Here is a 101,801-nt window from a genome sequence, read left to right on the forward strand (position 1 = left end):
AAATTTCTGCTCCTAGTTCTCCGGTGCTCCTGCAGAAACATGAAAGGGCCTCATTTATTAGGTTGCATGCTCTTGTGTGGGGGGAAAGAAATCCATTCCATCAACCCATAAAATTAGACAATACGGTATTGAAGGCCACTGTTGCCTTTGGAGTAGGGAAGGTCATTTGGGTCTCCAGGTTCTCCCTTTCTGGTAAATACGCCTTTGATTTTTCCAGAGACAATAATAATAATAATGTTGGTATTTGTTAAGCGCTTACTACGTGCAGAGCACTGTTCTAAGCGCTGGGGTAGATACAGGGGAATGAGGTTGTCCCCCGTGAGGCTCACAGTCTTCACCCCCATTTTACAGATGAGGGAACTGAGGCACAGAGAAGTGAAGTGACTTGCCCACAGTCACACAGCTGACAAGGGGCAGAGTCGGGATTCGAACCCATGACCTCTGACTCCCAAGCCCGGGCCCTTTCCACTGCAATCAAAATAATTAGACCCAGATAGATCTAAAATTGACAGAGGAAGAGTCCCTTTGCGACTGGTAATCACAAGATTGCCAGAGATATGCCTAAAACAACTACCTGAGTGACTGGATAGATTAGAGTTGTTGGGATGGTCCCCCTTGGGCCCTGCTCAGCCTTAGCTCCAGCTTCTTTCCATCCTCTTCCTCCTCCCCTTCTTCTTCCTCCTCCTAGCTCCCCGTTCTCCCATCTCTGACCTGTTACGCACACCCTTCCCCTTGCTGCAAACTCCCACCCACCTCTCCCTCAAAACCAGTCGACAACCACTAGGCACCTCCAAAGCCCCCCCCAAAACCACCTCCTCCAGGAGGCATTCCCTGACTAACCCCCACCAACCTGGTGATACCACCCCGTAGACATCTTAACACCAGTATGGGTATTTGTGTATTTATTTCACTTGTTCAAATTTGGTTTTCTTTTGGTTTTATAGGAGCTTGCATACATGTTTTTCCTCTTAGTCCCTTTGTACATTATCTGGGATTAGGTCTACCGATTTATCAGTCAAGCAATGGGGAAGCAGCGTGGTGTGGTGGGTAGAGCACGGGCCTGGGAGTCAGAAGGTCATGGATTCTAATCCCGGCTCTGCCACCTGTCTGCTGTGTGACCGTGGGCGAGTCGCTTCACTTCTCGGTGCCTCAGTTACTTCATTTTTAAAATGGGGATTGAGTCTGTGAGCCCCATGTGGGACAGAGAGAGTGTCCAGCCTGATTTACTTGTGTCCTCCCCAGACAGTAAGTGCTTAACAAATACCGTAATTATTATTATTATTGAGTGCTTACTGTGTGCGGAGAACGGACCTAAGCCCTTGGGAGAGTACAATCTATCAGAGTTGATAGACAGAGTCCCTGCCCACAATGATCTTACAGTCTAGAAGACAGACATTAATATAAATAAATATTTACATTATGCTTCTTTTGTCTTACTCCGAGTCATGTCAGACCCACAGCGACACCATGGACGCATCTCTCCCAGAACGCCCCACCTCCACCTGCAATCATTCTGGTAGTGGTTCCGCAGAGTTTTCTTGGTCAAAATACGGAAGCGGTTTACCACTGCCTCCTTCCACGCAGTAAATTTAAGTCCCTGCCCTCGATTCTTTCCCGTTTCGCTACCGCCCAGCACAGGTGAGTTTTGCCTTGTAGCAGATGGCCTGCCACTCGCTAGCCACTGCCCAAGCTAGGAATGGAATGGACAGGCCTCTGCTTGACTCTCCCTCCTGTAGTCGAGACTGGTAGAGGACTGGAAACTCTCCAGGTGCGACCCTGAGAAGGATTATATTGCACTACCGTGCTACTATTACAATGATCAATATCTTGTTATTATACTATTATACCACTGTTCATTAAAAATAGTGCTCTGCACAGAGTAAGGGTTCCATAAATAATAATTATGGCAATCGTTAAGCATTTACTCCAGGTCAAACAGTGTTCTAAGCACTGGAGTAGAATGGAAATAATCAGATAGGACACGGTCCCTGTCCCACATGGGACTCACAGTCTAAATAACACCATCGATTGATTTATTATCTGCGCCTACCTGTGCGACCCACTTGCTTATAAACTGGAGGTTGAGGGGAGGGAAAAAACTGTGCCTCCTACTTTTTTATGGGATTTGCTAAGGGCTTACTACGTGCCAGGCACTGAGCTACGCACTAGTGTAGATAGAAGTTAATGAGGTTGGACAAAGTCCCTGGCCCACACAGGGCTCACAGTCTTAATCCCCATTTTACAGATGAAATAACTGAGGTACAGAGAAGCTAAGTGACTTGTCCGAGGTCACAGAGCGGACACAGCAGTCTTTCTGACTCCCAGGCTCGTGTTCTATCCATTAGACCAAACTACTTTAATTGTAGCATGAAGTAATGCTGCCTATTGGAAAGCTAAAGTGTCTGAGAGTCAGAGGACCAGGGTTCTAATCCTGGTTCTGCCACTGTGTAACCTTGGAAAAGTCACTTAGCTTCTCTGTTTCTCAGTTTCCCCATTTATAAAAAGGGAATAAAATACCTATTCTCCCTCCCTCCTAGACTTTGAGCTTGTGTTGGAGAAGGGAATCTCTTTAATTATCATGCATCTATATTATCTTGTTAGGCTTAGTACGGTGCTTAGCACATAGTGAGCACTTAACAAATACCACAGCTATTATTATTATCCTAGACTTCCGGGTGCTTAGTACAGACTTCTGAATACAGCAGATGCTCACTAACAATATCAATCCATCAGTGGTATTTATTAAGTGTTTAATATGTTCAGAGCACTGTACTAAAGCATTTGGGGGAGAACAATAGAATGATAGTCGTGATCCCCGCCTTCAAGGAACGTATTGTTAATCATAAGTGATTTGGGGTTCATTTAGGGGGAGAATCGCACCAAAAGAGAAGAAATGAAAAAAAATGTAGTCTTCACCAATCCATGCCTATAGATGCCTTGAAATTCATCCTCCTCCCCAATTTTTTTTTAAAAGTATGGTGTTATTTGTTAAGTGCTTACTATGTGTCACTGATGGTGCCTATTACTTGCAGAGCACTTGGGGGAATGAATCGAAGAAGAAGGGGAAGAAACAGTACGGTCTAATGGATAGAGCACGGGCCTGGGAGTCAGAAGGACCTGGGCCCCAATCCCATCTCCGCCGCCTGTCTGCCGTTTGACCCTGGCCAAATCCCTTCACTTCTCTGGCCCTCCGATCTCCTCTTCTTTCTCCTACTTAGACTGAGTCTAACCTAATTGACTTGTGTCTTCTCCAGGGTTTAGAACAGTGTTTGACACACAGTAAGCACTTAACAAAGACCATAAAAAAAAAAATCAATCCATCGTATTTATTGAGTGATTACTGTGTGGCGAGCACTGTGCTAAACGCTTGGGAGAGTAGAATATATCAGAGTTGGTAGTCATATTCCCTGCCCACAGAGAGCTTGCAGTTTTAGAGCATTGCCGAGCATTGCCTAGTGGGATTTCAGGATGTATTCTGGTTGGGTCTGGGCTGTTAATTCAGACTCAGTGAACGTGTCTACAGTAAAAGGTGTCTGGTATATTGTACTCTCCCAAGCACTTAGTACGGTGCTTCGCACACCGTAAGCACTCAAAAAGCATGATTATTATTTTTAATAATAGTGATAATTGAATGACTGAGGAGAGGCTTCCAGCCAGGGACAGTCTCCCAAGTGCCCGCTATCTCCCCAGTTCAAACACACTGAAACATTTTGGAGATTCAGTGGTTTCCTGGATTATCATGCCGGCAGAGGTTGATTCCTGAATGGATTTATCAAATCAAACAAGATAATTGATTACCTCTTGTGGGTAGGGTACTGTGTCAAGCGTTCAGAAGAGTATATTGGTTCTAAATGGCATAATCCCTGCCTTCAGAGAGTTTACACTTTAAAGAGCGTGTTGCCTCAAGACCGTCAACTCGTCCTCCAGACTGTAAGCTCGTCGTGAGCAGGGAATGTCTGTTGATTGTTGTACAGTGCTCTGCCCACAGTAAGTGCTCCATAAATACGATCGAATGACTGATACAGCTGTCCTAGTGAGAAATATTGAGTGAGATAGGAAGGAAGAGACCTCCTTGACCCCAGGAAAGGTCTGCTGTGGGAAAGGGAAACATACGCACCCTACACGCAAATATGCAAGGTCTTTTACATCTCATTCATGCGTTCAGTCGAATTTATTGAGTGCTCGCTGTGGGCAGAGCACCGTACTAAGCACTTGGGAGAGTTCGATATAACAATAAACAGATTCACTCCCTGCCCACGACATTTGAAAGTGACATCACTAATGGTGAGTCACTGCCTGTGCTTGTCAGAAAAAAACAAAGTGAACAACCCTCAGTGTCTTCATTATTGCCCTCTGAACAGTTGCAGCTTCAGAAATAGCAATATTTATTGCTAGATATTGCTGTTGTAGTAGAGGCCTCACTAAATAATAATGATGGTATTTGTTAAGCACTTACTATGTGCCAAGCACTGTTCTAAGCGCCGGTGTAGATACAATACAGTCAGGTTGTCCCTGTGGGGCTCACAGTCTTCGTCCCCATTTTCCAGACGAGGGAACTGAGGCCCAGGGAATTGAAGTGACTTGCCCAAGCTCACACAGTAGACGGAGCCGGGATTAGAACCCACGACCTTCTGGCTTCCAGGCCCCTGTTCTACCCACTACACCATGCTGCTTCCCCTACACTAAGCACTGGGATAGATGCGTGATAGTCTGGTCCTACGTGGGGCTTACAGAGTAAGCAGGAGGGAGAACAGGTATTGAATCCCCATCTTGCAGATGAGGCTACTGAGGCACAGAGAAGTTTAGTAATTTACCCGAGGTTACACAGCAGAAAAGTATCTCGACAGGGAATAGGACTCAGGGCCTCCGACTCCCAAAGCTTGTGCTCTTTCCATTAGGCCACGCTGTTTTTCCCAGCATAGTAGTAATAGTATATACAATGAGCACCCAATTGCTTAGTACAGTGCTCCGCACAAAATAAACACTCCATAAATACTGTCGATGGACTGATCGATTGACTGATCGATCGTTTGGGGCCGGGAAAGTGTCTAGCAACTCCCCCAAGTAGTGCACTCTCCCAAGAGCTTAGTAGAGTGCTCTGCACACAGTAAGCACTCAATAAATACCACTGATCGATTTATCGATTGGTGCGACGCAGTATACGAGGCACTGGAGAAGTATGGAATAAGGAAGTGACACGTCCCCCCCATACAAGGAGCCTGGGGAGAGAGACAAACAAAAATATTTACAACTTGAGTGGTCCAAAATAAATAATCGAGGACACATCTAAACATGAATGCTAAGGAGAGTGAAAATAAGTTCATAAATGCTAGAGATGGCTGAAGGGATGATTTGGTGCTAGAGATGGCTTGAAGGGATGATTTGGCTCAGGATTGCGGGACATCAACGAGGGGAAGCGTGTTGGAGGAGGTGGGATTTTAGGAGGGCATTTGCAGCATCCGATGCTCGTTGTGGCTCTTGCCCTGACCTTCCCTGGAGAAGCCGCGTGGCCTAACGGAAAGAGAACGGGCCTGGGAGTCAGAGGACGTACGTTCCGATCCCGGCTTTACCACTTGCCTGCCGTGTGATCTTGGGCGAGTCACCTCATTTCTCTGTGCCTCAGTTACCTCATCTGTAACATGGGGATTCAATACCTCGTCTATTTCCTACTTAGACCGTGAGTCCCTTGTAGAACAGGGACTGTGACCGAAGTGGCTACCTTGTATCTTCTCCAGCGTTCAGTACCGTGTTTGACACGTAGTTTGGCTCTTATCAAAAACCACCTCTCTGTCCCTCACCGTCCGACGTTCGGCTTCACTGCTTGGAATGGTGCTTCACAGCACTCCGTGATGCTTAGAAGAGAAGATGTTATGGAAGCCTGAGTCGGGACTCGGAAACCTAGCGAGGAACCTGGTGGGAGGCTGAAGAGAGTCAAGACGAAGCAGGCAAGTCATGTGATACGAAGAGCATATGAATAATCTACAGGATGACTTGATAAGCATCTTCTTATACATATGAGGTGGGAGGGTGAACAGGGAAGACGGCCCCACCCTCATCCAGATAATTAGAGAAGCCAGAGCGGGCGGCAACCATACCTTCAGTCTTTGTCCATTCATTCAGTAGTATTTGCTGAGTGCCCACTGTGTGCAAAACACTGTCCAAAGAGCATGGGAAAAAAACAGACGGCTGAGAGTTAGACATAATAATAGTGGTATTTGTCAAGCACTTACTATGTGCCAAGCACTATACTAAGTGCTGGGGTAGATACAAGGTAATCAGGTACCATATGGGGATCACGGTCTAAGTAGGAGGGAGAACAGACATTGAAGCCCCATTTTGCAGAGGAGGGAGGTGAGGCACAGAGACGTTAAGTGACTTGCCCAAAATTACCCAGCAGGTAATTGGCGGAGCCAGGATTAGAACTCAGGCCCACGGTCTCTCCACTAGGCCACGCTGCTTCTCAGATATGGTCCCCGACTTCCACAAGAGTCAACATTCAACTGGCTACCTGGGTAGACCTGTGAGGCCGGGACCAGAGAACTGGCATTCCTGCCATCAGATTGTAGGATCCTTGAGGATGGCATCATTAGACTGTAAGCACATTGTGGGCGGGGAAAGCGTCTACCAACTCTGTTATAGTGTATACTCTCCCAAGTGCTCTGCACAGTGCTCTACACCCACTAAACGCTGAATAAATACCACTGATTGATTGATGAAACCGATGAAGAACGTTTGTCTCGCTGCTGTCGTACTTTCATAAATGCTTAGCACGAGGCTTTGCACTCAGTAAATGCTCAATATATACCACTGATTAATTTATACACCAGATAGTAGTGTGCATGTCAGGATGAAATAGTCCATTAAAGAGTTGAATATACGAATAAATAACCAGATGCGCAAAGTTCTGAGGATAGGAAGTAAGCACACACAAGGACAGATGGCTCCGTCATATTGTACTTTCCCAAATGCTTAGTACGGTTCTGTGCAGACAGTAAGCACTCAATAAATAGGACTGATTGAAGGATTCATGGTAGGGTGGACCTGACTTGAGGCACTGGGAATTAATCGGGGAAGGCTTTCTGGCGGCCGTGGGACTTTAGGAGGGGTTTGAAGAGGGGTAGAACCGTGGACTGGTAGGTTTGGTAGGGGGAGAAGGGTTCCAGACTGGGCAAATGTCGGGGGCAAGGACTCGGAAGCAGGAGAATCAAAAGCGAGGCGCGGTTGGAAGGTGAGAAGCTGGGGAGTAGGGGAGCTGTGGGGAGAATCCATACAGAGGATAGGGAGAGCTCGTTGGAGGGTCTTGAAGCCGAGGCCCTCTAGACCGTAAGCTCACCCTCTGGACTCTGAGGTCGTTGTGGGCGGGGATTGTGTCTGTTTATGGTTATATTGTACTCTCCCAAATGTTGGATACAGCGCTCTGCACGCGGTAAGCACTCAATAAATAGGACTGAATGAACCGGGAGGAGTATTTTGCTTGATGCTGAGGGAGACGGATAGCCCTCAGATGCTTTTGATGAGTGGAGAGATGCTTGCTGAGTGGATCTTTTGACTATTAATTTCTTCTGTCCTCCTTGATCCTACTATTGTTTTGCAAACCTTTCTGGATGACAAATTCGTCTGTCTACCATTCACTGAGTAGAAGCGTTTCCTTTGGTTGGTTTTGAATCTACCACTCTCACTTTCCACTGACTTCCTCCTCTTCCTGATAGGTGCGGTGTTTGGGAGCAAATCCATGTTTTTCCCATGCAAGCCCTTCATGATTTTGTAAACTTCCCTCTCAGCCTGTGTGTTTCCAGACTTAAGAAATCCCCTCCTTCAGTCTAACCTCACTTGGCGGCCTCTCCGTTCCCCCTGATCATCTTGGTCGCCCTTCCCTGTCCCTCCTTCACTTCCTGCATCAGCTCCATGAGAAGCAGGGTGGTCTAGTGGATAGACCTCGGGCCAGGGAGTCAGAAGGATCTGGGTTCTAATCCTGACTCTCACCAGTCTGATGTGTGACCTCACGCAAGTCACTTAACTTCTCTGGGCCTCAGTTCCCTCATCTACAAAATGGGGACTCAATACCTGTTCTATCTCCCACTTAGACTGTGAGCCCGATGTGGGACCTGATTATCTCGTATCTACCCCAGTGCTTATTATATATATTGACTTTTTAAAATAATTCATAGGGATTATGGCATAGCATATTAATTAATTAATTATAATTTATTTATATTAATGTCTGCCTCTGTCTCCTCACTTTGGGCAGGATATGTGTCTATTTTTGCATTGTACTCTCCCGAGCATCTAGTAGAGTGCTCCACACACAGTAAGTGCTCAATAAATACGATTGAATCAATGAATGAGGACAGTGCTTGACACATAGTACGTGTTAACAAATATGATAAATAATAATAGTGATAATCCATCGTGCCCTTCCTAAGATCCAGCTATCAGAACTGCTCACTGTATCCTAGGTGTGGGTGGGCAGACCTCCAAGGTGGAAACCCACCTCATCGGTTGTTGGAAGCCTGTGTGCCCCAAATATTTCGTCTTTATCTTGCCTAACCTCGGCCTTTCTTCCCGGTCATTTTGATCCTTGCCTGAAGATACGGTCTCCCGTCGCATGCTTAGCTTTTCCTTAAGAGTCTACACTGTAAGCCCCCGTTCTAGATTGTTAACTCATTATGGGCAGCGAGCATGTCCACTAATTCTCTTGTACTGTACTCTCCCAAAAGTTTAGTACAGTGGTCTGCACAGAGTAAGCGCTCCATAAATACCACCGGTTGATCGATTGATTAGGGAGCCTCGTGGAGCAGACTGAAGCTCCCTTAGGGGAGATGATCGTATTAAGAGTAATGATAATTATGGCATTTGTTAAGTGCTTACTATGCGCCAAGCACTTTTCTAAGCGCTGGGGTAGATACAAGATCATCAGGTTGTCCCCCGTGGGGCTCACAGTCTTAATCCCCATTTTCCAGACGAAGTAACTGAGGCCCAGAGAAGTTAAGTGGCTTGCCCGAAGTTACACAGCAGACAAGTGGAGGAGCGGGGATTAGAACCCACGTCCTCCGACTCCCAGGCCCGTGCTCTTTCCGCTAAGCCACGCTGCTTCTCAGCGTGATGAGGAATCAGAACGGATGCATTTTGTAAGGGGGCAAGGAGACCGTTTCCCCGCTAACATCTAAAAGGCAGGCTGTCGGGAAAGTAGAAATAAAAAGAAGCTACAGAGAAAAGTGGGAAATTAGTAGTGTGAATGGCAGAATTGCCTCTCAGGGGGGGTCAAAGATCAGAATTTTTCCCAAACTGCCCCAGCTCTTCTAGATGTGACTGCCCAGAACATCTTGGTTGTGTCACTGCCCGGGCACCTACAGCCCTGAAGCTTGCCTCTAGGCTGTAAGTTCCTTAGGGGCAGGGAATATGTCCACTGATTCCGTTGTAGTGTACTCTCTCAAGTGCTCAGAACAGTGCTCTGCACCCAGAAAGCACTCAGTAAATCCCATCGATCGATGGATTGATCGCTCCCTTGGGGAAACGGCCAAGAAGGAAGAAAAGAGGAAAGGGTTTGAAATCGCAAGGCTTCCGGGGCTGTGGCCAGGCACAGATCATCTGGGGGCTAAATACAGGCAAAGGAAGTTAGGAGACATGAGGAGCAGTGAGGTCTAGTGGAAAGAGCCCAGACCCCGGGGTCAGCGGGCTTGGGTTCTAATCCCAGCTCTGCCACTTGGCTGCTGTGTGACCTGGGACAAGTCGCTTGACTCCTCGGGGCCTCAGTTTCCTCATCTGGAAAATGGAGGTTCCATACCTGTTCTTCCTCCCCGTTAGACTTTGAGCCCCACAACAGACGAGGACCGCCAATGACCTGTTGTCTCGTCTCCACCCCAGCGCTTACTACAGTGCACGGCACACCCCAGTTATGATTTCCCGATCTCTTTCTCTTCTTTCCTTTCCTACCCTTGCCTCTTCCTATTTTGTTCTCTCTCGTGAGAGAGAATCTGTCTTACCAGACGCCCACAGATCGCATATTTTAATCTGTTTTCTCAGTCTTCCAGGAAAGCAGATGCAAGATCTAACAGCATTCTTCCTGTTCGCTGGAACGGGGCCCTGTTTTATGCAATTAAAAGGGCCCGGGGCAGGGTGGAGGGGAATGGGGAGGCGGGGAGGGGAGGTGGGGAACGTTGACAAGAATACATGTCACAGATGCTTTTCTCAACAAAGGGAACAGTGTATGCGACAGAGACTCCGGCTACATCCTCGCCGCTCTTGCGGGCTCTCCCAAGGGGTCAACGGACCCGGCCCTGGACTGGCCCCTGAGTCCGTTCCGTCTCCTCGGACAGCCCCGGGGCAACTCCTCGCCCCCTGGCACTGTGGGGGCATAAGATCGTGCACTAACCTGCCTCGACAGGGTGGGCCCTGGCACCGCCAGTCTGTTCAGCTCTCCCGGGCCGAACACCTCGGAGGGAGCCCCACGCAACTGTACTCGGCGGCCCTGGTTCCACTCACACCCTCCCAGAGGGCACCTATCGATCCATCGGTCAATCTATCAGTGGAATTTATTGAGCATTTACTGGGTGTCGAGCACCGTACCACGCTCTCGGGAGAGCACAGTGGAGTTAGTAGAACACGATCCCTTCCCTGAAGAGTTTACAATCTAGAGGGAGAGACAAGCACTGAACTAAAATACAGATAGGAGAGTGGGTATGTAGGAGAAGCCCCGGGGATTAAACAGTGATGCCTCAGATAATCACTATACGTAGAGAAATGTGTTTTGTTGCTTTTATGGCATTTGTGGAGCACTTCGTGCCAGGCACTGTACTAATAATAATGTTGGTATCTGTACTATGTGCAGAGCACTGTTCTAAGCGCTGGGGTAGATACAGGGTAATCAGGTTGTCCCTCGAGAGGCTCACGGTCTTCATCCCCCTTTTCCAGATGAGGTAACTGAGGCACAGAGAAGGGAAGTGACTCGCCCACAGTCACACAGCTGACAAGCGGCGGAGATGGGATTCGAACCCATGACCTCTGACTCCCAAGCCCGGGCTCTTTCCACTGAGCCACGCTGTACTAAGCACTGGGTAGGTAATAATAATGCTATTTGTTAAGAACTTCCTATGCGCCAAGCACTGTTCTAAGCACCAGAACACCGGTCTAAGATACAAGCTAATCAGATCGGACACAGACCCTGGCCCACGTGGGGCTCACGGTCTTAATCCCCATTTTACAGATGAGGTAACTGAGGCCCAGAGAAATTAAGTGACTTGACCAAAGTTACACAGCTGATAAGTGGCGGAGCCGGGATTAGAACCCACGACCTCGATCTCCCAAGCCTGGGCTCTTTCCACTAAGTAAGTGAAGATTCCTGAGGGAAATGAGATTTCAGACTCGGAAGGAGTTGTTCAGGAAGGTGGAGAGACGCACAGCAGCACAGACTGGGGGCTGATATAATAATAGTAATGATGATACTTATTAACAGGGCAGGGACCGTCTCTATCTGTTACCGATTTGTCCATTCCAAGCGCTTAGTACAGTGCTCTGCCCATAGTAAGCGCTCAATAAATACTATTGAATGAGTGAATGAATGAACCACTTACGATATACCAAGAACCGTGCTAACGTTAAGGCAGATACAAACGTTAAGGTGGATACAAAATAATCAGCTCGGACCACACTCCCTCTCTCCCCTGAGGCTCAAAGTCTAAAAGGAAGGGAACCTGTTGTGGGCAGGGAACGTGTCTGTTTACTGATGTACTGTACTCTCCCAAGCACTCGGTACAGTGCTCTACACACAGTAAGCGCTCAATAAATGCAACCGAATGAATGAATGAAAGGGAGAACAGGTATTTTATTCCCATTTTTCAGTTGAGGAGACTGAGACCCAGGGAAACGGAATGATTTTCCCAAGGTCACACGGTAAGAAAGTGGCCAAGACCAGTCCCGTGCTGGGTCCTCCCTGCCTCCTAACCGACGCGCTTCGTTTCATACCCTAAGGAGCCGGGATGGCGGATCGGCTGGCTGATTCTGGGGTGAGAATCGTACATCCAGGGGGTGAGCCGGGGGTGAGGCCCGGGCACAACCTCGTTAGTTGGAGCTGTGTGGCGGACTCCTTTTCCACACCTCTCCTTCTCCTGCCCCTGGGAGTCATTTCCTAGATTTGGCTTTTTCCTCTGGCAGATTTCCAGGGTTCCAAGGTTCTATTTATTCTCCCTCTCGGGTTCTTTGGAGCTCAGTTCAGCCTGCACCATCCCCTCTGCTCTCAGCCTAGCAAGGGCCTTGTGGGTTTACCTGTATCCCAACACCCTTGGGTCCTAGACAGGGCAGAGGGGACAGGGATCGTGGTTTCCCATGGGTTGGATTCCAAATTTAAAATGACAGGGGATTTTTTTTTCCATGTGAAACTGCTTCCTTCCGGGTCTCCTGAACACCCCCGACATCTGCCCAGCTCCTTGCCTCCAAAATATGGGCTTGTCTGGCAGGGGTGGGGTTGGGGGGGGGGGGGGGGATCCACCCTAAAATCCCTTTAAATGTGGGAGAAAATGAGGAAACCCAAAATCCCCTCCCTAAAATTCCCTAGCGTGGTGATGACGGAGTGAGGGGGCAGCTCTCCAGTGGGCGGCCTTCTCTCTCCCAGGCCCCCGCTGACCCCTGGCTGCCTGGAACCACCGGAAATGCAGCTCTGGTCTTCCCACAGCGGGATGTTTTCATTTCCAGGACCCTGGAGTCGGCAGGGGCTCCCGGCCTGCGTCGCTGCTCCGTTGCTTGGAGTGTCCGGTTTCCCTCCCGGATTCCCCGTCCGGTCAGTTCCGTTGCAGTTTCTCTAGCCCCCGGCTTTGGCCTGACCCTAGCCGCCGACCCTTCCCTCCAAAATCCTAAATCCCCACTAACGTCCCTACAGCATCAGTCCCAAGCACTTAGTACAGTGCTTTGCACACAGCAAGCGCTCAATAAATGAGACCGAATGAACGAAAGAATGAATCAGACTCTCCTTTCTCTGGACAGAGTGTCGGTCAATCGTATTTATTGAGCGCTTACTATGTGCAGATCACTGTACTAAGAGCTGGGAAAGATTACGATATAATGATATATCAGACGCATTCCCTACCCACGGTGAGTTTACAGTCTATCCCCTGGTGGCTCAGAGTTTAGGGATTTGCCTCCTCCCTGGCCACCGCTTTGACTCACCCTTGAACCCCAAAACTCTCCTCTGACCGAGGCTTCTTCCGTTCCCCCGGGAGACCCCAGTGGGCCTCCGTCTGGGGCAGAGCAGTTCAGGGGCTGGGCAAAGTCGCCGGGCAGAGGAGGATGTGGGTAGGCAGGGGCTGGGCAGAGCAGGAGCACAAAGTGGGTAGGATAGGGGAGCAGGCAGGGGGTAGGCAGAGACGAGGAAAGAGTGCATCGATATTCCTGATCCAGCCCTTACACAAATTGTCCACCCCATTTCTAGGTGATTCCAAGAGAGGATGCCTCATCCCCTTACATACCAGATTCCCGTGGCTGACAGAGATGTCTCGGGCAGCTCCCAAATTGCTGAGATCCATTCGTGCATTTAATCGTATTTATTGATGATAATAATAACGATAAGAATGGTACTTGTTAAGGGCTTACGATGTGGCAAGCGCTGTTCTAATCGCCGGGGTAGGTACAGAGATGTCTCGGGCAGCTCCCGAATTAGTGAGGTTCATTCGTTCGTTTAATCGTATTTATTGATGATAATAATAACGGTAAGAATGGTACTTGTTAAGGGCTTACGATGTGGCAAGCGCTGTTCTAATCCCTGGGGTAGGTACAAGGTGATGGGGTTGGACACAGTCTCTGTCCCACGTTGGGCTCACACTCACACCCCCCTTTTACAGATGAGGTGACTGAGGCCCAGAGAAGTTATGTGACTTGCCCAAGGTCACCCAGCAGACCCAGAGCAGAGCCAGGATTAGACCTCAGGTCCTTCTGACTCTCAGGCCCTTGCTCTATCCACTAATCCATGTGATCGCTTACTGTGTGCAAAGCACTATATTAAGCACTTTTCATTCAATAGTATTTATTGAGCGCTTACTATGTGCAGAGCACTGTACTAAGCGCTTGGGATGAACAAGTCGGCAACAGATGGAGACAGTCCCTGCCGTTTGACGGGCTTACGGTCTAATCGGGGGAGACGGACAGACAAGAACAATGGCACTAAACAGCGTCAAGGGGAAGAACATCTCGTAAAAACCGATGGCAACTAAATAGAATCGAGGCGATGTACAATTCATTAACAAAATAAATAGGGTAACGAAAATATATACAGTTGAGCGGACGGGTACAGTGCTGTGGGGATGGGAAGGGAGAGGTGGAGGAGCAGAGGGAAAAGGGGAAAATGAGGCTTTAGCTGCGGAGAGGTAAAGGGGGGATGGCAGAGGGAGTAGAGGGGGAAGAGGAGCTCAGTCTGGGAAGGCCTCTTGGAGGAGGTGATTTTTAAGTAAGGTTTTGAAGAGGGAAAGAGAATCGGTTTGGCGGAGGTGAGGAGGGAGGGCGTTCCAGGACCGCGGGAGGACGTGACCCAGGGGTCGACGGCGGGATAGGCGAGACCGAGGGACGGCGAGGAGGTGGGCGGCAGAGGAGCGGAGCGTGCGGGGTGGGCGGTAGAAAGAGAGAAGGGAGGAGAGGTAGGAAGGGGCAAGGTGACGGAGAGCCTCGAAGCCTAGAGTGAGGAGTTTTCGTTTGGAGCGGAGGTCGATAGGCAACCACTGGAGTTGTTTAAGAAGGGGAGTGACACGCCCAGATCGTTTCTGCGGGAAGATGAGCCGGGCAGCGGAGTGAAGAATAGACCGGAGCGGGGCGAGAGAGGAGGAAGGGAGGTCAGAGAGAAGGCCGACACGGTAGTCTAGCCGGGATATAACGAGAGCCCGTAATAGTAAGGTAGCCGTTTGGGTGGAGAGGAAAGGGCGGATCTTGGCGATATCGTAGAGGTGAAACCGGCAGGTCTCGGTAACGGATAGGATGTGTGGGGTGAACGAGAGGGACGAGTCAAGGATGACACCGAGATCGCGGGCCTGCGGGACGGGAAGGATGGTCGTGCCATCCACGGTGACGGAGAAGTCTGGGAGCGGACCGGGCTTGGGAGGGAAGATGAGGAGCTCAGTCTCGCTCATGTTGAGTTTTAGGTGGCGGGCCGACATCCAGGTGGAGACGTCCCGGAGGCGGGAGGAGATGCGAGCCCGAAGGGAGGGGGAGAGGACAGGGGCGGAGATGTAGATCTGCGTGTCATCTGCGTAGAGATGGTAGTCAAAGCCGTGAGAGCGGATGAGTTCACCGAGGGAGTGAGTGTAAATGGAGAACAGAAGAGGGCCGAGAACTGACCCTTGAGGAACTCCAACAGTTAAAGGATGGGAGGGGGAGGAGGCTCCAGCGTAGGAGACCGAGAATGATCGGCCAGAGAGGTAAGAGGAGAACCGGGAGAGGACAGAGTCCGTGAAGCCAAGGTGAGATAAGGTATGGAGGAGGAGGGGATGGTCGACAGTGTCAAAGGCAGCAGAGAGGTCGAGGAGGATCAGAATGGAGTAGGAGCCGTTGGATTTGGCAAGAAGGAGGTCATGGGTGACCTTAGAGAGAGCAGTCTCGGTAGAGTGGAGGGGACGGAAGCCAGATTGGAGGGGGTCTAGGAGAGAATGCACTTGGGAGAGCGCAATATAAAAATAAACAGACACATTCCCTGCCCACAGTGAGCTTACAGTCTAGAGATCCCAGGTATCTAAGGGATGAAGTTAATAGTGTCTATGGGGTAGAGAGAAGGAGGGTGCATGGAACTGGCAAATATTTATTCATTCGATTGTAATTCATCAGTGCTCACTGCTTGCAGAACACTGTAGTAAGCACTTGGGAGAGTACAACACAACAATAAAGAGACACATTCCTTGCCCACAACGAGCTTACAGTCTGGAGGGCTAAATTTGGATAGGGGGAAGACAGGGGACACCCCCAGGGCCTTCCCTCTCCTCTCCCTACCCTACCACAGACTGTCCGGCCTCTCTGGATGCCGGCTGGTATCCCTCCCGCTTCATCCGAGCCCACTGAGGTCTCGCCCTGGGCCCGACTTCTCCTTCCCAACCTTGCCCAGCAGTCGAAGTCCGTGCTTGCTGATCCCCAAGTCAGGGGGTCGCCGATTGTCAGCTCTCTCAGATATCCTGCCCAGAACAATGGGAGGATGCTGCTCGAACACTGGAAACATCCCTTTCCCTTCCCGGCTTCGGGAATCCTTGGAGGAGAGTGGGCTGGGCAGGGCTCCAGGGCAGGGAGACTGAGGATTGACACTGGCTGGCTTCCTGGATGGGCTGAGGGGGGAAATACTGCTGGGGCAGCTCACCGGGCCGGGCTTCTGGTCCGCTCCGGTTTCTCCAGGCTGGAGTGGGGGACGGAGAAGGGAGGGAGAATGGGAGTAAGGAATCGGGGAGAAATAGGGACAGAGTTTAGGACACTGCTTTACGCATAGTAAGCACTTAACAAATACTGTTATTATTATTATTATTATTGTTATATCACAAAGTTCTCCATGGGTGCGGGGCAGAAGGTAAGTAAGGGGTAGGGTCACCACTCACCAGTGGTCACAGGAGCGATCCCCATGCTGTGGTTAAGTGGGGAAAGAGGGCAAACGTACCACAGTGGGTTAGTGCAGTGCTAAGCACTTAGTACAGTGCTCTACACACCGGAAGTGCTCGATAAGTATCATCGATTAACTGAAAAAAATCAACCAGGACCTCTCTGCATACCTTTGGAGAAGGTCTCCGGCAGCTTTCCGGGACCATTTAGAGCCCCACGGAGACATCTCTCTCCTCCCAGTGCAGAGAAGCCGCGTGGCCTAATGGACAGAGCACGGACCTGGGAGTCAGAACGACCTGGGTTCTAATCCTGGCTCTGCCATTCGTCTGCTTTTCGACCTTGGCCAAGTCACTTCACTCCTCTGTGCTTCGGATACCTCATCTGTAGAGCAGGGATTAAGACTATGGGTCCCATGCGGGAAGTTCTGTGTCCAACCTGATCATTCTGTATCTACCCCAGCGTTTAGTACAATCCCTGGCACAGAGGGAGCACTTAACAAATATCATTTTTTAATTTTAAAAAAAAGCCATCAGAAAGAAACCTAAACCCAGAGTTCCTCCTCAAATCTCCAAGCCCCGTTGCTCTGGTTCTCTCCTTACCACACTCAAGGGGAGAATTGAACCTGGCTCACTAGAAGATCTCGGCATCAACCAAACCTCGTTAGCGCCTGAATTCTTGGATCTCCAAGCTCCACCGATCCCATATTGAAGACTTTCCCACCCTCGGTAGGTAACTAAGCTTTTCCCCTTTAAGGGACTGCTCAGGCCTCAGCTGGGGGCTGAGAGATTTTTCCTCATTCGTCAGCCGCTCATGGCGTGAGTGGAAACCTGACTCACAGGTCTCTGCTCTAAGAATAGTCACAGCTTGGATTGGTGTAATCAATCAATCAGTCAGTGGTATTCACTGACCACTTATTATGTGCAGAGCACTGTACTAAGCTCTTGGGAGAGTACAATGAAACAAAGTTGGTAGACACGTTTCTTATCCATAAGAAGCCTATGACTTTATTTCGCCAAAGGGTTTTCCCATCGGTCATCTCATTTTGCCTTCCCAATATCTTCGTGTAAGAGAGAAGAGGCGGGTTTTATCAACCCCGTTTTTCATAAGAGGAAACTGAGGCCCAGACAGATCACGGGCAGGGCTGGAAACAGATCTCCTGTTTCCCAAATCCTTGCTTTTTCCACTAGAGCACACGACTTCTAGACCCTGGTCTCTGGAAGCTCCCAGCCTGAAGAAGTCGTATTAATTCTGGATCCAGCGCAGATGATGACGACTGATTGATTATCAATCAAACCCCAGACAATTCACTTATATCCAACTGGCAGATCATTTTGGCTTTAATCCTAAACGGGGCAGCGAGGCTTAGCGGAGAGAGCCCAAGAGGCAGGGACTGGGACCGTGTCCGATCCGAAAATCTTGCGTCTACCCCAGTGCTTGGCATGACACTTAACCAGTACCACTAATTATTATTAGGGAGCGAGCGCTTTGCACACAATAGGCGCTCAATAAATGCGATGGTATGAACGGAAATTTGGGACTTGCAGGGAATGCGTGGCCGTAACGACAGGGACCGTCCTAGTGGATAAAGCGATCTTTCGGCTTCACGTGCAATTGACGCTGGGGGGTGAGCTTTCAACCGGTGGTATTTACCGAGCGCTTACTGAGCGCCGAGCACAGTTCTTGGAGAAGTACGGTAAGGTGGAGTTGGTAGACACGATCCCTCTTTCCCTCCGGAAACGGAGACGGATTTCCGAGGAGTCGGGAATAGCGGATTCTCCCCCGGCCAAACCGATGGAGAAGCGGAAGGAAATTCAGCTGACCCCGAACTTCCCAGACCGCAGTGAGATCCGGCTGGCTGGTTTCCCTTCCCGTGGCTCCGTGGAAAGAGCCCGGGCTTGGGAGTCAGAGGTCATGGGTTCGAATCCCTGCTCTGCCACTTGTCAGCTGTGTGACGGTGGGCAAGTCACTTCACTTCTCTGTGCCTCGGTTCCCTCATCTGTAAAATGGGGATTAAGACTGTGAGCCTCACGTGGGACAACCTGATTAGCTTGTATCTTACCCCAGCGCTTAGAACAGTGCTCTGCACATAGTAAGCGCTTAACAAATAGCAACATTATTATTCTCCCAACCTTCTCACCACAGCCAACTGTCCAGTTTGGTAACCCAGTTCCCTCCGGTCTGGGCAGCAGTGGGCCATCCTGATGGTGTCAGCATCTCTACTGGTAATAGAGCTTTCTTGGAGACCCCTAGCCCACAAGTCCTGTCCTCAATGCTTAGCACAGTGTTTGCCCATAGTAAGCTCTTGCTATTACTGTCTGTGGGGCCTCAGATTAATAATGATGACGATTATGGAATTTGTTAAGCGCTTACTATATGCCAAGCACTGTTCTAAGCGCTGGGGGGAGATACAAGAAAATCAGGTTGTCCCACCTGGGGCTCACAGTCTTAATCCCCATTTTACATTCATTCATTCATTCATTCATTCAATTGTATTTACTGAGCGCTTACTGTGTGCAGAGCACTGTACTGAGCACTTGGAAAGTACAATTCGGCATCAGATAGAGACGATCGCTACCCAAGGGAGGCACAGAGGAGTTAAGGGGCTTGCCCAGGTCACGCAGCGGCAAGCGGCAGAGCCGGGATTAGGAAACCACGTCCTCTGACTCCCAAGCCCGTGCTCTTTCCACTAAGCCTCGCTCCTTCTCCAATCCCAGCTCTGCCACTTGTCAGATGTGTGGCTGTGGGCAAGTCACAACTTCTCGGTGCCTCAGTTACCTCATCTGGAAAACGGGGATTAAAACTGTGAGCCCCACGTGGGACAACCTGATCCCCTTGTATCCCCCCAGATCTTAGAACAGTGCTCTGCACATAGTAAGCGCTTAACAGATACCGCCATTTATAATGTGCCGGGGTAACGCGATTTCTCCTGGTAAATACCGTCCATTTAATTTCTTCTCCCTAGCACCTTTTAGGAGCTGGAGTTCGGTCCACCCTATAGGTCCCGTCATTCGTTCATTCGATCGTATTTATCGAGCGCTTACTATGCGCAGAGCACTGTACTAAGCGCTTGCAATGTACAATTCGGCAACAGATAGAGACGACCCCTGCCCAGTGATGGGCAGCGGGGCATTCACTGACCGGGGACCGATCAGCTGGGCAAGGACGCGGTTACCGGGTCCGGTCGGGCGGAAGTTGCGGGGGAGGTTTAAGGGACTGCTTATCAGGTCAGGAGTTCTTCCTCTTAAACCCCCCCTCGCCCCTGGACTATCCCAAGAGCCTTTGGTTTGGGGGACCAGTGTCTCCTGAAACAAGCAGGTGAAGGGAGGGACCCCCCTAAAGCGCAGGGACCGGGATAGTGGCCCCCAACTGTCCTCTGGGACGGACCTTCCTACCACCGCCTCGCCCCCAACAGCTCAAAGCAGAGCTGCCCTGCCCCCCGTTTCAACGGTCAGCCGTGCTGGCCGATCCCGCTTGGGCTGGGGGGGGTGTCGGAGGTCGTCCGGGGACGGCCGGCTCTCCCCTCATCTTGGCTGGGGTGCTGGGCTCCCCATTCCCCGCTCAGCCGTGAAGCGCTCCGTTTAGCGGTCCCCGGCCCCCGCCTCCGGCCCCCCGGGCTCTCGACGGCTCCTGCGTTTGTCTGGCAGCCCGTAGCAACCGGACAGGAGCCCGCCCAGACAAGGCAGCAGATGGTCGGAAGTTCTTTTCAGAGCGGCTGCCGTTGCTGGGGTCGACGCTTTCTTTGTCTGGGCCTTCTCCCCAACTCGGTGGCATGGCACGGTAGGGAGGGGAGGGGGGCAGAATGGGCCCAGCCAACCCTGGAGACGGAGTTTCCTCCCCCTCCTCTCCTACCATCCCGTTCCTCCTCCGTCCACCTCTCGGCGGAGTGACCTGTGCCACCTGATTAGAGACCGAGCGGAGGAAGACTTTCCTTATCTTCCGCTGAAGTGGGGCCAAGGTGGCTCCGGCCTAGCAGTCGTCTTCCCAAATCGTTCTCTCCCGAGTGCTTAGCACAGTGCTTTATCCGCGGTAAGCGCTCGGCGAATCAATGAATCGGGCGGGACTTCAGCGTGGCCTAGTGGATAATCGATCGATCGATCGGTGGTACTTATTGAGCGCTCACTAAGGGCAGAGCGCCGTTCCAAGTGCTTGGGAGAGTGCAATGCAAGAGAATCGGTTCCCCACCCATAATGAGCTTGCAGTCTAGGGGGAAGACGTCGTACCCGGTCGAGCCAGCCAGGAGACCAACCTAGAATCTTCTGAAAGAACACGGGCCTGAGAGTCGGAAGGACCTGGATTCGAATCCCACCGTGCCACGCGTCTGCCGTGTGACCTCGGGCAAGTCACTTCACTTCGGTGCCTCGGTTACCTCATCTGTAAAATGGGGACTAAGACTGTGAGTCCCATGTGGGACAGGGACCGTGTCCAACCTGGTCAGCACGTATGTACCCTGGTGGATAATACGGTGACTGACACATAGCAAACTCTTCATAAATACCATATTTTTGTTTTTTAATGGGAAGGCCCAGGGTGAGAGGGCCTGAATATCAGCAGGGATTGACCTATCTACGCAAATGGATGCCCCGGGATCCCCGTCCTAACAGTGCCGCCTCCATGCCGGTTCCTGGAGGTCAGAAAGCCTCCGGTTGGCAGAAGGGATCTCAGGGCTCGGGTGGGGGAGACACTTCCTGGTAGCGCCTGGACTTCAGACCGGCTGACGGGTAAATAGGGTCAGGAGAAAGCAGGCCGTAAGTGTAGCCGGGGCGGGTTGCAGGGCAATAATTTATCTTGAGGGGAAGGGGCCTTCCCTTGTCCTTGGCCCATGGGACCCGAGTGGCCAAAAAGCCCAAGGAGCAGCATGGAAAGGGCACGGGCCTGGAAGTCGGAGGACCTGGGTTCTAATCCAGGCTCCACCACTCGCCTTCCGTTTGAACTTGGATGAGTCACTTCACTTCTCTGGGCCTCCATTTCTTCATCTGTAAAATGGGGCTTCAATACCTGTTCTCCCTCCTTTGAGTCCCGTGTGGGAGGGGGACTGTGTCCAACTGATTAACTTGCATCTGCCCCAGAACTTAGAGCAGTGTTTGACGTATTATAAGTGCTTAATCGATATAATAATAATATAAAGAAAAGGGCTATTAAACCTCTTGCGGTTAGTCCCTGGTCCCACCTTCCAGCCAGTAAGCACTCAGTAAATACATCGATCCAGAACCAAGGCTCTTCATCAGCAACAGAGAATCCGATGCTACTCTCTACCCTCTTGGCCCAATAGACGGAGGAGCAGAAACCTGAATCAAGAAGGTCAGCATGGTTTTTGGGAGATGGATCGCCAACGGTGAGAATTCAGTTCACCCACAGCGACTCAGTGGTCCCTTAGGCAGTGAGCCCCGGGGTGGGACAGGGATGGTGTCTAATATATTTATCCTGTAGCTATTCCAGTGCTTATCCCAGTGCTCGGCATAGGGTAAATGCTTAGCGAGTACCATAATTCACCATAAAACGACTGTAAACTCATTGTGGGCAGGGAACGTGTCTACCGACGCTGTGGAAATGTACTCTCCCTAGCGCTTAGAACAGCGCTCTGCACACAGTAGTTAATCAATACCACTGATGATGATGATGATGATGAAAGCACATACGTATGGCAACAGAATTCCCCCACAGCCGCTACATGGTGGAAAAAAAAAGGATCATAGGGAAGCAGGGAGGGCAGAACAGACATTTACATAGTCTTGCCTGCAGCTGAGCCTCATCTTCAAGGCATTTACCACCTGGAACGGCTTAGTATCATCTGTAAATTTGGAGTTTTCCCCGGCACACTCCCCCTGCCAGATCCTTTATGGTAAACAAAGCCATTATTTACATTGCTCCAAGACTGTTTATCCTTACTTGTGTTTCCTGTCTTTTAGCCAGTTTTCTCTCCATGACAGAACATTCCCTCCAATCCATGATTTCACTGGTTTTTAACAGCCCGTTGGGCAGGGCCATGCTGAAGCTTTTTGAAAATCTAAATATATTCTGTCCACTGGTTCTCTTCTCCCCACATTCTCGTCGACCGCTCTGAATTTATTGATCTCACTAATGAGGCGTGTTTTCCCCTTTATAGAAACCATTTTCCCCGGTGGGTTGTATTTGACTAGATGATTAATAATCTTAAACTTTAAGTAGAGATTCCACTAACTGGCGAATGTATAAATGGGACTTCTGTCATCTATAAATCACTTCCAAAACATTTTTTTATAGTCTTCCTGGCTAAGACTCTGCCGCATGTCAGCTGTGTGACTTTGGGCAAGACTCTTCACTTCTCTGGGCCTCAGTTTCCTCATCTGTAAAATGGGGGTGAAGACTGTGAGCCCCGTGTGGGACAACGTGATTACCTTGTATCTACCCCAGCGCTTAGAACGTTGCTTTGCACATAGTAAGCGCTTAACAAATACCAACAGTATTATTATTATTATTATTATTATTATTATTGTTAATCGCCAGGCCTCTGATAGAGTGGCTGTTTGAAACCACAGGTTAACAGACCCTCACCACACATTCTGATCCTTCTCCTCCAACTCTCTTTGGGAGGGAGCTCTTCTCACAACAGGGAGTCATCCGGTCTCGGTGATTAATTTCCTTCTGAGGTGTCAAGTTGGTCTAATAATAATAATGATGTTGGTATTTGTTAAGCGCTCACTATGTGCAGAGCACCGTTCTAAGCGCCGGGGGAGATACGGGGTCATCAGGTTGTCCCATGTGAGGCTCACAGTCTTCATCCCCATTTTACAGAGGAGGTCACTGAAGTTAATAATAATGTTGGCATTTATTAAGCGCTTACTATGTGCAGAGCACTGTTCTAAGCGCTGGGGTAGGTGTAGGGTAATCAGGTCATCCACACGTGAGGCTCACGGTCTTAATCCCCATTTTACAGATGAGGTAACTGAGGCACAGAGAGGTTAAGCGACTTGCCCACGGTCACACAGCAGACAAGTGGCAGAGCGGGGAGTCGAACCCATGACCTCTGACTCCCAAGCCTGGGCTCTTTCCACCGAGCCACGCCGCTTCTCTAAAACATCCTACGCGATCACCAAAACTTGGTTTATTTCTTCTGACCCGTCTGCCCCGCCTGCCAAAAAACCAACAAAAAAATAAAAGATGACTGAAGGAATATCCTTAACGTCTACCTCGGCGAGAATCACCGAGGAAAAACCAAACCAAAGAATCCCTGGACTCTCTTGACTCTCCTTCTCATTCCTGAGTGTGTCCTCTACTTTATGCTTGCTGGCTCCCTATTCAGACTCGTGCTTTCGACATGGCGGAATCATTTTTTCGCCGTTCGATTTGACGTCTGAAGGTGCTCTTCAAACTCTTTTTGAGGCTGCCTAATTTCCAACACGCACTTGACTTGCCACAATCTATGGACCACTCGGTGTCCTCAGAATATCCCCAGATTCCCGGCGGTCCTTAGCCCTTCCTGTCTCCTTCGCTTCCCGTACGCGGGAGAAAACACACAGATTCATCTTCTTCAAACCATGACAGTCAAAAGGCAGCTCAGTTTCTCTACTGAAAGGGCAAGGTCATGGCAGATAATAATAGTAAGTTCCTTTTTTTTTTTAATGGCATCCGTTGAGCGCTTACTATGTGTCGAGCACCGTTCCAAGTGCCGGAGTAGCTGCAAGTTTATTAGGTCGGAGACGGGACCTGTCTCACCTGCGGCTCAGGGTCTAGGCGGGAGGGGGAACAGGAGAACTGAGGCGCAGAGAACAATAATAATAATAATTATGGGACTGCTTACTATGTGCCAAGCACTGGGGTAGATACAAATTGATCAGGTGGGACACAGTCCCCGTCCCACGTGGGGCTCTCGCTTTTAATCCCCATTTTACAGGCGAGATAATAATAATAATAATATCGGTATCTGTTAAGCGCTTACTATGTGCAGAGCACTGTTCTAAGCGCTGGGGGGGATACAGGGTCATCGGCTCGTCCCACGTGAGGCTCCCAGTCTTTGTCCCCATTTTACAGACGAGGTGACTGAGGCACGGAGAAGTTAAGCGACCTGCCCACCGTCACACAGCTGACAAGTGGCAGGGCGGGGATAACTGAGGTACGGAGACTCAGCGAAGTTAAGGTCACACGGCAGGCGTGCGACGGAGCCGGGATCAGAACCCACGTCCTTCTGACCCCCGGGCCCGTGCTCTATCCACTGGGCCGCCCTGCTTCTCCCGATCGATCGATGTATCGATTCATATCTCCGAGGCAGATGGTCCCGAGGAAGGTGGAGTTAGGTTAGGATTAGTCGGGGGGCCTCGGAGCCTGGGTGCTCTGAGAATCAGGCCCGAGTTCGGAGTGGGTGCTGGCTGGGTGCTCTTGGTTCGGTCACGATCAATCAGCTAATTGATGGTATTTAGGGAGCACTTACCGTGTGCAGAACACTGCAACGAGTGCTTGGGTGAGTAAAATATAACGGGGAAGCCGTGTGACCTAGTGGAAAGAGCAGGAGCCTGGGAGCTACCACATGTCTGCTGTGTGACCTTGGGCAAGTCACTTCACTTCTCCGGGCCTCAGTTACCTCATCCGCAAAATGGGGATGAAGACAGTGAACCCCACACGGGATATGGACGGCGTCCCGTCTGATTAGCCTGTATCTACGCCGGCGCTTAGTACGGTACCCGGCCCGTGGTAAGCGCTTAACAAATAACCGTAAGCCCGTCAAAGGGCAGGGACCGTATCTGTTACCCATCTGTCCGTTCCGAGCGCTCAGTACAGTGCTCGGCACCTAGTAAGCGCTCAGTGAATACTACTGAAAGAATGAATGGATGGATGAAATACCATGAGGAAAACCCGAAACGGAGTCGACAGATGGGTCCCTTGCCCGTGAGGAGCTTCCAGTCCACGGTCATCTCTCGGTTTCACTTGAACGACGACCCACCGTCCGTTGTCTCGGTGGCTCCCGGATCCCGAACCCAGGCCGACGCGCACCCGGTCACTTTACCCCAGATTTAGTTTCACGAGAATGTTTTGAGAGCGAAGGAAGTAATGTCAGAGGCGCGGTGAGCTGTTAGGTAAACAACCAAGTCAATTATCCATCGGCCGACGGGCACCACACACGAACGCCCCTAGCTCTCCGTCGGCGCTTCTGAGCGGGTCCCGCCAAGCCGAGCGCGAGATCCCGTTTCTGGCCTCCGGCGGAGGCGGCGACTCTTTGCCCTCTTGGGATTCAATCCTTCCCGGGCCGAGCAACTGGGTGGACGCCAACCTCTTCTCCCCCGGGGATTTCCCAGCCTCGGCAGCTGGAGTCTCCCGGAGGCGGGAGGAGGTGCGTTTCATTCCTCCGCGGGCCGCTCCGCTAAACACGGATCGGAACAGAGGTTCCCCTCGGGCCGTCGGCCAGATCTACACTTAGGATCGGATGGTCTTCGCCCTTCCCGTTATTCGGTCGGAGTCGGACCGGCCAGGAAGGCCTGGGGTCTGGCCGATGGCAGAGGGCGGATCTGCCCCGTGGGATTCGTTCGTTCAATAGTGTTTATCCAGCGCTTACTACGTGCGGAGCACCGTACCGAGCGCTTGGAACGGACAAATCGGCGACAGACGGAGACGGTCCCTGCCCTTTGACGGGGGCCCGGCGCCCTCGCTAGAACCATTCCCTCTCTGCCGACTTGGACGTAAAGACCGGAGACGTTTTCTTGTCCTCCCGCCTCAATTTATCTGTCCGCAAAAGGGGCCTAACAGGCAGAGGGATGATTACCTTAAAGCATCGACTCGGCATCGAGATGAGTAGACGTCTTTCATTTTTTAGGGAATCCGTTAAACGCTTACTGTGCCGGGCTCTGTACTGAGCGCTGGGGGCAGATGGAAGCTGATCAGGTCGGATACAGTCCGTGTCCCACACGGGGCTCACGGGCTTAATCTCCATTTTACGGGCGAGGGAACCGAGGCCTAGAGAGAAGAGATGTGACTCGATTCGTTCAGTAGTATCGACTGAGCGCTTACTATGTGCAGAGCACTGGACCGAGCGCCTGGGATGGACAGGTCGGTAACAGATAGAGACGGTCCCCGCCCTTTGCCGGGCCCGCGGAGAAGCAGCGTGGCTCAGTGGAAGGAGCACGGGCTTTGGAGTCAGGGCTCGTGAGTTCGAATCCCGGCTCTGCCACTTGCCGGCTGTGTGACTGTGGGCAAGTCACTTCACTTCTCTGTGCCTCAGTTCCCTCATCTGTAAAATGGGGTTGAAGACTGCGAGCCCCACGTGGGACAACCCGATTCCCCTAGGTCTACCCCAGCGCTTAGAACGGTGCTCGGCACATAGTAAGCGCTTAACAGACACCGACGTTATCATTATTAACCGGGGGAGACGGACAGGCGAGGACGATGGCCATAAATAGAGTCGAGGGGAAGGACATCTCATTAAAACGATAGCAAACAAATAGAATCAGGGTGACGGACATCTCATTAAACAGAATAAATAGGGTGACGAAGATACGTACGGTTGAGCGGGCTTGCCCAAGTCACAGAGGAGGCCAGTGGCGAGAGCCGAGATCGGAACCCGGGTCCCTCCGCCGACGGTCCTAGGTGGCCCGGGGCCACAGCTCGGGTCAAGGAAACTTTACGAAGATCGGGAAAGACCGAGGTCGGGGTGGCATCGTGTGGGCCCACCACCTTGGCTCGCCCTGCCTCTTCACCCCCAGAGCTGCAGTCTCATCCTCACGAGAATGAGAATGACGATGTTGGCATTGGTTAAAAGCGCCTGCTCTGTGCCGAGCGCCGTCCTAAGCGCCGGGGGAGTTACGGGGGGGTCATCAGGTGGTCCCACGTGAGGCTCCCGGTCTCGGCTCGGTGGAAAGAGCCAGAGGTCTCGGGTTCGAATCCCGGCTCGGCCACTTGTCGGCCGTGTGACTTTGGGCGCGTCACTTCCCTTCTCTGGGCCTCGGTGACCTCATCTGTCAAACGGGGACGAAGACCGTGAGCCCCACGTGGGACGACCCGATTCCCCTGTGTCTACCCCAGCGCTTAGAACAGGGCTCGGCACAGAGTCAGCGCTTAACAGATACCGACGTTACTGTTACCTTACGATTCATCCCCATTTGACGGATGAGGTCACTGAGGCACAGAGAGGTCAAGCGGCTGGCCCAAAGTCACCCAGCTGACGGGCGGCGGGGCCGGGATCAGAACCCAGAGAAGCCGCGTGGCTCGGTGTGGAAAGAGCCCGGGCTTGGGAGTCAGAGGTCGTGGGTTCGGATGCCGCCTCCGGCCCCTGTCAGATGGGTGACTTTGGGCAAGTCACTTAAACTCTCTGGGCCTCAGTTCCCTCATCCGTAAAATGGGGATGAAGACTGTGAGCCCCACGTGGGACGACCTGATGACCTTGTTCCCCCCCCCCCCCCGCCCCAACACCTAGAACAGCGCTTTGCACATAATCGGCGCTTAACAGATACCTTCATTATCATCATCACTATTATCATCCTTGCGGGATCAGCAGTCTCCACCCAATCAGTCCATCGGTCGATCGCATTTAATAATACCTAACGATAGTTATTATTATTACGGTATTGGTTAAGCGCCGACTGCGTGCCGGGCACTGTTCTAGGCGCTGGGGGAGATTCAAGAGAGTCGGGTCGGACACAGTCCCTGTCCCACGTGGGGCTCACAGCTTTCGGCCCCATTTGACAGATGCGGGGACCGAGGCCCCCCCCCCAGAAGTGCTGTGACTTGCCCAAGGTCACGCAGCAGAGAAGCGGTGGAGGGGCGGGATTAGAACCCATGACCTGCGGACTCCCAGGCCCGGGTTCTAGCCATTACACCATGTGCTAAGCGCTGACTCTCAGGGGTGGGGGGTGGGGGGGGTCATGGATGGGGAGGGGTCAAGGGGCGGACGCGGGAAAGGGGTGGAGTCAAGGAGGGAGGTGGGGCCAGGGAGGGGTGGGGGGCTAAGGGGGCGGGGCCAGAGAAGGGTGGGGCTGAGGGGCGGGGCCGGGGAAGGGGTGGGGCTAAAGGGGGCGGGGCCGTGGAGGGGGGACCAAGGGGCGTGGCCAGAGAGGGGAGGGGGCAAGGGGCGGGTCAGGGAGGGGTGGGGGCTAAGTGGGCGGGGTCAGGGAGGGGTGGGGGTAAGGGGGCGGGGCCAGAGAGGGGATGGGCTAAGGGGGCGGGGCCAGAGAGGGGAGGAGCTAAGGGGGCGGGGCCAGAGAGGGATGGGCTAAGGGGGCGGGGGCGGGGAGGGGGCTAAGGGGGCGGGGCCTGGAAGAGGATGGGCTAAGGGGGCGGGGTCAGGGAGGTGTGGGGGCTAAGGGGGCGGGGCCTGGAAGGGGATGGGCGAAGGGGGGCGGGGCCAGAGAGGGGAGGGGCTAAGGGGGCGGGGCCAGAGAGGGATGGGACTAAGGGGGCGGGGTCGGGGAGGGTGGGGCTAAGGGGGCGGGGTTCGGGAGGTGTGGGGTAAAGGGGCGGGGCCAGGGAGGGGGCGGAGTCCGGGTGGGATGGGGCTAAGGGGGCGGGGTCAGGGATTGGGCGGAGTCTGGGATTGGCTGGGGTCAGGATGGGGCGGAGTTAGGAGGTGGACCGAGTCGGTGATTGGGCGGAGTTAGGGAGGGGGCGGAGTCTGGGGGCGGGGTCAAGGAAGGGCGGGGTTAGGGGTGGACGGAGTCGGGGATCGGGCGGGGTTAGGGAGGGGGCGGAGTCGGGGAGGGGGCGGGGTCAGGCGGTGGACGGAGTCGGTGATTGGGCGGAGTCGGGGAGGGGGCGGAATCAGGGAGGGGGCGGGGAGCCGGTGATTGGGCGGAGTCGGGGAGGGGGCGGAGTCAGGGAGGGGGCGGGGAGCCGGTGATTGGGCGGAGTCGGGGAGGGGGCGGAGTCAGGGAGGGGGCGGGGAGCCGGTGATTGGGCGGAGTCGGGGAGGGGGCGGAGTCAGGGAGGGGGCGGGGAGCCGGTGATTGGGCGGAGTCGGGGAGGGGGCGGAGTCAGGGAGGGGGCGGGGAGCCGGTGATTGGGCGGAGTCGGGGAGGGGGCGGAGTCAGGGAGGGGGCGGGGAGCCGGTGATTGGGCGGAGTCGGGGAGGGGGCGGAGTCAGGGAGGGGGCGGGGAGCCGGTGAGTGGGCGGAGTCGGGGAGGGGGCGGAGTCAGGGAGGGGGCGGGGAGCCGGTGATTGGGCGGAGTCGGGGAGGGGGCGGAGTCAGGGAGGGGGCGGGGAGCCGGTGATTGGGCGGAGTCGGGGACGGGGCGGGGCCCAGCGATTGGGCGGGGGCGGGGGATCGTGTGCTGGGCGGTGCGGTCTGGGGGAATCCTCTGTGTGTGTGTGTGTGTGTGTGTGTGTGTGTGTGTGTGTGTGTGTGCGCGCGCGCGCGTGTCCCGCGGGGCCGCAGCGTCCCGCACAGGGTGGCGGCCGGTGCCCGTCCATGGCCCGGCGCGGCGCCCGGCCCCCCGCAGCCGGCCCCGCGGAGCCATGGGCAACGCCGTGCACAGGACCCCCGCAGGTACCCGCCCCTCCCCGGGGCCAAGCGCTGGGGGCAGAGGCGAGGGGATCGGGCTGAGGAGGATGGCATCGGTCGAGCGCTCACGCTGGGCCAAGCGCTGTGCTGAGCGCTGCCGGGGGGGGAGGCAAGGGAATCCTGCTGACGAGGATGGTATTGGTGGAGCGCTCACTCTGGGCTAAGCGCTGGGAGCAGAGACGAGGGAATCGGGCTGAGGAGGATGGCATCGGTCGAGCGCTCACGCTGGGCCAAACGCTGTGCTGAGCGCCGGGGGAGAGACCAGGGAATATCTGTGCCAAGCGCTGTGCTAAGCCCTGGGGGGGGGGGGGGACAAGGGAATCCTACTGATGAGGAGGGTGTTTGTTGAGCGTTCACTCTGTGCCAAACGCTGCGCTAAGCGCCGAGGGAGAGACCAGAGAATAATACTCATGATGATGGTATTTGTTGAGCGCTCACTCTGTGCCAGGCGCTGCGCTAAGCGCCGAAGGAGAGACCAGGGAATAATACTCATGATGATGGTATTTGTTGAGCGCTCACTCTGTGCCAAGCGCTGCGCTAAGCGCCGGGGGAGATGCAAGGGAACCTACGGATGAGGATGGTATTTGTTGAGCGCTCACTCTGTGCCAGGCGCTGCGCTAAGCGCCGAGGGAGAGACCAGGGAATCCTACTAGTGAGGATGGTGTTTGTTGAGCGCTCACTCTGTGCCAAGCGCTGCGCTAAGCGCCGAGGGAGAGACCAGGGAATAATACTCATGATGATGGTATTTGTTGAGCGCTCACTCTGTGCCAAGCGCTGCGCTAAGCGCCGGGGGAGATGCAAGGGAATCCTACGGATGAGGAGGGTATTTGTTGAGCGCTCACTCTGTGCCAAGCGCTGTGCTAAGTGCCGAGGGAGAGACCAGGGAATCCTACTAGTGAGGATGGTGTTTGTTGAGCGCTCACTCTGTGCCAAGCGCTGCGCTAAGCGCCGAGGGAGAGACCAGGGAATAATACTCATGATGATGGTATTTGTTGAGCGCTCACTCTGTGCCAGGCGCTGCGCTAAGCGCCGGGGGAGATGCAAGGGAATCCTACGGATGAGGATGGTATTTGTTGAGCGCTCACTCTGTGCCAAGCGCTGTGCTAAGTGCCGAGGGAGAGACCAGGGAATCCTACTAGTGAGGATGGTGTTTGTTGAGCGCTCACTCTGTGCCAAGCGCTGTGCTAAGTGCCGAGGGAGAGACCAGAGAATAATACTCATGATGATGGTATTTGTTGAGCGCTCACTCTGTGCCAGGCGCTGCGCTAAGCGCCGGGGGAGATGCAAGGGAATCCTACGGATGAGGAGGGTATTTGTTGAGCGCTCACTCTGTGCCAAGCGCTGTGCTAAGCGCCGAGGGAGAGACCAGGGAATAATACTCATGATGATGGTATTTGTTGAGCGCTCACTCTGTGCCAGGCGCTGCGCTAAGCGCCGAGGGAGAGACCAGGGAATCCTACTAGTGATGATGGTGTTTGTTGAGCGCTCACTCTGTGCCAAGCGCTGCGCTAAGCGCCGGGGGAGATGCAAGGGAATCCTACGGATGAGGAGGGTATTTGTTGAGCGCTCACTCTGTGCCAAGCGCTGTGCTAAGCGCCGAGGGAGAGACCAGGGAATAATACTCATGATGATGGTATTTGTTGAGCGCTCACTCTGTGCCAGGCGCTGCGCTAAGCGCCGAGGGAGAGACCAGGGAATCCTACTAGTGATGATGGTGTTTGTTGAGCGCTCACTCTGTGCCAAGCGCTGCGCTAAGCGCCGGGGGAGATGCAAGGGAATCCTACGGATGAGGATGGTATTTGTTGAGCGCTCACTCTGTGCCAGGCGCTGCGCTAAGCGCCGAGGGAGAGACCAGGGAATCCTACTAGTGATGATGGTGTTTGTTGAGCGCTCACTCTGTGCCAGGCGCTGTGCTAAGCGCCGAGGGAGAGACCAGGGAATCCTACTAGTGAGGATGGTGTTTGTTGAGCGCTCACTCTGTGCCAAGCGCTGCGCTAAGCGCCGGGGGAGAGACCAGGGAATCCTACTAGTGAGGATGGTGTTTGTTGAGCGCTCACTCTGTGCCAGGCGCTGTGCTAAGCGCCGAGGGAGAGACCAGGGAATCCTACTAGTGAGGATGGTGTTTGTTGAGCGCTCACTCTGTGCCAGGCGCTGCGCTAAGCGCCGGGGGAGAGACCAGGGAATCCTACTAGTGAGGATGGTGTTTGTTGAGCGCTCACTCTGTGCCAGGCGCTGTGCTAAGCGCCGAGGGAGAGACCAGGGAATCCTACTAGTGAGGATGGTGTTTGTTGAGCGCTCACTCTGTGCCAGGCGCTGCGCTAAGCGCCGAGGGAGAGACCAGGGAATAATACTCATGATGATGGTATTTGTTGAGCGCTCACTCTGTGCCAGGCGCTGCGCTAAACGCCGAGGGAGAGACCAGGGAATCCTACTAGTGAGGATGGTGTTTGTTGAGCGCTCACTCTGTGCTGGGCGCTGCGCTAAGCGCCGGGGGAGATGCAAGGGAATCCTACGGATGAGGATGGTATTTGTTGAGCGCTCACTCTGTGCCAGGCGCTGCGCTAAGCGCCGAGGGAGAGACCAGGGAATCCTACTAGTGATGATGGTGTTTGTTGAGCGCTCACTCTGTGCCAGGCGCTGTGCTAAGCGCCGAGGGAGAGACCAGGGAATCCTACTAGTGAGGATGGTGTTTGTTGAGCGCTCACTCTGTGCCAAGCGCTGCGCTAAGCGCCGGGGGAGATGCAAGGGAATCCTACGGATGAGGAGGGTATTTGTTGAGCGCTCACTCTGTGCCAAGCGCTGTGCTAAGCGCCGAGGGAGAGACCAGGGAATAATACTCATGATGATGGTATTTGTTGAGCGCTCACTCTGTGCCAGGCGCTGCGCTAAGCGCCGAGGGAGAGACCAGGGAATCCTACTAGTGAGGATGGTATTTGTTGAGCGCTCACTCTGTGCCAGGCGCTGCGCTAAGCGCCGAGGGAGAGACCAGGGAATAATACTCATGATGATGGTATTTGTTGAGCGCTCACTCTGTGCCAGGCGCTGCGCTAAACGCCGAGGGAGAGACCAGGGAATCCTACTAGTGAGGATGGTGTTTGTTGAGCGCTCACTCTGTGCTGGGCGCTGCGCTAAGTGCCGAGGGAGAGACCAGAGAATAATACTCATGATGATGGTATTTGTTGAGCGCTCACTCTGTGCTGAGCGCTGGGGGAGAGCCAAGGGAATAGTACTAATGATGAGGGAATCCTAGCGATGCTGATAATGCTGATGGTATTGGTTGAACGCTTACCCTGTGCCCAGCGCTGTTCTAACCACCAGGGTGGATGCAAGGTCTTTCTAACGATGCCGCTAACGATGATGGTATTTGTTGAGCGCTTACTCTGTGCCAAGCACAGATACAGTGGAAAGAGCCCGGGCTTTGGAGTCAGGGCCCGTGAGTTCGAATCCCGGCCCCGCCACTCGTCAGCTGGGTGACCGCGGGCGAGTCGCTTCACTTCTCTGGGCCCCGGTGACCTCGTCTGTCAAACGGGGATGAAGACCGCGAGCCCCACGGGGGACGACCCGACTCCCCTGCGTCTACCCCGGCGCTTAGAACGGTGCTCTGCACAGAGTGAGCGCTTCACAAATACCAACGTTATTATTATTATTATTACAAGGCAATAGTGATAATGATGATGATGGTATTTGTTGAGTGCTTACTATGTGCCAAGCGCTGTTCTAACCCCCGGAGTAGATACAAGGTAATGATAATAATGGTGGCATTTCCTTAAGCGCTTGCTCTGCGCCGAGCACCGTTCTAAGCGCTGGGGGAGATACAGGGTCATCGGGTTGTCCCGCGTGGGGCTCCCGGTCTTCATCCCCATTTTGCAGACGAGGTCAGTGAGGCCCAGAGAAGTGAAGCGACTCGCCCACGGTCACCCGGCTGCCAGGTGGCGGAGCCGGGATTCGAACCCATGACCTCCGACTCCCAAGCCCGGCCTCTTTCCGCTGAGCCCCGCCGCTTCTCCTGATGATAATGATGATATCTGTCGAGCGCTCACTGTGTGCCAAGCGCTGTTCTGACCGCCGGGGTGGATCCAAGGTGGTGAGAATGATAACGATGACGGTATCTGTTGAGAGCTTACAGTTATCGCTCTCTTTATTTTATTAATGATGTGCATTTATCTCTCGTTCCGTTTATCTACTTTGATGGTATTGACGTCCGTCTACTTGTGTTTCGTTGTCTGTCTCCCCCCTTCTGGACCGCGAGCCCGTCGTCGGGCGGGGATCGTCTCTATCTGTCGCCGAATTGTACTTTCCAAGCGCTTAGTACGGTGCTCCGCACGCAGTAAGCGCTCAGTAAATGCGACTGAACGAATGCATGCCAAGCGCTGTTCTAAGTGCCGGGGGTAGGTTCAAGGTAATAATAATAACGATGATGGTATCTGTTGAGCGCTTACTACGCGCCAAGCTCTGGGATAGATACGAGGTAATAATAATGACGGTATTTGTTAATAATAATGATGATGACGTTGGTATCTGTTAAGCGCTCACTACGTGCCGAGCGCCGTTCTAAGCGCTGGGGGAGATCCGGGGTCATCAGGTTGTCCCCCCGTGAGGCTCCCGGTCTTCATCCCCATTTTGCAGATGAGGTAACTGAGGCACAGAGAAGCGAAGCGACTTGCCCACAGTCCTGATATCTGTCTCCCCCCTCAGCCCCAGCAGACTTTGAGGTCTAATAACAATAATAATAATAATAATAATGATAATGTTGGTATCTGTTAAGCGCTGACTAGGTGCAGGGCACCGTTCTAAGCGCCGGGGTAGACGCGGGGGGAATCGGGTCGTCCCACGTGGGGCTCACGGTCTTCATCCCCATTTTCCAGATGAGGGAACTGAGGCCCAGAGAAGTGAAGTGACTTGCCCAAGGTCACCCAGCAGACGAGTGGCAGAGCCGGGATTCGAACTCGTGACCTCCGACTCCAAAGGTCTAGATCGTTGCTCTTCACGGTTGTATTGCGCTTTCCCACCCAAGCGCTTAGCGCGGTGCTCCGCACGCAAGTATCTTTACTAATTATTATTAATACTAATACAAGTAGTACTATTTGTGAAGTGCTTAATAAATACCGTCGAATGAACGGATGGATGAACGGGTTCTCGGGGGTGAAATGCTAGCGTCAATTGGGCGGAACTTAAGGGGGCCAGGCCTCCCGATTTAGGTGCGGTAGTCCGAAAATTCAGGGCCTTCGCGGCGGGGCTGTATCCCCCAAACCTCAAAACGGATGGTTGACTGAATCGTGCACACGTTTCACCTGATGGGAGGGGTCCGGTAGAAAAAAGAGGTGTACTGAGCGCCTCTTGTGTGCAGAGCAATTCACCCGGTTCCTCCTTTGTGTAGAGCGCTGAACTGGACACCTCCTGTACTACCACTACTACTAATATTATTATTATGCTGTATATCGTAACGGATAACTGTTATATTATTATTATGGTACTTGGTAAGCACTCACTATGTGCCAAGCAATCTTCTAAACACTGCGGGTAGATACGAGAAGCGGCGGGGCTCGGTGGAAAGAGCCCGGGCTTCGGAGTCGGAGGTCATGGGTTCGAATCCCGGCCCCGCCACTCGTCAGCTGGGTGACCGCGGGCGAGTCGCTTCACTTCTCTGGGCCCCGGTGACCTCGTCTGTCAAACGGGGATGAAGACCGCGAGCCCCACGTGGGACGACCCGACTCCCCTGCGTCTACCCCGGCGCTTAGAACGGTGCTCGGCACAGAGTGGGCGCTTAACGGATACCAACACTATTATTATTACAAGTTAATCAGGTCGTTCCACGTGAGGCTCACAGTCAATCCCCATTTTACAGATGAGGGAACTGAGGCCCAGAGAAGTGAAACGACTCGCCCAAGGTCACATAGCGGACACGTGGAGGAGGCGGGATTAGAACACAGGTCCTTCTTATCCACTCAGCCAGGCTGCTTCGCTAGTAGTAATCCTATTATATTAAAAACAACCACCGTGGGCAAAGCAGTGGGAAACGGAAACACGAATGAGATAAGGAAAACCTACGTGAGAATAGGATGTGGTGAATAGAGAAGCGGCGGGGCTCAGTGGAAACAGCCCGGGCTTGGGAGTCAGAGTTCATGGGTTCGAATCCCGGCTCCGCCACTCGTCAGCCGTGTGACCGCGGGCGAGTCGCTTCACTTCTCTGGGCCTCAGTTCCCTCATCTGTAAAATGGGGATTGACCGCGAGCCTCACGTGGGACGACCTGATCCCCCTGTATCTCCCCCAGCGCTTAGAACAGTGCTCTGCACGTAGGAAGCGCTTAACAGATACCAACGTTATTATTATGTGGTCCTAAGGGGTTCACAGTCTGAGAATAAAGGGGTGAGGGAGGGGACCAGGGACAGGTACGGGCCACGTAAATTAACAAAATGAGTGTGAGACCACGTCCTTCCCTTGGCTGGGACACTGGGGAGGACCTGAGGAGGAAGCAAAACGTAGGCTTCGTTACAATCATCCAGATAAATCCGCCAAAAACAAAAATCTGATTTTCCAGCTAATGGCGAGCGGGGCCTATTGTGCCTGAATGGCCCAGGCGAACCGTCTACCCGACCTGAATTTAGTGGGTAACTGTGAACCTTTCGCTTCATTCTGTAGCGGGCAGACATAGCCTCGTATCGAAGTCTTGTCAGATACCGCTTACCTCCCCGCCACCCTCTGGATAAAAGTAGTCGAGGTTAGAAAACCCTAATCGTTCCAGCACCCCTGAGCCCAGTTGGAAAAACACACTGGCTTTTCGTGAAGTCTCTGTTTTCCTTTCTGCCGGTTGGTTAGACCGTAAGCCCGTCAGACGGCAGGGACCGTCTCTATCTGTTGCCGACTTGTTCATTCCAAGCGCTTAGTACAGTGCTCTGCACGTAGTAAGCGCTCAATAAATACCATTGAATGAATGGTCGGTCAGACGGGCCGGTGATATTCTGCTGAGAATCTTGCCAGCCGCGGTGAGGACAAAGAACCCATGCCCGTCACATGAGACATCACCGCCTTTCCTCTTATACAGCGTGACGGCCTGCACGTCTTCTTCGAGTTCCTGTGGCACTTTTCCCCCATTCCCGGATCATGCGCGGATGAACGATGTCGGTATTTAAGCGCTTACTATGTGCGGAGCGCTGTCCTAAGCGCTGGGGGAGATACAGGGGGATCAGGTGGTCCCACGTGGGGCTCGCGGTCCCAATCCCCATTTTACAGATGAGGGAACTGAGGCACAGAGAAGTGAAGCGACTCGCCCACGGTCACGCGGTGACGAGTGGTCAAGGAGTTTGAGGTGTTGGCCTCACCTGTCTGCTGCAGCGAGATCAGTCAGTAGTTATGACTCAGCTTTTAGGATGGGATAATTATGAATAATAAAGGGTGATTGGGGTTTTTGCTAAGCGCTTGCTATGTACTAAGCACTCGATCGCCTTGTACCCTCCCACCTCACCTAGCTGCTCTCCCACTACAACCCAGCCCGCGCATCTTGCGCCTCTGATGCCAACCTTCTCGCCGTACCTCGGTCTCGTCTTTCTCGCCACCGACCTCTCGCCCACGTCCCGCCTCTGGCCCGCAAGGCCCCCCCGGAAGCAGCGTGGCTCAGCGGCAAGAGCCCGGGCTTGGGAGTCGGCGGTCGTGGGTTCGAATGCCGGCTCTGCCACCTGGCAGCTGTGTGACCGTGGGCGAGTCGCTTCACTTCTCTGGGCCTCAGTTACCTCATCTGGCAAATGGGGGTGGAGACCGTGAACCTCACGTGGGGCAACCTGATGACCCTGTATCTCCCCCAGCGCTTAGAACGGTGCCCTGCACGTAGTGAGCGCTTAACAAACGCCAACATTGTTATTATTATTATTATCTGAGAGGCAATTACTCTCCCTCCCTTCGAAGTCTTACTGAAGGCACATCTCCTCCGGTAGGTCTTCCCTAAACCGTCTTTTCCCTTTTCTCCCCCACTCCCTTCTGCGTTGCCCTGACTTGCTCCCTTTATTCATCCCCCTCCCAGCCCCTCAGCACTTACGTACATACCCGTAATTTATTTATTTATACTAACGTCTGTCTCCGCCTCACGTCTTTCAGCTCGCTGTGGGCTGGGAATGCGTCCATTAATTGTTGTACTCTCCCAAAGGCTTAGTACGGTGCCCTGCACGCGGGAAGCACTCAAAAAATACGATTCGCCGACGTAGGTAGATGCGAGGTAATCGGGTCGGACACCGCCCCGTCCCCCGACCTAAATTGGAACGGGCATTCGTTCGTTCCATCGTATTTATTGAGCGCGTACGGTGCGTGTGGGTATTTAATCCCCATTTTGCCCAAGAGGAATCAGTGGCTCGAGGAAGTTAAGTGACTCGTCCACAGTCACCAGGCCAGCAAGTGGCGGACCTGGAATGACAACTCACGTTTTCCAATTCCCAGGCCCGGGTTCTTTCCGCTGGGACCCACTGCTCCCGTGTTTTACGTCAGCGGTGCTCTCTGCTCGCTGTCGATGATGCACGGGGTCCAGGCAAAGCCGAGGACACCGGCAGACGTATCGTTTACGGCATCCTCGAATTCCGACCGTGCAGGCTCCAGGTCGGAACTGTCGGAATGGGAAAATGAGTCGGTCCGGCACCCGGCCCGGTCTGTCGAGTGGCTCTGGTGTACGGCAGCCAGCCAAGGTCTGCATAACGGGCTTCTCCGTGGGCGCTTGGGGACGGAGGCGCCGTGATGACGCCAGCTCGGTTCTCAGTCTTCTGGCCGCAAGACGGTGGTCGGACAGCGTGGATGTTTCTCTCGTGGACCACGAGACCTGGACGTCCCGCCCCCGGCGTTGCCGTACAGAGACGTAATCTGTCGGATGCCAGAGATGGGAGCGTGGAGAGATCCGTGCGGTTTCATGCCTCGCTGCCAGCTGGATCGCAGAGTTGAGATAACCGGTTAATTACTTGCCCACATATTAAGCAGAGGGACCTGCCTACTTGAGATATTGGGGCAGGCCTCGAAACCGCCACCAGCTCTTGCATAGAAGTCGCCCGGGATGAGAAGCGGCATGGCCTAGCGGATAGAGCACGGACCTGGGTTCTAATCTCGGATCCTCCACTCGTCTGCTCTGTCACCTTGGTCACTTCACTTCTCCGTGCCTCAGCGACCACATCTGTGAAATGGGGATTGAGACTGTGAGCCCCAGGTGGGACAGGGACTCTGTCCAACCCGACTGCGACCCGATCCTCCGCGGCGCTTAGAGTACAGTTAATGGAACGTAGTAAGCGCTTAACAAATATCGTAAAAAAAAGAGAAATCTGTCCTTTCCCCAAGGCCACCTAAAAGGTATGGTCTTGGACGTCATAGAAGCGCTCCTCATTGCCAGACTCTCCCGGTCACCCGAGCGGGTCGTGGTCTGGACGCACGCCACGGTGATGACGGTGCTCTGCACGTAGTAAGCGCTCGATAAATACAATTGAATGAATGAGTGAATGACAGAACGGGCTCGGCCGCCATGCTTGGCAGCCATCTTCGGAATTCCTGCAGACCCTGAAATGCCCTCGGTGGGTCTTCCCGGCGGGTGGCACAGCCCCAACAGGCAGCTACCCAGCCCCCAACTTCTAGTGGTATAATCCCCCGGATCTACACGTGGCTGCAAAAAGGAATTGAGCGGGTGATGTGACCGGAGAGGTGGGGAGCGGACGGGGTGGGAGCGGGGGGCGGTTGATGAACGCCTCGGGAAGGAGGTGCCTTTTTAGGAGGCATTGAAGGGGAACCCGGTTGGGCGGATTTGAAAGGGGAAGGAGTTCCATGGAGGGGAAAGGCAGGAGCGACGAATGATGAATGATTCAGCGATGAGATTGTGGGAGCGAGATAATTAGAAGGTTTGCTCGGGCAGTGTAAAGCGTGTGCAGTGGGACGTAGGAGAAATCAGCTCAGAATCAGCTTGAAGCCATTGGTTAGGAGTTTCTGTTCGGTGTAGAGAGAATTGGAGAGCCACTGGAGGTCCTGGAGGAGGGCAGCGATGCGGCCAAGCGAGTGTTCTGGCTCGGTCGTTCCCACCGGTTTCTTTCCAGCCTTAGGAGGGGAACTGAGTCTCGCTGGCGACATCGCGGGCCACGGATGAAACCTGGTTTGCCTTGTCAGACTGACTTTAGAAAGATGACAGAGATGCCGCTGGATTACAGGAAGGATGCCGGGGTGGAGCTTTAAGAAAGTGAGAATGTGAGACCTGAGGAAACATCGTGCGATGCTGCCAGTGGCCCCGGGATGTTCGGAGAAGCCAGGTGACGATTGGCCTCCCGCACGTTCATCCTCACAGTTAGGGCGGTGGGCCCGCCGACAAGCTAAGATTTCCTTCCGCATCCCCGGCTTTCCCTCTAGTAACCCATCGTAGACCATTCGTCTGTGGATTTAACCAAGCCCCTTCTGAACTTGTCGATATTTTCAGCTGCACAACTTCCTGTGGGAGCGAATTCCATCTGCTTACCGCCCACTGGGTGAAGAAATGCTTCCTTTTTGCATTTGTGGCTGTCCTGCTAGCAGAGCTGCAGTCTTTTTGCTCACTGTGAGCGGGGGGCGTGTCTACTAACTCTCTTCCATTGTACTCTCCTGATTGATTGATTGATTGATCCTGGAAGAAATCCTCCCCCCCTTTTTTTAATGGTATTTGTTAAGCTCTTACTATAATAATGTTGGTATTTGTTAAGCGCTTACTATGTGCCGAGCACTGTTCTAAGCGCTGGGGTAGATACAGGGTAATCAGGTCATCCCACGTGAGGCTCACAGTTAATCCCCATTTTACAGATGAGGTCACTGAGGCGCAGAGAGGTTAAGTGACTTGCCCACAGTCACACAGCTGACAAGTGGCAGAGCCGGGATGTGCCGGGCACTCCTCTAAGCGCTGGGGAGATACAGGCTAATCAGGTTGGACACAGTCCATGTCTCGCATGGGGCTCGCGGTCTAATCCCCATTTGACAGATGAGGCGACCGAGGCACAGAGGAGCGGAGCCGGGATTAGACCCTAGGTCCTTCTGACTCCCGGGCCCATGCTCTTTCCACTAGACCGTGCTGCTTCTGGTTCCAACCACTTAGTGAGTGGTGGAGAGAACTGGGAGTCACACAGCATACACCTTCTCTGTGCCACAACGTAGCTCTCTTACTTACCACATCTAGCCACCATAGAGACGCAGCGTGGCTCAGTGGAAAGAGCCCGGGTTTGGGAGTCAGAGGTCGTGGGTTTGAATCCCAGCTCTGCCACTTGTCAGTCATTCATTCATTCATTCATTCGGTAGTATTTATTGAGGGCTTACTAGGTGCAGAGCACTGTACTAAGCGCTTGGAATGGACAAATCGGCAGCAGAAGCCATTGGTTGTCAGCTGGGTGACTGTGGGCAAGTCGCTTAACTTCTCTGTGCCTCAGTGACCTCATCCGTCAAATGGGGATTAAGACCGTGAGCCTCATGTGGGACAACCTGCTTTCCCTGTATCTCCCCCAGCGCTTAGAACAGTGCTTGTTACGGTGCTTAAGAAATACCAACATTACTATTACTATCTACGTGCTCCATTCTCCAGTTAAAGTGCCACCATCCACCTGCTCCATTCTCCGGTTAAAGTGACCTCAGGGGACCAAGCGAGGCCTGTTTAGGCTGGTCCCAGAAATTGACATCCTTGCTGGAGATGCTCTGGACTAGAGTAAGAGCCGAGGACAGTTGTGATTGGGGTTGATCTTGGGAGGGCAGCAGATGGGACCGATCCACTGAGAAGCAGTGTGATTTAGTGGATAGAACACGGACCCGAGAGACAGAAGGACCTGGGTTCTAATCCCGGCTCCGCCACCTGTCTGCTATGTGAGTTTGAGCGAGTCACTCCACTTCTCTGGGCCTCGGTCACCTCATCTGTAAAATGGGGATACGGACTGTGTCCGATTACGTTGTACCTACCCAGCTCGTGGCTTTTTATCCTTTAGCTGTCTCTACGTGGGCCGACCGATCCATCGTTAGTATTTCTTGAGGCAGTACTGTGTGCAGAGCACTCTACTAAGCGCTTGGAGAATACAGTAAAGTCAGTCGACGTGATCCCCTCCCTCAAAGGCAGTGGGGTAGACGGGCACTAGAATAATAATTCAGGTAGGATGAGGAGGGAAAAGAGGATATGTGTACATAAGTAATAGATTATGTGAGATACGTGCCTAAGTGAGAAGGGAGATTGGGAATGCCCGACGCTAACGTGGCGCTGAAGTGCTGAAGTGGCAGCTGGGGTGATAGAACGTGGGGAGAATTAGAAATGGGCAGGGGGAAGGCCTGCCGGAGGAGATGGGGTTTCACGAGGGCCGCTGGTCAACGGAGCAGAGCGCACAGTGGGAAGTACCCCTCCGATCTGATAGTTCAGTCCCGAGACGTAGCCCAGTCCAACCAAGCGGCTGACCTCTAAAGGAAGGTAACGGAGACGCCTGGTGTTGCCCTTCCTACTCCTCCTCCCTCCCCATTTTCCTCTATCTCCCACCTCTCCTTCCTTCATTACCACTCCTCCCCCTCCTCCCCCTCCTCCTCCCTTTTTTTTATGGTATCTGTTGAGTGTTTACTATATGCCAGGCACTGTTCTAAGCGCTGGGGTAGATACAAGGTAATCAGGTTAGACACAGTCCTCATCCCACCTGGGGCTCACGGTCTTAATCCCCATATTACAGATTCATTCATTCATTCAATAGTATTTATTGAGTGCTTACTATGTGCAGAGCACTGTACTAAGCTCTTGGAATGTACAATTCAGTAACAGATAGAGACAATCCCTGTCCATTGACAGGCTTACAGTCTAATCGGGGGAGACGGACAAAAACAAGACAACTTAATCGCAATAAATAGAATCGGGGGGATGTACACCTCATTAACAGAATAAATAAGGTAATAAAAATAGATACAAATGAGCACAGGGCTGCGGGGAGGGGAAGGGGGGGAGGAGCAGAGGGAAATGGGGGAAAGGGGGCTTAGCTGAGGGGAGGTAAAGGGGGGAGGGCAGAGAGGTACAGATGCGGTAACTGAGGCACAGGGAAATTCAGTGACTTGCCCAAGGTCACACAGTGCTCTGCCCCACTCTCCCCTCTCTTCCCCCCACCCCCTCCTCTCCAGCTCCAGGGCCTTATTCTTCCTCCTGCAAATTATCACAGCCTCGGAGTCCCTCCCTCCCTCCCTCGTTGGCATTAAGGTTGCCCTCCCCTGCTAAACCGCCCAGAGTCCTCCTCCCTGAAAACGCTCTCCCGTCTTTCCCACTGCCGGCAAGGAGGGGCTGGGTCCCCGCCTACTCCTAACCCCCACCCCAGGATCTGGCTGAGCCGTTTTCCTTCAGCTAGCCCAGCCTGCCTTTCCCTTGGCCAGGGCTGGCTGGTGACCAGCTGGCTACTGGAAGGTGATTAGAGATGGCTCTCTTTTCAGATTTGTCTCTCGGAGGTCGGCGGTGGGGAATTCCTTTCTTTTCACTCAGGGAGTCCAGAGTCGCAACGTCCAGCTGGGCAAACGCACGCAGCTAAGTGCTGAAGGAAACGGCACCAGATGGCGGGTGCCCGGAGACTGACGCGTGACTTAAACCAGAATTCCTCCAGGAGGGATCTCTCTTTGGGCCCGGAGACTTAGAAGGTGGGACCGAAAAGCAACCGGGGTAGGGACCGATGGAGGAGGAAGAATTTGTTTGGAGGGAGGAAGAGGGAATGGGTGTCTGGCATCTCACAACCTGAACCACTTCCTTTTATGCTCTGGAACGGACTTTGCCCATCTTCCTGGGCCACCTCAGAAACGCATCTTCCTCTCGGGGCCCCTGCGGCAGCCTTTTGTCTCTCTTCCCTCTGCAGAATTTGGGGTGCAGCTGGGGTTGTGGCCAGTCTCCTTTCAAACCCCCAGGACGTCGCGATAAAGCCAGCCTGAGGTTAGGGTCAGTCAACCCCTGGGCCTCCCCAAGGCCACAGGAAGCAGCGTGGCCTAATGGAAAGAGCACTGGCCCGGGAGCCAGAGGACCTGGGTTCTAATTCTGGCTCGGCCACTTCATTCATTCATTCAATCGATCGTATTTATTGAGTGCTTGCTCTGTGCAGAGCACTGTACTACTAATAGTAATAATGTTGGTATTTGTTAAGCGCTTACTATGTGCCGAGCACTGTTCTAAGGGCTGGGGTAGATACGGGGGAATCACCAAGCACTTGGGAGAGTGCAGTACAACAATAGGCACGTTCCGTGCCCACGACGAGCTTACTTATCTGCTCTGTGACCTTGGGCAGGTCATTAAATTCTCCGTGCCTTAGTTGCCTCATCTGTAAAATGGGGATTATAATCCTACTCCCTCCTACCTAGACCGTGAGCCTCTTGAAGGATAGGAACTGGGTCCAACCTAATTAATTATCTTGAGTCTACCTCAGTGCTTAGTACTTATGTGCTTGTCACATAGTAAGCACTTAGCAAATATCATAAAAAGGTGCCCTCAGCTCCTCAGCAGGCAGGGTTTGTCTAAAGAAGCCCTGAAGGGACCCGACGACTTGTGGGGTCCCCTGGGGTCATTCATGAACCACAACTCTGGAGTCTAAGTGGAGCCAAGGAAAGACCGGATAAACGTTTCCCCTGGGCTCCTTTGGTCCGGGAAGGTCTGGCCTAACCCAAAATAGCCCCCTGAGATGTTTATGGAGCAAATCCCCTGAGTCTTTCTGAGCCCCAAATCCTGATTCCAGGCCGTTCTGCGCTTTCCTGGTATCTAGGCTTGGGGAGTGCAGGGGAGGAAGAAGACCGGGACATTGGGGGGGGGGGGATAGGGGGAGGTGCTTACTGTGTACCAGGCACTGTACTAAATACTGAGGTAGATACAGGCTAATCAGCTTGGACACAGTCTTAATCCCCATTTTACAGATGAGGTGACTGAGGCACAGAGAAGTGAAGTGACTGGCCCAAGGTCACAGGCAGACAAGCGGCTGAGCCGGGATTAGAACTAATTCTCTTCCCCTCTTCAAAACCCTACTTAAAACTCACCTCCTCCAAGAGGCCTTCCCAGACTGAGCTCCCCTTCTCCCTCTACTCCCTCTACCGCCCCCCCCTTCACCTCTCCGCGGCTTAACCCTCTTTTCCCCCCATCTCCCTCTGCTCCTCCCCCTCTCCCTTCCCATCCCCTCGGCACCGTACTCGTCCGCTCAACCGTATATATTTTCATCACCCTATTTATTTTGTTAATGAGATGTACATCGCCTCGATTCTATTTAGTCGCCATCGGTTCTTACGAGATGTTCTTCCCCTCGACTCTATTTATCTCCATCGGTCTCGTCCGTCCGTCTCCCCCGATCGGACCGTAAGCCCGTCAGACGGCAGGGACCGTCTCTATCTGTTGCCGACTTGTTCATTCCAAGCGCTTAGTACAGTGCTCCGCACGCAGTAAGCGCTCAATAAATACTATTGAATGAATGAATTAGAACCTGTCGTCCTGACTCTGAGGCCCATTCTGTATCCACTAGGCCGCAGTGCTTCTGCCCAAGGCAGGAGACCCATCCTAACCCTCATTTCCGAGTCCTCTCCATCGCTCCCGGATTTAGAACAGGGACCCTGCTGTCGATAAGATGATAAGGGCCGAGGCAGCCAAGCAGGGGGAGCCTAACTGATTCCCTGGGGTGTGAGTTTCCACTGATGTTGTAGAGTTTGCTCCAACACCTCAGCAGCAGTGATCCGGGCTTTGTTCCTCAAAGCTGCCCGTTCACACCCCTCATGGGATTGGGGAGGTTGACGGAGGCTTTTTCTGGGGTTTTAAGGCTCTAATGAGTCGACTTCTGATCCTCAGAGAAAACTGCAACTTTGAATAAGTCCATTGAACATTCTTTAACAAGCACAGCCTTCTGGTAAATGCCTTTGAAATCCTCTTTCTATTAGAGGGAAACATTTCCTATGAAGTGTTTGCAAGTGTCAAAATGCCACACAGCTATTTAAAGGTAATACTTGGTTTAGGGACAATTATACTGAGTTTTGTGCCCTTATCTCCAAAATAATAGTGGGGAAGGATAGATAAAGTGTCTCTCTTTTTTTAGCTTTCTCTTTGGTTGTTCCCTAGGAGATTACCTCTTCCCCTGGGTCCTTATTCTTTACATCTCTGTGCAAAAGCAACCCATCAGGTGGTCGGTAGCATCGGGATTCAGATTTTGGTGCCCAGAGCAGTTCCGGCTAAGTTGGCCAGCGTATATTCTCGGGAGCCCCGGGCCTGGATGGACAGGCTGTCCGGAGCCTGCGAGAGGGCTTCTATCTCTTCGTCTCAGCTCGCCCACCCTGGAGGAGAGAAGGAGGAAAACCAGGCCCAGGCCAGCCTATGCAGAGAGGGAGACTCAAAGAATCAACCCTGGGGTTGACCGCACAGTCCCGCTGACCGTGGCCGGGAAGTAGACAGATGCTTTCTCAGTCAATCGATCGTATTTATGGAGCGCTTACTACCAAGCGCTTAGGAGAGTACACTATAACACTGTAATAGACTCATTCCCTGCCCACAACAATCTTACAGCCCAGAGGGGGAGACGGGCATCAATATAAGTAAATAAATTACCGATATGTATGTAAGTGCTGCGGGGCTGGGGCAGGGATTGAAAAAAGGGAGAAAATCAAAGGAGATGTGCCTTCTTTAAGGCTTTGAAGGTGGGGAGAGTCTGTCGGATGTGGGAAGAGAGTTCCAGGCCAGAGATAGGACGTGGACGGGCAGGTGGTCCTGAGTCAGCCCCTCGGCGAGTGTGGTAGTGAGGAAGAAGCATTCAGTAAATGTTATTGAATAAATGAACGAGAGGGAGAGGGTGAGGAATTTCCTCCGTGTGCCCCCATGGCCATCGGAGGGATGTTAGCACTCACTGCTCCCTTGTCTTCCCGCACCTCTCTCGGTCCCTCTCCTTGTGAACTCAATCTCAGTGTCGGAACCAGAAGCAGCGCTGATGCTGACGTGAAGACAGATGACCTTGAGTCAGTGCCTTCAAATGAGGTGAGAGAAGAAAGGTGCGATCGACAAATCCGAATGAATATTTCCTTCCCCAGAATGTCATCGCTTTCCCAAGCACTTGCGAGAAGCTAAAATGAGGTTCACACAAGCGGAGAATTTTTCCAGGTAGAGCATTTTTTGTGTGTGTATTTGATATTTAAAGATCAGGTTGGACACGGTCCCTGTCCCGCATAGGGCTCACTCTTTATCCCCATTTTACCGATGAGTTAGCTGAGGCCAAGAGAATTGAAGTGACCTGCTCAAGGTCTCACGGCAGACATGTGGCGGAGCTAGGGTTAGAACCCATGACCTTCTGAGTCCACGGCCTGTGCTCCCAGGCCACGCTGCTTCTCTACTTATAGTATTTAAGTGCTTACTATCTGTCACTGTTCTAAAGTGCTAGGGGAAGTACAAGTTAATTAAGTCAGACACAGTCCCTGCCCGATACGGGGATCATGGTCTATTTAAGAGATAAAGCCTTGGGAGTTCTAGTATCTGTCAAGCTTGTCTTCCCGTAGCCGCGCCCAGGCTCCAGAAAGCGTACACATCCCGCAGATACATCCTTCACCAACTCCTCTCCCCCCGCCCCGTCTCTGCCTCTTCCTCCTTCCCCTCCATAGGGTTCGTTTTGTGTGGCCTAATGGAATGAGCACAGCTCTTGCGCTCCCTGATGTCTGCCCTGTCCATTCCCGGGGTCCTGACTGCCTAGAGGGGAATGAAACTTCATATCCCGCTCCTCCCCAACCTCTGGCCCTCAGCTGCGGGGAAAATGGAGCAGTAAGTGCCGCCTGCCTCCCTGCTTCCCAGGCTCAGACTCTGGTTCGGTGCCCTCGGGAGCAGAGCCTGGGAGGAGAAAGGTCGGCCGAAACGGGTAGTGGCCACAGAAGATGGGCCTGAAGGGCGACGGCACAGATAACTAGGCCGAGAGGCCCGAGCCGACCTGCCGAGGCAGATACGGGAGAGAAGCCGGCGGTTCCCAATATGGCCCCCCGGCAGCCAGCGACTCCCATTTATAGACGTCGGGGATGGGCGGCCGGCCGGCCCCTCGAGGGACAGGAGACCGTGAACCGGGAGGGACCGGCAGCCACCGAAGCCGAGTGCTGGGCTCGAGGACAGTGGAGCTTAGACAAGACAAGCCTCTGGACACCGGGCGGGAAAATCAACTCCGCGGATTCTTGTCTGCCCATCAACCCGGGGTGAGGGGCCAGATTAACCTCTGATCTGCACTGAGCCTAAATCAAACACATCCTGCTGCTCGCCCACGGTGACTGGCTTTAAAAGAAGCCCTTACCACAGCCACGCCCGGGATTCTGGTTAATCAGTCGGTCGATCGTATTAATCGAGCGCTTATTGTGTGCAGAGCGCTGTACTTAGAGCTTGGGAGAGTACGATATAACACATTCCCTCCCCACAAAGAGCTTACAGTCTAGAGGGGCTCTCAGTGCCCTGATCGGGAGAGGCTGGAGGAAGACTCTCACCCTGTTGCAATGAAACGACACATCCGGGCTAGAAAAGGCAGTGTGGCTTAGTGGAAAGAATACGGGCCTGGGAGTCAGAGGACCTGAGTTCTTTTCTAGTTCTGCCACTTGTCAGCTGTGTGATCTTGGGCAAGCCACTTAACTTCTCGGGGCTTCAGTTACCTCATTTGCAAAATGGGGATTCAATTCTCCTCCCTCCGCCTTAGACCGTGAACCCCATGTGGGTTAGGGACTCTGCCCGACTTGATTGTCCTGTATCCCCCACAGCATTTAGTACAGAGCTTGTCTCGTAGCAGGTGCTTAACAAGCGCCGTTTAAAAAGCACGCAGTGGAGCTTCAACATTAAGTCCGGCTGACGCCCCGACACCTTGCTGGGGCCGAAATCTTCGGGTAAATTACGGCCCCCGGGGTGCCCAAGGATTTGCTGGCGGACACTCCCGCCGGCGGGCACCATCAGGTGAGGTGGGTGAGGTCCCTGGGGGTTCTGTTTTGAAAAACGTGTGCCCGTGCAGGGAACGACTTCCAGGTCTTCGATCCCTGTGGCCCTGCTGATGTCAGTCCATCCCTCCGGGGGTAAGCGGCCCCACCGGGCAGGCTCGGGGAGCAGCCTCAGCCCGGCCACTGTACACACTACTGCAGAATGGCAGGGAGATATAGACGTGCCCCCGGGAGCAAGGTAGAAGAGTGCAAAGAAGAATGCAGAGGAACAGTAATGCCTAGTGGAAAGAGCCTAGCGGAGTTGGAGGACCCAGGTTCAAATCCTCCACTTACCTGCTGCGTGACTTCGGGCAAGTCATTTAACTTCTCTGGGCCCGAGTGTCCCCATCCAGAAAATGGGGATTCAACACCTGTTGTCCCTCCTGTTTAGATTGTGAGACCCGTGGGGGACAGGGACTGCGTGCGACCTGATTAACCTGGGTCTACCCCAACTCTTAGAACAGCGCTTGACACTTAGTAAGCGCTTAACAAATACCACAGTGAAAATGAAGGAGAAAATCCGGGATCGTCAGGAGAATGGAACAGGTTCCATCTTTGATCGACCGGCAGGATTAGGGCTCTTTTGGCTGGTAATCTGAAGGATGAGAGGGAACGGGATTGAATTTTACTGCATCATGGAGGGTGTGGACAAAGTGATCACAAAATTGTTGATCGCCAAATGTGACCCCAGGGCAAGGGGGTAACTCCTGCACCTCGGAGGTGTTTGGTTCAAAACGAGCATATCTTCCTTCAGCACGGGGTGAATTTATGAAACATCAGCTGTTCAATCAATCAGTGGTATTTATTGGCAGTCGGAGGTTGTGGGTTCCAATCCTGGCTCCACCACTTGTCTGCTGGGTGACCTTGGGCAAGTCACTTAACTTCTCTGTGCCTTAGGTTCCTCATCTGTAAAATGGGGATGAAGACTGTGAGCCCCACGTGGGACAACCTGATGCCCTTGTATCTACCCCAGCGCTTAGAACAGTGCTTGGCACATAGTAGGCGCTTAACAAATACCATCATTATTATTGAGCGCTTGCTGTGTGCAGAGCACTGTACTAAGCACCTGGGAAAGTACAATATAACCGAGTAGACACAGTCCATTCGTTCAGTGGAATCTATTGAGCGCATACTGTGTGCAGAGCACGGTACTAAGTCCTTGGGAGAGTACGAGAGAACAATAAACAGACACATCCCCCTGCCCCGGATGAGCTTACGGTCTAGAGAAAGAAGAATAAAAGAGGGATTTGGCTAGATTCCCAGACCGGACCATGCTTAGTTCCTAGCAGGAAGGCTGGAGGTGTGGGCCGGTCCATCCCTATTTGTGAGGGTGGGCAGCCATCGCGAGGTCCTCCCAAGCGCCCTAGTGCCTTTGCCAGAGGTAGAATTCCCAAGATCGGTGGACCGGGGGCCAATCCCGCGTGGCATCGCTATTAGTTTCAGAAACCGGGACTTGCCAAGGTCAGGCTGCAGGAATGCTGACTCTGAGAAACGTGTACTCTCCAGAGACCAAGCCCAGTTGGAGGAGGATGTTCTGAGAATAGAAAGGAAGGGCCAAGAGAGAAGAGAGAGCTCTCAGTAGGAAGCGTCGGTCCTCAGGGCCGAGGCCTGCCCCAGCCGGCTCCCTGGCGGACCCTAGCAGCCGACGGCCTGCCTTCCCTCTCATTCGTTCGATCGTATTTATTGAGCGCTTTCTGTGTGCAGAGCCTGGTGGGAAGCCAGCTGGAAGGATGATGAACTGTATAGCCTTCCAAAGTTGGGAGAAGTCTCCAACTGGTTGGTTGGCTGGCTGGTTGACAGGCTGGCTAGCTGGCTGGCTGGTTGGCTGGCTACCTGGCTGGCTGCAAAAATGAAATGGCAGGATGGAGGAGTAACCTGGGATGAAGCAGCGTGGCTTAGTGGAAAGAGCCTGGGCTTGGGAGTCTGAGGACGTGGGTTCTAAACCCGGCTCCGCCACTTGTCTGCTGAGTGACTTTGGGCAAGCTGCTTAACTTCTCTGTGCCTCAGTTACCTCATCTGTAACATGGGGATTAAGACTGTGAGCCCCACGTGGGACGACCTGATTACCTTGTATCTACCCCAGCGCTTAGAACAGTGCTTGGCACATAGTAAGCGCTTAACAAACACCTTCATTATTATTATTATTTTCAAGAGGGATCCAGGGAATGGTCCTTGTACTATTCAATACCATAATGCGTATGCTACTTGAACCATTCGAGGGCACAGGTAGGACTCGAGTTGACCTAGTTAACTCAAGGAGGGCTTATTACTGCCTGGGAAGGTTTCTTTGAGGACAGTGATCTGTGATTCTGTGTCCACTGATCTTCAAACGGGAAGAGGCAAGTCTAAATTACAGCAGAAGGGATTGTGGAAGGACTGGGCCATTGAGGAACAATCAGTCAATCCACGGTATTTATTGAGCACCTCCTGTGGGCAGAGCATTGTGTTAAGTGCTTGGGAGAGTACAGTTGAATGAGGGAGGGTCTTCCCCAAAGATTGTAAGGGAAAGTAATAATAATAATAATGATGCTGGTATTTGTTAAGCGCTTACTATGTGCCAAGCACTGTTCTAAGTGCTGGGGTAGACACAAGGTAATCAGGTTGTCCCACGTGCTGCTCGCAGTCTTAATCTCCATTTTACAAGACCCCGGCCTTCCTGAGTGGGTTTTCACTCACCTTCCTCTCTGGACCTTCAAAGTGTGCAATGCAGCTTTTTCGGCATAATACCCTGGCAATCAGTTGTATTTATTGAGCACTTACTGTGTGCAGACACTGTACTGAGTGCTTGGGAGACTACAATATAACAGAGTAGACACATTCCCTGCCCACAGCAAGCTGGCAGTTGGGCCGGAGGAACTGTCTGTGAGACAGAGGTTTGCATCCAATGGCCAGAATGTGTAGCCTAGCATCAGTGCTGCAGTCTGAATCTGCTAAAAGGTATAAAGAGGTTATTATTTTTTTACCTTGGCCCCTGAAAGCCTATGTTGGATTTTTCAGAGTCACATAAAAGACTGGGTATTTGGTATGAACTCTCTAGACTGTGGGCTCGTATGCAGGAAATGTATCTGACTGACTCTGTTTCATTGTAGTCTCCTAAGCGTTTAGTAAAGCACAGTAAGCGCTCAAAAAATGCGATGGATTGGGTGACGAGCCGTGCAGGGACCGTGGCCCCGTCTTTCTCACTGGGGAAAAAAGATGACGCGTTCAAGAGGGAACACTGATAAAGACATTTGTAGAGAACAACAGGCTGATTATCAATTGATCAATGGTGTTTATCGAGTGCTTAAAAATAATAATAATAATAATGTTGGTATTTGTTAAGCACTTACTATGTGCAGAGCACTGTTCTAAGTGCTGGGGTAGATACAGGGTAATCAGGTCGTCCCACGTGAGGCTCACAGTTAATCCCCATTTTACAGATGAGGTAACTGAGGCACAGAGCAGCGAAGTGACTCGCCCACAGTCACACAGCCGCCAAGTGGCGGAGCCGGGAGTCGAACCCATGACCTCTGACTCCGAAGCCCAGGCTCTTTCCACTGAGCCACGCTGCTTCCGGTGTGCAGAACACTGTAGTAAGTGATTGGGACAGTACAATACAACAGAGTTGGTTATTAGTGTCAGTGATGGACATTCTGCGTAGGATGAGTTCCTAGAGGAGGATCTTGGCTTGAATAATAGCAGATATAAAGAGAGGATGCCGAGACAATTAATATGCGGGAATGAAATCATAACTATTGTATCCTTGTTTCTGAAATTTTCAGAATAATTATACCGATTTCAGGGTTCCTTTAGGCAGGGGACACGGACGTTTTAAAGGCCCAGAAACTGGTTTCAAAAGCAATCAAAATGATACGGCGGCCGGGGGGCGGGTATTAGAGTTTGAGATTTAGGAGCCAAAGCTGTTGAAGCAATCAATGGTATTGATTTACTTAAAATTCCTCAACTGAAGTACATATACTACTATTAAAAGTGGAACGAATCCTGATGAATTATATAGGTTATCAACCCATCTAGAGAAGCGGAAGCAGCGTGGCTCAGTGGAAAGAGCACGGGCTTTGGAGTCAGAGGTCATGGGTTCGAATCCCTGCTCCGCCACTTGTCAGCTCTGTGACTGTGGGCAAGTCGCTTCACTTCTCTGGGCCTCAGTTACCTCATCTGTAAAATGGGGATTAAGACTGTGAGCCCCACGTGGGACAACCCGATTCCCTTGTGTCTACCCCAGCGCTTAGAGCAGTGCTCTGCACATAGTAAGCGCTTAACAAATACCAACATTATTATCTAGATAAGAGAAGCTGAAGTCACACCAGTGAAGCAGTGTGGCCTAGTGGGAAGAGCTCAGGCCTGGGAGTCAGAGTCTAATCGGAGCTCTCCCCTTTGCCTATTGCGTGACCTTGGGCAAGTCACTTATCTTTTTTGTGCCTCAGTTCCCTCATCCTTCAGTAATCGTCCTCCCTTGCATCTACCCCAGCATTTAGTACAGGGCTAGACTCATAGGGCTCAACTCCCACAATTATTATTAATTAGTACTATTATGACAGCAACTCTAACGAGCCAAGTTTAGTTTTAAGAAATGTTTGTTTTCTAATAACAGACACGGTCTTGTTTCCACACCAGGCAAGCAAGTTATTTCAGTTGGTTTTTCTGAGCTCCCAGAAAGTCGCAGGTCTTGGGACGTGGGTCTTCAAAAGCTAAAGAGAGACAGGCTGATGCCTCAGATGAAAGAGAATTAGCCCGCTAGCCTTAGGAGAGGAGGTTTTCATGAATATGATTCATTCTCAGGAAGGAGAACAAATCACAGGGAGCAGCATGGCCTAGTGGGAAGAGCACAGGCCTGGGAGTCAGGGGACCCGGGTTCTAATCACAGCTCCGCTACAGTTCTGCTGTTTCTGAACTTCTCGGTACCTCAGTTACCTCATCTGTAAAATGGGGATTAAGACTGTGAGCCCCATGTGGGACAGGGATTGTCCCCTACCTGATTACTTTGTATCTAGTCCAGCAATAGAACAGTGTTTGGCACATAGTAAATGCTTAGCAAATACAAGTATTGTTATTATTATTATTATTCTCCTTGTTTGTCCAAGGGCACCCTCCTAACAATAATAATAATGTTGGTATTTGTTAAGCGCTCCGGGTTTCACCAATCCAATGGGGGGTGAGAGGCTTGGTTTTTCTGCAGGAAGCCTGAGGAGGCGTGATCTCTTTCACAGGTGATGATGATGATAGTGGTATTCGGTAAGGGTTTGCCATGTGCTAAGTACTGTATTAAGCGCTGTGGTAGATTCAAGATCATCAGGTCGGAAACAGGCCCCATCCCACATGGGGCTCACAGTCTAGTTAGGAGGGAATAAGATTTAATCTTCATTTTATAGATGAGGCAACTGAGGCACAGAGAAGCTAAGTGACTTGCCCAAGGTCACGCCGCAAGGAGTTGGCAGAGCCAAGATTAGAACCCAGGTCATCTGACTCCTAGGCCCATGCTCTTTCCACTAGGCCACACTACTTCCCGTGAAACATCTAAGCCCTCTACCGACGTCCCTCTCACCCTAGGCAGTGCCCAGGAAGTAAGGTGAGAAATACCGGCATTGATTTCTCCTGGCCAGATCACATTGGTCCTTGCGCTGGGAGAGGAACCCACTGAGAGATTGGTTTGACCAGAACTGCCAACTCTGGGGGTGGTCATGGACCTGAGTTTCTGCTTTTGGTATCCCTACATGGGTGGTTTGGGGTTCAAGAATCCCTGTTGAAAAGAAGGATGTGAGACTCTAACCCAATCAATCAATCAATCGTATTTATTGAGCATTTACTGTGTGCAGAGGACTACTAAATGCTTGGGAGAGTACAATATTATGGACTTGGTAGATACGTTCCCTGCCCATGCAGACCAAATAGGAATGTCAAGCTTTTTTTTTTTTAATGGTATTGGTTAAGCACGTACTCTGTCAGGCACAATATTAATCAGTTGGACGTAGTTCATGTGCCACATGGAGTTCACAGTCTTAATCCCCATTTTACAGATGAGGAAAGTGAGGCACAGAGAAGTGAAAAGACTGGGCCAAGGTCACAGAGCAGGCAAGTGGTGGAGCCAGGTTTAGAACCCGCATCCTCTGTCTCCCAGGTCTGTGCTCTTTCCACTAGGTCACGCTGCTTCTCTATGTGATCAGAGACAAGAGATGGATTTAGTCAGTTCTTTCCTCTGGAAAACATTAATGATTATGGTGTCTTTGAAAGTCTTGGGCCCACCAGGGACACTAAATTGTTAACGTTAATTAAAAATCTTTGACATATAAAAAGCAAACAAGTGATTGGAGTCAGCCAAAAATTCCAGCTCTTTCCCCTCTGTGACGCGAGGATTTTCTTTCCCTAGCAACTCCAAACAAGGTAAATAATTGAATCCAAAAGAGCAGGCCTTTAGGCCATTTAGGTTTCAAACTAGGGAAACCAGGGTCGATAAAGACATTTGATCCGACTGCCGCAAGACCAGTCAAAATTCAGTAGAAGTTCAAAAAATGGGCAAGGGGGCATTGGGGCATAATAATGGGAAACAAGGGGATGCCCAGGACCATTGACAAGGGATATTCAGGAAGGGCACTTGTTGAAGAGTGGGTTTCTCAGCTTGGGAGACAAACGTAAAAGTAATCAAATACTTTTGGCAATTCATCAGCAAGTACAAATCAATATCAAAAGTTAAAGTTCAGTCACTGAGAAATATCAATTAGGACTTTAAGGAAATCAATCAGTGGTATTTATTGAGCAGCAGCCCTGGCTCAGTGGAAAGAGCGTGCGCTTGGGAGTCAGAGGTCATGGGTTCCAATTCTGGCTCTGCCACTAGTCAGCTGTGTGACCTTGGGCAAGTCACTAAACTTCTCTGTGCCTCAGTTACCTCATCTGTCAAATGGGGATTTAAAAAAACTGTGAGCCCCACGTGGGACAACCTGATCACCTTGTATCCCCCAGAGCTTAGAACAGTGCTTTGCACATACTAAGCGCTTAACAGATACCACAGTTTATTGAGCACTAAATGTGTGCAGAGCACTGTACTAAGCACTTGGGAGAGCGCAGTATAGCAGAGTCGGTAAGCAGAGGTTAAGGTTCAGGATAAGGGCGAGGATTAGGGTTAAGGTTGGGGCCCGGATCGGATCGAAGCCTTGGTTGGAGTGGAGGGTTTGGAGATAAGGAATGAAGATTGGTAACGGTGATTTATCAATAGTTGAGGGGATGACTGGCATTTGATCATGAGATGATTTATTGATTGTCCCAGCAACCATGTTTTGTTTAACTGGCGAGGGATCTGTATTGGGACATTCGGATCGGTGATTTGGTCCAGCACTAAAAGTGAGTGAGTCTTTAACGTATTTTTCCACGGTAAATGACCACTTCTGAGAGAACTCTACCAGTTCCAATTTAAGTGTTCGGGGAGGATGTTAAACAGGCAGCGACTGTGTCCGGGTGTGTCCCCACCGCCCCGATCCGCCCCTGCTCCTACCCTAATCATAATGGTAATTGTGGTTTCTGTTAGGTGCTTACTATGTACCAGGCTTGTACTAAGCACTGGGGGGATACAAGCAAATTGGGTTGGACACAGTCCCTGTCCCATGTGGAGCTGACAGTCTCAATCCCCATTTTACAGATGAGGAAACCGAGGCACAGAGAACTCAGAGGACGGGCCTTGGAGTCAGAGGACCTTGATTTAATCCCAGCCCTGCCTCATAATAATAATAATGTTGGTATTTGTTAAGCGCTTACTATGTGCAGAGCACTGTTTTAAGCACTGGGGTAGATACAGGGGAATCAGGTTGTCCCACGAGAGGCTCCCAGTCTTCATCCCCATTTTACAGATGAGGGAACTGAGGCCCAGAGAAGTGAAGTGACTTGCCCACAGTCACACAGCTGACAAGTGGCAAAGCGGGGATTCAAACCCATGACCTCTGGCTCCCAAGCCCGGGCTCTTTCCACTGAGCCACGCTGCTTCTCATACCTGCTGTGTGATCTTGGATAAGTCACTTAACTTTTTTATGCCTCAGTTCCCTCATCTGCAAAATAGGGAGTCGATATCTGTTCCCGCTCCTACTTAGATCATGAGCCCCGAATGGGACACGGTCCTACTGATGAACTTGTATATTACAGTCTAGAGGGGGAAGACAGACAATAACATACATTAATAATATATATATAATGTATATGATACATTATAAAAGCATAATTATATAATATATAATGTATATATGATAATAATATAATGTATATTATTGTCTGTCTTCCCCCTCTAGACTGTAAGCTCATTGTGGGTAAGGAATGTGTCTACCAACTCGGTTATTTTGTACTCTTCTAAGCACTTACTACAGTGCTCTGCACACAGTAAGCGCTCAGTAAATACAATTGATTCAGTGCTTGGCACATAGCACTTAACAAATACCACAATTATTATTAAAAGAATCTGTTCAGCAGAGCCCAGAGAGCCTGGAGATTCTGTCTAAAAGTCAAAAGAGGGAGAATAGAGCGTCTAAAGTGAAACATAACCTGTCCCACGGGAGGGGAAGCCTGAAGCCTCTTCTCTCCCCGATTCCTTTCTCTGCAGTCTGGGAATCAGAAGCGAGTGTCTGTCTGCCTCACCAGCTGCCCCTGGAGACGGGAGCCCTGGCTGCCTGACCTAGCCTGAGGTCTCCGCCTGAGTCCCGGCTGTTCTCTGTGCAAGGAATTTCAAGCAAGAAGACTGCTCAGTAATCCCAAAGTGGAATTTTTCAGCCAACCCTTCATTCATTCGATCGTATTTATTGCGCTCTTACAGTGTGCAGAGCATTGTACTAAGTGCTTGGGAGAGTACAGCGTAACGGTGAACAGAAACGTTCCCTGCCCACGAGCTTACAGTCTAGAGTCTACAACTTGAAGGCAATTAATTGGGGAGAAGCATGGCCTAATGGAAAGAGCTCTACCCTAGGAGACAGAGGATCTGGGTTCTAATGCCGGCTCTGCCAGTTGCCTGCCGGGCGACCTCGGGCAAGTCGCTTGACTTCTCGGTGCCCCAGATTCCTCAGTTGTAAAATAGAGATTCAATACCTGTTCTCTCTCCTACCTATACTGTGAGACACATCTGTTGCCGAATTGTACATTCCAAGCTTAGTACAGTGCTCTGCACATAGTAAGCTCTCAATAAATACTATTGGATGAATGAATGGATGAATGAATCAAGTGCTTAACAAATCTAATAATAATAATAATAATAGAGAAGCAGCGAGGCCTAATGAACAGAGCACAAGACTGGAAGTCAGAAGGACCTGGGTTCCAATGCCAACTCCACCACTTAATAATAATAATAATAATCTTGGTATTTGTTAAGCGCTTACTATGTGCAGAGCACTGTTCTGAGCGCTGGGGTAGACACAGGGGAATCAGGTTGTCCCACGTGGGGCTCACGGTCTTAATCCCCATTTTACAGATGAGGTAACTGAGGCACAGAGAAGTTAAGTGACTTGCCCACAGTCACACAGCTGACACTTGCCTGCTGCATGACCTTCCACAAGTCACTTTACTGCTATGTGCCTCGGTTACTTCATCTGTAAAACAGGGATTGAGACTGTGAGCCCCAAGCGGGACAAGGACTGTGTCCAACCTGATTGACTTTCATCTACCCCAGTGCTTACTACAGTGCCTGGCACATAGTAAGTGCTTAAGCACTCTGACCATCCCGCTGATTTACCTGCATAGTGGAGCGGGATCTGATAAGAGCCAGAGGGAAGCCTCTCAGAGAGCTGTGCTTCAAGCAGAATCGGTTTACATTGGGAATCTGACTTTAGTACTCCCCTTTTGTCTTTATTCTTTTATTTTAAGAATCTTAAATCCGTGTAAATAACACGTCTTCTTCGAGGCCTCTTTTTCATTCTGGTTTTCTTTATCGTCCATGTCAAAGCCGAACCGGCAAAGTAAAGGGAGGAGTTACCACAGTGTTTATCTCTGGGTCTGGGAGGAAGTAAGATCATATAATCAAGATTAAGCAAATATGTAAACTCGGTTGCTTGGCTTCATTTCATATTAACATATAGTTCTTCGGGGCTAAACTTTTCCTCTTATAGTAACGGGTTGGGTTTCCTTCTACGCTCTGTCCCCAGGAGGGAGTTGGAATCTACCAGGCCCCAACTCACCCAGGCCCTGCTGGGCCTCCACGGGTCGCTGACTGACAGGCAGAGGATGGTTTCCATCTGTTTCTCCCCTTGCTACTCTCAATCACCAGGGCTCGAGCCAATCTGGAATCTCTTTCCTGCTGCTTTGGCAAGGCCCTCACCCTGGAGAGACGACATTTGGCCGCAGCAGGCCCCGGGGGATAGAGTTTGTCTCCAGGGAACCCCCATCCCAACACCTGAACATCTTTAATAATAACAATGGCATTTGTTAAGTGCTTACTATGTGCCAGGCCCTGCTCTAAGAGCTGGAATAGATACAAGATAATCAGGTTGGACACAGTCCCTGTCCCACAAAGGGCTCACAGTCTTAATCCCCATTTTACAGATGAGCGAACTGAGGCCCAGAAAAGTTGTGGCTTGCCCGAGGTCACACGGCAGACATGAGGCAGAGTCAGGATTAGAACCCAAGTCTTTCAGACTCCCAGGCTTGTGCTCTATCCATTACACCACACCGCTTCTTTCCCCAGCCCCGTCCGGAATCTAAACGTCTTTTCCCCAGCACCGTCCTTAACCTGAATGTCTTTCCCCAGCCCTGTCTGGACTCAGCCCCTTCCAGATGTCCATCGATATCTTCTGTTTCATTTTCCCTGCATGTCCCCGCACTCGTTTTAGGCAGCAGACCCCAGAGGCCATGGCAGTTCTTCCCTGGGGTCAGCGGCCGACTGCTGCCCTGCCCAGCAGCTACAGGAAGAGGGGTGGCTGGGGGTCTCTTGGGCTGCCCTTTGGGGTCACCAGAGTTGTGAGAAAGAGGCACAATTTTCAGCTCCTGGTCCAGCTGCTTCTGTTCCTCAGAGTTGACCTCTTGGGCCGGGTCCCACTGGACAGATGAGGTAACTAAGGCACAGAGAAGTGAAGGGACTTGCCCAGTGTCACATAGCAGAGAACCGGTGGATTAGATTAGAAGCCAGGTCCTTCTGACTCCCAGACTCTTGCTCTATCCACTAGGCCAAGCTTAGCCTGAGATATCTGAGAAAGCCGGGAGTAGCGGTCTGTCGGATGAAAATGGGGAGGGGGTTCTAGGCAAGAGGAGGGGCTTGAGCCCGAGGTCGGTAGCGGGAGAGACGAGAGCGAGGTACATTAAGTAGGTGTAACCTGGGAGGAATGAAGAGGGCGAGCTGGGGAGGATGAGAGAAGAGAGGGGATAAGTAGTAGGGAAGGAGCTGATTGTGTGCCTTAAAACTAAAGGTCAGGTGTTTCCGCTTGATACGGAGATAAATGGGCAGCCGTCGGAAGATACTGAGGAGTAGGGAGACAAATGCAGAAGGATATTTTAGAACAATGATCTGGGCAGCAGAGTGAAGTATGGACTGGAGCAAGGAGAGGCTAGAGGAAGGGAGGTCAGCGGGGAGGCTAATGCAGTAGTTGAGTCAGGATATTGAGTTGAGTCATTTGAGTGCTGAACCACTGTGGGGCATGTTGGATGGAGAAGGAGCGGTGGATCCCGGAGAAACTGTGGGGGAAGAAGTGACGGGATACGACAGACTGATTACGGAGAGGGAGTTCAAAGGGAGAGGAGTCGAGGATAATGCCAAGGTTGGGGACTTGAGAGATGAGGAGGAGGGTGGTGTTGTCTACTGCGATGGAAAAGTTAGGTTGAGGAGAGGATCGGGTCGGGGGAGGAGGAGTTCGGTTTTAGACACGTTGAGCTTCAAGTGCCAACGGGACACACTCCACTACCCTTCTCTTCCCAGCACCGGGCCGCTCCACCCACTCATCAGTAGATATTCTGGAGGCAGAAAGAGGTGCAAGGTGGCAGAGGAGAGAGGGTACCATCTCCTCTAAGAGGCCTTCCCCAAATAAATCCTCATTTCCCCTTCTCCTACTCCCTTTTGCGTTGCTCTCGAACTTGGATTTGTACCCTCATTCATCCTTCGTCCCGCAGCCTTTACGTACTTATCCGTAATTTGCTTAAATTGATATTTGTCTCCCCCTCTAGACTGTAAGCTCCTTGTGAGTAGGGAACGTGTCTATCAATCCTGTTCGCCGTGAACACTTAATAAATATGATTGAGGTCAGGATCGGTGAGGTCGATGCAGGTGCCATCCTCGTGAAGGTGTTAGTTGAAGCTACAGGAGTCAGTCAGTAGTATTTACGGAGTACTTATTCGGTGCGGAACACCGTACTAAATGCTTGGGAGAGTGCACTATTCATTCATTCAATAGTATTTATTGAGCGTTTACTATGTGCAGAGCACTGCACTAAGTGCTTGGAATGTACAAATCGGTAACAGATAGAGACAGTCCCTGCCCTTTGCCGGGCTTACGGTCTAATCGGGGGAGACGGACAGGCAAGAACGATGGCAATAAATAGAATCGAGGGGAAGAACATCTCATTAAAACAATAGCAAATGAATAGAATCAAGGTGATGTACATCTCATTAACGAAATAAATAGGGTGATGAAGATATACACGGTTGAGCGGACGAGTACAGTGCCGAGGGGATGGGACGGGAGAGGGGGAAGAGCAGAGGGAAAGCGGGGAGAAGAGGGTTTAGCTGCAGAGAGGTGAAGGGGCAGGAGGTAGAGGGAGAAGAAGGAAAAGGGGAGCTCAGTCTGGGAAGGCCTCTTGGAGGAGATGAGCTTTAAGTAGGGTTTTGAAGAGGGGAAGAGAATCAGTTTGGCGGAGGTGAGGAGGGAGGGCGTTCCGGGACCCCGGGAGGACGTGGCCCGGGGGTCGACGGTGAGGAGGTGGGCGGCAGAGGAGCGGAGCGTGCGGGGTGGGCAGTGGAAAGAGAGAAGGGAAGAGAGGTAGGAAGGGGCAAGGTGATGGACAGCCTCGAAGCCTAGAGTGAGAAGGTTTTGTTTTGTGCGGAGGTTGATAGGCAACCAATAGAATCAGTAGGCATGATCCCTATCTTCAAGGAGCTCACAGGAAGCGGGAGGCAGAGGAAAAGCCGGCACAAGCAACAGAGCAGAAGTGGCCAGAGAACCAGGGGAGGACTATATCAGAGGAACCAAGGCTAGCTAGTATTTCCAGTAGAACGGGGTGGTCCAGAGTCTCATAAGCAAAAGAAAGGTCTAGGAGGATTAATAATGTTGGCATTTGTTAAGCGCTTACTACGTGCCGAGCACTGTTCTAAGCACTGGGGTAGATACAGGGTAATCAGGTCGTCCCACGTGAGGCTCACAGTTAATCCTCATTTTACAGATGAGGTAACTGAGGCACAGAGAAGTGAAGTGACTTGCCCACAGTCACACAGCTGACAAGTGGCAGAGCCGGGAGTCGAACCCTAGGAGAGAGTAATAATAATAATAATAATAATAATGTTGGTATTTGTTAAGGGCTTACTATGTGCCGAGCACTGTTCTAAGCGCTGGGGTAGACATAGGGGAATCAGGTTGTCCTACGTGGGGCTCACAGTCTTAATCCCCATTTTACAGATGAGGGAACTGAGGCACAGAGAAGTTAAGTGACTTGCCCACAGTCACACAGCCGACAAGTGGCAGAGCTGGGATTCGAACTCATGAGCCCTGACTCCAAAGCCCGTGCTCTTTCCACTGAGCCACGCTGCTTCTCCATCCCTCTAGATGTGGGGAGGACCTCATAAGTTCCCTGTGGGCAGGGAATGTGTCTACCCATTCTGTTGCATTTTTCTCTCTCAGGCATTTAATACAGTGCACTACCCACAGTAAGTGCTCAATATATACAATTGATGATTGATTGATTGATGACCTTGAAGAGAGGGGTCTCAGTGGAATGAAGAGGGTAGATACCAGATTGTAGAGGCTCAAGAAGAGAGCTGGAGGAGAAGAAATAGAGGCAGTGGCTGTGTGAAACCCATTTGAAGAGTTAGGACAGGAAGGGGAGGAAGAAAGTGGGGTGATCGCTGACCCCCTTGGTAGTCCTTTAGGAAGCATTATGGCCTAGTGGATAGAGCACGGGCCTGGAGTCAGAAGGAGTGAGTTCTAATTCTGGCTCTGCCACTTGTCCACTGTGGGACTTGGAGGAAGTTACTTCACTTCTCTGTGCCTCAATTTGATCATCTGTAAAATGGGGTTAGGGTGAGCCCTATGTGGGACAGGGTCTGTGCCCAACCCGATTATCTCGTATCTAGCCCAGCGCTTAGAACGGTGGCTGGCACTGTTAGTAAGAAGTTAGTAAGTGCTTAACAAATACCACTGTAGTTATTATTATTATTATTATTATTATTCATTCATTCAAGCATATTTATTCAGTGCTTACTGTATGCTTACTAAGCCCTTGGGAGAGTACAGTACGACAATAAACAGATACATTCCCTGCCCACAACGAGTACAGTCTAGAGAAGAACTTATTGTTATTAGTCTGTTCCCTCCTCAGCTGCTGGGCTTTATTAGGTCAATCCTCTTCCTGGATCAAATCCTTCCATGGCCCCCAGCAAAATCCAAATTCCATTCTCTCCATCTATGTTCCATCTAGGCAGCGTTTTGTTCGACCAGTGATGGGAGCAGAAGCCAAGCCCCTAGTCTCAGGCCGGTATGTTCTCTCATCTGTTTCAGACACGAGCCTACAGCCCCGCTTGGTGACCCGTCGAGCCAGCTTCCCCGCACCCGGCAGCGGCAGCCATGAGCGGCGTTCGGGCCCGGAGGCCCCACGCTTCCACGCGCAGGCCAAAGGCAAGCACGTCCGCCTGGACCCCCAGGCCCGGAAGGCCACCCGGAGGAGCAGCTTCTGCCACGGGGTCACCTTCACCCACCGGCCCATCGGCCTGTACGAGAAAGTGCGTCTGAGGCTGGTGTCCGTCCACCACGGCTGGAGCGGGGCCCTGCGCTTCGGCTTCACCGCCCACGACCCCGCGCAGATGAGCTGCGAGGCCATCCCTAAGTACGCCTGCCCGGACCTGGTGACCCGGCCGGGCTACTGGGCCAAGGCGCTGCCGGAGAGGTTTGCCCTCAGGGACAACGTCCTGGCCTACTGGGTCGATCGCCATGGGAGAGTCTTCTACAGCGTCAACGACGAGGACCCGATGCTGTTCCACTGTGGAGTCAAGGTGTCTGGGCCCCTGTGGGGCCTCATCGATGTGTACGGAATTACCCACGAAGTACAACTACTGGGTGCGTAAGGTACCTCTCTGCCTGACCGTCTCTCGATAACCGGTCCCTGCTGCCCGACCACCCTTACGATAACCCTCTACCCGATCACCCTCCCAATTACCAGTCCTCCCTGCCTGACTCTTTTCTTGATAACCGGTCTTCTCTGTCTGAATAGTCTCTCGATAACCAGTCCTCTCTGCCTGACTACTTTCTCGATAACCAATCCTCTCTGCCTGATCACTCTTTCGATAACCAGTCTTCTCTGCCTATTTTCACGATAACCAGTCTTCTCTGCCTGAATATTTTCTCGAGAACCGGTCCTCTCTGCCTGAATATTCTCTCGATAACCAGTCTTCTCTGCCTGAATAGTCTCTTTATAACCAGTCCTCTCTGCCTGATTACTCTCTCGATAACCGGTCCCCTCTCCTTGACCACCTTTGCAATAACTAGTCCCCTCCCCCCAGATACCCTCCCGATAACGAGTCCCCTCTCCTTGACCACCCTTGCAATTACTAGTCTCCTCTCCTCAAATACCCTTCCATTAACCAGTCATTTCTGCCCAACCATTCTTTCGATAACCAGTCCTCTCTCCCTAACTACTCTCTTGGTAACCAATCCTCCTGCCCGACCACTCTCTTGTTAACCAGTCCTCTCTGCCCGATCACCCTCTCAGTAACTAGTCCTCTCTTCAAGTTCACACTTCAATTAGCTTGTACCTACCCCAGTGCTTAGTACAGTGCCTGGCACACGGTAAGCGCTAAACAAATCCCATAAAAAAAGATAACCAGTCTCCTCCTCCTGGATCATGCTCGATGACTCAAGCCTAAAAGTGCCAGCCTTCTCTTCATTCCTTTCCCTCCTTTTCCCCTTTGGTTCTCGTGTCTCCTATTCCTTCCCTTTGCGACCCTGACTTATTTCGCCACTCAATCAGTGGTATTTATAGTGTGCTTACTGTGTGCAGAGCACTGTACTAAGTTCCTGGGAGAGTACAATAGAATTGGTAAATGCAATCCCTGCCCTCGAAGAATTTTACAGTCTAATGGGGCACACAGACATTAGTATAAATTACAGAGAAAAGAAGCAGCAGGGTATAAGGATATGAACACGTGGACTCTAATGAGTATCAGTGTGCTTTGGGGATACAGACCAACATGTATAAGCAAAGAAGGGAAGGAGAAAAGGTGGGGAGATGGTGGTTAATCAGGGAAGACTTCCTGGAGGAGATAAGCTTTTAGTAGGGCTTGGAGGATGGGGAGAGTGGTGGCCTATCAGCTGTGAAAGGGGAAGAAGTTCTAGGCCAGAGGGAGGATGTGGGCAAGCGGTTGAGTGTGAGATAGATGAGATCGAAGTATAAGAAGTAGGTTGATGTTGATGTTAGAGATGCGAAGTGTGTGTTCTGGCTTGTAGTAGGAGAGGAGCAAGGCTAGGGAGGCGGGGGAGAACTGATTAAGTGCCTTAAAGCCGGTGTTGAGGCATTTCTGTTTGATGTGCTGACAGATGGGCAATCACTGGAGGCTTTAGAGAAGTCGGGCGATGTGAATAGGATAATTTTTTAGAAAAAATAATCAGGGCAGCGGCGTGAAGTGTGGACTAGAGACCCCTTTCCATGGCCTTGCTTTCCTTCCCCTCCCTCCTCTTCCTTTCTCTTTTTCTTCCACTCTTTCCTTCTCCCCTACCTCCATCCCCACCCCCGGATCCCCGGCTCTTCCCTCCCCATTCTGGAGCCCTGGAAGGGCAGAAACCACCCCAACCCCAGTAGGCTGAGTAGCCAGAAAGCCAGCTGTAGACCACTGGCACAGATCTGAGTCCCAAGGAGAACTGGGACAAAGGAAGGGTGATGGTGGAAGTTAACAGCTAGGGACGTGGGGAAGGAAATCAGTTGAAAGGAAAGTTGGGGAGGGAGTCACCTGCATGGGGAGGGGAGAGTCAGCTGCAAGGGGAAGGGAGGGGGAAGAGCTCAGCCGCAAGGAGAGGGAGAAGCAGCAGAGGCAGCAGGATAGAGGTGAGAAATAACCCATCAACAGGGGATCCAAGTTCAGAAAGAGCAGGGATGGGTGAAGAATAGCCAGTGCAGGCCCATCAAGTGCCACTCACCTTAAGGGGCAGCTGGGGATGGGACCGGAGGCTGATCTCCAGGGTGAGCCCGTACAATCAATCAATCAATGGTATTTACTGAGCACTTACTACGGGCTGAGCACTGCACTCCATCACCTTGCCCCCTCCTACCTCACCTTGCTAGTCTCCCCTTCTCTAGACTGTGAGCTCATTATGGGCAGGGAGTGTGTTTATTGTTGTATCGTACTCTCCCAAGCGCTTCGTACAGTGCTCTGCACACAGTAAGCACTCAATAAATATGATTGAATGACTTGTGTGAGTGCCATTTAACAGAGTTGATAGTCATGTTCCCTGCCCAGAATGCCCAGTCTACAATAGCCTCTCCTGCCTACACTCTATCCTCCTGCCTTCCTCTCCTGAGCCTTGCCTGCTGTGGTGATCTTGAATTCCCCCTTCCCGTCCCCACTCCTCCGTAATGGTCCAGGGTGGAACCAGGAGGGTGGGGATTGAGGGAGGGAATGTTATTTGCCCCATTCTAGGCCACCCAAGTTAAAAGAAACGGACTGTAAGGATTGACTAAAGAACAGACAGAAGCCCCCCTTCCCAGCCAGGCCCGAGAAATAGAAGCCCATTCAGAGACGCTCTCCTCGGCCTGTCAGAGGGCAGAGGGAATCATCCCTAATTCCCACTCTCTGCTGAAGAGGAGAGTGGGTGTCTTCTGGCTGAAAGCAGCGGAGGAGGGAAGCAGTGTAGAGCTAGCGATGACCAGAGAGATGGAAGATGTGGTTGCTCAGTTAATAATAATAATAATTATTGTGGTATCTGTTAAGCATTTACTATGTGCCGATCACTGTTCCGAGCGCTGGGGTAGATACGAGGTAATCAGGTCAGTCCCTGTCCCACATGGAGATCACAGGCTTAATCCCCATTTTACAGATGAGGTAATTGAGGCACAAGGAAGTGAAGTGATTTGCCCAAGGCCACACAGCAGACAGGCGGCAGAGCCGGGGATTAGAACCCACTATAAATATTTGCCGGTCAGTGTTTGAGACCTTTCTGATCTCTCTGTCCTCCCTCACCCAGAGCTGTCCTAATGCCCCTTCTCCCTCACACCCCTTCTTCCCTCCTCTCCCCAACCACCCTTTCTCCCCTCCTCCCCACATTCTCCCTACCCCTTCACCCTTTCCCATCCCCGCTGGCAGTAACAGTTGTTGCTATGAAACAGCCACTCGATGCAATGATGTCATCACATTGCACCATGCACGGCATGACTTATGATGTCACATGTCAGGCGGCGGGGCAACCTTAAACTCAATGGCTCTTTGTGCATCAAACTGCTCAAAGATCTCATGTCGTTTGGTTCTTTAGCACATAAAGGTTACCAGCCCCTGTCCTAGATGGAGGTCTCTCCACTCACAGACCCACACACCAAACCATACCATACCACTCCCAGGGCCTGGATGGAGCTGGTTTGACTTGCTTGGGTTCAGAGGAAACCAGTGATCCGAAACCCACACGGGGCCAGACAGTTGAGGCCTCTGAGTCCCCATCCTGGGAGTCCGGCACAGTTTTCACGGGGCAGTCTGCATGTCTGGGCTTGTCCTGCAACTGTCTTGCTGGCAGGTTTCTGTTAGGATTGCCAAGTCTGCCCCCTGACAGGCCCTGGGACCTCAGCCTGACCAGCGCGAGAGAAAGTGAGAGAATACAGTCAAACGACCCCCCCTCTTTTCTACCCCTTTGTCCTTAGGTTATCCCAGTTTAGAGGGAAGTCCAAGGAAAGCAAAGCATTTGACATGCAGAGTACCCTGTTCCCTTTCCCTTTTTTCCCTTTCCGCCACCCTCTGTCGGAGGCACCGGTTTATCTCACGCCTCCCGGGAGGCCATTCGGAACCTCTCTTGCGACATTCCGGTGTTATCAGAGGTTAGGAAGACCCCGGCCTCTGCCCCCGCAGGAACCCCAGTGCCCAGCTTATCGGGGACCTAATTGGGTCTCCAGATATGGGGTTTGGGGTACCTTCTGCCTGCTTTCTCGATTCCTAAATGACGAAGCCTATGAACCCCATTCCAACCGGACAGTATAATGCCATTTCTAGGAAGGCCTGACAACGGGCCACCCCTCGCCCGGAGCTGGTATCTTCTGGCATCTGATGAGTCCCTCTGTTCCACTCTTGGAAGCTGGGGGTCTGGTCAAGGAGAGGACAGGGGGCTGGTCGGTACTTAGCACCCGGTGTGCTGCCGGAGCTGGGCCTGCCTCATAAGAGACGCGGTCAGAGCCTTGGTCAGAGGCGATTAAATACCGTGGGCCTCTCCGGCCGGCCCCAGCTCTGCGACTACCGAGGCTATCTGTTTCCGGACCTTTCCGGGGGTAGGCAGGCGGGGAGGGACGCCGGGAAGAGGTGATTATCCCGATGATGTAATCTGCCAACTGAAGGGTTCTCAGAACATCAGCAGTCACTTCCTTAAGTTGCCTGAAGTGTCCCATTCCACCTGTTTATCTGTGCAAAGGACAGGATCTAGGGCTTCCCGCTCAGGGCTCAGAGACCAGAGGACAGCAGTAGATGCCGTCCACAGACCGCCTGGCCAGCTATCTCTCTGAGAAAGCGTTGGGAGGTCCGGTCGGCTTGGGGTCGATATCAGCCCACACCGGTCAATCTGTTTAAATGAAACCAAGGGTGAAGGAGTGACATTTGCAGTAATGATAGTGACATTTGTTAACCTTCCTACTAGATGCCAAGCACTGGGATAGATACAAGCCAATCAAATCACAGTCCCAGCCCCACATGATGCTCCCAGTCTAAGGGGGAGGGAGAATACTCATATTGAATATTGAGTATTTGATCGCCACTGTAGAGATGTGGAAACTGAGGCACAGAGAGGTTAAGTGACCCGCCCAACGTCACACAGCAGACAAGTGTCAAAACCGAGATTAAAATCCAATTCTCCTGACTCCCAGATCAGTGGTCTTTCACTAGGTCACACTGCCTCTCCCTCTTAAGCCAGGGTTTTTCTGAGTCAGAAGCAGCATCATAGGCTGTGTTGCTGCTCAGTTGGAGTCCCTGCAGGAGGGACGACCCTGGCCTAGGCAAGCTCAGGGGAGGGCTGAATTGAGAGTGTCACCCTGCGCCTCCCTGCCCCACCCCTGTGCTGAGCTCCAGGACCAGCTCCAGGAACACCTCCGTCCAGGCTCTCAGCCAAACTGGTTCCAAAAGATGAGGGGCCTTTGCGCTGCTTGGTCTATAGGAAGGGATCTGTTCCTTGAGCCAGGATCAGGGGCTGGGACTTAGGGGTCAAGGGAAAAAAGGACAGAGCACAGAACAATAATAATAATAACAACTGTGTTATTCAAGCACTTACTATGTGCCGGGCGGTATACTAAGCACTAGGGTGGTTACAAGCAAATCAAGTTGGACACAGTCCCTGTCCCACGTGGGGCTCACGATCTCAATCCCCATTTTATAGATGAGGTAACTGAGGCACAGAGAAGTGAAGTGACTTGCCCTAGGTCACACAGCAGACAAGTGGCTGAGCCGGGATTAAAACTCGCGACCCTCCGACTCACAGGTCCGTGCTCCGCCCACTACGCCACGCTGGAAAAAACTTCCCCCTTCCTCCGGGGGCCCAGCACCAAGCTCAACTCCGATGGATGAGCCTCCCCCAAGAACTCTCCCGGCCCACTTGCCAGCTGGGCCTGTAGGGCGTGAGGTTAGGAGGAGGGCTGTTGAGAAGGGTATCTGGGCCTTCACCCTCCACCCTCCGAGCCGGAGGCCCTGAGGCACTGCGATAGGATCTGGGGAAGGCTTTGAAGATGGGAAGAGTGGCTGTCTGTTGGATATGAAGGGGGAGGGAGTTCTAGGTCAGAGAGAGAAGTAGGCAAAGGATCCGCGGCGAGACGGACGAGAGCGAGGCGTAAAGAGTTGGTTGGCATTAGAAGAGCAAAATACAATACGTGGGCTAGGTTTTGTGGGAGAGGAGTGTGGTGAGGTAGAGGTAGGAGAGCTGTTGAAGTACCCTAAAGCCGATGGTAAGAAGTTTCTGTTTGATGCAGAGGGGTGGGCAACAAATATTAGAAACAAATACTAAAATTATTGTTATTATGACGGGTTGGCTCTGCCCAAGTGGAATCTGTCTGCCCGTGACCAGCTCCGTCCCTAAGGGAGTGGCAGGCAGGTCCTGGCCTGGAGATTGCCAAGGCTCCAATGCTCAGCGGAACCGTCTGCCTCGGCAGAAGCGTCTCGTCTCTTTCCGTCTTTGAAGTGGCCCCAGGTTTTTCCTTCTTTGGTCAAAATCCTGTGACTCTCAGCCCCAGGCCAGACCCTCTTTTTCAGGGGAGGGAGGAGGGCCGCACGGGCTGTTCCAGGCCCTCTGGCGTTTCACTCCCTCACAGGGCTGAGGAGGAAGAAACTCAGTGAGGAAACTGCACTTTTAAGCAATGTAGATTCTTGAGAGGAAAAGAAGCTCTCCCAGTGTGATCTGACAAGCCCTGGGTAGGAGCCGACGATGGGATTTTTGCAGAACTGTATTTTTCTAGTGGGAGACTGGCCCAGCTTCCAAGGGTGTTTAGAATATGTGTCAGACTCGACCTCAGTCGGGGCCCTTGGGGATCGGGGTGTGCGGGAGAAGACCGGAACTGTAAAGTATTTAGAGCAAACTGCGTCTGTGGGATCGACCTGCCGCCTCCACCTCCCGGACCCTCTCCCAGCTTGCCCGTGCTCCGCCTGACCTCCGAAGCTTGCAGGGGGTGAGAAGAAGGGTGGCCTAGTGGATAGATCATGGGCCTGGGAGTCAGAAGGACCTGGGTTCTAATCCCAGCTCTTCCACTTGCCTGCTCTTTGACCTTGTGCAAGTCACTTAACTGCTCTGTGCTGCCTCAGTTACCTCATCTGAAAAATGGGGATTGAGACTGTGATCCCCACGTGGGACACGGACTGTGTCCAACCCGAATGACTTGTATCTACCCCAGCTCTTGCACAGTCCCCGGCACCTAGTGAGTGCTTAATAAATGCCATTACCAACAACTTGACAGTGGCTCCAGTTTAGGGTGAGAACAAAATTTTCCCTGTTGAACTGAGTACAGAAGGAAGTAGATGTGACTCTTTAGCGAGGGGAGTAGGGAGAGGGTGGACGGAACGAGGCGTTAGTCTCCCGCTCATTCGGTGTCGTCTTCTCATTTGACCTCAGACACCATGTTTGCTGAGGCCGTGACGTCCTCTCGTCTCAGTAACGCTCAGTTCAGCACTTGGCTCCCTCAAAGTAGCCACGACTCGGCCAACTTCAACAACAACGAACTGGAGAACAACCAGGTGGTAGCCAAAATCGGCAACCTAAACCTGAGCCGGGGACCAGGCCAGCCCCCGGAGAACCCGGGGGGCCCCTGCTGTCCTGGCAGGCGCCCACGGGGGCAAGGAGTGCCGGCCCTCTTGGAGACCGACCTCCACTTCCATCCCACGAGGGGTCCCGATGTCACCTTCTCCCAAGACCGGATGGCGGCCTGCACCAACTGGCAAGAGAGCAACAGGACGCTGGTATTCTCCGACCGGCCCCTGCACATCGGGGAAAGCCTGTTTGTGGAAGTTGGACACCTGGGACTGCCATACTACGGGGCCCTGTCCTTTGGCATCACTTCCTGCGACCCGGGGACCCTGAGGACCAGCGAACTCCCAGCCGACCCCGACGCGCTCCTCGACCGAAAGGAGTACTGGGTAGTTTACCGAGCCTTCCCGGTCCTCAGCAGTGGCGATATCCTCAATTTCCTGGTGTTGCCCAACGGGGAGGTGCACCACGGGGTGAACGGCAGCAGCCGAGGGATGCTGATGTGTGTGGACACTTCCCAGGCTCTCTGGGTCTTCTTTACCATCCACGGGGTCATCAACCAGCTCAAGATCTTGGGTAAGCCCCGTGGGAGTTGTGATTTCAGAAGGGTTTTGAAGATGGGGAGAGAGGCGGGCTGCCGGATGGGAAGAGAGGGGGAACTCCAGGTGGGCGGGAAGGCACGAGCAGGAGTTTGACGGCAGGAGAGCTGGGAATGAGGCACGGTGAGTAGGATAGCTTGAGGGGAATGAAGAATGTCAGCTGGGGTGATGATGATGATGATGATGATGATGATATTTGTTAAGCACTTACTATCTGTCAAGCACTGTTCTTTATGCCAGAGTAGATTCAAGTTAATCAGTTCGGACACAGTCCCCGTCCCACAAAGGGCTCACAGTATAAGGAGGAGGGAGAACAAAAATTTAGAGGATAAGTAGCCGGGAGCAGTTAAGTAACGAGAAGAGAGCCTCTTGGGTATCATAAGTAGGTGGTCAGGAGTTTCCGTCTGGGCAGATCGTGAGGAGATTGGGAAGATTGTGAGGAGATTGGGAAGATTTTGAGGCGAGGGAAAAGTGTGCAGGATGATGTTAGCGACATGAATTATGAATTCAGCGAGTCACAAGGGAAGCTCATTTGGACAAAGAACACAGATCCCAGTAAGTAGTTTCCGATTTTCAGTCCCCTCGTGACTAATGTGTTTTGACGCTTGTTTTGCGTTTTTTTCTTTCCCCCGCTACCGCCTGTGAGTTGTGCCCTCTGTCCCTGACTGAACTCTGCTTGGCTTGCAGGCACCCTCCAGTCCTGCCCGGTGGCTCTATCTCCCTTGGGATCGCCCGGCGGCTCGCCCGAGGACAGCGACTCGGACATGGCCCTCAGCGTCAACAGGTCCTCTTCGGCTTCCGAGTCGTCTTTGGGTAAGGGGCCTCCGCTCCCTGAACGCAACCGGCCCAGGCGGCCGGGAGGATGGACGGGGGTGGAGGAAAGGGGCCGGGGAGTCTCCTTCGTAAAGAATCCGTTTTGCTTTCCCATTCTAGTAACAGCTCCCAGTTCTCCTCTGAGCGGCCCCGTCTCTCCGGGGTTCCTGCCTCCGGAGCCACCAGGCAGCGGCAGCAGCGGGGAGTGCACCGTCTGCTTCGACAGCGAGGTGGACACGGTCATCTACACCTGCGGACACATGTGCCTGTGCCACACCTGTGGGCTCAAGCTGCAGAAACAGATCAGCGCCTGCTGCCCAATCTGCCGTAGGCTCATCAAGGACGTCATTAAGATCTACCGCCCTTAACCCCGGTGCCCGTGACCCGAGGCGGGAGGCCTCTGCTGGCGATTGAGCTGGGCCGTTCCCCGAGGGCTTCCCTCGGTGGCTCGTTCGGTTGCCGGGAAAGTCTAGGCAGACTGAGGGGCCCTGGGGTCAGGGCCTCCTCGTTAGATTGGGCTCCCCCCCGGAGTTACTACTGTTCTCGGGTGGCACCTGGAAAACGTCACATCCGATCACAGGAGCTGGATGGTCCACGACTTCCCAGCCTTCTCCAGCTGGAAACCAGCAGTCTCTGTGCAATGTTTTCATGGGGCCCGGGGTGGGTGTGAGTGAGAGAGAGAAGAGTGTATGTGTGGGGGGGGGGGGGTGCGTGTGTGTCCCCGTGTGTGTTTGTGCGTGCGCGTTTGCCTTTAGGTCAGAAGCTTCCTCGACGGTGGTCAAGGAAGCAAAATTCTGACTCCAGATGTTCATGCGGTCAAACTTCTTTCCCTTGCCAGGGCTTGGTGAGAGCTTAACAGCCTTTAATTTTGGACTCCGACTAAAAGCTCCCGGGATGACACCGAAAGGAAAATTAAGCGTTTATAGGAGGAAAAAAGCCGGCAGCGCTAAGCCCCAGGAGCAAAGCTTCCAACAGCCAGGCCTTCTCCCGGGCCTGCTGACATCACTCTCCCCTGTCAGGGCCATAAACCCAAACTCTACACCTGCTGTCCTGCTCCACTTCCTCCCTGACCCTCCCAGAGAGGTGATGAGGCCGAGCCCCAGGTCAGGTTGGAAAGTGGAACTGAGACAGAATTCCTGCCTCACCATTTGCTGCTCTAACCATTGAACATTATTTTCTTTTCCTGAAGGGGATGAGGCTCCCCGGGGAGCCCTTGGTGGTGTCAGTCTGGCTTGAGCTAAATCGATCAATGGTATTTATCGAGTGGTATGTGCAGAGCACTGTACTAAGCGCTTGAGAGTACCATACAACAGAATTAATGGACACGTTCCTTGCCCCTAACGAGCTTACAACTTGATCAGGCCTGGGTAGGGCTTAGAGTCCCACCCCCCAGCTTACCAAATAGGGGTTTCCGGCTGGTGAGGCTGCCGGGGGTCTTGGCACTCATAGGCGTCTGAGGCTATAATTCTCAGCGGCCCAAGGGTCAACCATTCCAGGCTGGACTCAGAGACCCCCCCATCCAAGGACAGACGGGGCAGGGAGTGGTGGAGCAGGAGGGTCCGTAGCTTCCTGGCCTGTATAGGAACCTAACTCTCAGGAACCACTCTGAGTGCTCTCTCGCTGGAGGATGAAATCCGCCCAGCACATCTTTTCACCGTGGCTGAGGCCTGGGGAAGCTAGCAGGAGGAAATGGTCCTTGGTTTGTCGTACAATCATTTTCCCCTCTGTGGGAGGAGGGAGAGGGGGAGCAGAGCTCCTACCTGGCTAATATTCAAGACGTGGATCAGTGCTGAAAGTAACAACACCTTGGGTACGTAGAGCACGTTTATCTTTCCAAAGTGCTTTCGCCATCGGTCATCTCAAATGGTGCTCACAAAATCCCGGCAAAGTAGGGAGAGACGGGTGCCCTCAATTTACAGATGGGAAGACTGAAACCCAGAGGCCAGGTGACTAGACCATGACTTGACCAAGATCAAACAGCAGATCAGGAGCAGAGGTGGGATTAGAACCCAGACCTCCAGCCTCCGAGTCCCATTTTCTGCCCACTAGACCAGGCCGCTTGGTCAAATGGGCTTGGAGGAACCCAGTCTGTTTCTGATCCCGCCCAGGGTCAAGCCTCCCACGGTCGATCCCGAGAGCCCGTCTCCCCCGTGACCACCTTTTCCACTCCCCACACTAACCCATCCGACACAGCACCCCCTTTCCAGGTTCCTTCCCCTCTCTTCTCCCCTTCTTTTTCCCCCGGCTTCTTCCCAAACGTGCCCATCCGTGCCCTTCATACCTCCCTCCAGCTACTAAATAACAGCTCCAAGCCATGTACCTAGAAAGAAGTAAGGACTTATCCAGGAGCCCTGAGCCTTTTGCTTTGGATAAAACCCCAGGCCCCCTTTTGTCAGTGTGTGAAGTTGGAAATGGTTATCGGGGCAGCGGCAAGCTCTCTGGACCAGGTGAAGGAGGTGCTGGAAGACAGCTCGGCCCTGTGCTGGGTAGACCTGGCCTCTGCCTGCGGCATGGGGGAAGGAGTCACTGCATCACTGGAAAAGGGCTAGTTGGGGCCCACAGGGTTAAGCTGCTAGGGACTAGAAGAGGAGGAAAGAGACAACCTTAAGGGACAGAACCAATCGGGGATACTAACCGAGCACTTACTCTGTGTAGAGAGCCATCCTAAGCACTTGGGAGAGTACAATAGAGTAAGAAAGCACAATCCTTGCCCTCAAGGAGCCTACAGTCTAGCAGAAATATGGGGAAAATCTCGACCCCGTGGCTACCTGGGCCAACCTGGACAGTGGCTGGTGGGGGGTGAGCGTTATCAGACTGGATTCGGGAAGCAGCTGGATTATCAGGAGAGATTGACCTGGACTGAGGTCACTACTTCCAACCCCGGAATCTCGGGCCAGTGGCAACCTCAAAGAGTCTGGGTTTAGGGGGTGGAGGAAATGGGAGGTTGTGCCAACTCCTGCCTGTGGGAATGGTTCTGAGGATCTCAAGACGTCATCCAGAACTGGCTTAGTCCAAAGGAGCCGACTGTTAGCACGTGTCAGGAATGGTTGCATAGATCACATATCCCAGCTCTGAGCTGACTGATGGGCGGGATGAGGAAGGTGCCATCCCCCTGCTTGGTGGGAGTCCCAAATCCATGAGTTCTTCCTTTGAGAAGTTAACTCCTTTCTCCAGCTGAATCCATACACCAACCCTCAGGCTGCCTTCTTCCTGCTAGCTGCATCCTGCTCTGGGACTTGGCCACATCAGCAGCTTTCCTGGGCCCCTCAGGGAAAATCTTGGCTCAGCTCAGATGCTGGGAGGCTGGTCGCATGCTGCCAGGCCTTGGGAACTCTGAATCCCTATATATCGAGCTCTTAGTACAGTACTTTGCACACAGTGAGTGCTCAATAAATACAATTGAATGTTTATCAGACTGTGAGGCATGGCCACCTAAGGATGGGAGATCAAAAGTTGATGGTACTGGCTAACTCTGGAAGCAGAAATGTGGCAGGTTGGGACCTGGGCACAGAGGGGATTAACTCCTCTTCCTCTCCTCAGCTTCCCAATTCCCAGGTCTCCTGCTCCGCTGGGAAGGAATCTGCCAAGGTGACCCTGGCCAAGGATTGAGGCCCATTTGAGACTGTCTGTTAAAATACCTGCAATTGGGCATCCGAGAAAAAGGTTTCCCCGGACTCTAAGTTGGGGTTTTCTTCCCAAAGCCTCCCCAAAGTCAATCAATCGATCAGTGGTATTTATTGAACACTTATTGTGAGCGGAAGACTGTACTAAGCACCTGGGAGAGTACAGCGGAGTTGGTCGACTCGGTCTGTACGTACAGGGAGCTTGCCTCCCCAGGGCACGCACGTTCAGTGTTCACCCCAAGTTGATTAAGCTGCCTACTGGGTGTGTAGACTCTACACTCCAGGGCCCGCTCTGTTCTCAGGGTCCTGCTTTGGCCAAGGGGTCGTCTCAGGGCGAAACGTCGGGGACATGGGGCCCCCGGGACTTCTGCAGTAAGGATAAAGTGGGAAAGCAAAGGACCAATCCGTCCCAATCTTTGGCGGCCTGGATGTTGGAGGGCTAAGACCAGAAGAAGCACCAGAAACAATCCAAGGCCCCAGAGCACAAGCGTTAACCTCGGGGACTCCGGGCCTCGGCGTAGGAAAAGTCCCAGCCCGGTTGAGCTGTCGGGAAGGTGGGAATTTAAGCTCAGACGTCCTGCTCGGAAGCTGCTACAAATAGCACCTTGGTTCAGGAGGAAACATGAGTTGGGTTCTGCTTTCTAAGAACTGTATCTTGTGGAATGGTCCAGCGGTCACCCGCCTGGTTCCCCAGCTCCTCTCTGTTTCTGGATTCTTTTTTTTAATGATATTTGTTAAGCGCTTACTATGTACCAGGTGCTGTACGAAGTGCTGGGGTAGATACGTGCTAATCAGGTTAGACATAGCACGTGTCCCACGTGAGGCTCACCGTCCTAATCCCCATTTTACAGATGAGGTGACTGAGGCACAGAGAAGCGAAGTGACTCACCTACAGTCACCCAGCAGACAAGTAGTGGAGCCGGGATTAGAACCCAGATCCTTCTGACTCTCGGGGCTGTGCTGTATCCTTTAGGCCACGCTGCTTCCCAGTGTGGCCTAGTGGAAAGCTAGGATTTCCTAACTCTCAGCGGGACTGACTCTAATGCAGTTCACAGCCAGACTCCTGAGGTTTGAGGACAGACAAACCTGTGGCAGTCACAGTTCTGGCCTGGAATAGGGAACGATTCAGGATTCCCGAGGCCGGAGCCCAGGTCTGGGATTTTCCGACTTCAAACTTTGAACGGAAACCCGGCACCCTATCCCCAGCAGGAGGAGAACAGGGCCATCGGGTTCGGCCGGGGAGGCGTCGGTCCACGGGTGAACGAGGATTGGGGTTGGGAAGGCGTTGGGAGTTTCAGGAACCCGGGGATTGATCCGGTTCAGTTCCATCCCAGGAGGCTTAACTAATCACTGGCCCCTTAATCTACTGGGCAGACACATCCTCACCAGGCTGTCTTTCAGGTGGAGCTGGCAGCTGCAACAGTAACCTGGCCTTGGGTGATGGGCTTTGAGGAAGAATCTGAGCTATTGGAAGAAGAAGCTTGTGGGGCAGGGATGCCTGAGCTGTTCCAGGGTCTCTCAGCCCTGAACCCAGGCCCCCTGCATCCCTTACTTTCCCAAGCGCTTAGTACAGTGCTCTGCACACAGTAAGCACTCAATAAATAGGATTGAATGAATGAATGAGTGAACCTAGGTGAGCCGGTCCCTTGGTAGCTGGGTCCTTAACTCTCCCTCTCTGCCCTTCCCAGGATGGATAGGCCTGGGGTTCCCCTGCCCAGAAAGCCCCACTGCGTAACCCCTTTGGTTGCCACAGTCACCCCTTGTCTTTCAAACCGGTGCTCCTCCGAACAATAAAGGGGGTCCAGCCTGCCACCCCCTCTTACAGGAAGCTCAGGGAGAAAGGATGCCAACACCCCCATTTTGCCTCCCAGGCAGACGTGTCTTCCAGGACCTGATCTTCCCGAGCTCACATTGCAGGCAGGCACAAAGGTTAGAAATCTGAGTAGGTTTTTAATAGATGTCCTGCAGGTATTATTAACGAGTTAATTAGATGACTGATGGAACCAAACCATCTTTCCCTCACTCTAACACTTTCTCCCCTGTCCCCCAGGGCCCTTTTTACTGTCTTATCGATGCCTGCTGCACCTCTTTTCTTGGGGTGTCTTCAGGATCCAGTGTCACACACACACACACAACCCGTTGAATCTTTCCCTTAGGGTATTTTGCTGCCCAGGTAGATCTACTGCTCCTCACAATCTTTGCTTGCCCTCAGAGGTAGGAGCCTCATTCCTCTGAGATCCTGGTATCTCGACCTTCCGGGGTCACATCTCAAATGCCACTCTCTATGTCCTGTGTCCTTCCTGGGCTGTGGTCGAGATCTTCTGTTTGATATCACCTCCCAGGATCAAATCTCAGAGACCGCTCTGACCCCTGGTTCCCTGAAGCCCAAACTTCTGACCCAAAATGGTGAAGGGGCTCCATCCCCAACTACCTGGACCCTTTCCTCCTTTCCCAATCCTTCCCTGTGATTGGCTGGGTTCCAGGTAGGTACCTTAAAGATCCTAGTAACTAATCCAATTCCCCTCCCCTCAAAGAGGGGGTCCTTAGGAGTGGGACTCCCCGGGCTACTTTGAGTGACCCCATATTGCCGGGAAGATGTTCAACTGCCTCAAAGGTGAGTCTTTCAAAGCAGAAACAGAGATGGAATAAATTTGTTCCTAAAGTTCCTTTTGAGAACAGTAGCATCTCTCCCCGGAACAATCGAGCCCATTCTAATGTCCTGGGGCCATAGAGGTCAGCTTGCCCCAGGGTGACTGCAAAAGGCCTGTTCATGGCCAGGATCAGTCAATTCATCAGTGGTATTTACTGAGCGCTTATATGTGCAGAGCACTGCACAAAATGCGTGGGCGAATACAATACAGTACAATATTGAATATTTTCTATGACATGGCTGTTGGGACGTGGTCCATCCAAACAAACTTTCACAGAGTGTTGCTCTCTTGGTTACTATGTGGAAAATCTTGGTACTGTCTTCCTGTTTTTTACTTTGTGATTCCCCCCCGAGGGACAGAAACTTTGTCTGATTCCTATCTTTGTATGTTCCCCCCAGCGCGTAGTACAGTGCTCTGCCCACAGTCAGCACTTAATAAGTACTATAACTACTACCTGCCAGCAATCCCCCTCAACCCAAACCCTACAACCCATTTCCAGGTCACCATTTGGTCCAGAAGACCAGCTGGGCTTTGACAAAGGGAAGGCTTCCAGGTGCTCCCAATTTGGTTTTTCTGGTGGCCATCTCTTATCAGTTTCTGGCTGCCCCAGGAGATGTGTGTCCCCCCCGGGGACTTCCACTGGGGAGGCATTAAAAACTCCAAGAGGGGTGGCTACGGGAGGGTTGATGACAGGCGGTTGGAATCTCCAATCCCAGCTGTTAGGGGAAACAGAGGATGTCAAAGGCCAGAGGTCTCCTGGGCCTGATCTCAAGCCCGGGATAGGATGGGGTGACGAGCCTGGGGGTTCTGAAGGCAGGCAGAGGGTCCGTCCCAAGGGTGGGAGATATCGGTTTCCCTGCGGATGATTCGAGTTGTATAGAAGATCTGTTTGTGCCTTATGAGCATGTCTGTGCACTTTTTATCCTTTTTCAGCGACTTTACAAAAAAACCGGGGTGGGAGGGGAAGCGACCCGAGCCGATGGTCATTTTATAGAACTTTCTGTGATAATCTCCGGAATCATTTTGCTCATCGGAGTGACGTTTGTAGGTTTTCGTGGGTTGGTCTTTCTGCTTCGTACAGATCTGCGTCACTTTGGATTCTTCTCGATGCTTTTCTGATTCAAGACTGTGACCTGTAAACCACACCCTGGGCTTTGGGACCCCAGATAAGATGTTTCGAAACCCACAGGGGCAGGATCGGCTCAACGCCGTCCTCTGTGTTCTGTCCTTTGAGTGTCGTGTGTCTGTTTTTTATCCGTGTAACATTAATATAATTTTACCTGATTATGAAACAAATAAAACTTTTGTTTGAAAAAAGGCATCCGCTGTGAAACGCAAACCACGAAAAACCTCAGTCTCCGTCTAACTTCCTAACAATAATAATTATGGTATTTGTGAACCGTTTACTATGTGCCAAACCCTCTGGTGAATACGAGATAAGCAGAGCAGACTCGCTCTCTATGGTGCTCTATGAAACCACGGAGATGTGAGGTGGCTTAAACAAGGTGCACCATAGGCAAGTGGCAGAGCCGGGATTAGAACTCAGGTCTCCTATCTCCTAGGCCCCTGCACTTTCAACTAGGCCACACTGTTCCCTGTGTCTGGATTTCAGGGCTCTCTAGCTGAGGGGAGCAGGAGGACGGTGTGGCCTAGCAGAAAGAGCAAGGCCTGGAAGTCAGAGGATGTGGGTTCTAATTCCGGCTCCGCCACCTCTCTGACCAGTGAGCCCGGGCAAGTTTTCTGTGCCTCAGTTACCTCACCTGTAAAATGGGGATTAAGACCGTGAGCCCCATGTGGGACAGGGACTGTATCCAACCCAGTTATCTTGTATCTACTCCAGCGCTTAGAACAGGGCTTAGCACTTAGTGATAATAATAACGTTGGTATTTGTTCAGCGCTTACTATGTGCAGAGCACTGTTCTAAGCACTGGGGTAGATACAGGGTAATCGGGTTGTCCCGCATGGGGCTCACACGTAATCCCCATTTTACAGATGAGGTAACAGGCACAGAGAAGATAAGTGACTTGCCCAAGGTCACACAGCTGACGCGTGGCAGAGCCGGGATTCAAACCCATGACCTCTGACTCCCAAGCCCGGGCTCTTTCCACTGAGCCACGCTGCTTCTCTAGCCCGTCAAAGGGCAGGGACCGTCTCTATCTGCTGCCGACTTGTACATTCCAAGCGCTGAGTACAGTGCTCGGCACATAGTAAGCGCTCAATAAATACTATTGAATGAATGAATGAATTAGTAAGCGCCTAACAAATAGCACGGGGCTGGGCTTCCGGGGGAGTCTGCAGCTAGCCATCCGGTTGTGGGGCTAGTCAGGCCGTCACTGCTACTGCCCCGCTCTCAGGGCCTCGAGAGCTACTCTACGCCACAAAAAGGCCCCGGAGTCCCACTGAGGCAGTTCGAGCTGATTGTGCCACACGGTAGGACGAAGGAGGGGGTCTTAAATGGGTGACACAATCACAAAAGTGTTGGATCGTTCCCAGATGAGATAGGCACGGTCACAGCTCAGAATCCAGTCCGTCCACTGTCAGGAGGTCCTGGTCCAGCTCTGAAGGACAGCGACTCTCCCATGGGGTCCTGACGTGTCCCCTACACCTCACCCCGGCATCCCAGGCTTAACCCGAGGGCTAGGAGGTTCTCGGCCCGTATACCCTCCTTTTTTTAATGATATTTGTTAAGCGCTCCGCGCCAGTCACTGTTTGAGCGCTGGGGTAGATACAAATGAATCAAGTTGGACAGAGTCCCTGTCCCTCATGGGGCTCACGGTCTTGATCCCTATTTTCCAGATGAGGTAACTGAAGCACAGAGAAGTAAAGTGACTCGCCCAAGGTCACCCAGCCGACAAGAGGGGGAGCCGGGATTAGAAACCGGGACTTTCTGACTCCCAAGCCCGCGCTTCTCCTGGTCCTATGGCCCCAGACTGCTCTCTCTGCCATCCCTACCGCGTCATGAGGCACGGGTCATTCAAGACAGTGATGGACTACCCCTGATGGGCTGTATTGGGAAGCAGCGTGGCTCAGTGGAAAAAGCCCGGGCTTAGGAGTCAGAGGTCATGGGTTCGAATCCCAGCTCTGCCACCTGTCAGCTGTGTGACTGTGGGCAAGTCATTTAACTTCTCTGTGTCTCAGTTACCTCATCTGGAAAATGGGGATGAAGACTGTGAGCCCCACGTGGGACAACTTGATCACCTTGTATCCTCCAGCGCTTAGAACAGTGGTCTGCACATAGTAAGCGCTTAACAAATACCAACATTATTATTATTCTAGACTCCAGGGTGAATAGGCTGGTGCTTGGATGCCCTCCACCGGCCACATGGCTCCGTTCTCCCCTGTCAGAGTCCAGGGGTCTAGTTTCTCATCGTCCTCCCGACAACAGGATGCTTGCTGGACGGCTGTGCCCTCCTGGGGCAGGCACAGAAGGGGGTGAATTTGGTACAGCACCCTTACTTCTGGGAAACAGGGATGCCAGCTTTCCATTCTGGTGACCCAGGTGAACTGGAGACAGAATCAGTCAATAAGTGGTATATTAGTAATAACAACGATCATCATTACAAAGCATCCCTCAACCTGGGAAAGAAGGCACAGATAATAATAATAATAAAAATGGTATTTGCTAAACACCTTATTCTTTTATTTATTAAACGCTTACCATGTGCCAGGCACTGTACTAAGTGCTAGGGCAGATGCAAGCAAATCGAGTTGGACCCAGCCCCTGTACCACGTGGGGCTCACAGTCTTAATCCCCATTTTACAGATGAGGGAACTGAGGCACAGAGAAGTAAAGTGACTTGCCCAAGGTCACTCAGACAAGTGTCAGAGCTGGGATTAGAACCCAAGTCCTTCTGACTCCCGGGCCCTCTATCCACCATCTACTCTAGGCCATGTTATTTCTTCTTTTAAAATCGTATTCATTCATTCCTTCAATCGTATTTATTGAGCGCTTACTGTGTGCAGAGCACTGTACTAAGCGCTTGGAAAGTACAATTCAGCAACCTCCTCCAGGAAGCCCTCCATATCAAACCTCCCACCACCCCACCCTAGTCTCCCTTCTGTATCACCTAAGCAGTGGGGTTCATGCTCCTGAGCACTTTGATATTCACCCCCCCCCCCGGCACTCTGCTCCCAGGAAGTGCTCATTAAATACCACTGATTTATTGACTGTTCTGATTGGCCAGTCACTTTACAAACTAGAAGGCAAGTGGAGCGACTAAGGGGTCCCTTCAATCAACCAATCAATCGATCGTATTTATCGAGCACTTACTGTACGCAGAGCACTGTACTAAGCACTCCGGAGACTCCCCTCCTCCCCTCCAGTCTATTAATTCTGGGTTTTTTTACTCAACCCCTTCTCCCCCCACCTTCTTTCCCCCTGAAAATAGTTTTGGGTGAGATCCTCCCGGAGGAAATGTAATTTTCAAGATAATTGTATTCGTTAAGTGCTTATTATGTGCTAAGCACTGTACTAAGTGCTGAGGAGGATACAAGTGACTCGACTCCCACACGGGACTCACAGTCTAAATAAGAGGGAGAGCAGGGATTGAGTCTCCATTTTGCAGGTGAGGCGACTGAGGCAAAGAGAAGTGAGGTGACTTGCCCAAGGTCACCCAGCAAAGTGGCAGAGCTGGGATTCGAATCCAGATCCTCGGACTCCCAGGCCTTTGCTCTTTCCACTAGGCCAGCCGTGTTATGCTTCTCCCTGATTGTGTCTGTGCATTAAACTCTTTGAGATAATCAGAGCAACGTAATACAACCTCACTTCAGTAATTGAAACGGTACCCTCCCCTCGTGAAAGACGTAGCGCAGTTGGACCCCTAGAGAAAGCAGAAACCAGCTGCCTACTGGTTAGAGCACGGGCCTGGGAGTCAGAAGGTCCTGGGTTCCAATCCCGGCTCTGCCACTCGTCTGCTGCGTGACCCGGGCAAGTCACTTCTCTGGGCCTCAGTTTCCTCATCTTTAAAATGGGGAATCCTGTGTGGGACAGGGACTGCGTCCAACCTGATTAGCTTGTATCTACCCCAGTGCTTAGTACGGTGCTCGGCACAGAGAAACGAGTCACAATACCACCACAGGTGGGAGGGGACAGTTTCAAAGACGGTGGGCTACATCCTCTCTAGGCTTTTAGCTCTTCCTAGCCACCAGGCACCCCCTCACCCCAGCTGATAAATTGAAGCAGACATGCACGGCATTACGTCTTATCAAGTGCCATCACATCCTTTCCGATTCATAGCGACTCCATGGATCTACTTTCTCCAGGACGTCCCTTCCTCTGCCAAAATCCGCAACCACCTTTCTGACGGTCCTTCCGTTCTCGTCGTTAGGGTCGCTGTCCATCTAGCTGCCAGTCTGCCTCTTCCACCTTATCCCTGAGCTTTTCCTACCAGTAGAGTCTTCTCCAGAAGATCAGTCCTCCCGATTATGTGTCCAAAACATGCTCATCTAAGTCCGGTCATTTGGCCTTCCAAAGACCACTTTGGTTAAATTTGCTCCAAAATCCATTCGTTTGTTTTTCGGGCAGTCCACGGTATTCGCAGAAGCCAAAGTTAATCGAAAGTCAAAGTTAAAAGTTAATCTGTTGCCGAATTGTCCATTCCAAGCACTTAGTACAGTGCTCTGCACGTATTAAGCGCTCAATTAATACTATTGAATGAATGAATGAATCGGTGTGGCCGCACTTAGTACAGTGCTCAATAAATGAATCAATGAATGAATCAGTGTGGCTCAGTGGAAAGAGCTCGGCCTTGGGAGTGAGAGGTCATGGGTTCTAATCCTGCCCTGCTGCTTATCAGCTGTGTGGCCTTGGGCAAGTCACTTCGCTTCTCTGCACCTCAGTTCCCTCCTCTGTAAAATGGGGATGAAGACTGTGAGCCCCACGTGGGACAACCTAATGTCCTTGTATCCCCCCCAGCCCTTAGAACATTGTTTGGCCCACAGTAAGGGCTTAACAAATGCCGTCATTATTATTATTATTATTAATTAATTCGCAAAAGAAAAAGTTAATATGAAAGGTCACGGATAAACCAGTCAAACGGTCCATGCTTATAGTGACGCCTGTTTGTTTTGAAGTCTGTCTCCCTCCTTCTAGACTGTAGGCCCGGTGTGGGTAGGGAGTGTCACTCTTTAATGCTGAAGTGTACTTTCCAAGCGCTTAGTAGAGTGCTCTGCACACGGTAAGCGCTCAATAAATACGAATGAATGACTGAATGACTGACTGAATGAATGAATGTGCAAATAGCCCCTCGGCTCACGTTCTCCTCTTACCCAGAAGACTTTGCTGCCTCCCAGTGGCTATAAATTGGGCCATTATCCCCTTTCACTCCAGATTCCCTAATTTGTGGATTTCCTCCTCAGGAGGGTCACAAAATCAAAGCCAACACAGAGCCCGTGGAAGGAAGGTGGCTCAAGGTACAGCTTGGCATCCCTGGACCTGTGGATCAACCGAAGCAGATTGAGGCAAGGTAGGAGGCCTCTGGACAACTGGGGGTTTTGAGGGGTCGGTTTGTGTTTTAATCGTGTTTGAGTGCTTCCAAGGTGCCAGGCAGTGAACCGAAGTGCTGGGGTAGACGTGCATTCATCAGGCTAATGATAATAATGATTGTATTGTTGTATTGATTGTCGTTGTACTTGCCATCACAGGTGGGGATGGAACTGAAGTAGAGTTTGCTGTGTTATTCATTCACTGTTGTATTTATTGAGCGCTTACAAGAAAGTTGACACACACCTGACTCAGGTCTGCTGAGAAATCATACTTCTGAACCTCGGGCCAGGGTTACTAATAATAATAGCAAATATGGTACTTAAGTGCTTCCTGTGTGCCAAGCACTGTTTTTAAGCACTTATTATGTGCCAGGCACTGTGCTAAGTGTTGGGGTGGATACAAGCAAATCGGGATGGACAGAGTCCCTGTTGCACGTGGGGCTCACAGTCTCAATCCCCATTTTACAGATGAAGTTACTGAGGCACAGAGAAGTGAAGCGACTTGCCCAAGGGCCCACAGCAGACAACGGGCAGAGCTAGGATTAGAAACTCTGACCTTCTGACTCTTAGGCCAAGTGGGACAGTCCACATCACAGCAGCGTGGCTTAGTGGAAAGAGCACGGGCTTGGGAGTCAGAGGTCGTGGGTTCTAATCTCAGTTCAGCTGTGTGACTTTGGGGCAGTCATTTCACTTTTCTATGCCTAAACTACCTCATCTGTAAAATGGGGATTAAGACTGCGAGCCCTACGTCGGACAACCTAATTACCTTGTATTTAGAACAGTGCTTGGCACATAGTAAGCATTTAACAAATACCATTATTATTGTTATCCCCATTTTATGGATGAGGTAACTGAGGCACAGAGAATTTAAGTGCTTTGTCCAACATCACCCAGCAGATATGTGGCCGAGCCATGATTAGAACTGAGGTCTTCCCTCTCTCAGGCCCGTGCTCTAACTACTAGGCCGTGCTGCTTCTCTAGGGTTCCCTAGAAAGGTCCCACTGAGAGCAGCAGGAGTGAGAAGGTTGTGGGTGAGGCCTCTACAATCAAGGCTGTGTCCACCCACCCAGTGTGTGAGCCCCTTGTGGGACAGGGACTGTATCTAACCTGATTAACTTGTATCTACTGCATCGCTTAGAACAGTGCTTGGCACATAGTAAGTGCTTAACAAGTACCAAAATTGTTGTTATTAAGATAGCCCTGGGCTGGGGTCCAGAAGTACAATTTCTCAACAGACCTGAATCAGGTGTTTTTGATATAACACATCAGATCCCACTTACGTTCCATCCCCACCTGTTGCCCCTGACTATTGCCTACATCATCATTCAATTAAATCAATCAGTGGTATTTACTGAGTGCTTACTGGATGGAGAGTACAATCAGGCAAATCCTATTTCTGCCCTAGGAGAGCTCACACAGAGGGAGCAAACACTAAAGTGTTAAGTCAGTAAATGGAATTTATTGAGCACTTGCTATGAGCAGAGCACTGTACTAAGTGTTTGGAAGTGTACAATATAATAGACATTCCCTGCCTATAAGGAGCTCATAGTCTAGATATGTGCATAAGTGCTGTGGGGCTGAGAGTGGGGTGACAAGGGAGAAGGAATGTGGAAAATGAGGGATTATTCAGGGAAAACCACCTCTTGGAGATATAATAATAATTGTGGTATTTGTTAAGCACTTAGTATGTGCAAAGCACTGTTCTAAATTCTGGGGGGCGAGGAATGACACACAAGGTGTTCAGGTGGTCCCACGTGGGGCTTACAGTCTTAATCCCCATTTTACAGATGAGGGAACTGCGGCAGAGAGAAGTTAAGTGTCTTTCAGATAAGCGAGTTGGACACAGTCTTTGTCCCTCTTGAGGCTCACAGTCTTATTCCCCATGTTTCAGAAGAGGTAACTGAGGCACAGTGAAGTGAAGTGACTTGCCCAGGGTCACATGCAGACAAGTGTCTAAGCCGGGATTAGAACACAAGCCACCTGACTCCCAATCAATTGATTATATTTGCGCGCTTACTACGTGCAAAGCACTGTACTGAGAGTTTGGAAGGGTGCAGTACAGGGTTAGACACGTTAGTGCGTACGGAGCTTACAGTCTTGAGGGGGAGACGGACATTAACATGAATACATATAATTTAAAAATATATACATAAATGCCGTGGGGTTGGGTGAATATCAGATGTTCAAAGGTCACAGATTGAAGTGCACAGATGACACAGAAGGGAGAACGAGGCAAGGAAAAGAGGGCTTAATCAGGGTAGGCTTTTGGAGGAGATGTGCCACGCTCTTTCCACTAGGCCATGTTGCCTCTCAATCACTTAATCTGTATTTACTTCCAAATCAGGGGGCACACAGGAACATTAAATAATTATCACTGGTTGATTGGTCCCGGAAAGGTACCTGGGACTATTGGATTCAGGCTCCGGACCCTCCCGCAGCGGTTCTTAATCTTAATAATAGTATTTAAGCGCTTACTATGTGCCGAGCACTGTTCTAAGTGCTGGGGTAGATACTAGGTCATCAGGTTATCCCACGTGGGGCTCACAGGCTTCATCCCCGTTTTAGAGACGAGGGAACTGAGGCCCAGGGAAGTTGAGTGATTTGCCCAAAGTCACGTAGCTGATAAGGGGCAGAGGGGGAATTAGAACGCACAACCTTCGACTCCCCAGCCCGGGCTCCACTAGGCCACGCTGGTTCTGGTAGCTTAATGTTGGTATTTGTTAAGCGCTATGTGCAGAGCACTGTTCTAAGCGCTGGGATAGATACAGGGTAATCGGGTTGTCCCACGTGAGGCTCACAGTCTTAGTGCTGGATAGGAGCTCTAGCAGCCACGAGGAGGAGCCTTATCCTAACAAACGTTGTCCTGAGCAGCTGCGAAGCCCAGCTCGGAAACATTGGAGTTGACCCAGGCCTCGCCAGAGCCAAGGGGTGGGAGATGGACACTCTACCTAACACAGGGCCCCTCTGTCCCCGTGTGTGATCTCCTCTGCCCCATCCTTTTTTCCCCCAACCATCTCAGTCAGTTAATTGTATTTATTGAGCGCTTACAGTGCACAGGGCACTGTATTAAGCACTTGGGAGAGGACACTGAAACAGCAAGGAGACACATCCCAAGGGTTCTCCCGCGGGAGAGCTAGCCGTGGGCCGGGAAGTCCATTTCCACAGATCCCTGAGGCGACGGGACCGAAGGTTGGAGCTGGCCTGGGCCAGCAAGGATCTGACTGGGACGGCCTCATTCATTCAGTCCTATTTTTGAGCACTTACTGGGCGCAGAGCACTCTACTAAGCCCTTGGGAAAGTACAAAACAATAATAGACACACACTCCCTGCCCACAACAAGCTTACAGCCTCAAAGGGTCAGACCCGAGAGGGGCTTTCCCTTCCAGCCCGGCCTGTCTGCCACCCTGTCACCCAAGCTACACACACGGACACCCTCCCCGCAACAACCTCACACGTTCAGGGGCCCGTCTGCCACTCCGCCACCCAAGCATCGTAAACAGACACCCCCCTCCGCACATACACATGCATGCTCACAGGTCAACACAAAAGATCTTCCTAAACTCCAGAACATTCTGTGGCCAGATTGGAAAGTGGAGAGGGGGAAGAGAAAGAAAGAAGCACCCAAATCCTTGCCCGGTGTATTATCTTTCGAAGCCTAATCTTTAGCTGTTTTTATCTACGTCTTCCCCTCTTGATTGTGCCCTCCTGGCCAGGGGCCTGCCTGCGATTTTATAATCTTGCCACGTTTCCAAGTGGCTAGTACATCCACTCAGTCATATTTACTGATCGCTTACTGTGTGGAGACCACTCTACCAAGCCCTTGGGAGAGTGCAATAAAGTAGACGGGGTCGCTCCCTCAAGGTACTTGTGATAAAAACCAGATAGACTGACACTAAAATAAATTCCGGACTTCAAATTCCTCTTAGGCAAGGAATGTGCCTACGAACTCTGTGAATTGTACTTTTCCAAATGCTTAGTATAGTGCCCTGCACAGAGTAAGTACTCAAATACCGTCGGTTGATTCTAAAACACAAAAAAAAGATAAAGATGGTATTCGTTAACCGTCTACTATGTGTCAAGCACTGTTCTAAGTACCTGGAGCTGATGCAAATTAATCAAGTTGGGTACAGTCCCTGTCCCCTATGGGTCTCACAGTCTCAATCCCCATTTTACAGATGAGGTAACTGAGGCAGAGAGAAGTGAAGCAACTTGTCCAAGATCACACAGCAGACGAGTGATAGAGTCAGGATTAGCACCCAGGTCCTTCTGACTCTCAGGACAATGCTCTATTCCATAGGCCACGGCAGGGGAGGGGTTTGTGTGTGGGCATGTGTGTGTGGGAGGGTGCAGGAGTAATGTGGATATGAGTGTGAATGTATCCTGTTTCCCCCATCAGGCTTTCCGCCCCAGGTCAGGTTTTCATCAGCCTCCTTTCTGACTTCCCAACCGCCCGTCTCTCACCCTCCAGTCTATAATTCTTTCTGCTGCCCTGATTATCTTTTTACAGAAACGTTCTGGACGTGTCACCCCGCTCCTCAAAAACCTCCAGTGGTTGCCTATCAACCTTCTCATGAAGCAAAAACTCCTCACTCTTGGCTTCAAAGCTGTCCATCCCCTTGCCCCCTGCTACCTCACTCCCCTTCCCTCCTCCTACAGCCCAGCCCGCACGCTCCGCTCCTCCAGTGTCGCTACCCTCCTCGCTGGGCCTCGGCCCTACCTGTCCCGCCGTCGACCCCTGACCCACGTCCTATCTCTGGCCTGGAATGTCCTCCGTCCCCAAATCCACCAATCACACTTCCCTCCTTCAGAGCCCTCCCGAAGGCTCACCTCCTCCAGGAGGGCTACCCGGACTAAACCCCCCTTTTCCTCAGCTCCGCCTCCCCTGCCCATCACCCCGACTCCCTCCCTCTGCTCTACCCTCCTCCCCTCCCCACAGCACTTGGGTATATATGTACATATCTGTAATTCTATTTATATTAATGCCTGTTTACTTGTTTTGATGTCTGTCTCCCCCCTTTTAGACTGTAAGTTTGTCGTGGGCAGGGATTGTCTCTCTTGCTGAATTGTACTTTCCAAGCACTTAGTGCTCTGCACACAGTAAGCGCTCAATGAATGCGACTGAAAGAACGAATGAATGAGCCCCTAGAGAGGCCTATGGAGGCTACATCCCCCTTGGAGATTTGGGGCCAGTCCAGAGGCGGCCTGGCACAACCAAACCAGGCCCCAGAGGAGCGGTCAGCCCCGCCGTCCGTCCGGGCACCAGAGGCCCCGGGGGTGGGCCGACTGTCTCGGGAGCCTGGCGCCTCCCGGGGGCCGACCGACCGAGCCGGTTGAGGCCCTGGCGTCTGTGGCCCACGGGACGTGACGCCCGCCCGCCCTCCCTGTCGTCACCACCCCACCCTCAGGGAGGGGGCCCGCGGGCCGGAATGTTGGCCTCGAGCCTTGGGTCAGAAGGTCGAGGCAGCGACAAAGGTGCCTGGGTGCCAGCCTCCCCCGGAGCCTCTCCAACTGGTCCTTCAAGTCGAGCCTTTGCCTACGCCCTCTCTCCCTCCTTCCTCCTCCCCCCCCCCAGTTTTTTTTTCTCTCTCTCTCCTCTTCTTGCTATATAGTTGTAGGAGAAGTAAGAATGGTATTTTCTGAACACCCACTAGCTGCAATGCACCGTACTAAGACTCTGAGAAAATACATCAGCAGCCCGACACGTTCCCAGAACGTAGAGGGCTTCCACTCCAACTTGGAGACAAGCATAAAAGTTTTCACAAGTGGTGGAATTAAATTAAGTAACTGAAAAGGCAACTCTGTACACATTTACCCAAGAGGGCTGAGAATGGATAGGAGTAAATAAATACTTGGGTGGTAGAGGTGGCTGATGAGAAGCTGCGTGACCTAGTAGGAGGAGAACGGACCTGAAAATCAGCAGGACCTGAGTTTTTTAACCCCAACTCTTCCGCTTGTCTGCTGTGTGACCTTGGGCAGGTCACATCACTTCTCTGGGCCTCAGTTCCCTATTCTACAAAATGGGATTCGATGCCTGTTCTCCCTCCTAATTAGACTATGTGGAAACTGGTTATCTTGTATCTACCCCAACTCTTAGTACAGTGCACTGAAATACCACAAAGACTCGGAGTGTTTCTGGGAATTAACTGGGGGCGGTAGACTTTGGAAGACGGGGTGAGCTCTCATCCAGTGGATCCCCATTTTATTCATTCAATAGTATTTATTGAGCACTTACTATGTGCAGAACACTGTACTAAGTGCTTGGAATGTACAATTCGGCAACAGATAGAGACAATCCCCGCCCAGCGACGGGCTCACAGTCTGAGGTAACTGAGGCTTAGAGAAGTGAAGTGATTTTGCCCAAGGTTACACAGCAGACAAGTGGCGGAGTCAGGATTAGAACCCAGATCCTTCTGACTCCTAGGCCATCGCTCTATCCACTAGACCTGAAAGCTGTTTAGGTGAAGAGATGGGAGGGCCCCAAGAAATGTCGTGTAGGAGGGACAGGCAGGATTTAGCAGTAGATTGAAGGTGAGAACTGAAAAACAGCTAGGAAGGAAGACAATAATCCCTGGGCTGTTGGTATCTGGGGCAGAGGAGATGGTGGTATTAAGAGATGGAATGTTTCTGTCTGGCTCTCTCTGCCAGTCGGCAACAAGCAGGAGAAGGAGCTTCATTTATTTCATTCAGTTGTATTTATTGAGCGTTCACTGTGTGCAGAGCATTGTACTAAGGACTTGGAAAGTACCGGAGTACTGTGTTCAAACCCTTCTCTTGGAAAGAGCAGGGGCCTGGGAGTCCTGGGTTCTGATCCCAGCTCTGCCCTTTGCCTGCTGTGGAACTTTGGGCAAGTCACTTCACTTCTCTGTGCCTTAGTTTCCTCATCTGTAAAGTAGAGATTTAAATTCTACCCCCTCCCATCTAGACTCTGAGCCCCATGTGGGACAGGTGGGACAGGCCAAGACAGGTGCTTGGCACATAATTATTTTAAGTGCCTACTGTGTGCCAGTCACTGTACTAAGCGCTGGGGTAGATATAAAATAACTGGGTTGGATACAGTCCCTTTTCCACAGGGTGCTGTACATCTTAATCCCCATTTTACAGATGAGGTAACTGTCACAGAGAAGTAAGAGATTTGCCCAAGCGGTGGAGCCGGAATTAGAGCTCGGGTCTTCTGACTCCCGGGGCTGGGCTCTCTCCACTAGGCCATGCTGCTTCTCATAGTAGCACAGAAAGCACAGAGGGAAGCTTAACAAATATGATGATAATGATTGATAATGATTGAGGATGGTTGGGCACATGGGCATGGCATCGGGCACAGTGACTACTACCACGTAAGATTTCCTTGATACCAGTTTGGCAAAAATGCAACCCCCAAATATTATAGAATTGGGGGGTGCAGTAAAACATACCTGCTCATCTAATGGAGTTCTACTCCCCCCGAGCAGTAAAGAAATGCAGTGACAGTTTCAGAAACTTTAGGAATAATATTGGGGTATTTTGTCATCTAGGAATTGAGTATGAAGGTCTTTTAACAGTGATTGGCTCGCGTAGAGATTTTGACACTTGGAGATTTTCCTGTTATCCCCAGAGAGGCAACGAGCTCCAAACCCACTAGTCACCCCCCAGTGCAGGGAAAGGCCGGGTGCCAGGGGATCGGAAAGCAGAGCCGGTGCCCAAGGGGGTGTCTGAGCACTCGCGGGCTGCCAGGGTTGAGGGACCGGGGGCTCTGCCCACATGACCGTGGGCTTCTGCTATTCCTGGGGACTGTGATGTACTGCCCACTCCAACCTGGGATTCCGGGCACTGAAATTCCAACATCCGCCTGCCCGACTGAGGCCTACACGTGTGTGGTATTGGTCATGCGGACTCAGATGTACATAGGTACACACATAGGAACTTCGGTGTTCAGCTTCCAGACCCTCAGACTCAGGATGTATTTCTTTAATGGTATTTGTCAAGTGCTTACTCGGTGCCAGGCACTGTTCTAAACGCTAGGGTGGATAGGAGCAAATCGGGTTGGACCCAGGCTGGGGCTCACCATCTTAATCCCCATTTTACAGATAAAGGAACTAAGGCACAGAGCAGTGAAATGACTTGCCTAAGGTCACAAAGGATCAGGGATTAGAACTCAGGTCCTTCTGATTTCCAGGCCCATGCTCTTAACCACTAGATCATGCTCCTTCATTTCTCCTCTTCAGCCCTCACTGCATTTGAAGGGCTCACAGAGCCATCTCACTCTCCTCCCTTGAATTGAGTTTGCTGCAGGAGCAGGTCTGCTTCTGACTTCTGTCCTTCACTTAAATGGTTTGTGACCCACCTTCTCATCCCACAGGAAAAACTCCATTGAGAAAATGCTCTTTTGGCAGGACTGACCGGCTGGGGCCTCCTGGTCCTTCTCCCCAAGACCAGGACCGGCGTCTCTGGCCGTGACTTGCCTTTTTTCAGGAGTGTGAGCCAGAGGAACAGAGTTGAGGAACCGCCCATGAAGCTGGGAGGGGAAACAGGTGTGCCCCAAAATACTGCCCACTTCCTGTTTTCCAGACCAGCCTCACCAGGGCAGGGAAGTGAATGAGAAAGCGCTCTCGTCATTTCCTTAATGGACCTTTGGTGGCTCGGCCCGGCAAATTAAGGGCTGGACCTGAGCTCTGCTGGATGAGATAAGACCTTGAAGGTGACCTCGGTGGGAGAGGGGAACGTACAACATTTTGAGGGAAGTGATGGCCATCTGAAAGACGTTCCTATCTCTGCCACTATACGGGAGGCTGACCATTTCTTAATAAGCATTAACCTTTCCCAAACTATGAAGTAGGAGGAGGAGTGGTCATAATTAGTTCTGTGTGCAGAGCACTATACGAAGCACTGGGCGAGCATACACAGGTGGGAATTAGACACCGTTCCCGTCCCTCAGGAGGGTCACGGTCTAAGAGCCGATTTATAGCACGGGAGCATTCTAAACCACCCAGGTGGCCGAAGAGCAAATTCCTGGACGACGAAGCCCCCACACAAAGAACTTAAGATGACACCATTGTAGTCATACCAAAATACGGAATCCCAGTGGGACGAGCAAATGGGTGGTTCCATGAGATGCGGAAGGCCAGGCGGCCACTGTGGCGGCACTCAAAACACTAAAACTGGTTTGGCTAGAAGGATCAAAGAGTTAGTTGCAACCCAGCAGGCAATGCATCATCAACACCTTGCAGAATCCCATGACCCTGAAATGATGCTTATCAAAGCCTCCATTATGGAGCCCAGAACAGGTTAAGGGACCTGCGAGACGAGTGGGGGGGAAACCAAGGCAAAAGATATGGCGCCACAGAACCCGATCGAAGACCTCTAGGTGACCTTGAAGGGCAGAGGTGGATTTTCCAATAGGCCCTCTAAGCTAAGGTCCTCTGGGATTGGGGGTAGGGAGGACAACAAAGAATAAAATCATTCAAGGGTTGAGGCTGAGACTACAGCCATGTAGCTTGGGACTCCCCTGCCCTTAAGGAGTCTGAGGTCTAAGGGTTCAGGTCTCACTCCTGCCCCCATTTCCAGGGAGCAGAGGAACAGGATAGTAACAATATTCTAGTCACTTAATCTTATCACTAAAACAACTGCGGCATGGGCTTGGGAGTCAGAGGACGTGAGTTCTAATCCTGCCTCCGCCATTTGTCCGCTGTGTGACTTTGGGCAAGTCACTTTGCTGGACCTCATCTGTAAAATAGGGAGCGAGACTGTGAGCCCCACATGGGACAGGGACTTTGTCCAACTCAATTTGTTTATATCCACCCCAGCACTTAGTACACTGCCTGGCACTTAGTAAATGCTTAAATACCACAATTATTTTCATTATTATTATTTATTAACTCTGGAGTGGCTGTGGGCTGACAAGACGATAAGGAGTTGGGATGGGGCCCTACGGTTCACTACAGACCTTGGAAATGTAGTGATAGCTTCGCCCTCATCTGACAAAAAAAGAATATTTTTGCTCAATTTCTTTAGTGTTGACTAACGGCAGCAGTGTTGAATCACAGAGAGGGAGTTTAGCCTCTGTTATTTAAACCCCAAAGTTGGGCATGGAAAGGGTGAGTCAAAATGAGTAACTAAATCTTTTGCCATCTCCCCCATCCATAAATCTTACGTGGTCTTCATTTTCTGGCACTGAGTACAGCAGGGCCCAGTGGACAGGATTTTCTCCGAATGCCAGATAATTTTGATGTGTGTTAAGCACTTACCATGTGCCAAGTCCTATATGAAGAGCTGGGGTGATGCAAGATAATTAGGTTGGACACAGTCCCTGTCCCACTTTGGGCTCAGTGGGAGGGAGAATGGGTATTGAATCCACATTTTACCAAGGCGGGAACCGAGGCACAGAGCAGTTAAGTGACTTGTCCCAGGTGGCAAAGGAGGTAAATGATGGAGTCGGGATCAGAATCCAGGTTCTCTGACCCCCAGGCCTGTGTTCTTTCCACTAGACCACTCTGAGAGATGGCAGGAGGCAGTGCCAATCTTTCCATATGGTGTTGATAGATTTTTACAACGGCGCTGGACTCCGTCAGAAGAGTTGGGCTCGGACGGCCGCTGAGCACATCTGGCTGTCCTGAGAAGCGCCTTGGGGAGTCCTGGATTAGTCCAGGACTGATATCTGGCCAACTCTGACGTACAGCCAAGTCCGTGCCGGCTGTACGCCCCTAAAATCTTCAATCCCTACTGATTCTTCTGCAGTCTCATTCCTTCATTCATTCAATCGTATTTATCGAACGCTTACTCTCCCCAGCTCAGGCCCGAAACTGCGGGAGCCATAAGGAGTGTGTAGATGAGTGATTTCCTGGGATTCAGCCAGGAATTAAGCACGGGGTCTGAGCCCTTGCTGAGCCCCTCCCCAAAATCCTACTCCCACTCCATTCAGACAATCATATCTGTCGAGCACTTACAGTGTGCACAACACTGTAATAAGTGCTTGGGAGAATACGATATTCTGTCATTCATTCAAAAGTATTTATTGAGCGCTTACTATGCGCAGCACACTGTCCTAAGTGCTTGGAATGTACAATTCGGCAACAGATAGAGACAATCCCTGCCCAGTAACGGGCTCAGTCTAAATCCCTGCCCACAACGAGCTTACCGTCTAAAGGACCACCAGGTCCTCATCCCCTGACTTCCAAACCTCCTCTTCCCTCTGGGCCATATGAAAATCATAATAATAAATAACACTTGCTAATTACTTACTATGTGCCAAGCACTGGGGCAAATACAAGATAAACAGATTAGACCCAGTCCTTGTCCTACATGGGGTTCACAGCCTCGGGGAGAGGAAGAACATTATATTACAGCCCCATTTTACAGAAGAGGAAGCTGTGGTCCAAATAAGTTAAATGACTCACCCAAGATGTCCGAGATTAGCAAAGGGTTTTATGGGAAAGAGCTGACCAGCTGTCCTCCATGTCTGCTGTAGACCGAACAAGAGGAAATGGTTTCACCTAAATCGGTGTGGCCTAGTGGAAAGAGCACGGGCCTTGGAGTCACAGGCCTGGGAGTCAGAGGAACTGGATTCTAATCCTGACTCCACCACCTGTCTGCTCTGTGACGTTGAGCAAGCCTCTGAACTTCTCTGTGCCTCAGTTACCTCACCTGAAAAATCGGGATCACAACTGCGGGCCCCGTGGAGGATATGGGCGGTGTCCAATCTGATTAGCTTGTATTTACCCCAGCGCGTAGCACCTGGCATAGTGCTTAACTAATACTATAAATAAATATAATAATGATGATGGTGATGATTATAATAATAAGGCAGGAGATATTTGGGTGGAACCCAAGGAAGAACTTCCAACTGTCAGAGGGGTCAAACACTGGATTGATTAGACAGGGAAGGTGGGCAGCCTCCAAGTGCTTAGTACAGTGCTCTGTACCCAGTAAGAGTTCAATAAATACGACTGAATGAATCTCTGGAGGTCTTTAAGGAAAGGATGGGTTCCATCTGTCCTGGAAAGGAGGCAGGTGGAGAAGATGACAACTTTCCCCTTTTCCATAGGGAAAGACGAGGAAAAGGCTGGGCGAGGGCAAGAATGGGGCTCTGGTCCACTTGATTTGGGTCCTGGATAACCCTTCCCCAGAGCAGTCAGTCAATCAATGGTATTTACCGAGCGTGTACTCTGGAGTAGGTTTTGGGAGAGTGCGATAGAATAAATAGGCACAGTCGCTACTCTCAGGAGCTTGGCCTAATGGAAAGAATAAATACCATTTAAAAAAAAAATCTTAATCTTACAATCTGAAAAACTTCCTTCCTGGAGTGGGGCATTTTCCTGACTAATCTTGGTCCTCCCGTGGCCTTTCATAGATAGGGTGACCAGCACATGGGGCAGTTAGAGAATCAATCCCAGTGTCACGTCTATTTCCACTGCCAACTCTATTTACACCTCCTCCTTTCCCCTCCTAGAATGCTTTCCCCTTTCCTCTTCACAAAGCATGCCCTTCCAAACCCTGCTTAAGACCTCTCCGTCTTCAGGCCTTCCCAGATTAACCCCTCCTGACTCAGCAGCACATCCATTCAGCAGCAACCCGTGCCCTGGTTTCTCAGGGTATAATTTATCGGTGTTTCCACCGATTCCCCCCATTAGATTGTGAGCTCTTGGGGCTCAAGATCAAATCTTGTTTCTCCTTTAGGATTCTCCAGAGGATGAAGGGCCCTGGCACCCAGATGGGTTGGTCAGGGTGTTCGGCTGGGTGCGTGATTGAATGGACGCCCGAGGCATTTGGGGTTTCTGTCCGTGAAAGAACGTTAGTTGAGCTCTGACTCTAGGGGCTCGCCAGAAGAGACCAAGCCCTCTTTCTGATCTAACAAGTCTCCAGTCTGTATTAGTAATAATACTAATTATGGAACTTGTAAAGCACTTACTATGTGCCAAACACTGTTCTAAGCACTGTGGTAGATGCCAGTTAATCATATTGGACACAGTCCCTGTCCCACATGGGGCTCACAGTCCTAATCCCCCTTTTACAGATGAGGCATCTGAGTCCCAGAGAAGTTAAGTGACTTGCCCGAGGTCACCCAGCAGACAAGTGGCAGATCCAAGATTAGAACCCAGGTCCTTCTGAATCCCAGGCCCATACTCTATCCACTAGGTCACGCTGCTTCTCCTGTCTAAACCAGAAGACCCCAGCTATCCTGTCAATCAGTGGTATTTATTAAGCACTGTCTATGTGCGGAGCGCTGTTCTAAGCGCTTGAGAGAGTACAGTACAACAGAATTAGTCTTTCTTGTTGCATTGTACTTTCCCAAGCGCTTAGTACAGTACTCTGCACATAGTAAGTGCTTAATAAATACGATTGAATGAATGAATGCCCATAATGGGCTTACAGTCCGGAAAACGAGGGATGCCCATAGCTGCGTTAGAGTGACCGACTGAGGAGTGCAAGGATGGAGGATTGGTTGAATAATAATAATGATGGCATTTGTTAAGCACTTACTATGTGCCCGGCACTGTACTAAGCGCTAGGGTGGAAACAAGCGAATCAGGTTGGACACAGTCCCTCTCCCACGTGGGGCTCATGGTCTCAAATCCCATTTTATAGATGAGGTAACTGAGGCCCAGAGAAGTAAAGTGGCTTGCCTAAGGTCACTCAGCAGACAAGGGGCGAAGCAGAGATCAGAACCCACGACCTCCTGACTCCCAGGCCCGTGCTCTATCCACTAAGCCACGCTGGTTTCCCGCTGCCGCAGAAGAGCGTGGTCCGGACCACCCCAGCCCTCCAAGCTGGGACCGGAGGGGAGCTTCTGGGGCCACGGAGGGAAATGGCTCTGCCTTCTCCCTCTGCATTTGTTGTGCCGTTGCTAGGCTCCACCACACTGACTCACCCCGGCCCCATTCCCATCTCCGCTTCTGACGGGAACTGGGCAAACCGGAATGCATTCCGCCCTCAGCCCCAGCATGGCTGAGGCATCCCGCTCTACATTCCTGCCGGCCCAGGGGACTGCCGCCTGACAGAGACCAGACGCTCGGAGGCAAGACCGGCGAGACTCGAGCCAGGCGGGAGAGGGCTCGGTTCTGGTCACGTGGCGTAGCGAGGGCGGCCGACTTCCCGGTGGCCCCGAAGCCGTGTGGCCGGGTCAGGCCGGGCCACCGAAGGCCAGCGTGGGCTCGGCTCACCCCGGAGGACACTCTCGAGCCTCCGTTGGCAAGGGCAGTGGTGTCGGGCCTCCGCACGAGACCAGGAGACTGCACCCAGACAGAAATCCTGGGGTAAATGCCAGAGCTACAAGGTCCGGCAGCCCTGTCCCTGTAAAGCCAAGCTCCCTCCTTGAAAGCGGATAGTTCCCGGAGCGGGCACGGCTGAGGCTTCAGATTGGGCACTGTCTGTGCTCCCAGACCCCCAGGAAGTGTCTCTTCCCTGGCCTCAGCCTTCCCTTCCTCCTCTTTCCCTTTCCTCCCCACCCCCTCCGACCCTGCGGCACACCGCACGGCCTCTGACTCCCAAACCCTTGGGACACCGTCCCTCGATCCCATGGTTTTCTCTCTGGCCTTTTCCCTCTTAGTCCTTGCGCAAAATTTGGCCGTTCCCTCATTAAGTGAGGCTGGGTTCAGTGACCCCAGACGGCAGCTTGGACCCCACAAGCAGCCAAACACCCTTGTATGGCTTAGTGGAAAGAGCCCGGGCTCGGGAGTCAGAGGACGTGGGTTCTAATCCCAGCTCCGCCTCTTGTCTGCTGTGTGACCTTGGGCAAGTCATTTCACTTCTCTGTACCTCAGTTACCTTATCTGTAAAATGGGGATTAAAACTGTGAGCCCCACGTGGGACCGAGGCTGTATCCAGCCTGATTACCTTTGTATCTACCCTAGCACTTAGAACGGTGCTTGGCACCAAGTAAGCACGTGACAAATATCATTATTATTTTTATTATTATTATAATAAAATCTCCACAGTCTTTAAGGGAGAAACATGAAGTCTTGGTGTAGACAGACATGGCGCTGATTAACGTACTAGTGATTGAACTCTCATAAACGTTTAAAACAGTGCTCTGCCCAGAGTAAGTGCTCAACAAATACCGTTGATTGATAGGGAAGAGTCGGTTTCATGCAGGGGAAAGAGTGGGACTATTGGGAGGTAGGTGGGGGGCCAGGGCAGGCTGAGGAGAGGGCAGGGGCAAGAAGGTCCCACCTGCCGGGTCTGACTCTCTCCCCTGATGGCCAGCTGCCCCGGGAAGTCAGTCCGTCGTATTTGAGCGCTTACTAATAGTGACGGCATTTGTTAAGCGCTTACTATGTGCAAAGCACTGTTCTGAGCGCTGTAGAGGATACAAGGTGATCAGGTTGTCCCATGTGGGGCTCACAGTCTTAATCCCCATTTTATAGATGAGGTAACTGAGGCACAGAGAAGTGAAGTGACTTGCCCAAAGTCACACAGCTGACACGTGGCGGAGCCAGGATTAGAACCCATGACCTCTGACTCCCAAACCCAGGCTCTTTCCACTGAGCCATGCTTACTCTGTGCAGAGCACTGAACTAAGTGCTTGGGAGAGCACAGTATTATAATGAGAAACAGCCTGGCCTAGTGTGTGATCTTGAGCAAGTCACTTCACTTCTCTGGGCCTCAGTTCCCTCATCTGTAAAGTGGGGATTAAGACTGTGAGCCCTATGTGAGACAGGGACTGTGTCCAACCCAACTATCTTGTTTATACTCCAGCGCTTAGAACAGTGCCTGGCATGGCATAGTATAGTAAGTGCTTAACAGATACCACTATTAGTATTAATAAACAGACACATTCCCTGCCCACAAAGAGCTTACGGTCTAGAGGAGTCGGTAGTTCTCAGCGCCAACCCCAGTCCCTCTCAACCCTCCCGGCACCCCCCAGCCTGGGTCTGGGGGGACCCTCTCCTGGGTCCCTTGGCTATGAGAGCGGGGACCAGGGTTCCAGGGGCAAAAGAGTCTCTTGGGGAGGAGCAACCCGGGCCTCTGGGCTCATCCTATCCTGGTGGAATTTCCTGGCCCGTGCCCTAACCACGGGCCTGGCAGGATGCGAGCAATCAGCTGGGCCAGGGCCGGGTCAGGCCAGGGCAGAGCGGAACCCCCAGGTCGGGTTTGAACGTGCGACCCAGTTCTGCTCACAGGCACCCTTCTCCCTCTGGGCAGCTCTCTCGGTTGCCCTAACCCTCTCTAACCCAACCCCAGAGCAAACACCCCGTGTGAAAACGCCTGG

The 101,801-nt window shown here is 51.9% G+C and overlaps 1 protein-coding gene and 1 non-coding gene across 3 annotated transcripts; one reads left to right on the top strand and one right to left on the bottom strand.

The window, feature by feature from the left end:
* Window positions 1–1,648: 1,648 nt before the first annotated feature.
* LOC114807097 lies at window positions 1,649–1,786 on the bottom strand. The gene has a single exon (XR_003755150.1). It is a non-coding gene; the product is annotated as a small nucleolar RNA SNORA7 (small nucleolar RNA).
* Window positions 1,787–29,845: 28,059 nt separating this feature from the next.
* On the top strand, window positions 29,846–73,490 carry NEURL1B (neuralized E3 ubiquitin protein ligase 1B). Of its 2 annotated transcripts, XM_029050520.2 has the most exons (5): window positions 29,846–29,990; window positions 63,557–64,111; window positions 71,324–72,031; window positions 72,742–72,867; window positions 72,988–73,490. In XM_029050520.2, exons 1-5 carry the CDS (start codon window positions 29,960–29,962, stop codon window positions 73,233–73,235), a joined length of 1,668 nt encoding a protein of 555 aa, XP_028906353.1. In that variant the 5' UTR covers window positions 29,846–29,959; the 3' UTR covers window positions 73,236–73,490. The 2 variants fall into 2 exon arrangements, with proteins under 2 accessions (XP_028906353.1, XP_028906352.2); XM_029050519.2 differs by lacking the exon at window positions 29,846–29,990 and having other exon boundaries at window positions 63,460–64,111.
* The last annotated feature ends 28,311 nt before the right edge of the window (window positions 73,491–101,801 follow it).

Source organism: Ornithorhynchus anatinus, chromosome X1, assembly GCF_004115215.2.
Source record: "Ornithorhynchus anatinus isolate Pmale09 chromosome X1, mOrnAna1.pri.v4, whole genome shotgun sequence".
Taxonomy (NCBI): domain Eukaryota; kingdom Metazoa; phylum Chordata; class Mammalia; order Monotremata; family Ornithorhynchidae; genus Ornithorhynchus; species Ornithorhynchus anatinus.

Bases quoted from the DNA above. Each gene is read 5' to 3' on its own strand.
- NEURL1B (XM_029050519.2), top strand. From the start codon at position 63,499: ATGGGAGCAGAAGCCAAGCCCCTAGTCTCAGGCCGGTATGTTCTCTCA. The intron at 72,032-72,741 runs GTAAGCCCCGTG...CTTGGCTTGCAG, and splicing joins CAACCAGCTCAAGATCTTGG to GCACCCTCCAGTCCTGCCCG. The intron at 72,868-72,987 runs GTAAGGGGCCTC...TTCCCATTCTAG, and splicing joins GGCTTCCGAGTCGTCTTTGG to TAACAGCTCCCAGTTCTCCT.